General features: G+C 47.6%; 4 protein-coding genes across 6 annotated transcripts; 3 read left to right on the top strand and 1 right to left on the bottom strand.

Annotated features, from left to right (window-relative positions):
- Positions 1-12,579: 12,579 nt before the first annotated feature.
- Positions 12,580-50,010, top strand: ATAT1 (alpha tubulin acetyltransferase 1). Its single transcript, XM_083160009.1, has 13 exons — positions 12,580-12,927; positions 13,067-13,271; positions 15,129-15,189; positions 18,066-18,157; positions 18,349-18,409; positions 20,027-20,140; positions 20,927-21,028; positions 21,735-21,780; positions 31,183-31,254; positions 32,915-33,131; positions 41,919-42,010; positions 46,907-46,943; positions 49,609-50,010. Exons 2-13 carry the CDS (start codon positions 13,177-13,179, stop codon positions 49,898-49,900), a joined length of 1,281 nt encoding a protein of 426 aa, XP_083016135.1. The 5' UTR covers positions 12,580-12,927; positions 13,067-13,176; the 3' UTR covers positions 49,901-50,010.
- A 7,619-nt stretch (positions 50,011-57,629) lies between these two features.
- C9H6orf136 (chromosome 9 C6orf136 homolog) lies at positions 57,630-65,944 on the top strand. Of its 2 annotated transcripts, none has more exons than XM_083160010.1 (6): positions 57,630-58,007; positions 59,748-60,236; positions 61,478-61,566; positions 63,173-63,373; positions 63,761-63,830; positions 65,423-65,944. In XM_083160010.1, exons 1-6 carry the CDS (start codon positions 57,894-57,896, stop codon positions 65,552-65,554), a joined length of 1,095 nt encoding a protein of 364 aa, XP_083016136.1. In that variant the 5' UTR covers positions 57,630-57,893; the 3' UTR covers positions 65,555-65,944. The 2 variants fall into 2 exon arrangements, with proteins under 2 accessions (XP_083016136.1, XP_083016137.1); XM_083160011.1 differs by lacking the exon at positions 57,630-58,007 and adding an exon at positions 58,700-58,810.
- A 6,429-nt stretch (positions 65,945-72,373) lies between these two features.
- On the bottom strand, positions 72,374-94,320 carry ABCF1 (ATP binding cassette subfamily F member 1). The gene is made up of 27 exons (XM_083160012.1): positions 93,989-94,320; positions 91,230-91,276; positions 89,570-89,665; positions 88,899-89,037; positions 88,115-88,149; positions 85,347-85,448; positions 85,194-85,253; positions 84,891-84,950; positions 84,572-84,667; positions 83,708-83,767; positions 83,291-83,383; positions 81,500-81,622; positions 81,295-81,395; positions 81,116-81,201; positions 80,892-81,031; positions 80,662-80,810; positions 78,958-79,041; positions 77,593-77,717; positions 76,032-76,144; positions 75,401-75,572; positions 74,886-74,960; positions 74,476-74,546; positions 74,350-74,382; positions 74,088-74,256; positions 73,843-73,907; positions 73,068-73,140; positions 72,374-72,712 (listed from the first exon to the last, which is right to left on the bottom strand). The coding sequence occupies exons 1-27, from the start codon at positions 94,041-94,043 to the stop codon at positions 72,531-72,533; spliced, it is 2,604 nt and encodes an 867-aa protein (XP_083016138.1). The 5' UTR covers positions 94,044-94,320; the 3' UTR covers positions 72,374-72,530.
- A 187-nt stretch (positions 94,321-94,507) lies between these two features.
- Positions 94,508-111,665, top strand: GNL1 (G protein nucleolar 1). 2 transcript variants are annotated; one of them, XM_083160014.1, is made up of 13 exons: positions 94,508-94,699; positions 95,553-95,659; positions 96,052-96,217; positions 99,690-99,826; positions 104,473-104,624; positions 105,849-105,920; positions 106,504-106,711; positions 106,917-107,012; positions 108,967-109,155; positions 109,304-109,482; positions 109,728-109,875; positions 109,979-110,119; positions 110,300-111,665. In XM_083160014.1, exons 2-13 carry the CDS (start codon positions 95,587-95,589, stop codon positions 110,557-110,559), a joined length of 1,821 nt encoding a protein of 606 aa, XP_083016140.1. In that variant the 5' UTR covers positions 94,508-94,699; positions 95,553-95,586; the 3' UTR covers positions 110,560-111,665. The 2 variants fall into 2 exon arrangements, with proteins under 2 accessions (XP_083016140.1, XP_083016139.1); XM_083160013.1 differs by having other exon boundaries at positions 94,508-95,659.
- Positions 111,666-129,818: the final 18,153 nt, after the last annotated feature.

Genomic DNA, 129,818 nt, shown 5'->3' on the forward strand with positions numbered 1-129,818 from the left:
ACAGATCGCTGATCATCGCTGCCTGTTGATTGGCGCATGCAAACATGGGTGGAAATGGATCCCACAGAATATCTATGCAAGAAGTTGATGTAAATGTTTAGAATTTTATTATCTATGTTGTCTTTGTCAAGATTGTACATTTTTGATCTGTAAAGCTGGTGGAGAGCCTTTTTCTATAATCAGACTCATTCGGGTTATCACAGATGGAATGGGGCTGCCATATGATAAAAATTGCAGGGTTTATTTCTGTTTAAGAGATATATTTATCACACAATCATTTTGAAAGTAAAACAATCTATTGTTTATTTGGTAATGTATGACATAAGATCTTTTATGTCTTCATTCTTTAAAAAGGTTTCTGTCTGCAGGGGCACATGTTAGCATTGCTCCTGGGGTGGCAAAGCCAGGTGAGCCGGATTGGGCAGCCACCCTCTCCGCTGCCATGCAGAAGTTGGTTTCTAAGATGATGGTTTCTAGTTCTATACCATCTGTGGTTGCATCTGAAGGACAGCAGTACTCCATGCACAACCACCCACATTATTCTCTCATGGAACCCACTAGGATTCGGGGCCTATTCCAATCAGTACAAGGTTTGGTCCAAGTTTCTAGTTCCCTACAGCATATGCTGGGGTCTTCAGCCATGTGCAAATCCCTTAGAATGGTTACTTCTGCACTTATAAAGAAGGCTGATTCCTCTGAGGAAGACATATGGTCCCAGGCTTCTGACGCTGTTACTTCCTCTGTACAGGATGATCACATGACTAAGGGCAGAGTTGACACCGATTAAGGCAGTAAGATCGGTCTTGAAAACTAAAGATACTGATTCAGTCATAGTCATTATTACCCCATTAAGGAAGTTTGGTCGCACCCTAACAAAAAATATTTGGTGTCAATAATATTGGAAACATACAGCAATTCACTAATAATGCATTTTTTTTATATGTAATTTTAAGTATTGTTAATTTTATAAATATCACAAATGTTCATTATATGCACACCTGTAAGTAATTTTATTTAGCACAACCTATCTTTTCTTGTTCTATACCCTCCCAATTCTGGATGTGATGTTTCCTAAGATCCCCTGGTGCGGTGGTTCTCCCTTGATTCAGCTTGGCTGTCCAAAGCCATAGGCAGTTGGGTGGAGTCTTGAAGCAAGGTCTATCAGGAGATTGATTTTCTGACCTACTGCCCATTGTGGATAACATCAGAGAAGCTAGCACATACTTGAGTGATGCAGCTCTCAATATTGGCATCCCCAAAGAACCTTTGTTGCAGGTAGACAGGTATTATAGTTTCACTCTTGGCTAGCCGATGGTGAATCCAAAAAGCGGCTGGTGGGCCCTACCATTTTCAGGGAATATCCTCTTTGGATAAGATTGTACTGTAAAACCGCTTTTATGCCCTCAGAGGCACCTTTTTCTCCTGGTTTCTTCTCACAAGGAAAGAACAGGCTTTTATTCAAACCTGTTATTAATTCAAAAGCCCCAGGTTCAGGAAGGAGTCACCTTGCTCCATCATGCGGGCCCTAGAGCTGGGCAATTGGCATCCTAAATGTCCAAGGAGGACATGTAATCTGAACATGCCTATCTGTGAATCTGCTTCGCTCTCCAGAGGAGAAAATACCAGTTTCAGGCCCTGCCCATTGGCACTGAGGTTTTTTTTGAAGGGTCATGGTGGTTAATGTAGCCCATCTCTGCCTTCAGGGAATCTGTGTACTTCTGTACTTTGAAGACTACCTTCTAATGGCTCCATTTTAGGATAGCTTGCATAACTGTATCCCTCTGACTCTTGATTTATTGCAGTCTCACAGCTGGCTAATCTGCACAAGTCAAGTATGACCCCATCTCGGAGCTTGCTCCATTCTCTTGAAAAGTTTTTCTCCACAGAAATAAGCTGCAATCTCTTTAATCCCTTTTCTCCTTCATCCTCTGGGGACACTGAAGTACTACGCTGGGGATAGTGTGGTGTTATGGAGGAGTTGGCACTTTAAGAACTTGAAGTGTGGTGTGGCTCCTCCCCCTCTATCCCCCCCTCAGACTCCAGTCTTAGTTTAGTGCCCGGAGGAGTAGGATCCCTGGGCAAGAGGCTCCCGCAGGGGTCTCTGGTTGTCCGTTTTTTGTGTTTGGCCAGATTGTCAATCGTTGGGGGTTACCTCAGATAGACATGATGGCATCCAAACGGAATTGCAAGGTGGCTCAGTATTGTTCCAGGTCACGAGATCCGGAGGCAGTGGCGACTGATGCTCTGACCGCAGAGTGGAATTACCATCTAATCTATGTGTTCCCTCCGTTACCCTTGATTCAGTTAGTACTCAAACGGATCAAGCGCGAGAAGGCAATGGTGATTTTCATAGCTCCAAATTGGCCTCGTCGGCCTTGGTTTGCCGATCTTCAGGGGCTCCTGATAGATCAACCCTGGCTACGGCCTCAAAGAGAGGATCTATTGCAACAGGGACCATTCGTCTACCAAGAATTAAGGCAGCTGCGTTTGACGGCGTGGCTGTTGAGGCCGAGCTGCTGAGTAGGCGTGGGGTACCTAAAGAGGTAATTCCCACAATGATGAGAGCCAGGAAGGAGGTTACTTCCCGGCATTATTACAGGATTTGGAAGGCTTATGTGTCGTGGTGTGAACGACACAAGTGCCCTACAGCTGTTTTTTCTTTGTCCCGATTGTTGAGGTTTCTGCAATCAGGGTTTGAGGCGGGCCTTCGTTTAGGGTCCCTTAAGGTCCAGGTGTCCGCCTTGTCGGTTTTCTTTCATAGGCGATTAGCCTTGATGCCGGAAATACAAACATTTTTGAATGGGGTTCTAAGGCTGCAGCCTCCGGTAAGACCTCCGGAAGAACCTTGGGATCTTCCTTTGGTGCTGGACTATCTCAAGTCGGAGGTGTTTGAGCCTTTAGAATCTATTGATTTACGTTTACTTACCTGGAAGACGGTGATCTTACTGGCTTTGGCATCGGCTAGACGAGTGTCTGACCTCAGTGCTCTCTCATGTCGTTCTCCGTATTTGGTGTTCCACTCAGATAGGGCGGAACTCCGGACTAGATTAGATTACTTGCCAAAGGTGGTGACGGCTTATCATCTTAATCAGCCAATCGTGGTTCCGGCCTTGACAGGAGAGTTCGCTTCACTGGATGTGGTCAGAACTTTGCAGGTTTATGTGGACAGAACCAAGGATCTCAGGAAGTCGGATTCTCTGTTTGTCCTATACTGTTCCGCAAAACGTGGTTGGCCGGCTACCAAGCAAACTTTGGCCAGGTGGATTTGTCTAACCATTAAACAAGCTTATGTTCAGGCCTCCCGGCCTCCTCCTACTAGAGTTTCGGCTCATTCCACCCGTTCGGTGGGACCTTCTTGGGCGGCGGCCAGGGGGGTGTCTCTTTCTCAGGTATGTAGGGCAGCCACTTGGTCTGGGCCCAATACCTTTATTAAGTTTTATAGGTTTGACACCTTCGCGGCATCCTCTACTAGGTTTGGCCGCGCGGTGCTTCAGGATGCCCAGCGCCTTCCCGCCCGTGGGGATGGCTTTGGGACGTCCCCAGCGTAGTACTTCAGTGTCCCCAGAGGATGAAGGAGAAAATAGGAATTTGGTACTCACCGATAATTCCCTTTCTCCGAATCCGAAGGGGACACTGAGCGCCCTCCCGGCACTGGTCTTCTGGTAAGGGAGGGGTTTTTACAGGTCGCATGTGGCCAGGTTGTGTTGCATGCGATGGTCTGTATGTAAGTTCTTTTGACTTATTTTTGTTTCGGTGTCTTGTTTTCATTCTCTCTCTCTCTCTCTCTCTGTCAGAGGTTTCCTGGTCTCTTTTCTCCTCTCGGGCACAGTAACTAAGACTGGAGTCTGAGGGGGGGATAGAGGGGGAGGAGCCACACCACACTTCAAGTTCTTAAAGTGCCAACTCCTCCATAACACCACACTATCCCCAGCGTAGTACTTCAGTGTCCCCTTCGGATTCGGAGAAAGGGAATTATCGGTGAGTACCAAATTCCTATTATCCCATCATTTCTCAAACAATGCAGTGTCTTGATTAATTTTTGTATTCCAGTCCTGGGCAAACTAGTCTCATGCTTCGATATGGTGGAAGACGTTCAATTCCATGACAGGCCATTACAGTTTGAGCTTCTGCAAGGATGTAATCGATCCCTTGTACATCTCAAATCCTAGATAATTGTTGTGTCCAGGGAAGTACATATCTCTCTTGTAGCTCCAGTCATTTTACTTAGACAAGCGTCACCCATTCTTGATCCAGGAGAAGATCATTTTAACCATGGACACCAGTCTCCGCATCCTGGGGGGCCATCGCAGTCTCTCTTTCAGGGTCGATGGTCAGTACAAGAGGCAGGTTTCCCCATAAATATCCTGGACTTTGTAGAGTCTACCGTGCACATTGTCAGGCGAGACAAATCTTACAACACAGAGCATTGAAGGTCTAGTCAATGAGATGGAGGTAGTCTACATCCGCCAACAGGGATGCATCCAGAGTCACGCCACAATGAAGGAAGTAGGTCCCAATTTCTGATCGCTTCCTTCTTGCATTGTCCGAGGTATTCGACCATTTGGGCAAATAGTCCTTCTAACCCAACGTCCCTCAGACGTTGGTTTGTTGCTAGGGTCGACTGCAAATTGTTCTATTAGCCTCCTGCCACAACCACAAACTGCCTTGCTATGGCTCTTGAATAAGAGAACCATATGTGTTTCTTGTAGATGTCTTGGCATTTCCCTGTTTATTTTTACTGTTATTCTCCCAATCGTTCATCTCCCATGGTTCCTCGCAGTTTAAAGCAGAAAATAGTCACAGTTATTCTTGTCGCTCCAGACTGGCCTGGTATGCCCACAGGGACCTCCACAGTCTGTCCATAGAACCTCCATGGCATCTGCCTGATCTACTATCCTAGGGCCTATTTCTTCACCCCAATTTTAAAAGTCTAGCTTGGATTAGGTGGCTGTTGAGAAGTCAGAAAGCAAGAGGGTTTTCAGACCATGCTCTCGGGCAGAAAGGTTTCTTAGGCTCATATTTATAATCCTGCTTGGTGAACATATTTCCACTGGTGTTCTGCCTGACATCTGGATCCACTTGTTAATTATCTCTCCATGGTCTGAGACTTCTTGCAGTCAGTATTAGATTTAGGCCTTCCTCTAGTTTCGCAGGTCTCTACCTCTTGGTATGGTTTCAACATCGAATGGCCTGTTAGTCAACAGTTTTAATCCTTCTTACAGGGTATGGTCTATAGCCAACCCCCTTTTATACCTTTGTTACATCCATTAAAGTTACCTTGGTCCTTAAGGTTCTCCAAAGTGCTTTGAGCTGTTGGACTAGGTTGATCGCTGGGTATCAGACTTGGGCACTAACTCACAAGGCTTTGCCACTCAGACCAGGCTGTTCTTCACACTTGGCATGACAATCTACTTAAAGAAGTCTCCAGGTCACATATCAATCAGGGGATTGTGGTTCCCTGTCTGTCTGTTTCCAACTCAGCTGACTCTAGTACCTCTCTTGATGTGGTATAGGTCCTGCGTATTATGGGCCTTATTCTAGTTCACTCTTACAGGCAAATTCCTTCTCAGATGGACAAAACCATGTGCACTGCAGGGGGCAGATGTAATAGGTGCAGATAGAATTAGATTTTGGTGAGTTATTTAATTTCTGTGCAGGGAAAATACTGACTGCTTTATATTTACACTGCAATATAGATCTCACTTTGAAGAACCCCACCCAAATCTAAATCTCTGCACATGTTATATCTGCCCCACCTGCAGTGCACATGATTGTGTCCATTTTAGAAGGAATTTGCCTCTAAGAGTGAACTAGAATAAGGCCCTCTTTCCATTAGTCATAAAGTAATTATTTAATAATAAAATGATTTTTGGTACTTATGTAGTATCTGGACGCCCGATTATCGCATCGCATCCGTCCAAATCGCATGCGATGCGATGCGATGGACCCGATTTTCTATAGGATTCTATGGGAAAAAGGGTCCTTTTTATTTCCCCACTATCCAACTACGCATGGAGTTGGATATAAACCTGTGGCGAGCGTAACGAGCCACCGAGCCCGAAGCGTGACGAGCGGACGCGGATTCGTTAAAAAGTATTCCGCTGCGCTCGCCACGCTTCGGGCTCGGTGGCTCGCTACGCTCGCCACAGGTTTATGTCCAACTCCATGAGTAGTTGGATAGTGGGGAAATGAAAAGGACCCTTTTTCCCATACAATCCTATGTTAAAATGGACTCAGTCCATTTTAACATTGAATCCTATGGAAAAATCGGGTCCATCGCATCGGATGTGATGCGATGGCCCCGATTTTTTAATTGGGCGTCCAGATACTACATAAGTACCTGATATTTTTTTTAAATTATATAATTTAATGAAAACCTTATATTCAACACATACAAAAAATTAATAGATAAAACACTTTAAAAAAATTTAGATAGTGTCCAGCATTAACCTCACTTTTTGTTTATATTCCCCAGTTAATTAGATGATTTCATCCACTGATACAAGGATAATACCATGTAAAAGTTCCTTTAAACTCTTACCACTGTCTCTGGTAGATGATATTTCTCTAGTTTGATAAGGAGAGCTCCAGGTGTAATAAGCTTCTCAGAAGGAAGGTGAATAACAGTGGATAATTGTAGGATTTAAACAGAGACCTTTGCCATTGGAATGATTCGATGGTGATAAAGTTGCTAAAATAATATCACATCAATGGTGGCACTTAAGGCGTTCTCCCGTATGTCCCCCGTCGATGTGATGGCAGACAGCTCACTGGAATTGATGGATGTAGTCATCAGCGAGAGGGACAGGGAGAAGGAAACCCGTGCGGTAAGGAGAAGGTAAGTCACTTCCACCAGCGTGGCACCATTAGTCCGGCGTTGGAATCCCGACTGCTGGGATTCAGAACGCGAAGCGAGCGCAACAAATTCCCCTTGCGAGCTCACCACCTATTCTAATCTCCCTGTATGGCAGTCATGACCAAACTATGGCCCTCCAGCTGTTGTGAAACTACCGTCCCATCATGCCTTGCCACAATTTTTCTATTAAGGAATGCTAAAAATATGGCAAGGCATGCTGGGATGTGTAGTTTCACAACAGCTGGAGGGCCACAGTTTGGACATGCCTGCTCTATGGGGTTCCTGGACCCCCATGAAGGAGCAAACCCCCCCGTCAGTTGGGATCCCGACTGTTGGGGATTTACAGTCGGGATTCAGATGTTGGTGTAATGACTGTTGGAATCCCAACTGTCAGGAGGTCATCCAGCACCCGTTCAACATGTCTTCAGGAAAAATAATTTTACCGGTCAGACAAAAATCCAGTTATTTTGGGATATGGTCATTGAGTCCACAGCAACTAGGTCGACAAGCATTGGGTCGACATGGGTGTAGGTTGACACAAGCATAAGGTCGACAGTCAAAACATGGGGTTTGTCACTGTTTTTTGAGCCAACATGTGTGGACAGGCTATATTTCATGCCCTACCATCCACCAGGGAGTGGTAGGAGAATAAAATAGAGTGCCGAGCGTAGTGAGCAATGCGAGGAGATGCGGTGCACTTCAAACTGTATCCATGTCGACATTCAGGTAAAAAAAAACAGCGAAAAACCCCATGTTGACCTTTTGACCGTCGACCTTGCCCATGTCGACCTAATGTTTGTGTCCACCTAAACCCATGTTGACCTAGCTGCCTGTGGACCTAGTGCAGGGTTGCCGACCCTCCTGGAATTCCCGGGAGTCTCCCGAAAATTGGGTCCCCCTCCCGGTCCCCCGGAAGGGTGGGCAACCCTCCCGGAATCTGGGGGACTCCCCTGAGCCCCCCGAATCGCGGCATGTAAATGCCGCAATCCGCGGGTCTCAGAGGAGGGGGCGGAGCTAAAATGGCACAATCGCGTCATTTTAGCCCCGCCCCCTCCATAGATATCAGTCATTTCTTCTATTTCCCGTCATGGGGGCGGGGCTTAATGACGTCACCATCAAGCCCCACCCCCCGATCGGGTAAGGAAAGTCTCCTCTCCGGGCTTCTCCCGGAGAGGAGCATTAAAAAGTCGGCAACCCTGACCTAGTGGTGTCGACCTAGTTGCTGTAGACCGAACGATCCCAACCCGTTATATTTAGGTATTTTTTACGTTTTCGCCAATAATCAGTGTAATAATGTTTGTCTAGCTCTGAAACCCTTGCTTATGCTTTAACCTTTCATGACATTAGCCTGCGTTTTTAAAATAAAAAGTGCCCGGCTAATGATGGTTCTACATGACTGGACAAACTGGCTTTAAAATTAGAATATTGACTTGGGTTTGCTACTCAACATACTGTAAATCCAGTTGCTGTCCTGTTTTGTAAAGTGGTTTACACAGTGCAGCAAATGGGTAGGGGAAAATATATTGCACCATGTGTTTGCCCCATTAGACAAAAAGTGAAGACACACACACACACACACTAATAGTGGAAAAAGGAACTAGTAACAGTGCTGCTAAACAATCCCGCAAGCTGGTTGCTTCAGGCTAGGCATCCTGTGTCCCCCATGAACTCTAAACAAAAAAGGTTTTTACATGGTGGACACAGAATATGACCTAGAAAACCTCCTGAATATGTGCTCACACTGTGGCAAGGTCAGCCAGAGAATAGGGCTGGAGAATAGCCATGTGCAGCCACTTGGCCAAGGACTGCTTAGTGTCTGACTATTTATAAAATCACTCCGAACAAAAAGGGAATCGGATTTATGAAAAACCAGGGTATTGTCTACATAAATCCAGAGAGCCCTCACAATGTCCAAGGATGTCTGTTCCGAAGCAGCTTCAGGTACCTGAAAGGATGAAACTACCAACTCCAGCTTGATATGTTATTGGGATACAACCAGAGCCGGATTAACAATGGGCCTGATGGAGCTATAGCTCCAGGCCCACTCTCCAAATAGGCCCATTTTGTAGCTGAGGGTCAAGGCTTTCCAACAAGACCAGCCCCGCGTCGCTAGCCCCCCGGGAACCGGAGATACCGCCAGGCAAACCTGGAACGTTTTCCCCTCAGGATAACATGGGACCCGCTTATTCCGACCTCCACCCGGTTCCAACTGCTGCCAGTTCCCCCTACAGCATTACAGAGACTCGAGGTTGATCTCAGTCGAACACAAATCGCTGGGCCTTCAATCTGATACCTGGTCCATATGCATACCTCCCAACAGTCCCGATTTTAGCGGGACAGTCCCGATTGTCTGGGCCTGTCCCGCTGTCCCACCCGCGGGCGGCAGTGTCCCGCGGTGTGGGGGGCTGTTGGGAGTCCCCCCTGTCAGCTGCTAAGCCGCGGGGAATAAACGATGTGCGCATGCGCACAGCGTCTATTCCCGCAGCCTGGGGGCTGGGGGCATGGCTAGAGGCTCACAGAGCCTCTGGATCATGCCCCCATAGCGGCAAAATGGGGGTGTGGCCTCACGGGAAGCCGCGAGTATAGGCCACGCCCCCAAAATGTAATTTCATGGCTGTTCATGTTGTTTGAGAGACAGATTTCTCTGGAACCAAACTGCCCAGTTTCACGGGACCAAAATCATTCGAAGGTGATGTAAATGGGTCAGTTGGTTCCGAAGATATAGCTGGTTGTTTAAAGGGGGGGTGGGGGCGGGGGTGGTTTTCTCTCCCCCTCACACCAGAAAATGCAGGGACTAGGCTGGTGTAAAAGGGGCCAGTCCGAGAATGTCCCTGCATGGGACCATATTCCCTGCATTTTCTGGTATGAAAGGGGTATTATTTCAAATAGCCGGGACATGCAGTGCTCTGAATACAGCCGGGCAGCCCCCTGCTCTCTGCCCGGCTGTTAATGGCTCTCATTTCTGCCCGGCGGCGACTGTCCCCCAGTTACCGCGAGCATGTATTCCCCCTTGGCAATGAGCATGTAATCCCACATGGCAACGAACATGGAACCCCTGGCAATGAGCATGGAACCCCTGGCAATGAACATGGAACCCCTGGCAATGAACATGTAGGTAAGCAACACTTATGTAGCATAATTTTTAATAGGCATTATGGTGTTTGGCATAATACGTAATGGAGATTATGGTGTGAGGCTTAACATGTAATGGGCATTATGGTGTAAATTTTTAATGTGCGCCTTTGGCGTGTAATGCCCCTATTTATGAAGCATATTGTGCATTATTGCTCAATCTGTTTGGTATAGTACAGGCATGTCCAAACTATGGCCCTCCAGCTGTGAAACTACAAGTCCCATCATGCATTGCCACAGTTTTGCAATTAGGGAATGCTAAAACTACTATATGTCAAGGCATGCTGGGACGTGTAGTTTCACAACAGCTGGGGGGCCACTGTTTGGACATGCCCGGTATAGTGTGTATTTTGGCTCAATCCATGTGGCAATATGTGAATTTTGTCTTAATCTGTGTGGCATAATGTGAATTTTGTCTCATTCCATGTGGCATAATGTGTAAGAAGCAAGTACAGTATAAGGGGGTTACTATTGTGTTGCATGATTTGTATAAGGGGTATATGGTGTGGTAAACTTAGGTGACCACGTAAAAGGTGCTGAAATGTTGTCTACCAAGTTTCGGTTTTCAGTATTTTTTTATGACTGGAATGCCGCCTCACCACGCAAGTATCTTAGGACATTGGCGTCCTGCGGGTGCACCTTTGGAGTGCACCCGCCAATATATCTCCCTGCATTTTCTTATGCCTGCCCCCTGCCTTTTCCAGGCATTTATAATTAGTTGAAAGTATTTACACAAATAGAGACACACCCATGAGCTGACCACCCAAACAGAACACTGGTCATGCCCCCCACATTATTAGGTGCTGGCCACAACCCCTATTATTGCGCATAATAGGCCCTTGATCATTTTCAGCTCCAGGCCCATTTAGACCTTAATCTGGCTCTGGATACAACCTTAGGAAGATAACCAGAAGTGTCCGAAAGATGGCTCGGTCAAGGTGGAAAATAAGAAAAGTAGAGTGCCAAAACAAGGTGCTGAAATCCAGCACTAACATAGCTGAACAATCACGAGGAGTAAAAAAACATTCGGTACTTGTTTCCTAGCAGGGCGCCCAGTTTCGCTACGTACGGTACCGTAGTGAAATCGCATTGCATGCCATTTTTCCGTGCAATGCGATTTTCCTATGTAATTTATTCACTGCTATTTTTCCCCCCGGGCGGTGCGATCGCATCGTATCGCATTGCACTGCAAAATCGCATGCGATTGTATAGGGTGTGATTCCATTTACTTTATAATACAGGTCTATGAGATGCAATGAGATTGAGGCACCGCCCCCAGTATCCACTCCACCCCAAAGCGTGGCGAGCGCAGCGGAACACGTTCTCCTGACCTTTTCATACCCCCACTATCCACGTCGGTGTGGAGTTGATTTTATATAGTGTGGCGAGCGCAGCGAGCCCGAATTGTGGCAAGCGGACGCAGAATACATATAACGTATTCCGTGTCCACTCGCCACGATTCGGGCTCAGGGGTTTGCCACACTATATAAAATCAACGAGGAGGTAGAACCAGAGAAATAGACACACAAAAAAAGCGATAAGATAGGTAGGATGAGAACCTCGATAGGGCTGTGTATTGAAGGCCTAGGGATTGTAGTTTGTATGAGAACAGAATGGTTAACAGTGTCAAATGCAACAGGGAGAACTAGAAACATAATTACCTAACCTCCCAAAACTGCGGGGAGGCTTCATAAAATCGTGTGGCTCTCCCGGCTCCCCTGAAAGGTACGCAGGTCTCCCATATCCCTCCTCGGCCACGCACTTACAAAATACAAGTGGATGTACCGCATTTTTACAGAGTAGCCTCATTATCACCCTGCTCCAGCTTACAGTGCCTGTTCCTATGGTGCTGTATAGCAGGGGGAGGAGCCACAGTCATACAACCGCGCCCCCATCTCCCCACAAGTCATGTCACCTAAACGCCAATCAGAAGGGTTGGCTTGCGCGACCAGACTTGGCAGTAAAGCCAATTGAACGGCTTAGCAAAACTGGTTATACAATAGCAGCACATATATCCGGACTGTACCGCCATCCAATGAGCATCCCTATGGGTGCGGATCACCAATTCAACAGTGCCTACAAGCAATAGCTCGACATGATTTTTTTTACTAGGTTTTTCTTTTCCTGGCGTCTATGTCGACATTTGTCGACATGGATCTCCAATTAGTCTATTGCTTCACTCTGCTTAGATCATAAAGTAAAAAAAAAAAAGTCCTAAGGAAAAAAAACTTCAAACTTTTTATCCATGTCAACCTTTTACCTGTCGACCAACAGTGGTTGGACTATTGACTATTGATTTAGTCACCATCATCAACCGTATACCATCCCTACTATGCCTATGGCGGCCCGTTCACCAGTAACAACCGCATCTATCTATAACACAGGACAGGAGCCCCCCTGAGTAACGGAGAATACAGAGCAGCTGCTGCATGAGGATAATCCGCCATGTTACCAAGGAAGGCCTGGCCGGTTGCTAGGGGGCAGCGCTGCTTGCGCAATGGCCCCCATCGTCCTGGACAGAACCGAGGCAGAGCTGGCCGGGGATTTTAAGGGGGAGCCGGGGGCTGGGGGGCTTTGCTAGGCCCTTAAACCCTGACACACGTCGCCAATCAGCCGACGCCTTCTTCTGTTGCTAGGAAAGCGGTTGCCAGGTGGAAGGGGTCGCCCTGGCGCTGATTGGAGGAAGCGGGTGATCACGTGATTACTCCTCCTACTAGAGCCGGTACCCATTGTCTCGGGAGCGCGCACCGGAGTGAAGGCGGCGGGAGCGCGCCCCCATATACCGGGCGGCCTGTGTTATAAACGGAGGCTCCTTTGGCCCTGACAGCGGTGCTACAGCTTCTGTCTGCAGCCAATGTCCTGTGCGCACACCCGCATGCAGCAGGTATCCCCGTGTGCGCGCATGTGATTTGCTGTCTGCATGAGGACACATACTACAGGTAAGGGCTGGAGACCATGGCAGGAAGACATGCATACATATATTTCTAGGTGGTATTAATGGACACTATAGGAGAAATAAGAATATATATATATATATATATATATATATATGTGTGTGTGTTATGCTTCTTGTCACAGGTGAGCATTGCTGTCACAAGGTGCACAGGTAAGAGGAACTGCTGAATGGGGCGATGCTGTAGTCGCTGATACCCGCCACTGTACACCTGCCACCAACCCCTGAAACCAAAATGGATTTTGACTTCGATGTGCACAAAATATTCCTGGAGCCGATCACCAAACTGGACAGCAGCCTGGTCCCTCCCCGCCGGCCTCTGATCCCCAGGTACGTATAGACTACCATATGGATTAGCACCATACACTGTTATGTGGGTAACAAATAAGAACTGTATTCAGGGTGTCTGTGTTACCAGGAGGTGCTGTCACCAGCAGTGTATTCAGTACAGCCAAACTTCAATGGATCGTACTAAGGTGCGACCTTAATATGAGTGGAGGCTCATAGGGTCGTATTTATCTAATCTCTTTTACTTACAGCGCTATGTGCAGGGACGGACTGGCCATCTGGCACTTCTGGCAAATGCCAGAGGGGCCGGTTTTTTTTTTTTTTTTCGCGCAAGCTGGTAGCTCCGCCTCCCGATCAGTGCACAGAGAGAGAGACGCTGGACTCTCGGCGGGTCCGACAGCTCTCTCTCTGCGCCGATGGGTGACATGCATGGTGCAAATGTGCGTGAGCCCGGCGTATGCACGCGCGCAACAAATGCCAGGGCCGATTCGGCGGCCCAGTCCGTCGCTGGCTAAGATTGTGCTTTGTGGCAATTTATCCCCAGCTAAGATATATATGTATGTTCTCATACAATGGATATAACATCCTGTACTGAGGCAGGGTGATAGATCATGGAGTTAGGGGGAATAGATGCAAACAGGACATATGCTGTTACTGGTTTAGTGCTTTGTACATAGGTTTATGTCAGTGGCGTAACTACTAATTTTGCGCCCCCCACCCCCCTACTGAAAATGTCAGCAGCGCCTCCCCCCCTCCTCAAGTAAAGTTAAACCCCCCCCAACCCTACCTTACCCCTCCGTATGCTGTGTACCCCGCCGGTCTTGTCTGCGGTCCCGGCACTCCTCGAACTCTTCTCCTCCTGGCTCGTGCTGCTATTGAAAACTGACCCTCACAAAATGGCTGCCCCTAATAGCAGACCGTTTTTAAGGATGCTAGAGGAGGCGGCCTCTAGCTTTCTTAAAAACTGTCTGTTTTATGGGGGCAGACATTTTTTGAAGGTCATTTTTTAATAGCAGCAGGAGCCAGGAGAAGAGCCGGGACCGCAGACAAGTAAATCTGCGGTTCCCGGCCAGAGACACAGCAGCGGCGTAACAATAGCCCTGCAGACTCCCAGCGCCTCCCCGCTACCATGCGGTCTGCAGCACTATAGTTACGCCACTGGTTTATGTACTTTAAGTGCTGCAGAAGCCTTGTGGGATCAGAAATAAAGGGTAATTATAACTAGCTGGGCAGAACATTTCACCCCTTTAGGAGTCCAAAACCCCATAGTATCGGTGCTTAGTGGGTGACTGCACATAAATGTCACCGTTTCCAGACCACCTGTTGGGTCATATGATCCAGATCACCAGGCAGGTACACAGGCACAGTTGGTGCTGCATTGTGATTGGCTGGCGGCGTTTTGCCACATAACTGCAGAATGAAGCAACCTATTACGGCACCAATTTAATTTAGCAAATCTATGGACCTAGAGCTTTAATTTGGTATATGATGTGATGTGGTGATGCTCAGACAATGGCATCATATAAATAAGTTACGCTATTAATATATAGATATCAGCTCTGCCCCTCTCCAAGGACGTCATTATCCTACCCATTGTGTGTATTTGACTAGGAAGCCACACACTGTGTTCTGGAGTACCAGCATCTATGGTATATATTAATCAAGGTATCAAATGTCACAATTTAAAGTGCAACGAAAAACGGCGGCACCATCATCAAAAAAAAAAAAAAAAATGTCATTAATAAATTATTCCTACATCTTCGATTATTTGCCTTGTCGTCTTTTTCTCATATTTTATGGTATTATATAATTTGTGTGATATCTGTGAACTGTCATCTATATTATGTTATGTTAGTGCCTTATACAACTTCATACTAATAATGTGTTCTCTCTTTCCAGCGCTGATGCTCAGAAACAAATAATGCAAATCATAGATGAGATTGGAAAGTCATCAGCCAAGGTAATCCTATACAATAAAAACCAAACACTGCTCCTCACCACTTTGGGGGGATTCAAGTATTTTGTGCTCCGCAGTCACTAGATGGCTCCCGATAGAGCGATTTAAGTGTTGCTACGTTGGGGCTCACCCAGCTGCTGGTGCTGACATTACTATTGTTGCGTCACCAAAACACAATATCAAACTCAATAGGAATAATGGATTCATAGCTTTCTAAAAATAGAGAGAGAGAAATAAATATAATAATAAAAACTATCAAAGCAAACCTCCCCATAGCCCCCCACCCTGTATGACCTAACCACAACCCAGGCATACTTGGATCCCAAACAGTATATTTGGATGAATCGGGCCGTGAAATCTGCCCAAATCGCACGTGTAGATATCCCGTCCTGAGAGAGGTCTCAGCCAATCAGTGGCTTCCCATTCATTTGGATGGGCTTTTTTTTTCTTTTTTTTTCTGTTTCTACTGCCTGGGTTCCCCTGCCCAACCACCTGGTCCCCTCACCGCCATCTGCCTCACCCTGGTCCCTTTGCCTGCAGCTCCCCGGGAGTTGCATGCGTTTATCACATGCAAAACTTGGCGCATGAAGTGCCTAATCTCATGCGACCAATGCTGGGGAGGAGCCGGGACAATCGGGTGGGACTTGTCATTAGGATAAGTCAGACTAATGTATGTGGACCCTGGGCGTTAATTGATGTGCAAATTTTTCTTTATTTCAGGATGTTAGTACCCAAAAGGAAAAATGGAGACACTCCATTCCTTAAAATAAAACTCGTACCAAAATTTTCTGTCTACATGAATTGCAGACATATCCGTTTGTTGAGAGACAAAACAGTCACCAAGGGTCCTTTATTCTCCTTACATCCGAGTCACTCAAGATAAAAGATATAGGAGAAACAACTTCACGGTCAAATACACTTTTAATAACATCCTCCACGTGGTGCGGTTTCAAGGTGTCGGCGGAAGTGACATTTTGCATGTCACCGACATCGCTTCTGGTTGCGGTCCACCGGGTTTTTGCGCACTTTTGTTTGTACAGAAGCAGCAGCCATTTTTCCTGGGTCTCTAGATAGCGGTGGCCATTTTCTTGGTGGAATATCGCCTTCTCACTGTAAGTAAAGCTTACGGCGACCATGTTTTGGGATATAAACCACTTCTGATAACCAATTATTGATCATCTGAAGGAATTACTTTAAGATAGATAAAACGTATATCAATAAAACATAGTTAAACAATATATTGTAACATTTAATAAGAGTTATAAAATAAAAAAAAATATTTTGTCTCAAAGTCTTTGTTCAAGCCTATAGGGGTCAACGTGCGATAATGAAACATCTCGCATTTGGCTAATTTTGTCGCTTTTGGCTAACTAAACCCCTCACTTTAACTATAGAGATGGGAAGAACCAGTAGGCCTTTTAAAGTAAGATTAGGGGAACATGTAAGGAACATCAAGAAGGGCCTAGATATGCATGCCCTCTAATAACATTTTAAAACACATCACCAATGCAATATTAATGGTATACATTTTTGTTATGTCCTACAAAAGGTCGTTCCGCATAGAAGGCTTGAACAAAGACTTTGAGACAACATGGTTTTTATCATTCTTATTACATGTAAAAATATATGTGTATTAAGCCTGGTAAGGGGATTAAGCGGAAATAAGATGGAGGTTGATAACACACAAGCCAATCAACTCCTAACTGCCATTTTTCAGACTGTCGCGTTGTCACCTTCCACTTTATCACTTTACCAGGCTTGATACATCTGCCCCATAGATCCAAATGGCTGCATACATTTTAAATAAGGTTTTTCTGGGCCACTTGAATGGAACCACTAGTAAAACACAGCACAAGCCCTGACACGTACCAGTGTATTATCTACAACATGTACAGTAGATCTTATGTAGGGTACACACCAGGTCGACCCGCTCACGATGCACATCGTGAGCGGGTCGTCAGTGTCTCGTCCGACCCGCTCACGGTGACGCGGGGGGGCACGACCCGCTCACGATGTGCACCGTGAGTGGGTCCGATCCGATGGCGACCCGCACCCGGCTGTATGGTCGTCATTGAGATCCTACCTGCAGCAGGTAGGATCTCAATAACGACCGACCCGCGGGACCGCGCATCGGATCGGTATCGGTCCACACCAGGACAGAAAAGGGCCCAATCACCACCCAATCTACATCCAATTGGTCGGAATTGGATCTAGATTGAGGGGATCGGGCCCTAGTCGTCCTGGTGTGTACCCAGCATTAGTGGCTGCTTTTGGGGCTTATCTACAATTGGATGTCATTTTATGACTGATGTAGCAGTCACCTTCACAATGTCCCTGGAATACTTTTTCAAAAGTAGGCAATTATGCGCGTGGCAAATTCATACCTCCCAACATTGAGGAGGTATGAGGAGAGACGCTGTTGCGTGTCCCAAAATGTTGGGGGCATGGCCTAGCAAGAGTGGGGCGTGGCCTGTACGCACGATTCTCCCGCAAGGCCACGCCCACATTTTCGCGACTGTGGGGGGCATGCGCACAGCATCTATTTACGGGTGACAGGGGGGGGACTCCCAACTGCCCCCGTCTTGGGACACTGCCGGCCCCGGGTGGGACGCGAGAATGTCCCAAAAAAAAACAGGATGTTCCCTCAGAAAGCGGGACAGTTGGGAGGTATGGCTAATTGAATCTGACCCTACATGATTAGTCACAATAATGTAAGACGGAATTTTCCTGTAATGATAAGAGTGACCACACTACAAACGGTGCATATTTATTACTAGTGTTATTACTAGTGTAACCATAGAGGTGGACAAATCCATAGAGTTTTATTCATACTTGTATATTTAATATATAACAATGTACACTTTTTACTTCTGTTCCAGGCCCAGCGGTTACCTGCTCCAATAACCAGTGCCTCTCGGATGCAGACAAATCAACATCATCTCTATATTTTAAAAGATTGCACCCCAAAAACGTGAGTCTCTTTTTTTTTTTTTTTTTTTTGCAATAGGTTCTTCAGGTCTGTATTCCACTTCCTCATAGGACACCATATCCTGTTAGTGCACCAACAAAATATGATGCATTGATCTAATATTCCTGTACAGCATTTGTTATAACCCCTGAAATCACAGAGTGGAACTTCACCTCCTATTTCCTGTATTTCAGAGCCGGCCGGGGTGTCGTGATTGGTTTCCTCAAGGTTGGATATAAGAAGCTGTTTGTGCTGGTGAGATATAAACATTTGATTAATAAAGAACCCTGCCTATTATTTCCGAGCAGGCAGAATCCCCAGCTCCCAGATTTTCTATGAACCTCCTATGGTATATGTATAAAAAAAGCTTATCTTTATTTTTCTCATTCGCAGCAAAATAGGAACAAGTGCAGTTAACGTGCTTGTTATATTACATCTGTCCCCTACACACAGCCATTTATGGCCTATTACAGTGATGGCTAACCTTGACGCTCCAGCTGTTGTTGAACTACACATCCCAGCATGCCCTGCATCAGTTTTGGCATGGCCAAGTAGTAAAACTGTAGCAGGGCATGCTGGGATGTGTAGTTCAACAACAGCTGGAGCGTCAAGGTTAGCCATCACTGGTCTATAGCAATAGTCATAATAATGCAGCCTATCATAAACTGGTGTAACGATCTGTACTTCTATAGAATATAGTGAGCTTGCGGAGATCAGTGTTCCGGAGACCCTAGTGATCTTGTGGAGATCAGTGTTCCGGAGACCCTAGTGATCTTGTGGAGATCAGTGTTCCGGAGACCCTAGTGATCTTGTGGAGATCAGTGTTCCGGAGACCCTAGTGATCTTGCGGAGATCATTGTTCCGGAGACTCTAGTGATCTTGCGGAGATCAGTGTTCCGGAGACCCTAGTGATCTTGTGGGTATCCTCAAAATACAGTTTCCACTGATGTTACTGATCACCAGTGAATTAGAGGCTGCAATCTCATGAAAATCTAGATCTACCCAGATCCTGCTTCCTAAAAAAGTGCAATTAATATGTTGGAAATATATATTTCTAAAGTACAATACTGGGGAGGGGGGATGTTTGGGACCTAATTCAAGTTAGTTTGCAAAATCTATCTAATGTGCAAAACAACCATGTGCACTGCAGTTGCATACCTCCCAACGTGACCCTCTCCGGGAGGGACATATTGCTCTGCTCCTGGACTTTCCTCTTAATGTATGATTACCATCACCTGTGTTGAACAGGTTAATTGATGATAAAGGTGTTTAAATACAGGTGATGGCAATCCTACATTAAGAGGAAAGTGCAGGAGCAGAGCATTGGGGGGGGGGGGGGGGGGGGGCAGATGTAACATCTGCAGAGAGAGTTAGTTTTGGGTGGGGTGTGCTCCAATTGAAATCTAAATTGCAGTGTAAAAATTAAGCAGCCAGTATTTACCCTGCACAGAAACAAAATAACTCACCCAAATCTAACTCTCTCTGCACATGTTACATCTGCCCCACCTGCAGTGCACATGGTTTTGCCCATTAAAGAAGGAGTTTGCTTTTGCCACATTTGGTTTTGTCCATTAGCAAACCAAATGTGCTTTGGAAGCCAACCTGAATCACCCCCTTAGTGTATGGTAAGCAGGGGAAATATGACCACATTTCCAGTAGCACAGTTTGGCCGATGTATTTCTATGCTGCAGGATGTGCACCTGTCCTGCCTGTACATCACTCATCGGAATTCCCCCGACAGTGTAACATGGTTTTGGTGAAGCTCAAAATTGCGCCTTTTAACTGGACTTTCTCCAGCTGTAATGTGGCCCCTTCCCCGCATTATGGATGTGTATTTATTGTTTTATTTATCTTCTGTCGCAATTTGTTTAGAACCACTCAGGATCCCATATAGAAGCTGAGCCTCTGTGTATTCTCGATTTCTATATTCATGAATCTCTTCAACGTCATGGGTTTGGGAAGGAACTCTTCAACTTCATGCTCAGAGTAAGACCCATCGTCACGTGTCCTTGGACCTTATTGTGGTTCACGTGCAGTGCTGCGAAATTCGCAGCGCTGCGTGTGATTGTAAGCCCACCCGATGTTCGCATTGCCGCCTGCCCCCTTTCACACTGTGAATTCGCCTGCACGGCTGCGAATGGATTTTTGCATGAACATCCATTTGCAGCCTAGGGGGCATGGACCACATTATTCGATGGTCGCTGCCCACCCCCGGCAGCCGTGTCACTGCCTCATTTTCCTGGGAACACCCAAGAAACGCTGGGCGCGTCTTACCGCCCCACACCCCCGCCCGCACTGTTGGGTGTGAATGGAACGCGTCTGCCCCTGGCATAAACGCGTATACGCAGAGGCAAAACATCGCTCCCCCATGTGAACACGCGGGGGGAGCGATCACATTAGAATAACCTCCCTTGTGTGTTGTGGCTTGATGCAACGCTTATGTTGGTTACACTCCACGTTCTGAGACGTCACCCAGCCCCCGCTCAGTACATTCGTTGACGGTATATTCGTTGACAGTACATTCGTTGACAATACCTTCAACATTGAGCTAACATCGTTATCGCCCCACAGATCATGCACAATCGCGATATTGAGCGTACACACTAAATGATATGCACAATATATCATTGACGATATCGATATCGTGCATAGCGTTAACAATGTATCATCTAGTGTGCAGCCAGCTTCCTTCCGCCTTGTCCTTCTCCATATTCCTGTCCCTTTATCTCATCGCCCTGTCCTCCAGTGACTATGTAACATGTCTTGTTCCAGTCTGAGCAGGTTGAACCTCGGCATCTCGCCATTGACCGACCTTCTGAGAAGTTTCTATCCTTCCTGAAGAAACATTACAACCTTTATTCAACTATACCGCAGGTGAGAGCGAAAACCAGAGGTCATATGGCAGTACCAGGGAAGATGTCTGATAAGAAAAGTCACATGTGGCGTAAGAGGAATGATAGAATGATGGAGGTCACATGGTAGATCTAAGCCTAGAGAAGTACAGGTATAGAGAACATGTGTGATAAGAGGAATGGTAGTGGTCACATGGCTGGTCTAAGCCTATAGATGTACAGGTATAGAGAAGATGTGGGATAAGAGGAATGATGGAGGTCACATGGCTGGTCTAAGCCTATAGATATACAGGTATAGAGAAGACGTGGGATAAGAGGAATGAAAGGTCACATGGTAGCTCTAGGCCTATATATGTACAGGTATAGATAAGACGTGGGATAAGAGGAATGATGGAGGTCACACGGTAGCTCTAGGCCTATATATGTACAGGTATAGAGAAGACGTGGGATAAGAGGAATGATAGCGGTCACATGGTAGATCTAGGCCTAGAGAATTACAGGTATATAAGAAGACGTGGGATAAGAGGAATGATGGAGGTCACATGACTGGTCTAGGCCTATAGATGTACAGGTATAGAGAAGATGCCACGAGACATGATGTGGGGTCTGTTATGGTGGGGAAGAGAAGGATCTGGAATGGCATCTAGTGGATTTTACAGTACTGGAACTGCAGGATGTACAAGGGGGTAATATTTGTGTAACCACAATGACTTTTTTCCTTTTCTCAGGTTAATAATTTTGTGGTTTTTGAAGGATTCTTCAGGGACAGGAAAGGTTAGTGATGTTATTGTACTCAGACTGACATCGTCATGTACGTGATACACAAGTCCTATGATTGTCACATTGATAAACCATTCCCTGTACTGGAACATGGATAGTATACAGAGCACACAGGATTAGTGTCCCAGAGATAACTGTTATACTGAGCCACGGCCTATGCAGAGACCATACGTGACAACTAGTAAACCTGCTCAAAACAAATGCTTCGAAACCTAGTCTGCTTCCTTGTGATTGCCTCTAAGTTTGTGCATGTGTGAGCGAGAAAGAAATGTAACTGAACTCGCTGCCAGCAGTGTATCAGAGACACACAAATGGATACTAGACATATATGTGGATAGATAGATTATATAAATCTTATAGAGCGTCACTTGTCCAGGAGCAGGGTTCTGTAGAGACAAATGTGACATTAATAGACAGGTTGTCTCCCTTAGGAGTAAATATATTCGTCTCAGTTATGTCTCTGTGATGTGTTAATTTCTCAGCTCAATCTATGCCACAGTAATAACAGAGACTGTATCACAGCGAGGCGCAGGGACTAAAGCGATTTATTCCACAGTAATAACAGAGACTGTATCACAGCGAGGCACAGGGACTAAAGCGATTTATTCCACAGTAATAACAGAGACTGTATCACAGCGAGGCGCAGGGACTAAAGCGATTTATTCCACAGTAATAACAGAGACTGTATCACAGCGAGGCACAGGGACTAAAGCGATTTATTCCACAGTAATAACAGAGCCCGTATTTCTCCTTCATCCACTAGGTGTCACTGGAGTTACACTGGGGGAATAGAAGGCGACCACAGGGAGCATGGGCACTTTAAAATAATTAATCAGTGTGACCAACTCCTCCCCTTCTACTTCCCCTCCCAGGCAGTCTTAGATCGTGCCCAAAAGGGAGCAGGTCACATTTGGCTCATCTCCTGGGCTTTTTGATAATTAGGGCATAAAGCAGCAAGTTTTGCCTTTGAGGACAGGCAGATAGTTGCTGCTACTATCTGCCTGCGACGTGGGAGCCTGCCGGAGGGAGCCGGCTGCTGCTTAAGGGTTTGCGCCCGGCTCCCTGGCTGACAGAGACCACCGTCTCTGGAGCTGTAACGGGCGCCGCTCTCAAGCAGCGTGCACCCGATCCTCCCCCAGCCCCACCGCCGACGGCATGGCCGCAGCACTGTGAGTATTACCCTGCCTTCCTATTAGAGGAAGGTCAGGGACACAAACGTTTGAACACGCTGCTGGAGGCTCCACAGTTGCGCTGCAGATCTATCCTGACTGCAGTTGGGCGATTCCTGTCCCCTGGTGACCGTCCTGCTGAACGCTCTATCCGGTCTGTGAGTTACAGTGGGGATTAGAGCTAGGTGGAGACAGTTTGGGCTGTGTCTCAAACTTAGAGCTATAGCGCTCCTAGGTATATGCCATAGCGCTGTACAAAGCTCTGTGACAGCTCTTTTACTTTCACTGTCTCTCCCTTCCAGCATAATATATTGCTGCCTATCCTATACCTACTATCTGTGATCAGTCTGGTAGTGTGTGGTGATTGCTGGGTGTTCTGTTGAACCATGGCAGGGGGTAGCTCCAAGAGGGTTACTTGCAAGAAGTGTGCTGTTAAATTTACACCTTCTAAGGAGGGAGACTCTGTATGTGATAAATGCGCTGCTTTACCCCCAGCTCCAGAGTCCCCCGTTCATACCCCTGTTTGGGCATCACAATTAGCTGATGTGATGTCTCATTTAGCTTGCGAGCTCTCTGCAGCTCAAAAGGACAGAGAGACTTCCAGAACTCAACAGGCTTCTTTGACTTCTGCTGTGCAGAGCTTAACAAAGGCCTTGACACCAGCAGAGGGCGCCATTGCTTCATCTTCTAGGCAAAATCCCCCTACCTTACTCAGGAAAAGGGTATTACAGCCCTCTGGGGATTCTGGGGAGTATGACGATATGCCTGATCTGGAGGAGGGCGAATTTGCCCTTCCAGATAATTATGATGATGATGATGTGGAACCTGAGGCTCAGGCGTTAGTCACGCAAGAGCCGGCCCCAGCCACTCCAGGTCTGGAGGACCTTATACATATGGTAAAGGTTGCCTGCAAGGTGTCAGATGACACAGACATTCCTGCTCGTCCTTCTTTCTTTGGAAAGAGACAAAGGCAGTCACCCACCTTCCCCCCAGCGGAGGAGTTGGATGAACATATATTGCAGGCTTGGAATCATCCTGATAAAAAATTCCAGGTACCTCAGAGGTTTCTGGCTGCTTATCCTCTTCCACCAGAGGGTAGAAAGAGGGTCGAGATTCCTCCAGTAGTGGACTCTTCAGTCTCACGAATGTCCAAAAAGACGGTTCTCCCGGTGCCGGGTGCAACCACTCTTAAGGATACTTCTGACCGTAAGTTGGAGGTAACCCTTAAGAACATTTTTTCAGCAGCTGGAATTATTCAGCGTCCGGCCCAGGTCGGGTGCTGGGTAAATAAAGCCATGGGGGTATGGGCTTCTCAGATCCTAACAGAGGTCCGTGAGGGCTCTGACCCTGCTTGTATTGTTCAGCTGGCTGAACAGATCCAGGAGGCATCCAATTATCTAATAGACGCCTCTTCTGACGTCTGCATGGTTGCAGCCAAGGTTTCGGCCTTATCTATATCAGCTCGCAGAGCTCTCTGGTTACGCCAATGGCAGGCTGACGCAGAGTCCAAGCGTGCTGTGGAGGCCCTGGCGTTCAATGGGGAGGTTCTTTTCGGGCCAGAGCTCGACAAGTGGATCTCCCAAGCAACGGGGGGTAAGTCCCACTTCCTCCCCTCAGCGGCTCCTCCAGCTACACGCAGGACCCCTCAAAGGCCCTCCTTTCGGTCCTTTCGGCCTACGACCAGATTCAGAGGTCGTTCCAGAGGCGGAGCTCCATCTAGAGGCTCCAGAGGACGAGGCAGAGGCGCCTCGGCAGCTGTCCAGGAGCCCAAGTCCTCCAAGCCAGCCGCATGACTGTCCACGGTCTCATCTGGGGGATCCCAGAGTCGGGGCCCGACTGCTGTCCTTCTGTCACATCTGGCTGCAGTCTTGTCAGGACTCGTGGGTAAGGGATCTCGTGACCCAGGGTTACAAAATCCATTTCAGATTAGTCCCTCCAAACAGGTTTTTCAAGACCGGTCTCCCAGTCTCAGGAGACAAGGCGCAACTTCTGTTGTCAGCAATCAACAAGCTGCGGACAACGGGAGTTGTGATACCAGTACCCGAGGATCAGCGTACTCAGGGATACTACTCCAGTCTGTTCCTTGTGCCGAAGCCGGATGGCTCGGTAAGGCCTATACTAAATCTAAAGGATTTGAATCCGTTTCTACAAGCGGTCAAATTCAAGATGGAGTCCCTGCAGTCGGTGATTCAGGGACTGGAACAGGCAGAGTTCCTGGTATCCTTAGATATCAGGGACGCATACCTGCACATCCCCATCTGGCCTCCTCACCAGGCCTTCCTCCGGTTCGCTATACAGGAACAACACTGGCAGTTCCAGGCCCTGCCGTTCGGTCTCTCATCGGCCCCCAGGGTCTTCACCAAGGTGATGGCGGTGATGATGGAGGTCCTCAGGGCGCAGGGGATTACCATCATCCCCTACTTGGACGACCTTCTTCTGAAGAATCGTTCGAGGGAGGCCCTGTTGTCCAACATACGACTCACCCAGGAGACTCTCATCAGTCATGGGTGGATTCTGAACTTTGCAAAGTCTCAGCTACAGCCGTCCCAACGTCTTCTCTTTTTGGGGATGATTCTGGACACCCAGCAGATGAAGGTTTTTCTACCGCCCGACAAAGTTCAGTCCCTGCAGGTCCTGGTCAGGTCGGTCTTGCGACGGCCACAGGTAACGGTGCACCTTTGCACCAGACTCTTGGGGAAGATGGTGTCCTCCTTCGAGGCGGTACAATATGGCCGCTTCCACTCGCGCCAATTCCAGTTGTCTCTCCTTCACCAGTGGTCAGGGTCCCACCTGCATCTCCAGCAGCGGGTGACCCTGTCTCCTCGAGCCCGTCTGTCTCTGCTGTGGTGGCTCAACTCCGAAAACCTGCAAAGGGGCAGGAGGTTCGGCATATGGGAGTGGACTCTCCTCACCACAGACGCCAGCCTTCGAGGCTGGGGGGCGGTAACGCTGGAACACCAGTTCCAGGGTTTATGGACGAGGCAGGAGAGCTTACTCTCCATCAATGTGCTGGAACTCAGAGCAGTCTACTATGCTCTCCTGCAGGCGGGACACCTGCTGCGGAGCAGAGCAATCAGAGTTCAGTCCGACAACGCCACAGCCGTCGCCTACATAAACAAACAGGGCGGCACTCGGAGCAAGGCGGCGATGAAGGAAGTAAGCAGGATCATCCTCTGGGCTCATAATCATGCTCAGGCCTTGTCAGCGGTGTTCATCCCCGGAGTAGACAATTGGGAGGCCGACTTTCTAAGTCGGCAACATGCCCACCAGGGGGAGTGGTGCCTCAACCCTCAGGTATTTCAGTCCCTAGTACATCGTTGGGGGTGTCCGCAGGCGGATCTGATGGCGTCCCGCCACAACTTCCAGCTCCCAACATACTTCGCGCGGACTCGAGATCCTCAAGCCGCAGGGGTGGACGCTCTGGTCGCCCCTTGGCCGTTCCAGTTCATTTACCTCTTTCCTCCCTTTCCGCTGATACCTCGGGTATTACAGCGCATTCGCAGGGAGGGGGTAACAGCGCTTCTGATAGCGCCGGATTGGCCCCGGCGCTCGTGGTACACCAACCTGACGGATCTTCTAATCGACGAGCCGTGTCCGCTACCTCTTCAAGAGGACCTCCTCAGTCAGGGTCCCTTCATCTACCCAGATTTAGGACGTCTACATTTGACGGCGTGGCTGCTGAGAGGTCCATCTTGAGACATGCAGGTATCCCTAGGGCGGTGATACCTACAATGATGAGGGCCAGGAAGGAAGTCACCTCCAGACACTATCATCGTATTTTGAGATCCTATGTGGCGTGGTGCGAAAGACGCAGAGTGTCCTCTACTCTGTTCAAGAAGGCTCGGTTGCTCCTGTTTTTACAGGAGGGGTTAAACTCTGGACTTAGACTGAATACACTTAAGGTGCAGGTTTCAGCACTTTTAGTTTTTTTCCAGAAACGTATAGCTCTCATTCCGGAAGTCCACACGTTTTTCCAGGGGGTGCTGAGGCTTCAGCCCCCTATTCGTCCGCCTACGGCTCCCTGGGACCTAGAGTTGGTCCTCAGGTATTTGAGGTCATCGATTTTTGAGCCGTTAGAAGAGGTGGATCTTCGATATCTCACTTGGAAGGTGGTTCTTCTTTTGGCTCTGGCCTCGGCCAGGCGCGTTTCGGAACTGGGGGCGCTTTCTTGTCGCTCACCGTTCCTCCAGTTTCACCCGGACAGAGCAGAGCTCCGTACCAGTCTCTCCTTCCTTCCAAAGGTGGTCTCAGCGTTCCACGTGAACCAACCCATAGTGGTTCCAGCATTCACAGAGGCTTCACCTGAAGATAGGTCTTTGGATGTGGTGAGGGCCCTGCGGATTTATGTCTCTCGCACGGCCTCTCTTCGCAAGACGGATGTCTTGTTTGTTACCTACGACCCAGTGCGTCGTGGATGGCCAGCTTCAAAGCAAACGCTGGCCAGATGAATCCGTCTGACAATTCGTCAGGCATACCTTGCTGAGGCTCAGACGCCTCCTACTAACATAGGTGCGCACTCCACCAGATCGGTGGGTCCTTCATGGGCGGCTGCCCGTGGGGTCTCCTTGCAACAACTCTGTCGTGCTGCGACATGGTCAGGTCGGCACACCTTTGTGCGCTTTTATAGGTTTGATACCTTTGCGGCACCAGCTTCTCAGTTTGGCCGCTCTGTTTTAAGGGGATCTCAGCGCTCACCCACCCGGGTTAAAAGCTCTGGGACGTCCCCAGTGTAACTCCAGTGACACCTAGTGGATGAAGGAGAAACAGGGATTTTGTACTTACCGTAAATCCTTTTCTCCGAGTCCACAGGTGTCACTGGACGCCCACCTCAGCGCTGTTCTCCACCTGTTACGTTCAGTGTTAGGTTCCTATTGGGTAACCTCTGGAGTTTTCCCTTGTCAGGGTTATTTAAACATGGTTATTACACACCTGTCTCGTCTGGTTTGACTCTGTGTGTGTGTTTGTTTGTTTTTTATGTATATATATATATTCTTTTTCTACTATACGTATTGAATGATGTTATTGAATGATGTTATATTGTGATGAACCTCCTCTCGGATGTGTGTTATATCTTTCTGCTCCCTTTCGGGCATGATCTTTATGACTGCCTGGGAGGGGAAGTAGAAGGGGAGGAGTTGGTCACACTGATTATTTTAAAGTGCCCATGCTCCCTGTGGTCGCCTTCTATTCCCCCAGTGTAACTCCAGTGACACCTGTGGACTCGGAGAAAAGGATTTACGGTAAGTACAAAATCCCTGTTTATTCACTATATGCAGAATAACTTCTATATTAACACTGATTTGTTGAAGTTTTCTCTTCTGTATCTATAAGCACAAAACATAGGGGTAGATGTATGAAGCAGTGATAAGGGAGGAGACGTGATAAAGTGTCTGGTACTTTATCACCGGCCAATCAGCAGTCAGGAGCTGATTAGCCTGTGATAATGTACCAGGCAGTTTACCACTTCTCCTCCCTTATCCACTGCTTCACACATCTACCCCATAATTCCTAACCCTAAAGCCACAGCACATACATTATCTCATAAAACATTGTTAGAGCAGAATGACGCAGTGACACAGGGAGTGCGCTAATGACAGCGATGTAATGTGTGTGTAATCCTCTCCCGCAGTATCACGCTGACTCTTAGTAAGTATGTGATGTTTAATGAAAGGGTTCTTGTCACTGGTGCCCCAATGACCCCTTCTCTTTATAATCCTCCCGCCCCACCATCCATGCAGCTGATGTTACATTACACAGATGATGGCGATCGTCCTGCTATTTAGACCGTAAGAAACACACCGACCCCAAAGTCTTTATACCCCAAACCTGTGCGTATCTTCCCCCCCACCCCCTGTACCTATTGGTGTCCCACTTTCATTACCGGATGCAGCTAATTGCATTCTGTTTATCCCTATTAGCCCAGCACCCATCCTGTTAGCGTGGGTTATCTTTCCTTCAGGTTGTGTATATGTCCGATATATTTCGGCTGATTTCTGTGTTCAGGGGGACGTTCTAATTATGAAGTGTTCTGTTGAACTTTGTCTCCATTTTCTTTCTCTTGAACCCTTATATTTTATCTTATTCAGCTGTAGTTTATTTTATTTTTTTATTAACATTTATTTATATAGCGCACACATACTCTACGGCGCTGTACAAAGAATATTTGAACACTCACATCAGTCCCTGCCCCAGTGGAGCTTACAATCTATATTCCCTACCACATGTACACGCACACACAGGCATTCTAGGGTTAATTTGTTGGGAGACTATTAACCTACCAGTATATTTTTAGATTGTGGGAGGAAACCGGAGTACCCGGAGGAATCCACGCAAGTACGGGGAGAACATAAAAACTCTGCACAGTTAGGGCCATGGTGGGAATCGCATCCATGACCTCAGCGCTGTGAGGCAGTAATGCTAACCATTACACCATTGGTGCTGCCCTAGAAGTTCAGCCGACTTCATTGTTAAAATTGCATTTTTAGTGTTTTTTGCACCAGTATACTTTCAAATGGGTGCATTGTAAACCAAACCAGTAATCTAGGGACCTTCCAATACCCCTGAGGTACCCTGTATGTGGGGGAGGGGGGGGGGGGGGTTGTTCTAGCTGCCAGGTTAACAGGCTGCTACTTTTTGAGTCCTTCTGGATTCTATTACATTAATTTTAAAGTTTTCCGGAACTTATTGTTATACATTTTTCCTCCTGGACAATGCAGTTCGGGTCATCTGAGGGATCCTTTACCCCACCCTGGGTAGCCTACCATCTTGTGACTTCTCATCCAATACATTGAATCCAGTTTCACGCCCGACCATCAGATTGCCCTGTTGGCCTCTTCCGTTTCTTTTCACGGGACTGATTCATGACACCCCCTCCCTCTCTGTATCCCAGGAATGGGTTTTCCTGCCCCTGATGTAGAGCCCCAGAGCATGATGGGGATGTAGAAATGTTTGTGTACAGCGAATGAGGACAATTGAATGATGCACATAATCCATGCAGTAATTCTATACATGTATATTATAACACCCAAATCAGAGTCCTGATCTTCACAGAACATTACTGATGTGTCCAACAATAGATTCAGCCTTATTCAGGAGTCTGATTTTGGTCTAGCATTCAGCAGGATCCTAAGAGAATGGACTATGTTCATCCCCAGAGCATTAGGATGGACTAACCCTTTCCATGCACTTTTATTTAAATCTCTATTTTATTCAGTTTACAACATTATCAGTTTAGACCTTACCTGCGCCCCTTGGGCCTGTTTCTGAGTCAGACGCATCTGTGGCAGCTTTTGTGTAAAGCCACGGTGGCCACTCTATTCTTACTGCCCAATTGCGCCCATTTCCTATAGTCTTGCACATACAATGTGACCTGGGTGGCACCTACCACCGCCTTGTGATTTACGATCCTATCGGCAGGATATAAGTTCCTGGAGACACAGGGACTCCAAACTGCTCAGCTGGGTGCTGGGGATTCTGCGCATGTGCAGTCAGCGCTGACCCCTGGCTGTCTGAACTTCCCCGCTGGCAGTGCGATAAGTAGACCATAGACTACAATGGACTAGCTTCGTCCCAGAATGCCGGTAGCCCCGGGACCTAGTGCGATGCTGCCTGATATTGGTAAACCAGGCGGCATAGCATCCCAAATAAAAGCCTATGGGGGATGCGGCTGCTGGCGACAATGGAGGGATCGCTGCAGGTGTCAGATCTACCTGCTGTGGTCCCTTCTACGTACATGCTGGTGGTACTTCATATTCGTGGCTAACCCTCGAAAATGGAGGTTTTCGGGAATTAGCCGCAAATGTTAAAGGATAAAGGGGCCCCAAAATAGGATCCATCAATGGACGGAACAATCCATCTGTACTTTCAGTCTCTGTTCTTTTGTGCGTGCATGGTACGGCGCAGGCGGTATGCAAAGGCTTTCTGTTTATTTTGCAGATATGCGTGTGCTCCGTCCGCATGTGCGTCTGACTCCGAATCTGGCTCATTGCGTTTCTCGTCTAGACTTTTATCTAGTCCCAGAATCCCTTTCTCTTAGTTCTGCCTCCTGTTCAATCCCTCTTTCTGCAGATCCGTCTCTCCCCCCCCCCCCCCCCCCCCCCATTTTATTTTTTACCCATGAAAGTGATGAGTTAGAGGTTTGAAGTGAGTGGGGAGATGTTGGGATGGACAAGGTCGGATACGTTATTTCCCGGATCTCACTGCATTATTGTCTTTTTCTCCTTTTTAGCCCCAGGCAGAAAATTAGCACCGAAGCGAGCAGAGGGCGAGATCAAGCCGTACTCCCTGTCTGAGCGAGACTGTAAGGACTGGTAACCTGGGCGTATGAGGAGGGAATGGGGCGGCATCAGAGGGAGATTTAGGAGGACTGTATGGATCAAATGAAGGGAAATATAACTACAGGATCTATTATAATGCATGGGTAGTGGGGAAAAGACTATTACTATTCATTATATAGCCCAGGGGTTCCCAAAGTTTTTTAATCAAGGCACCCCAAAGCGCCAGAAATGTTTTCGCGGCACCCCTAGGCTAAAGTTTTCTCATTGAGAAAGTCAGAAACAAATATAAGTTAAATAAATTGTGCTTATATCTCATCCTTAGGATCAGTTATGTGGTAATGGACAGGATTTGGTACTGTCTGTCCCCAATTTGACTATTATAATGGACATAAATAATTTGAATTGGTCCTGGACCATCAACCCAGGGCACCCCTGCAAGTCCCACAAGGCACCCCAGGGTGCCACGGCACACCGTTTGGGAACCACTGATATAGCCCCATTCTACCAGGGAAGTTCTCAGCATGTACATTATAGCAGATGGTGAGGCTGCCATCTTTGAGGGTCATTCAGGTGCGGTTGTTCTTCCTACGCCTGTTGCAATTATATGGGCAGTTGCGATCATAAGGGCAGATAACCCCAGGATGACCTCCCAGGCCGCAGAACCCTCGCCGGTAGCAAGTGTGATCGCAACTGCTAATGTATGCAGGCCCAGAAACCCGCAATGACACGCCTACATTCATCTAACCACTCCCCATTACCACGCCTAACACTTGCTGTCACTCACTTTGCAACTAAACCCTTATCACTCGATATTTGCCGCTTTGCATCCGCACCAGAATGAGTATATTGCAATTTTAATCACCGACTTGAGTTTCTGCCCAATCAGAGGTTACGGTTGAAAGACTTCCATACACTGCTCCGTCTTCTGAGAGCAGTGTATTGGCATCTAATCTCCTTGAGCCACCTGGGACCTTCGGTCCTTCTGCATGTGATCCCCGTTGCATGGAGGGGGGGCAAGTCGGAAATCATATGTGCAGCACGTATGATCTCCGGCTCCGATTCGATGCGCACAGGACATCGGATCAGGTGTCAATCCATTTGGACACTTTTCACCCGTCAGCTGGATCTGTCGGAATCGGGTGAAAACAGGCCAAGTCGGACTTGTGTATGTGCACCTTAAACCTAGGTACGCACCTACAGATTTATCTGACCAGTCTGTCTGTCGGAACTAAAATGTGGTACAGTATAGGCGCATACGAGAATAGCACATTTGCTCCCAAAAACTAGAAAAAAGAGAAAATGGTCAATCAGACAAATTTGTTCAATACATTTGATTTAATAAATTTATCCCAATTGTGTTTTGTCCATTTTCAAGCGTTTGCGAGTGATTGTCGTTTGCTCCCATACATTACCAGATTTTTGTTCCCACCAGACAGATTGGACAGACAAATCTGTAGATGTGTTCCCAGCTCTAGTTCCCTACCACACACCCACAGAGCATGCTACAGTAGTTTACATTTAAGCCAGTTAACCTACATGAAGAGAACGTACAAACTTCATGAAGATAGGGATGATGCTGACCACGGCACCATCGTACTGGAAAGTACAACAAGAAAGAGTAGCTGGTAAAGGGACGTTGGTTGGTGCAGTATTGGACTGGTTCTCTTTTCCTATTTATTTTAGTTCTAAAACAAGAGGAAGGCCTTCCTTGGCCTCTCAGCCAGGGACAGTCCTCCCTTAACCGCGCCTGTAGCCTCGGTTCTTCACCCACACGGGCTTGCTCCCGATCGACACCAGGAGAAGATGAATTTATGAAGTCACTGAGAGCCTGTAGACCTCACTCGCTCCAGAGAGCGGCCAATGGTGAACAGGAGGATAATTCCCAGAGGAGAAGGACCAGGTAAGTAGGGTTACTGACGTCCATGGTAGGCCCAGCTCCTTCTAGCACAAACAAAACAAAGCACGTGTTCAACTCTTAGGTGGTTGGTCAGATTCATCCATATCCCTTTGAGCAGAGTTTCTCAGCGCTTCCTAAAGAACCCCATTACCATGCCATGATTTTAAAGATTTTGGGCAGTTATCCCAGATATGTCGCACAGTAACCTCCTCAAACTTAATAGTCTTCTCGGGGCAACTGAGAACTCTTATCGTCTGAGAAATGATAACAATACAATGTCTTTCTGTGCTAATTAATTATGGACAGATTTTCTTCTATCTGTCACCATGCATCTCTTTTCTCTGTCCCTGTCTCTTCTCTCCTCCCCCACTCCTACCCTCTCCGCCAGTTCCCTCACCCGCCCTCAGAGCATTCACCATTAACCCAATCTTTTATACGATCCGCCCGCAGTATGTATCCCAGACATCATTTCAGTGAGAACCCTAAATACTGGCACAACGCAACAGACTGGGTTATATCAATAATCCCATTCTGGAAGAATAATGTTTCTGTCACTGAATGCCTCCATTCCCTTTTTGTTAACGCGTCAATTGTATTATTTATTTCCATTTTTATTTTAAATTAAAACGACTTCACTTTGTGTAAATGGCAGAACTAGGGGCAGATGGTCACTTTGGATTTTTGCCTCCATCACATGTATTCGAGCCACTAGATCAGGATTGATTTGTTACCAGGGTCTGTGAATGTTTTGAGGTCAGATCACTGAGCTATTACTTGTTAATGGAGAGGATGTAGGTCAGCGGAGCCATACTCTGTGCTCTGTTACTACTAATAGTAGTAGTAACATTGCTATTAATCCTTGGATGCTCAGCTTTAGATGTCTGCAGTAACCTTGCTTTGCCACAGGGTGGTGCTGCAGCATTTATCCTAATTAATTATACACACTGGGACTTTTGTAAACTCCCAGCTGCTCTTCATGACATTGATAAAATATTGCTCCTTTTAAGTAGAATATTCTCTTTTGTCTTTTCCATCTGGTACGTGACACTAGGAGAATATTATTAGGGAGTTAAGAGCATGGAATCCTACTATGCAATGTGTGCATCAGTAAATTATGAACCGGGAATGTGTGTTTTTATACTGTACTAAGTCTATCAAGGTTGCTGTTTGCTTTTCTATATACATTGTTGAAGCGTGCCTCTCATCTACACAGGAACAGGTGACCACACTGAGGCACGAGGCACACAGTCTGCTTTGACCAGTGTAGGCCGCCAATCCAGGACGCTTTATAATGTAAACAAGTATTGTTAAAGCCGAGTCATTTTTAAGAACATTTTGAGATTCTTTCTCTTTGATAGAACATCGTCCTTATGTCGTGGGACGTCTGGCTAGGACTTTACTGAGCAACTGACACTCATAACGCTGATCCAAAAACACATACCTTCTATAATGTGTATATAATAATATAATACTTCTATATAATAAGACCCTGTTATTTGTAGTTGTGTAGATGCAAAATAAGGGCTAATTATGTTGCACTCTAATTCAATAGTACTTATATTTTAGTTGTAGGGGCACACACAAGCCAGTTTGGCTCCATATATAGCAATATAAAATAAAGTGACGTCATTGACTCCGTAACCTGTCCTACAGTACTGTCACATTTACCACTGGTATAGCTTATTATACAGATAGAAGTTAACATTTTGCTCCATTAACTAAAAATAAACCTAAAAAAACTTTTTTTTTTAAAGTGAACTCCCCAAACATTCCACCATGGCAGTTTAATACAACAAACATATTTAAGTGTTTGTATAGCTGCTCACTTTTGTCAGCAAAGTGTTATGGCCTTGTGAAGTTTGTATTATTATGGATCCTGTTTGTTACGCCAAGTACTCCACCTCCAATAACAGGTAATTGCTCAAATGACATCTGCCCTCTAAGCCGTAAGAATGTGTTTTGCTGGCTTTTGTTTGTTTGTTTATTTTTTTGTTCTCTTTCTGTGTAACCAGATTTTATACTTTTAATAGTACTAATTATACACATTTTGAACTGAATCCCTTGCACTCTTTGAACCTTTGTGGTTTGTCACCTACATACAGTTGCAGCAGTTGATGACCTCACGGAGGACTATATGTACTAAGCCGTGAAAATGTATAAAGTAGAGAGAGAGAAACTACCAAACAACTAGCTCCTGCCATTTTTGTAACACAGCTTGTAACAGGGTGGTAAGAAGCTGATTGGCTGGTGCTTTATCACTCTCGATGTGATCTCTTTTCAAGACTTCATACATCTGTCCATGAGTCACATGCTACCTAATTACTTTATAGGCTACAGCAAAGACATGGATGCCTCTGATGGGTGTTTGTTCACTGTCCTAGTATTGCTAGTACATAATAGCTGCACCCCTCATTTGAACAGATTTGGTTCTAGAAAGCAATTTTATTATGCTAAGAGCACACCTACTTCTACTCTGTTCTGCCCCTCTGCAGATGATCAGAGTTGGTAATGACAGGGTCCTCTTCTGTGGTTTAACTAGACCAGGCATGGACAAAGCTGCTGTGACACTACACATCCCAGCATGCCTTGCCAGTTTAACATTCCCTAATGGCAAAACTGTGGCAAGGCATGATGGGACTTGTGATTTCACAACAGCTGGAGGGCCATAGTTTGGACATGCCTCAACTAGACAAAAGTATTATCAGGCACTGTGAAAAATGTATATAATATATACATTGAAAGATAAAGGTCAGCGTCTTCTCCCAACAAACTTGCAACTGGCAGCAGGGAACCCATAGAGAGGGAGTGTGTTGATTCTAGGCCAAATAGCAAAAAAGGCCAATTGGCGATTTTCCCTATTTAGGGTGTTATGCTGAATAACCCCCTAAATCCACAAGACCCACTAGCAGTCCAGGTTTTCAGGATATCTATGCTTGAGCACATATGCTTAAATCAAAATAACAAGTACTGTTATAAGTCACCTGTGCTTAAGTATGGCTTTCCATAAAAACGTATACTGATAGTATGCCTTGTGGACCGAGGTTGGGAAACACTGCAGTAACAGGATGGTCCTTTGGCGGGGAAGCTCACACATAAGTGCTACGTACAATGTAGACTTCCCTGATCTCACCACACTGTAATGATTTATTTACACCAACTGACGCGTTTCGTCAAGTGAAAGGGCTGGTACTAAGGGAGTGAGCGGTTAGACTTTCATATGTCATGTGTGGAACAGTGGACACTGTGGAATGAGTATTCCACAGTGTCCACTGTTCCACACATGGGATTGGTGGAAACTAAGCTTCTGAAGGTAGGGCCGCTGTATGTAGGTGACAAGTAAACTTTAAAGGAATGGTTTGCGCAGTGTGTTTTATAATGGGTGAATATTTGAATTAACTCGATCAATAAAGACACAGGATGGTAAAGAGGTTGTGTGTCAGTACTTTTACCTGCATCTGGTCAGATATTTCTATATTAATCGCCAGGTCTCTGACAACGACAACATGAATGATGAGTCCTGTAAAGAGAAAAAGATGGGAATAATGTATAAACTGGGGGTTTGTATATCAATTTAAAAGGACAAAGCATGTGGTTCCGTACAGTCACGAGATTATGCAGAAGGAAATTACAGATTAGTAGACATTATGGGGGTTATTCTAGTTCACTCTTTCTGACAAAATCCTTCTTAGGTGGACAAAACCATGTGCAGATGTAACATGTGCAGAGAGATTTAGATTTGGGTGGGGTTTTTCTTCAAAGAGAGATCTATATTGCAGTGTAAAATCATGCAGTCAGTATTTTCCCTGCACAGAAACAAAATAACTCGCCCAAATCTAATTCTCTCTGCACATGTTACATCTTCCCCCCTGCAGTGCACATGGTTTTGTCCATCTAAGAAGGATTTTGTCAGAAAGAATGAACTAGAATAAACCCCTATGTCCCAACTGTAATTTCCCTTTCTTAAAAAAAAAATGCTGTTTCAGATTTCACCACTAAATTGCCGAAATCTCCAAGCATGCTGCAATTTGCAGGTTATTACTTTTATTTAATTGATCTTCAACCCAAAGGATCACTTTTGATGGTCTGCCTCTTACCTTTCATTTATACATATATATACATACATACAATCTGCTGTGCCAATCGCAATCAGTAGTGGGCAATTGTCCTGATAGCCCAGGGGGTGTTGATTTATGTAATCTAATCCGTACAGTCTGCTTGTTCATCCTGATGACCTCTTTCAGATGGGGGCTCGTCTGACCTCTGACTGCAACAATGCAAAGAAATTTAACGTAACAACAATATAGATCATTTCTTCCAATATGAGCCTATAAAGTCAACAAAATCTGGTCTTTAATCATCTGTCGCTATTGCGGGTTTAAAAAATATATGTATACATGTACGAGGGGAGTGCAGTAAGTTCCCGGATGCGCATAAAGTATTATTTATACAAACAAAAAGTGTACATTCAATTTTTTTGCAAAGTATTCGTCAGTGGATCTATACAAAGTTGAATGCGCTCAAACTACTTGGTGACGCAGCTTGACCAGTCTGTAGAAGTTATGTCTTCTACCTGCTGGACAAAGATCTCCACTGCAGCTTCCATTGGTTCAAGATGGCCATATTGTGCTTGATTTGGGGTACACAAAGAAGTTGCAGGGTGCCATGTCTAGACTGTACGATGAAGGCCAATGCTCCTGGGTGTAATCATGGGCCAGAAAATCCACCACTTTCTTGGACTTTTGGATAAGTGAATCATATTGATGGAGACGGGTACCACAAGTGCGAGTTCTAGGACTGAGCCTGGAATTTACTTCCAGCACTTGCCGAAGAGATTGACTGTTATACAAGTCTCCAGTTACAGTTCACCAGTGGTATAGTAGCTACATGACCAGTCTTTGCTACAGAAACAGCCCCATCTGCTTTGCCATGCCTATCTATCTGGGGTCTATCCTGATCTCGTTCTATAACTGGGCCAAGGTCACCATGGGCTCCACCTAAAGTATGGCCTGCACAATAGCAATGTTGTCCTCGTTGGTGGAACCCGGTTGTCCACAGCGCTCTTCTCCAGTGCTGAAATTCTGAAAAACTGCACCAACACAGTGGTTCGGGAGGGAGTTTCCTCTACGGAGGCAGATCACAGTTGGTTAGAACTCTCCTGCTCTTGCAGACCACTCTTGTAGTGGTAGAAGGTCCTGGCTCTCCAGTGGCCTCTGCTTAACTCCATAACGAGCTTCTGAAGGAAGAGAACCTCTTCGGTGTGCAATGCTGCTGCTGCTGCTTATATACTGTTCTGTGCCCTAACATTCCATAATAACTGTAGTCAGAGATTACAGGTGACACCCGGACAGTCAGGGGTTTATTTACTAAGATGGGAGTTCTATTGAAGATGGGATGTTGCTATGGACAACCAATCAGATTCTATCTATTATCTTCTAGAAGGTGCTAAATAAGTAGATTTTGATAGGTTGCTATAGGCAACATCCCATCTTCAATAAACTCCCATCTTAGTAAATAGACCCCTCAGATTGTGTCTACACTACCTATGCACTGCCTATCCGGGAACTTATTCCCTCCCCCCCCCCCGTATTGTCCAGCTAGCCCCACCGATAAAACCAAGATTGTTTTCTATAGAAAATTAAGGAGTTAGAAAAATATTTGTCACTTTCACCACTACTTTCTATATGTAGAGACCGTGCGCTTCCTATAATCTGCACCTGAATGACCCCCGGTATCTGCACCTTCAGAAGCCACTTCACTGTCTCCGCCAGCGTGATGTCACCAAACATCCTTAGTCGGATGGTCCGATGCTGCATCCTCAGAAACTGGCAGGAAGTGTCTACTTACCCAACGCCTCTTTATGGGACCTATACACGGGGCGATTTCAGGGCATTTTCGAAGCAATAAATCGCTTCGAAAATGCCCCTCCATCGCTCCTTGGCCCTTATTCTGGTTCACTCGCAAAGGCAAATTCCTTCTCAAATAGACAAAACCATGTGCACTGCAGGGGGGCAGATGTAACTTGTGCAGATATTTAGATTTGGGTGAGTTATTTTGTTTCCGTGCAGGGAAAATACTGATTGCTTTATTTTTTTACACTGCAATATACAGATGGAGCCCCTCTCTTTCATTGCTGGCGCTCGCCAGAACGTCCCCGCTGGCGGAGAGGTACTCCATCAGACATGCGCGTCCCAGTCACTCGGCAGCTGGGCGGTATGACCCTACCCGTCTCTGCTTCAGGGAGACAGGCAGGGTTAGGGGGGTTCGGGGCGGTTGATGGGGACGGGGGAGGCGGCGAACGGGGCGCGCGTGCATCCCGTGCCCCTGCAAGTATGATCTGCACTCCATCTCTAGATATCACTTTGAAGTAAAACCCCACCCCAACTTTTCTGACCCCTCCTGCTTAAAACCCAAAAAGTCAGAAGGATCATGAGGCCCCACTTTCAAAGTCTGTATTCATACTGAAAATAAAGATCAAGCGAGCTTTTGCCCTGCGCGTCGCTATCGCAAGGCGATTAATATCCATCATGCTGGATAAATCTATAATCGCTGGTGTCGGGGCTTGTTCTCATCGGAGAACACTGACAGATTTCTCAGTGCTGTCACACAACTGTGCGCCGAACGATTGTGCTCAGAAAGCTCAGCACATCTCCCTGTGTGTAGGCCTCATAAATTCATTAGCATATTATTGCACAGCCTCTGAATACAGAGATGAAGCAGCTGTGCTAACGGCGCCCATCTCCAAGTAAGGCCCTTTATTAGTGAAGTCATCCGGAACGCACCTTTTATAATCCAGAACGATGTTGTAAATCATGTTTACAGTGCTGCAGATAGCGTTCTTAGTAACGTTATCATTACGGGATTGACCTCGCACTGCCCTCCTACCCTATTAATCTTTTATTACACCTGCTGAACCCGCTAAGGTAGTGAGCTTCCTTTCGGCTTGCCTGTACTGGTGCCTGCCCTCCCGGTTCTCTGGCTAATGACTGAATAGCTGCAGTCACTGCCGTACCCCGGGATATATGAGCGAAGCAGCCAGACACAATAGATTGCCTGTTTCCTACAGACATCCCCGGGCGCTTCTAGATCCAGAGTTCCCAACGTCATGACAACCCAGCAATTACCAGGATGCCCGGCACAAGTCATTATGTACTTATGAATGTGTTTTGGCTGGAAGAATGCATTTGGGAAATAATTCTGCATTGTGTTCTGCAGTATATCGTACTCTGCACTTAGAAGTGACCTTTTATAACCATCTACAGTTATAGTGCTACATAGGTTATCAGTGACTTTCTATAAGTGATAATGCAATATCTACTGTATTCTCTATATTATATGAATATTCGCATACCTCCCAACTTTGCGTCCTCAGCAGTTGGGACACCCAGAAGCGGGCAAAAATTTTCGGGGTGTGTGGCCTAATTGTAGGGGCGTGGCCTATACTCGTGGCTCCCGCGAGGCCACGCCCCCATTTTAGTCATTGTGGGGGCATGCCCAGCAGCTCACAGACATGCCCCCCCCCCGCCGCCGCCGCGGGACACTGCCGGCCGCGGGAGGGACGCGGGAATGTCCCCAAAAATCGGGACGTTGGGAGGTATGTATTAGAAGTCACTGGTTTGTGTACAAGGCTGTAGGCCGGTGCTATAAAGGCCACAGTAATCCAAAGGCAATGCTCAAATCTATAATATACAGGGGGGTGCATTAATCCTTTTATTACACACTAGATAAAAGCCCGGCTTCTGCATTGTACTTTCACTTTGAGATGTGGCAGTTTTTTTTTTACTTTCAGTTTGCGCTGTGACCGTTTTAAGCCCACAAACTCTCCACCCCAACCCCAGTCACAATCTGTTCCTACCTCCAATCTCTGTCTTCACAGCTCCCTCTCTCCATACCCAGCAAGTTTGAAACAGATCAGTGTCCCTGCAAAAATTATTTTCACTTTCTGTTATGACATATTTGAGCACACAAAGGAGTAATTTGGTCCCTCTATTATTTGCTCATTAGTTATGGCTTTATAGTGTAATTGTGGGGGCGGGGGGAGACCAAATTCCATGGGTTGACCCTCTGCAGTAGAACAGGACTCGGTTAACACCTTTCTAACTACACTTTAAGGTCCCAGCTGAAGTTGTGACTATTCTTTGAAAGAAGTCAGTTGTGATATATTAAATGTAATGAGTCCGTTGCATATAAGAAACCACGGGTGGGCGAGGAAGCTGTATGTCCCAGCAATGTAACCTAATGACAGACAGCACTTGTCACATCCCAGAACAGGAAACCTCTATGGTCATGTGAATGTGATAAATGGATTACATTAGCTGACTGCTATCCGTTCTGCCATTGAATCCTCTCTGATTGACAGCTGCCAAGATCAGATCTGTCCCCAAGGTGGAGGTTTTGCGCTGCATTAAGAGTGCTGCCCCTGTCGCCATTTATTGATTCAAGTCAATGACTTGGCATGCCAGACAGGCTTTCCTGCAACGTTGGTAACATGCGCTGTTAATTGGGCATCCAATGATCCTCTGCAATCAACTGATATCCTATTAAGATGCTAGGTAGGAGGTTGGTTATAGGGAGACAGATGGAAGACAGAAATGTTGTAGAATAAGACACACGTGAGGGTGGATGTCACCATTTGTCATTTCTCTCCTCATTCTCTGCTTTCTGCGTCCTACGCGTTTCACATCAATCACCTTTAACTTCCTCATCTCCGTCCATCCTCCATCTCTTCCCATCCGCATGTCTCTGCTGCCCGATCCTTCTTTCCCCTCCTGTCTCTGTCACTTTGTCTCTCAGCGATATGAATCTCTCCCGCGGACTCCTGGCTCAGAAAAGCGGATACAGTCGCTACAGGTCTCCTCCGCTTCTCACCAGAGCGCCACCTACAGGTATGTGTACATTTACAGTGTATTGTCCTATATAACATTACATGCATATGGAATGCGTCTTTTAATCAAACTGTATATAAAAGTAGAAGGCCGCTGTTTGTACATATCAGTATTTGCCAAGGTGCCGTCATACACAGTATGAAAAAAGATGACTTTCAGGAACTTAACAAATCGAAAATATATTGTTACTGCCGATGTTAAAAGGAATACGCAGTTTCTGTCATTATTCTCAGCAGTATCTGTGTCCCATAGGAAGGATCCTGGGCTCCTTAGCTTCAGGCTTATCTACCGCATACTGGTACTACCGAATCTATAGACTTCTGTGAGCCCTGGCTGCAGCCTAACCCTAACCTCCCGCATACTGGTACTACCAGATCTATAGACCTCTCAATGCCCAGGCTGCAGCCTAACCCTAACCTACTGCATACTGGTACTACCGGATCTATATACCTCTCCGAGCCCAGGCTGCAGCCTAACCTACCGCATACTGGTAATACCGGATCTATAGACCTCTCCGAGCCCAGGCTGCAGCCTAACCCTAACCTCCCGCATACTGGTACTACCGGATCTATAGCCCTTTCCGAGCCCAGGCTGCAGCCTAACCTACCGCATACTGGTAATACCGGATCTATAGACCTCTCTGAGCCCAGGCTGCAGCCTAACCCTAACCTCCCGCATACTGGTACTACCGGAGCTATAGACCTCTCCGAGCCCAGGCTGCAGCCTAACCCTAACCTCCCGCATACTGGTACTACCGGAGCTATAGACCTCTCCGAGCCCAGGCTGCAGCCTAACCCTAACCTCCCGCATACTGGTAATACCGGATCTATATACCTCTCCGAGCCCAGGCTGCAGCCTAACCCTAACCTACCGCATACTGGTACTACCGGATATATAGACCTCTCCGAGCCCAGGCTGCAGCATAACCCTAACCTCCCGAATACTGGTAATACCGGATCTATAAACCTCTCCGAGCCCAGGCTGCAGCCTAACCCTAACCTACTGCATACTGGTAATACCGGATCTATAGACCTCTCTGAGCCCAGGCTGCAGCGTAACCCTAACCTCCCGCATACTGGTAATACCGGAGCTATAGACCTCTCCGAGCCCAGGCTGCAGCCTAACCCTAACCTACTGCATACTGGTAATACCGGATCTATAGACCTCTCTGAGCCCAGGCTGCAGCGTAACCCTAACCTCCCGCATACTGGTAATACCGGAGCTATAGACCTCTGTGAGCCCAGGCTGCAGCCTAACCCTAACCTCCTGCATACTGGTACTACCAGATCTATAGACCTTTCCGAGCCCAGGCTGCAGCCTAACCTACCGCATACTGGTAATACCGGATCTATAGACCTCTCTGAGCCCAGGCTGCAGCCTAACCCTAACCTACTGCATACTGGTACTACCGGAGCTATAGACCTCTGTGAGCCCAGGCTGCAGCCTAACCCTAACCTCCCGCATACTGGTACTAACGGAGCTATAGACCTCTGTGAGCCCAGGCTGCAGCCTAACCCTAACCTCCCGCATACTGGTACTACCGGAGCTATAGACCTCTCCGAGCCCAGGCTGCAGCCTAACCCTAACCTCCCGCATACTGGTAATACCGGATCTATATACCTCTCCGAGCCCAGGCTGCAGCCTAACCCTAACCTACCGCATACTGGTACTACAGGAGCTATAGACCTCTCCGAGCCCAGGCTGCAGCCTAACCTACCGCATACTGGTACTACCGGATCTATAGACCTCTCCGAGCCCAGGCTGCAGCATAACCCTAACCTCCCGAATACTGGTAATACCGGATCTATAAACCTCTCCGAGCCCAGGCTGCAGCCTAACCCTAACCTACTGCATACTGGTAATACCGGATCTATAGACCTCTCTGAGCCCAGGCTGCAGCGTAACCCTAACCTCCCGCATACTGGTAATACCGGATCTATAAACCTCTCCGAGCCCAGGCTGCAGCCTAACCCTAACCTCCCGCATACTGGTACTACCGGATCTATAGACCTATCCGAGCCCAGGCTGCAGCCTAACCCTAACCTCCCGCATACTGGTACTACCGGATCTATAGACCTATCCGAGCCCAGGCTGCAGCCTAACCCTAATCTCCTGCATGCTGGTACTACCGAATCTATAGACCTCTCCGAGCCCAGGCTGCAGCCTAACCCTAACCTACTGCATACTGGTAATACCATATCTTTAGACCTCTCCGAGCCCAGGCTGCAGCCTAACACTAACCTACTGCATACTGGTACTACTGGAGCTATAGACCTCTGTGAGCCCAGGCTGCAGCTTAACCCTAACCTCCCGCATACTGGTACTATCGGATCTATAAACCTCTCCGAGCCCAGGCTGCAGCCTAACCCTAACCTACTGCATACTGGTAATACCGGATCTATAGACCTCTCCGAGCTCAGGCTGCAACCTAACCTCCCGCATACTAGTACTACCGGATCTATAGACCTCTGTGAGCCCAGGCTGCAGCCTAACCCTAACCTCCCGCATACTGGTACTACCGCATCTATAGACCTATCCAAGCCCAGGCTGCAGCCTAACCCTAACCTCCCACATACTGGTACTACCGGATCTATAGACCTTTCCGAGCCCAGGCTGCAGCCTAACCTACCGCATACTGGTAATACCGGAGCTATAGACCACTCTGAGCCCTAGTTGCAACCTAACCTTCTGCATACTGGTAATACAGATCTATAGACCTCTCTGAGCCCAGGCTGCAGCCTAACCTACCACATACTGGTACTACCGGATCTATAGATTTCTCCGAGCCCAGGCTGCAGCCTAACCCTAACCTCCCGCATACTGGTAATACAGATCTATAGACCTCTCCGAGCCCAGGCTGCAGCCTAACCCTAACCTCCCGCATACTGGTAATACCGGATCTATAGACCTCTCCAAGCCCAGGCTGCAGCCTAACCCTAGCCTCCCGCATACTGGTACTACCGGATCTATAGACCTCTCCGAGCCCAGGCTGCAGCCTAACCCTAACCTCCCGCATACTGGTAATACCGGATCTATAGACCTCTCTGAGTCCAGGCTGCAGCCTAACCTACTGCTTACTGTTACTACCGGATCTATAGACCTCTCCGAGCCCAGGCTGCAGCCTAATTGCCCCCTTACATTTGTCCGACTTGTCATAACGACAAGTCGGACCCGATTGTCCCAGCAGCTCCCTGGGAGGGATCTCATGCGATGGCACTTCATGTGCCAAGTTTTGCATGTGATGAATCGCATGCGATTTATCACATGCCACTCCCAGGGAGCTGCAGGGACAATGGGAGCGGGGGACAGCAGCAGGAATATGCCCGCAAACAGAGAGTGGGCAGGAGGGGGGTCGGGGGGCAGGAAGCCGCTGGGCAGGGAGCAGGGGGGGCGGCGGCGCAGAGTACCAGGGAGCCGGGCAGGAGAACACGATGCAGCAGCAGCACTTCCAAAAAAAAAGAAAAACCCCATACAAACGAATAGGAAGCCATTGATTGGCTGAGACCTCTCCTATGGCTTCCTATGCGTTTGTATGGCCCTTTTTTTTTTTTTTTTTGAAGTGCTGCTGCTGCAGCGTCTTCTCCTGCCCGGCTCCCTGGTACTCTGCGCCGCCGCCCCCTGCTCCCGCTGATGCTGCCCGGCTCCCTGCGCCTGACTCTGGTAGGTCCCCTGTTGTGGGGGAGCACGGCTCCGGGCAGCACATAAGATTTAGCAAATCTTATGTGCAGCCCGTCCGACCTCCCATCTCCGATCCGATGCGCACGGGGCCGCGCATCGGGTCGGAGGGGATGTCACCATATGCGATTTGGGACGATTTCACGGCCCGATTCATCCGAATCGGGCAAAATCGTGCCCAAATCGCATAATGTAAGGGGGCCTTAACCCTAACCTCCCGTATACTGGTACTACCGGATCTATAGACCTCTGTGAGCCCAGGCTGCAGCCTAACCCTAACCTCCCGCATACTGGTAATACAGATCTATAGACCTCTCCGAGCCCAGGCTGCAGCCTAACCTCCCGCATACTGGTACTACCGGATCTATAGACCTCTCTGAGCCCAGGCTGCAGCCTAACCCTAACCTCCCGCATACTGGTAATACAGATCTATAGACCTCTCCGAGCCCAGGCTGCAGCCTAACCTCCCGCATACTGGTAATACCGGATCTATAGACCTCTCCGAGCCCAGGCTGCAGCCTAACCCTAACCTCCCGCATACTGGTAATACAGATCTATAGACCTCTCCCAGCCCAGGCTGCAGCCTAACCTCCCGCATACTGGTACTACCGGATCTATAGACCTCTCTGAGCCCAGGCTGCAGCCTAACCCTAACCTCCCGCATACTGGTAATACAGATCTATAGACCTCTCCGAGCCCAGGCTGCAGCCTAACCTCCCGCATACTGGTAATACCGGATCTATAGACCTCTCCGAGCCCAGGCTGCAGCCTAACCCTAACCTCCCGCATACTGGTAATACAGATCTATAGACCTCTCCGAGCCCAGGCTGCAGCCTAACCTCCCGCATACTGGTAATACCGGATCTATAGACCTCTCCGAGCCCTGGCTGCAGCCTAACCCGAAAATTGTTGACCGTGTTAATGTTGTCATTATGACTGCATACACTGGGGTGTCATAGTCACTATTGGGGTCCATTATACTTGGCCTCTGCGTTCAGTGAATGAGTAGTTTCCTTAGTAGTTGTCCCTATGCTATACGTGTACTATTTGCTTTATTGTCGGTTTAGGTTTATATTCCGTTATTTTGTTCCCTTTTGCAGCATGAAATAAACTGATAAGAAAATTGTGCAACATATCTGTAACTGCTGCATGTATGTATGTATGTGTGTATGTGTGTGTGCGTCTGACTTACATTTATATTGTCTCTCTTTCACTTTCTAGTGGATATTAACGAAGAGCAAAATAAAGCCAATAAAGGGTAAGAATGATCTGCATGGCCCTGCGGGGGGGGAGGGGGGGGGGGGGCGGGGTGACATTTATAGCTCAATGCCCTGGAGGGGGGAGAATGAAGGGGGGAGGGTGACATTTATAGCTCCATTCCGTGTCGCCCTGCAAGGGGGGGCGGTGTGGCATTTACAGTGGGGATTGAAAGTTTGGGCACCCCAGGCAAAAATACATTTAAATGTGCAAAAGGAAGCCAAGGAAAAATGGAAAAACCTCCAAAAGGCATCAAATTACAGATTAGACATTCTTAGAACATGTCAAAAAAGTTTGATTTTATTTCCATCATTTACACTTTCAAAATAACAGAAAACAAAAAATGGCGTCTGCAAAAGTTTGGGCACCCTGCAGAGTTTATAGCATGTCCTTTGGAGAGCTGAGACCTGGCAGTGTCATGGATTGTTCTCAATCATCGTCTGGAAAGACCAGGTGATGTCAATCTCAAAGGTTTTAAAAGCCCAGACTCATCTGACCTTGCCCCAACAATCAGCACCATGGGTTCCTCTAAGCAGTTGTGTAGAACACTGGCCCTTATTCTGATCGGTGCGGAAATTCCCGCATGCGGACGGACCGCCGATGTTGATCGTCTGCGCATGTGCAGAGGTCACTCTGCGCATGTGCAGGCGATTTCGCCGCACGGATTCTTTATACGCCGCACAGGGGTCGTAGAGGGGCGTGAGGGGCTACTTAGCCTCATTACCCTATGCATACGCCCCGCGTTTCATGGGCGTTCCCATGCAAACGCGGGGCGTATGCATGGTAATGAGGCCGTGACGCGTGGGTACGGGGCGGGCATCTGACATCGCCGGATGTCAGCTGCCCGCCCCCATACATGATTTCACACGGACAAGTGTCCGTGTGGTCTTGTGTTGCGGTACCTGGTGGAGCGTGCGGCCCTGCATTCGATGTTCGGCGACCATCGAATGCAGGGGCTGCTCCCAAGACGGAGGAGGCGTATCCCCGTCCAATTTCATGCGGATCGCCACATATCCGCATACGGACGGCAGGTGGCGATCCGTATGGAAGGCGGGGATTCGCCTGCACGGTTGCGGCCGCATATTCTGATCGGGCCGCACCGTTGAGAATAAGGGCCACTGAAACTAAGAATAGTTGATGCTCGCAAAGCAGGAGAAGGCTATAAGAAGATAGCAAAGCGTTATCAGATGCCCATATCCTCTGTTCGGAATGTAATTAAGAAATGGTAGTCATCGGGAACAGAGGAAGTTAAAGCAAGATCTGGAAGACCAAGAAAAAATATCAGACAGAACAGCTCGCAGGATTGTGAGAAAAGCAAGTCAAACTCCACGTTTGACTGCATGATCCCTCCAGGAAGATCTGTCAGACACAAGTTGTGGTACACGATTCCACTATAAAGAGATACTTGTACAAATATGGTCTTCATGGAAGAATCATCAGAAGAAAACCTCTTCTACGTCCTCACCACAAAAATCATCGTTTAAAGTTTGCAAATGAACATATAGACAAGCCTGATGCGTTTTGGAATCAAGTTCTGTGGACCGATGAGGTTAAAATAGAACATTTTGGCCAGAATGAGCAAAGGTACGTTTGAAGAAGGAAGGGCACAGAATTTAATGAAAAGAACCTTTGTCTAACTGTTAAGCATGGGCTTGGATCAATCATGCTTTGGGGTTGTATTACAGCCAGTGGCTCAGGGAACATTTCACGAGTAGAAAGAAAAATGGATTCAAAAAGATTCCAGTAAATTTTTGACGTTAACTTGATGCCATCTGTGAAAAAGCTGAAGTTAAAGAGAAGCTGGCTTCTACAAATGGATAATGATCCTAAACAAACCTCAAAATCCACGGTGGATTACATCAAGAGGCGTAAACTGAAGGTTTTGCCATGGCCTTCACAATCTCCTGACCTCAACATAATTGAAAATTTATGGATAGACCTTAAAAGAGCAGTGCGTCACAGGCAGCCCAGGAAACTCAAAGAACTGGAAGATTTTGTAAGGAAGAATGGGCGAAGATACCTCAAACAAGAATTGAAAGACTCTTAGCTGGCTACAAAAAGCGTTTACAAGCTGTGATACTTGCCAAAGGGGGCAGTACAAGGTACTATCTCTGCAGGGTGCCCAAACTTTTGCAGATGCCATTTTTTTGTTTTCTGTTATTTTGAAAGTGTAAATGATGGAAATAAAATCCAAACCTTTTTTGACATGCTCTAAGAATGTCTAATCTGTAATTTGATGCCTTTTGGAGGTTTTTCCATCTTTCCTTGGCTTCTTTTTGCACATTAAAATGAATTTTTGCCTGGGGTGCCCAAACTTTCGATCCCCACTGTATAGCTCCATTCCGAGTTGCCCTGCAGGGGAAGGGGGGGGGGTTGACATTTAGAGCTTCATTCCGTGGGAGGGTGACCGGTATAGCTTCATACGGTGTCGCCCAGAAGGGGAAGGGACAAATGTGCTGGGTCATACTACAGATTGAAGAACAGACAGCCTGATTCAGACCTGTTTGACAGGCTGTTAATTATCAGCCCGTGCAATTATCGAACGACCGCGCATGGGCATGGTACACTGTGTGAATGCTGAGGTCACCCGAGTAAGTCTAGTTACTCAGCGGCTACGAACAGGGTGAAGACCAATCGATGAGGAACAATGCATTATGTCTCCCCAGAGTGAGAAGAGATCCGGCAGCAGAAGAATCCCCTGATATGAACGGCCAGCCCGGAACTGACCAAACAGACGTTAAACAGCGGCATCATGAACAAACCGTAACGATGTCCAACCAACAGACAGCGGGGACATATAAGAGCCCACTAAGAGACGAGGGACATAATAAATCCTTCAGCCCAGATGTTTCCAAGTCTCCTTGGTTGGAGCAGTCATCATGGACGGTGTTGGGCACACCAATGAATGCACAATGGGTGAAGCGGAAACAGGAGCTGCGGGGAACACGTCCGTGGTGAGAGGCAGCCATTGCAGGAGGCCGCAGGGCAGGAGGCGGCGCCCGGCACAGACACTTTCTTACATTACGCACTTTATACAGAACAATAAATCACACAGGGTTTTATATCAATATTCTTCTGTTTCATATATCCTTCCACTTCCCACACAACAAATAGTATTATCATAGCTTACCGATACCACTCGATGGACCGATGGCTTGTTTCAGCCTAATTTACTATACAACTATATCCTGGATCATAGAGAGAATCCTTTTATTTATTTATTTATTTATACCAGTGGTTCTCAACATCAGCCTTCGTGTTTTCCGAACAGGTCATGTTTTCAGGATTTCTGGGTACTCTTAACCTAGCACGGCGCCCATCGCGGGCATCGCGGCCATCAAATGCACTAAAAAACGGGTGCGACGCGATGCCCGCGATTTCCCATAGGGAACAATGTTAAAAGTGTGATTGGACGCGATTTTACTGTTCAATGCCTCAATGCCCGCGATTTTTCCATAGGAAACAATGTTAAATGGGCCACAGAGCCCAAATAGTCCCCCTGAAGTCTGAAATGGCCCCCACAATTGTTAACGCCACCCCATGATCAACGTGAACCCGAAGCGTGGCGAGCGCAGCGGTACGCGTCCTCCGACCTTTTCATACCCCCACTATCCACGTCGGCGTGGAGTTGAGAATAGAATAGTGTGGCGAGCGCAGCGAGGGGACGCGGATACCTTCACAGGTAAACGCGTCCCTTCGCGGGCTTCACAGGTATCCGCGTCCCCTCGCGGGGCTCGGTGGCTCGCTGCGCTCGCCACACTATTCTATTCTCAACTCCACGCCGACGTGGATAGTGGGGGTATGAAAAGGTCGGAGGACGCGTACCGCCGCCCCTCGCGGGCTCGCTGCGCTCGCCACGCTTCGGGTTCACGTTGATCGTGGGGTGGCGTTAACAATTGTGGGGGCCATTTCAGACTTCAGGGGGACTATTAGGGCTCTGTGGCCCATTTAACATTGTTTCCTATGGAAAAATCGCGGGCATTGAACAGTAAAATCGCGTCCAATCACACTTTTAACATTGATCCCTATGGGAAACCGCGGGCATCGCGTCGCAACCGTTTTTTTAGTGCATGCGATGGCCGCGATTTTTTACCCCCGATGACCGCGATGGACATCGTGGGCACCGTTCTAGGTAAAGAGTACCGATTTCTGTCTGGGAGAGGTGGGGTACTTACTGACCCAGCCAAATAAATTAATTCACCTGGACATAATTAAAGCATGGCCTGTTGGTGGTTCCTAGATGGTAACGCATGAAAAATGTAACAAAAAATGAAAAACTCATGTCTACCATGTCCATCGCTGCCTAGTGTATGTCGAACGTGTGTCGATGTTGACCTTTTGGTGCTAGACTATTGACTATTGTCATTGTCTGTCCGGATCCTAGACAGCGGGTCTCATCTAGAGTTGGATCTATGGGCCTTCTTCTGAGTGAGTCGCACGGCTGCGAAATCCGCAGCCTTGCAAGTCCATCAGACGCTGTCCTCCACCCGCAGTGCCGGCTCCCCCCCCCCCCTCGGACGCCGTGTCCCCCCGCACGGCTGCGAATGGATGCTTTACTCATTCGCAGGCAGGGAGACCTCATTCGATGGTCGCCGACCATCGAATGATTTCTCCCGTGCACGCAGTTCAGAGTGACCTATATAGTCACGCTAAACTGCGGGCGCCCTTTGCAAGGACAGGGCGGGCAGCTGACATCCGGTGATGTCAGCTGCCCGCCCCCCCACGGGCTCATTAGCCTGGGAACGCCCAGCGTTCTTATGGGCATCTCATATCCTAATGGGGCTGCCCAGCGCCTCCCCCCCCCCCCCCCTCCCAATCTGGCATGTAGGGTGCGTGCACCTGGCGCACCCTAAGTCTGCACATGCGCAGAAATGCACCTGTGCATGCGCAGACACTAAACATCGGTCCTCTGTGCGTTCAAAATAAGTCCCTATGTACTGCATAATGCATGTGTCTCTAACCTGTGCTTATGTAATTGTGGCACAAGCAGATGCGGACACACATCTGTAGATAGGAGTTGGGGAGGTGAATCTCTTGTAAGTTCTGGGGTCTGGTGCAGCGATACCAGATGATGACAGCATCTTGTCCACTGCTGATTGGTTAGTGACCCTTCCATCTATACTTGGATCAGTAATATCACAGCTTTATTCTAGACCAGTGGTTCTCAACCTCTGTCCTCAGGATCCCCCAACAGTGCACGTTTCCCAGGTCACCTGGCAGGTGCACTCTTTATTCACTGACACATTTGAAAAGATCCATAAGTGGGGCTAATTACTTTACTTGTGATTCTGTGTGGAGACCTGGAAAATGTGAGCTGTTGGGGGTCCTTGAGGACCGAGGCTGAGAACCACTGCTCTATGCAGCAGTAGCTGTCTACTCACATTACTTAATTGCCCTATTCATTATAGAGGATTCCCAACAAGAAGGCAATATTTCATGCCCTACCATCCACTAGGGCAGGCATATATTCGAACTATGGCCCTCCAGCTGTTGTGAAACTACACATCCCAGCATGCCTTGCCATAGTTTTAGCATTCCCTAATAGTAAAACTGTGGCAAAGCATGATGGGACTTGTAGTTTCACAACAGCTAGAGGGCCATAGTTTGGACATGCCTGCACTAGGGCATAGAGCAGGGGTGGGAAACATTTGGCCCTCCAGCTGTTGCTGAACTACACATCCCAGCATGAACCCCTACAGTTTTGCTATTTGGCTATGCTAAAACTGTAGCAAAGCATTCTGGGATGTGTAGTTCAACAGCTGAGGGGCCGAAGGTTCCCCATCCCTGGCATAGAAAGGAGAATAGAATAGTGTGCTGAGCATAGCGAGCCATGTGAGGGGACACGGTACACTTTGACAGTGTCCATGTCAACTGTGTCGACATTCTGGACAAAAAAATGTGTAAAAATCACGTCGACCTTCCCATTGTCAAACTCATGCTTGTGTTGACCTTCCAACCTTGTCGACCTTAGGCATGTTGACCTATTTCATGTGTCTACCTAAGCTGTGTCGACATAATGACCCATCAATAAGAGGTAGACGTATGACGCAGTGATAAGGGAGAAGTGATAAAGTGCCTGGAACTTTTTTACCGGCCAATCAGTTCCTAACCATTTCTTTTTAAACCCAGCGTGTAACTTAACAGTCAGGAGCTGATTGGCTGGTGACAAAGTACCAGGCACTTTATCACTTCTCCTTACTTATCACTGCTTCATGCATCCCCCTAAGGGACCCATTTATCATTGATCGTCTGGGCGGAATATTACCGGCCAGGATCGCATTATAAAATGCGATAATTTCGCCCCAATGTATCACCTGCTAGGCGCAGGGAAGGGGCCCGTCCCTCCGATGCCGGAAGCCAGGGGGTCTGCGCAGTTACGCGCTGCCCCCCCCCCCCCCGACCAGCGGCAGTGCGATGTGTAGCCATAGGCTACAATGGGCTATCGCCATATCAGAATGACAATAGCCCAGGGGTGCGAAGCCAGGCTGCGTGATGTTGATACATTGGGCAGCTTCGCATCCCCCATAGAAACCTATCGTAGCAGGGATTTGAGATACATCAGGGGAATACTTAATAGTTGCGGCTAACCCCCGAAAACAGGTGTTTTCGGGGATTTAGCCGCAAATATTACTTGATAAATGCAGCTCTAAGTCCCTTAAAAAGTGCTGTAATGCCAGCTATCAGTAGGGCACTATAGTAATTGGAAATGGACTTGTGTATCCGCACTTTGGCCCTTATTCTGAATCGAGCGGTACGGCCCGCGTGCGGCCGTACCGCCGATGTTTTCAGTCTGCACATGCGCAGAGGTCAATCTGCGCATGTGCAGCCCAATTCGCCGCAGACGTAGTTCGTCCGCCGCAAAGGGGGCGTATAGGGGCGTGAGGGGCTTCATACCCTCATTTCCCTATGCATACGCCCCGCGTTTCATGGGCGTTCCCATGCAAACGCAGGGCGTATGCATGCTAATGAGGGTATGACGCCAGTGATGGGGGCGGAAAGCTGACGTCGCCGGATGTCAGCTCTCAGCCCCCATACAAGCTATCACACGGACGATTGTCCGTGTGCTCTCAGCTTGCGGGAGCTGGTGGGGCGTGCGGCCCTGCCTTCGATGGTCGCCGACCATCGAATGCAGGGGGCAGCTCCCACCATGGTGGAGGCGTACGCCCCACCATTTTCATGCGGATCGCCAGCCGTCCGTGTACGGACGGCCGTGGCGATCCGTATAGTAGGCGGGGATTGGTTGGTGCGGCCGGAGCCCCGTATGCGGCTCTGGCCGCACCGATCAGAATAAGGGCCTTTGTCATGTACTCTTCTTAGTTAAATGATTGCATCTATATACAGGATCCCATATTTCAGCAGTAGTGGGAGTTGGATGCTCCTTGGTACTTCAGTCTAAAGTGCATTCCCATGATCTTGTTCCATTACTATTCCTACTAATTTCCCACACAAGACTGCTGATTTATTCTTACATTCCAGACCGTCTCCAGGGCCGGTTTTCAAGGTCCTGTAGAATTGGCAGAACACAGCTTCTAATCTCTTCCCTAGCTAATAAAATAATACACGTCAATAATAGGTTTAGTGAACAGCTGCCACGTGGGTCACGCGGCCTTTGCACCACGATAAGGGTGGCGGCGGCAGAAATAGCTCTCAGTGCGGTACAACCATGAGTTATCACATTACGGCAGTGCTGTAAAGGTCAGCTGTATAATGTGGGCGGTAAGATGAGAGTGCAGCCATTGTATGTGCCCATTGGATACACAGCACTTTACTTCCTGTGCTCCAGATTCTGTAATGGAGAAAGGAAGTAGAACACACTGTTGTAGGAAATGTTCAGTTTCTTGGCAATTTCTCACATGGAATAGACTTAATTTCTAAGAAAAAGAATAGGCTGTCGAGTTTCACATGAAAGTTCTCTTTTTGTGGCCATTTTGAAAGTATAATCGAACCCACAAATGTGATGCTTCAGATAATCAGCTAGTTTAAAGGAAGGCCAGTTTTATAGTTTCTCTAATGAGCAAACCCATTTTCAGCTGTGCTATCATAATTGCACAAGGGATTTCTAATCACCCATTAGTCTTCTAACGCGATTAGCAAACTCAATGCACCATTGGAACATTGTGTTTGTTCCTGAGTGATGGTTCTCAATATGGGCCTCTATACTGACGGTGTGGCAGTGCGGCCAGCAGGGTCAGTCTGGGGGTCATCTCTAACTGTGCATGTGCAGACCCCCAACGGGACCAGGCGAAGCAGAGCGCAGGGACAGGCTCCTTTCAGAGATGTTGTCCCTATGTCTGCAGGATGATACATTCGTGCGGAAGGATCACATATTGCAATGTGATTTACCGACCAGATCTAATTGCATTTGCGATCCAATGAACCACCAATTAGTAGTCATTGGCGTTCCTAATCGTAGTCCACATATTTATTTTTTTACAGTTTCTTATATAGCGCAGCAGATTCCATAGTTCTTTACAATTGGAAACAACAGTGATTAAACAAACTGGGTACGCTTAACGCTTAAAGGTATGGAGGCTAGAGGAGAGTCTTAATGTGCGTGGAAGGGCATTCCATAGGGTGGGTGCTGCCCGACAAAAATCCTGCAAGTGTAAGTGGGAGCAAGTAATGAGTGTGGATGAGAGACGCAGATCTTGTGCAGAGCGGAGAGGTCGGTGGGGATATATTTTGAGATAAGTGAAGAGATATAAGTCGGTGTACTCAGAGTAATGGCTTTGTATGTAATTAGAAGTATTTTATAATGAATGCAGTAATATACAGGCAACCAATGGAGGGACTGACAGAGCGGCTCAGCAGATGATGAACGTCTAGCCAGGAAGATCAGCCTTGCAGCTGTATTCAAAATGGATTGCAGTGGTGAGAGTCTGTTCTTAGGAAGACCGGTAAGGAGGCTATTGCAATAATCAATGCGGGATATAATGAGTGCATGGATTAGAGGTTTTGCAGTGTCTTGAGTAAGGTACGGACGAATTTTGGATATGTTTTTTAGATGCATGTAACACGATTGACAGATTGAATGTGAGGAATGAAGGACTGTTCAGAGTCGAGGATGACCCCTAGGCAGCGAGCTTGGGGAGTAGGATAAATTGTTGTGTTCTCAACAGTGATAGAGATATCAGGTAACTACTCTTGGCTGATGGGAACATAATCAATTCTGTTTTGGAAATGTTGGCAGAAAAACATTCAGAGACACAGAGCAATACTGATGGTGACAATTCCGGGGAGGATAGATAGATTTGAGTATCATCAGTGTACAGATGATACTGAAATCCAAAAGAGTTGATTAGTTTTCCAAGTGAGGAGGTATAGAGTGAAAAACAGGACCTAAGACTGAGCTTTGTGGTACTCCAATGGACAGAGGTAGTGAGGAGGAGGTAGAATCAGAGAAGCGAACACTGAAAGAGCAATCAGATAGGTAGGAAGAGAACCAAGAAAGGGCTGTGTTCTGTAGACCTAGGGATTGTAATGTTTGTATGAGAAGAGAGTGGTCGACAGTGTCAAAGGCAACTGACAGATCTAGAAGAATAAGAAGTGAGAAATGGCCTTTAGATTTAGCAGTGGCCAGATCATTGACTACTTTAGTCAGTGCTGTCTCAGTGGAGTGTTGAGAGCGAAAGCCTGACTGAAGTGGGTCCAATAAGTTGTAGGAGTTAAGAAGGTGTGTGAGGCAAGTGTAGGCAAGCCTCTCAAGTAGCTTGAAGAGGCATGGGAGCTGAGAGATAGGACGGTAGTTAGAGAAACAGTTCGGATCAGAATTGTGTTTTTTCAGAATGGGAGTAATAAGTGCAGAATGGGAGTAATAAGTGCATGCTTGAACAGAGAAGGAAAGATCCCAGTAGAGAGAGAGAGAGGTTACAGGTTTTAGTTAAGCTTGAGATAAGCACAGGAGACAGAGCTTTACTGACTTGTAAGGGTATAGGATCAAGAGAAGAGTTGGTGGAGTAGGAGGATGAGAAGAGTGTGGATACTTCATCCTCACTTGTGGGGTCAAATGTGGAGAGAGTGGCAAAGGGCTCAGGAAAGGAAGTAAGCAAGTCACTGGCTGAAGAGGAGCATGTCATTTCATCTTGGATTTTAGCAATCTTGTCCTTGAAGGAAGTAAGCTCTTGTGCACTGATATTGGCAGGTGGAGGGTAAAGAAGTTATTTAAATGTATTAAAAAGTCACTTGGGGTTAGTGGCATGAGATGAGTGATTGAAAATAAGTTTGTTTAGCAGTGTCCAGAGCACGCAGATCGTAAATCATGAAAAATTCAATAACATTAAGAAAAAAAAAAACCTCATGCCGACCTTTTTCATGTGTTGACATTTTGCTTGTTTCAAGCAATGCCGACCATTGTCTATTTTGACATAGATACTGGTGATTTATCAACTGGAACCACAAATAAATGTGCAGCAGCAGTGTATATGTCCTTATTACCTTTCCTGTGTGTGACTAATGCTATAGCTGAGCTGGGCTGCCCGCCCCAGCAGGCTCTACTGCCTGCACCAGGCTCTCCCCTACACATGTCATTGAAGGACACCAGCATATTACCTCACCCAACATGGCTGCCTTTGCATCACATCAGCAGCACCAATGAAATCTCTGGCTGGGCGTCAGCGTGTGACGTTATCCAATAGGAAGGCGGCCTTGGTATGAACGCTCTGGAGGCAGAGGGAGCACAGTTGCGGAAGTGCACGTTATTCCTGACTCCCCATTGCTCTGGAGCTCCGGAAGGCGGGTTCCCTGGCCGTTGCCGGTCACAGTATTGGACGGCAGACTCACACCTCTGATCTGTGATTGGTCCGGCGGGATTTTCCGGGCGGGTGTTCGGTAACCAGAGCGGCCGCTGGAGAGCTGTCTTCCCTCTTCCTATTGGCTCCCCTGTCACCGCTCTGTGCTGCTCTGACGTCACGCTCGGTACCGGTCTTTGCAGCGGGGCGCTGTGCCCGGGGAGATGGCGCTGTGTGTCAGGAGGATCCGCGGGTCCCCCGTGCTGGGCGGCCGCTGGAAGAACGGAGTGCGTGGTGCGGGCGGGGCGGCGGCCGGCAGGCTGCGGGAGAGCGTCAGGGTGAGTGCAGAGGACGGGGACCGGTCCACGTTTTCCTGTAGGGCACCCTGCCCGTATTGACCCTGCCATGTGGAGGGAGGGGGTGTGGCATGCATACATCTATATATGTTGCAGTAGGTATTGGACTGCAAGGTTGGAGAGAGTTACAGTGGACGGAGATAAAGCACCTGCCAATCAGCCCCTAACTGCCATGTTAGTCTGTGTTTGAATAAAGACTGTTAGAAGCTGATTGGCTGGTAGTTTATCTCTGTCCATGTAACTGTCTCCCCAAGGCTTAGTACATCTGCCCCACAGCACTTCTCACTATGGGCGGGATGCTCTAACATATATCGCCCCCTTCTCCGGGCTTCACATTCTTAATAACCGCATATGCGATTATTAACACAAAGGACAGCTCTTGCGGTAGGAGCTGCCCCTAGCGATGCGGAGAGTCCTTCTGTGCATGCGCAGAGCATCGGGTCCAGACGCAGGGCATGCTGGGAGGGATCCGTGACGTCACAGGCAATGCGGTAAGAAGCCCGTAGGCTTCTGCAGGCGATTCCCTCTGCAGCGCTGACACTGCGGAGGGGGGTTAGAGCATACAGAAATTTCTGGTTTAGAGCATCCCGCCCTATAGATGTATGGAGAAGTGATAAAATGCCTGGTACTTGATCACCGGCCAATCAGCTCCTGATTTAAGTTACAGGCTGGGTTTATAAAGTTAGGAGCTGATTGGCCAGTGCGGAGAGAAGCCTGTAGGCTGCTGCTGGAATTACCTCCGCATTGATGCCCCTCCAGAGAGGCTGTAGTACATTTGGAAATGGGTTTGTAGTGCATTTCTTCTTTAGTACATTCCGCCCTAAATCCTGTTCTGTCTAACCAATCAGTATCCACTTATACCCTGTGTACGTACGTACTGATTCACTGGCAAAATTAACTGTTGATGTTGGCGTCTCACATTCCCCATTAAGTTACGTGGGTAGATGCACATTAGCAGTCTTTAATTGATTGTGATATTTTATTTTTAATCTGTAGATTTTTAAAGCCGTAAAGGCCTATTGCAGGGTAGGTGAAATAATTAACAAACCGTTGTTTATTGTGATTTTAAGTGTCATGCACTCATGAAATGTTGGGGGGGTTTGATATGTCTAAACCTACCCCTCATACATAGTATATATGGCCGTGATCAGTGACAGAACTGTACTATACCTACTGTATATTGCAATATGTGGCTCTGACAATTCTCCCATACCTCTGCATGGTATAAAGTTACAAGTGTTAAGCTGGGTGCACACTAGACCACATGCAAACAGTGAAAAGTCATCAATGAAATCTCTTGAACTCTATATAGTGCATACACACTGTGCCACATTCAGGAGGAGTATGCTGTCAATAATAACACATACTCCTTTTCCTGCATGATCAGAAGAAGTGTCCCAACCGGCAGGAACGTGCACCAGCTTCACGATAGAGCGTACCCACTGGACGATACAAATGATTTGTCATTCCGAACCCATAAGAATTGGGCAAATCATTGAAAATGTGGTCTAATGTGTACCCAACAGAACTGTACATCTAGGGTAAATGGGGACACAAGATTAGCTGCTTCTAGGGGTGGGCTGACCGGTTACGATCTTTACAGATCTTCCCGTGCCCTCCACCCCTGACCGTACTGGTGAAACGTAGAGATCTCTTCCTTTAATGTAAGAGCTGTACATTTCCTGCAATGCTTTAATTTGGTTATGTCTTGTTTTGTTGTAGGCCCGAGATGCCATATTGTACCGAGAACTGAGGCCCTGTCCCCGTGTCGTTAATGCTCTTCGAAGACCGCCACCATCCACAACCACCACGCTATCCCCATACACCAGGCCTGTGGGGCTTAGAATGTGTTCCCCGGCGAGTGAGCAGGACAAAGCACTGCAAAGGCTGCGGGACTTTCTGATGCAGAAGAAGTTACCTCCACAGCCACGTACGGGATTGTTACCCTGCGCCCAGCCCGGCCATGTGTATCCTGTCAGCCAGGAGTGCTGGTATCTCAGTAGTACTCAATTGGACTGTTATATAAGCCTGTTTGAGCCAGGAGTCTGCAGGACTCCTTATCAGTCTCTAGCGTTAGCCATGCCTATAGCTCACAAAGGTTTATTGGCTTTTACTCCCAGCAAGAAGGTTGGAGCGAGCCAGGTCCCTGGGGGGGATAAGTCTGATATGGAGCAGCACCTGGCGCTGATGCATGAGAAACTGAGGGAAGAGGTGAGTGAGGGGCAGAGTGCCAGCGGGAGTTACTCACGGAACCTATTCACAATTCATCAGCCTATATTACCATCAGCCAGAGCTGGGGATGTGTATACTATTATGGCCACTAGGGGAATGTTTCATCTGGAAAATGGCAGCACTGAAAAGGTCGACTATGGGAAGGTAGACATGAGTTTTTCACGTTTTTTTTTGAGCCGACAGGCGGTATTTCATACCCTACCATCCACTATGTCGTGGTGGGAGAATAGAATAGTGTGCCGGACACAGCGAGGCACCGTGCCCGTCGACAAGTAAAATAGGCCGACAGTGTCGGAAGATCGAAAAAAGCATTAGGTCAACAATGGGAAGTTCGACAGTCAAAAGGTCAATGAGCTGACAGGTGCCAACAGGTGGTATCTCATACCCTACCATCCACTACGGCGTGGTCGTAGAATATAATAGTGTGCCCAAAACATGCACTTAGATGGTGTCCATGTTGACAGTTTGGGGGGGAGGGGGGGGGGAATAACGTGACTTACGTCAACCTTCCCATTGTCGAGGTAATCCTTGTGTCGACCTTAGCCATGTTGACCTATTTCAGGTGTCAGCCTTCAATGGTTGATCCAATGTACTGTATGTCGACCTTCATTAAGTCGACCCTATGACCCATACCTTTTGGTATGACTGTGGCAATGATGTATGAGCAAGGCCGGCTGACCCATAAGGCAGCCTTAGGCAGCTGTCTAGAGCTGTCTGTGCTATGGGAAGCCGGCAGTCTGTATGTACTGAGCCATTTTCCAGCCAATAGATTTCAGCGATCATCACGATTTTGACCAGCGTGTATGGACCGTGTGTGTGTGTGTGTGTGGTGGGGTTGAGGTTTTGCTTCGAGCAGTGATGGCTAACCTTGGCACTCCAGCTGTTGTTGAACTACACATCCCAGTAGCATCAGTTTTACGATTTGGCCATGCTAAAACTGTAGCAGGGCATGCTGGAATGTGTAGTTCAACAACAGCTAGAGTGTCAAGGTTAGCCATCACTGTTCTAGCATTAAGAAGCCTTACACCGGCCCTGTGTATGACACATCTGTATTATTTTATTAATATTTGGTTTTCCTGTTGCCAAGGTTACAACCTTTATAGTGATGATTATCTTGAGGTGGGAAATACAGTATCTTTTCCTTAGTAGCAGTCTTGCCCTTCCCGCTTCATGTGCGGTCTCCCGTATTCTCACAACAATCATTTCTGCTCTTCTTGCAGCTGCCCAACATCCTGTGGAAGCCACCAAACTACATGTTATATAAGAAGGACATGGAGTTTGTCAGTAATATGCTACACATGCACCTACGGTAAGAGCCGGGCAGTTACTATCTCTCTCCCATTGTTACGTTCTCTCAGCAGTAGCTCGGATATTTTGCAGCGTCGCAAATGCAAAGTTTGATGCTTTTCGGCAGTACCACCGGTTATGTCGTCTATGTAGAATGCAGCATTCTGATTGGACAGACGGAAGCTGTGACCTCACTGCTATAACCGTAGCCTGCTTGGAACTTCTTCAAAGAGATGTATCAAACACTTCAGCAGCAGCACTTTATGCTGGAAATATGTCGAATTACAAATATGAAAATTGTACCATTTAGACCATTGTACCAATCTAGACCAGCCCCTATATTAGTGAATACGAAATAAAAGCAAAGACCTGGGAGTGTGTGTGATTTTCTATATAGTCTTCTCAAAAGTGTTCTTGTAATACATGTAAATATAGTTTTATAAAACATGTTGGGTTAAAATACATTTGGAAAGTATATTTATATCCCATTCGGGTATGGATCATTTTATCGACCATACTTAGGTCGACAGTGGGGAAGGTCTACATGAGACAATGTCGACATATGCGTTAGGTCGACACAGGTTTTTCCACTGTTTTTTTTTTTTTTACCCGAATGTCGACACAGTCGACATGGACACAGTTGGAAGTCGACCGCAGCCCCTCTCAATGCTTCGGGCACGGTGCCTTGCTGCGCTCGGCACACTATTTTATTCTCCCACCAAGCCCTAGTGTATGGTGGGGCATGAAATACCGCCCGTCGGCTCAAAAAACAGTGAAAAAAACCCATGTCGACCTAACGCATATGTCCACCTTGACCCATGTCGACCTAGAACCCTGTCAACCCCCCTGTTGACCCAACGGTGTCGACCTAATGACTGTCGAGCTAAGTGCAGTCGACAATACGACCGTATCCCATCCCATTCTCACTGCTAGGCAAATTCCCGGGATAGCATGTTAACCTGGTAATTTGCCTTTTAACACAGGTTTTTTTTTTCAGTGTGAACGGTTCAACCCGTGTCGCAATTCCCGGGTCTCCAACCCTGCTTTTTACCTGTGTTTGAGACCCTGGTACGGAGACACGGGTTGACCCGTTCACACAGCAAAAAAACCTGTGTTAATAGGATAGGTGCTATTCAATTAACAGGATCACTTTACCCCTTCGCTGCTGAGGGTTTTCCCCTTGCCCCTGTACGGAGCCTGTTTTTGCTCTGGTCCTATTCCAACATCAATAAGCTGTACCCACAAAAATTAGATTTTTAACCATGTAATAATTTTACCTTGTTAAACACCGGGCCTGATTCAGAGGTGGATAATATTGCCGCAGCTGATGGATTTCGTAAAGCGTCCCCACTGGCTGTGTCGCTTTGTTTGTATCAAAATGCAACTCCGTCAATTGCCACTGACGATGAAATGCCCGCATCTGGCTAGTCACCCCATTACTACCCAGAAGCTACCACTGAAAACTCCACTTGTCTGCACCAGAATTCACTGCGGCCCCCAGCTGTAACCATAGGGATGTATACGCAGACTGAACACCTCCCCACTTGCGTCTGATTCCACCTCCTGAATCAGGCCCGTTGTCTCTGAGTAGCGCTCTCTGTGGCCTGACTCCTCTTCCTCTCCCGCAGCGGACTGGTGAAGTACCAGCTCTTACTGACGTGCATGCGGCTGCTGGTACTGTGTTATTTCTCCAACATGCGTGTTACGGTCCTGAAACTCACCTCTCATCCCGAGACCAATAGTATCCAGGCCCGCTGGTCGTTCTCTGGCTTCCCGTTACACTGTCTCTTGCTTTACGTTTTCCGGAGTGACAAGAGTGAGCTGTACAGGTAAGTCCATAGCCCCGCCGAGGATCGCTTTGGTCATGTTATGCATATGAAAGAGATGTGAATGACTCTTGATGACTGTATTTTTATGCCAATGTTTCTAACCTACTGAGGACTTGTAGCGTCACAGCGGCTGATTTCCTGTAGGGAGCGTTTCTGTGCTGGATACTATGTGCCTGATGAGTGAACTTGATGATACTTGTATTTACTCACCCTGTACATAGTGTGTGGTCTGTACAGATACTGTAATACTAAGCAGGAGGGGAGAATACCCAGGAGTGGGCTTCTCTTTATACTGTCATCGCTCCCCCCCCCCCCCCCCCCCCTTTTTTTTTTTTTCTTTCCTTTTTAAAATGATCAACCAATCAATTCTTGCTTCTGTTTTTTTAGGACATATGATGCTTTCTCCACCTTCCACCTGGCTCCCGATGGCTTAATATGTCTACATAAAGTAGAGCGGGTAAGTACAGGATAACAGATTGCCACACAGCTACAGGAAAATCCAGTGTGCGGGATAATTACAGGTTATTCTCCCCCATAACGCCTAGCCTTGGCATTCTCCACGCGTCAGTGCCAGATTAGGGATCCTTCCCAGGAACCTGGTGGGGAACCTGGACTGACGCGGAGGGATAAATTACCAGCCAATCAGCTCCTGCCATGTTACAGGCTGTGTTTGAAAAATGTCAGTTAGCAGCTGGTTGGTTTGTACCTTCGCTCTTCAGGCTTAGTAAATAGACTTAGTCCCTTTCCTGTATGGTCGGAACACTTATCTTCCAGCAGAATCTCTCGGGTGGTTGGAGGGCACACTGTCCACTCCTTGTGGTTTCTGACTACTTCCTATCCTTCACCACCCCCACAGCGCTGATCAGTGGAGAACAGAATGCAGGTAGTGGAGGCCCAATTTGTTAAACTTCCCTCTAATTCCCGCTGATGCCACCTAGAGGTGAAACTCCAGTATGCAGTTACTGTGCAGACCTGCACAAAGGGATTTATTGCCATGAATATAGCCTCCAGGGTTGTGTGTAATGTTTAGCCCAGTAATATGGTATCCTTGTGACACAACATATCACTGGTTCTCAGCCTCACGCCTCCCATTTTCCCAACAGGCCATTTATTGAAGACTTTGGTCTGTAGAAGCAGATGGGATAACTAATGACTCGGGAACATAGATTAGCTAACTTGTACATGAATAAATGTACCCAAAAACCATGACCTGTTGGGGGGAACTTGAGGACTGCCTTGGTCTAAATCAGGGGTTTACAAACTCGGTCCTGAGGACCCCATACAGTTCACCCACTTGTTGGAGCTAATTATTTCACTTATTTTATTTATTTATTGCCAGTTTCTTATATAGCGCACACATATTCCGCAGCGCTGTACAGAGACTAGTTGAACATTCACATCAGTCTCTGCCCAAGTGGAGCTTACAATCTATATTCCCTACCACATGTACACGCACACAGAAATTCTAGGGTTAATTTTGTTGGGAGCCAATTAGCTTGCTAGTATAGTATATTGTTTGGATTGTGGGAGGAAACCGGAATGCCTGGAGGAAACCCACGCAAGTACGGGGAGAATATACAAACTCCGCACAGTTAGAGCCGTGGTGGGAATAGAACCCACGACCTCAGTGCTGTGAGGCAGTAATGCTAACCGTTACACCAGGCATGTCCAACCTGCAGCCCTCCAGCTGTTATGAAACTATACATCCCAGCATGCCTTGCAATAGTTTTAGCATACTCTAATAGCAATACTATTGCAAGGCATGCTTGGATGTGTAGTTTCACAACAGCTGCAGGTTGGACATGCCTGCATTACACCATCCGTACTGCCCTAAATCACTTCTGATTCTTTGAGGAGATCTGGGAAACATGCACTGTGAGGGGTTCCGAGGACTGAGTTAGAGAACCTGTGGTCTAAATGAAGGCTTTTCGATAATACAATTCTTCTATATCTGCAACCTGTGTACATTCTATGTTCTGTAACTATAATGCCATCCAGTGTCGCTCCTAGAAATGCTTCTCCTAACCTCATATACATTGTGTGTTGCAGGTGATGCCATCGCAGCCCCTCACTATAGCGAAGAGGACGCTTCTCACCGCGGCACTGATAGCATTGGGGCTAGGGGAGGACCGGCCTATTCTGACTATGCTTTCTTCTATTAAAGTACCCCCTGAACTGTAATCTCTGCGCTCCTATCGCACCGCTGCTGCTCCATATCACGTCCTATAGGATACGTCTACAGAGAAGCTGTGGCAGGATCCTGCTCCTATTGCCCAGAGAGACTATACCAGAGGAGTCCCAAACGTTAATAAACCGTCAGGCTAGAGCTACCTGTGCTATTAGGACTTATGTTCTAGCAGTGTAACACCAGCTGTACCTTTAGCCTGTCTGTGCCCTTAGTTTATCATGCCATACTCAAGTAGTAGGGAGTCCTGTTCATATCTCAGCCCAGCAAGAACTAGGTTCTTCTCCAGCCTGAGATGCTCTGCACTGCTGTGTCTGCATGCGCAACCTGGAACATGCCTGTGGATGTGTAACATATACTGTATATAATTAAATTATAACAAAGTGTTAGTGTTGCTGGATGGGTTATTAGCCGGGCCGCTCCACAAAACTGCTGCAGTAACCCTGCAATATAAAAGTGTTCTCATTTAGATGGTGTACCGAAGAAGTGATAAATTCCTGCCGCCACTCACACAATATAGCAACGGGCCCCGGTCCCCAAAAATAATAGCATACACCAACTCCAAATAATAGCACTCGGGTGGCAGAAACAATGATGCAAAATAGGATGTGTATTAAAAGCTAAGCTTTCGGGGTTTGACCCCCTTCATCAGAGCATTGTAGGATTGTGCTCTGATGAAGGAGGTCAAACACCAAAAGCTTAGCTTTTAATACACATCCTTTATTGCATAATTGTTTCAGATTTTTTTTAAGAACTTACCAGGATGGATTCAGAGAAAGGGATACGAATGGTGACACAGCTCAAGCATGGGATGTAGGAGGGTCCGAAGGAGCCAGGCACCTATGCTAAAGCATTGTGAGAGGCAGGCTCCTCCCTTCTGCATCCCAGCATTCCTCAGTTCAACTTCCAGAGCACACTAGGATACATTAACTCAGTACAACGCCTGGACATATTAATATGCACAATAACATAGTAACCAATTTAACATGAAACAGCAACTTACTGAGCATAAGGGAGGGATCGCTGTGTCACCAGGATGGATTTAGATAAGGTAAGTTCTCACAAAAATCCCATTTTCTCTTTCATCCATCCTGGTGACACAGCTCAACCATGGGACGTTCAAGAGCCAGTCCTTTGGGAGGGTACGCTCAAGTCTGCAGTTCTCATCACTGCTCGCCCGAATGAAGCGTCCTCCAACACGTACAGATGGAGCCGGCCTCCCTCTTGCTGGCGAATCGCCAGATTGTCTCCGCTGGCGATCCGCTTCATCTGACTGAGACGCACACGCGTCTGTTTCCGGGCGACGGGAACCCTGTCCGTCTCCGCTTCAGGGAGACGGACAGGGTTAGGGGACCCGGGGGAAGCGCCGTCGGAAGGGGACGTGTGCGCGGGTCCGCTTTCGCAGATCGGATGGGGGATGGCGATTCTTCCGCCATCCCCTGCAAAGACCAGGCCGGCTCCATCTGTACTCATGGAACCTGTAGAATTTGGTGAAAGTGTGAACAGAGGACCAAGTGGGAGCCCTGCATACTTGGGCTGTGCGCCACGGGGCTACGGCAGAGCAAGAGGCAGCAACCTTCCTGGTGGTATGAGCATTAATTCTGGAGGGCACTGGTCTGCCTACTTTAGTGTAGGCAAAGGCAATAACCGACCTAAACATCTAGCAATGGTCTGCTTTGAAGCTGGCCAGCCTCTTTTTTTGTACATCACACAAAATCAATAACAAGTCCGTTTTATAAAACTCCTTCACTCTGTCCACATAAATGCGCAAAGCGTGAACAACATCCAATTTCTTTAGTTTGTCCCTATTCCTGACCTCTGGAGGACTAAACACGGGAATCACAATTTCCTGGTTTAAATGAAAGGACCTTAGTTTAAACCTTAAGAAAAAAAACTTAGGAACTGTTCTTAACACAGCCCTATCATCATGAAACACCAAAAACGTAGACTTGCAAGACAAGGCCCCTAATTCAGATACACACCTTGCAGATGCGATCGCCAACAAAAAGGTCAGTTTCCAAGTCAGAAACTTAGGGTCAGCCGAACTTAACGGATCAAAAGGTGGTTTCTGTAGAACAGATAACACCAGAGCTAAATCCCAAGAGGCCACTGGTTGTCTATAAGGAGGCTTAAGACGGGTAACCCCTTGGAGGAAGGTTTGCACCTCCGGTAACAAGGCCTTCTTTTGAAAGAAAATAGACAAGGCAGACAACTGCACCTTCAATGATTGAAAGCTTAATCCCTAGGAAAATCCATCCTGGAGAAACTCCAGAAGTTATGAGACCTAGAAGTGTGAACTTTCTGTCTTTCACACTATCTAATGTAAGTCTTCCAAACCCTATAATAATTAGTTGCAGAAACCGGTTTCCTCGCACTAATCATGGTTCGAATAACTGTGTCTGAGAAACCTTTTTTTTTTGTAAGATGGAGGTTTCAAGAACCAGGCCGTCAAATTGAGCCGAGCTAGGTCCTGATAAAGGAATGGCCCATGCCTGAGAAGGTCTGGGCAAAGTGGAAGAAGCCACAACGCTGTCGACAAGCTTAGAATGTTGGAATACCAAGATCTCCTTGGCCAATCTGGAGCTATCAGAATGATGGTCGCTCCTTGTGTCCTCACTCTCTTGAGGACCCGGGCCAGCATGGCAAATGGCGGGAAGGCATATGCCATGTTGAAATTACAGGACACTGTTATGGCATCCACCGCCCACATCAACGGATCCTTGGTCCTCTCACAGAACCTGGATACCTGACAATTGTGTCTGGACGCCATTAAGTCCACTTCTGGGAGTCCCCAAAGAGCCACAATTTTCTGGAACACCTCTGGGTGTAACGCCCATTCTCCTTCCAGGAGATCTGCTCTGCTGAGAAAATCCGCTTCCACATTCCGAATTCCCGGAATGAAAACAGCAGATAAAGCCAGAACATTGGCATCTGCCCACTCGAAGATCCGAGACACTTAGACATCCTGCTGAGGGTTCACCAACCAATCCCATTACCAAAGGGAACGCCCTAACTGGAGGGATTCCACATCTGTCCACCATAGTAAGGAATTCCGAGTTTCTGGAGTTAAGAGAACCTTTTCTAGTTTCATGGCCTTCGGATTTCCCGACCAACTTGCCAGGATGTTCCATTGGAACGGCCTTGAATGAAATCTGGCGTACTGAAGGGTTTTGAAGGTCACCACCATTTTGCCCAGTAGCTTCAACCAATGCCATACTGATGGGAGATACGGTCGTATTGTCGAACCGACTTAGGTCGACCCTGTTGGGTCAACAGGCAACAAGGGCAACAGGGTTCTAGGTCAACATGGATGAAGGTCCACATGGGACAAGGTTGACATGGTTTTAGGTCGATAAATGCATTAGGTCGACATGGGGTTTTCATGGTTTTTTTGTGCCCTACCATCCACTAGGGCGTAGTGGGAGAATAAAATAGTGTGCCAAGCGCAGCGAGGCACTGTGCCCGAAGCGAGGAGTTGCGGTTGACTTCCAACTGCGTCCATGTCGACTGTCAACATTTGGGTAAAAAAAAAGGGTGAAAAAACCCATGGCGACCTGTCAACCTAATCCATGTCGACCTAGTTGCCTGTCGACCCAATGGTGTTGACCTATTGACTGTCGACCTAAGTAGGGTCGACAATACGATCCACACCCACTGATGGAACGGATGACTACAGAATGGTCAAATCGAACTGACAAATGTCTCTGGCCTTCGATTCTGGAAAAAATACACAATGAAGATGCGTATCCAAAATGACTACCAAAAACTGAAGCTTCTGAGTGGGGCACAGCTGGGACTTTGGTAGATTTAAAATTCACCAATGGCTCTGCAGAAACTGAATTGCCGCTGACAGATTCTCCTGCAGTTTCACTGCTGACTCTGCTTTGAACAACAGGTCGTCCAAATATCTGGGAAAAGAACAAGCTTGGTGGACGACAGTGAAAGGTTATGGAGTAGCCTTGTGAGACAACATCCCCAACCCACACGTCTGTCGTGGATTCCAGCCAAATGTCCGAAAACCGTAGCAGCCGATCCCCCAGGTGGAGCGCCGTGCCTCAAGTGTTTGCTTGGAGTCAGCATCCGCTTTCCAGGAGCGGAGCCACAGGAACCGCCGTGCCGCCACAGTTGAGGCAAATGCTCGGGAGGTTAGGGTGGCTGCATCTAATGCAGCCTCCCCCAAATATAGTGCAGCTTGATGCATGGTGTCAATAATAGGCAACATGTTATCTGCACTACCCCCTCTGCAATGATATTGGCGAGGGCAGAAGTCCATTCCACCATGGCCTTAGCCATCCAGGCAGACGCTAGGGTAGGCCGCGTATCCGCCCCGGAAGTTGTAGAGATGAGCTTAAGACAGTTCTCCAACTTTCGGTCAGCAGGATCCTTAAGGGAGGCGGTTGGAATGGGGAGAGCAGAGGAATGGACAATCTTAGCGAGATGTGCATCAACCTTGGGAGCTGTCTCTTTGGGATGCTTGAAGGATGGGCCCGAGTGGCTTCCGAGGTGTCCTGTAAATTTAAGAAGTCTCTGACAGTAGTTAGCAGTGCCCCTACATCGATGCGTGCTGCGGTATCGCCGTTTGGGGCTTCATCAGCATCGTCATCAACCAGTTGTCCCTCCTCCTCATCGGTGTCATCTGTATCAGTGTCCTGATGGAGGAGGAGGGGTTTGGGGGAAGGAGTCCCCCTGACCCAAGCCTTACGGCCTTTACCCTTTAAAGAGGTTTGGATGCCCTGAACCGAGGCTGCCAATGCACACGCCCAGGCAGGCTCCTCCCCGGGGGAGCAAACGCATGAGACGCGGATGGACTCGGCTGCAGGGGCGGTGCAGATGAGAGCTTTTTTATTAACTGTGAAGTCACAGAGGGCTGTGCATGCGCCTTTATACATTGTCGGCATAACCCCTACACAAGCTGGGGATGCCCCCCTTGCAACGTGTGCAGGACACCAATATAGGGGCCCATGTGTCATCCCCCTGTCCCCTGACACTGTACAAGAGGCAGTTAGCTGTAACAATTAACAAAATATACGTCTGACAGGCAGTGATAGTGTTAGAACAGATGAGACACAGCACACATACAAAGGCATACAATGCAAATAAAAATCTGGCACTGGGCTCCGCAAAGCACTATGGCCGGCAGGAGCATAAATTACTGTAACCTGTCATCCTTGAAGGAGAGGTATAGGATGGAATTGCCCAGATGGCCCGGCAGTGAAGAGATGGAACTCCAGAATGGCTGAGAGCTCTACGTGTCTCTCTTGCACGTGCAGCAGACAGGAAGAGACCAGGGCAGGAAACTCACAAGGATATATCCAGTCTCCAGGAGAGGGGTTGTGTGAGGAGAGGCTCCCACCCCCTACTAGCAGATGGCCAGCCGGGATATGACTCATGTGGCGCCGGTAAAACGGCGGGGATCCGGTGCTTGCCGGGCAGCACTGTTTACAGTCGCCGCTGCCCACACTCAAAATGTCCCTGGTGGTCCAGAAGGCGGACTTACTCACCTGCCTTCTAGTGCAACCCGGCGATCCACCTTGCCAGGCTGCTCAGCCGCTATTGGTGGGAGCGCAAATTACCTTAAGCGGTGACACCCGCTGGTGTCCCAGTGCCCGGTTCGGGGCTGCGGGCCCTTAGTGCCCGGGGCCAGCCGGATACACCTCCACTGTGAAGGCCAACTCGGGTGGTGTGCAGCTGCTGGGCCCGGGTGATGGGGCAGCAGCGCAGGGGTCTAACAGACCCCCAGCGCTGCTGCCCTGTCACTGACACCAAGTCTGTGTAAAAATAAGAAAAAGTTTAAAAATATGAAGTAAGGCTGCCTAAGCCCCTCTCTTAAGTGCGTGTTGGCTCCTGCCAGCACAACTAAAACAGAGTTGCTAGCCTAGGAGGTGGGGTAGAGGAGGGGAGAAGCCGGGGCTGTCTGTGAGCAGCCAGAAGTTTAACCTTTCTGGTGCTGGAATTGGATCTCTACCCACTGTTATCCCTGTGGCCCCTGATGTCTGCTGCAGAAGAAAAAACACCTACTACTTCAGTGCAGACAGACTACAGTATGGCTGGCTTCTCCACAGTGAGAGCAAACATGGAGGAGGTGCATGCTAGAGGGTGGAAATGATCACCCCATCTGAAGATAGTTTCTGTTCCACAATGCATCTAGTTGCAAAACCTAGCGCTTCGGATTGTGTCTTTACCAGATTTAAAAAGGCAATGATTTAAGTAGCAAGACACTTTGAGGAAGGACTCTAGGACAAGCAGGCATGGGTTTAAACTAGTGGACAGAAGATTTTGTACTTAAGTAAAACTTTTTTTTTGCGGTCAGGGCAGTTAAATTGTGGGACGCTCTTCCTGGTGAGGTGGCGTCGGCAGATGGAGGAGGTGGTGTCAGCAGACACAATAAATACATTTAAAATAAGGTTGGACAAACATCTATTGGGTAAAAACATCCAGGGGTACAGACAAAAATCATAATCTGTATATAATTTAATTTCAGTTTATATAAGGGATGTAGCAAATACAGCATACCCTCTAACCAAAGGTTTTTTCAGCCTTAAGTACTAAGTAATTTTGACCTGTCCACATAGAAGCATCGCCCTTTTAAATATAGAGCATAAAACACAATCAGAAGTGCCAGTTGCTTCGCAGATATCCCCTAAGTTCTACCTGGCTAAGCTCTTGGGCTAGCCCGAGGTCTGCACCCCTAATCGTATGAGTGGGGGGCACAAGTACCCTACACTGTGGAGATTTAGTAGGTACAGTAGCAGATATTTTGCAAGGTACAGTGTCCAAACCACACTCCTGGTTCTCTCACCATTCTGAAACACAGCCAATATATAAATATTTATTTGTATTCTCTGCAAGATCAAGGCAGCAAAATGGAAATAAAAACAGGCGAGGCTCCGATCCTTCTTCCTCCACGCAATCCCTGGCGGGTGCTCATGTGTGAGCGAGACGTTTTATTCCCTGGGCTTGGCACGGTTTGGGTCACTCCTTCTCTTTGGGCTCTTTGGGCTTGTTGATCATCACCTCGCCCAGGCTCTCCAGGACCTCCCTCTTGTAGTCATCGAAGTCCCCTTCGATTTGGTTCACAGTCTGGTCTTCTACCACCCACAGCTGGCAGTTTGTCTCCGTGATCAGGCGGGCATCGTGGCTGACTGTAAGCACAGCTGGTGAAAGAGGGGACACGCTCAGTACCTGGTGGCTCTCTGCTTGGCCACGGTGCTTGAACACGGATTGGTAGCCACAACATTATGTACTAAAGTGGGATGTTGCCATAGGACAGGCATGTCCAACCTGGCCCTCCAGCTGTTGTGAGACTACACATCCCAGCATGCCTTGCCATAGTTTTAGTATTCCCTAATATCAAAACTGTGGCAAAGCAAGATGGGACTTGTAGTTTCACAACAGCTGGAGGGCCATAGTTTGGACACGCCTGCCATAGGAAGATGCTACAGAACTGTGAATACACACAGACACCTTACACTTCCCTATACGGGTATAAGGACTATACAGACCACTCACCTCCTTTATACTCATTTACTGCTTCTGCCAGAGCATCAATGGATTCAATGTCTAGGTTATTCGTAGGTTCATCCTGTAGGGGCAGAAATAGTCTTGAGGAAGAGAACTAGAGCACAGATTTCCTGGTTTGCACCAAACACTTTATCCACTTTGATAACCAACACCAAACCTCAGAGAACCCAAGCAGTGCATGTTTGCCAGGTCTCCTCAAAAGTATCACATATGAAATAAACTGCTCCAAGTGTGGATATTTTAGAATGTGTCAGCCAGTAATGAAAACACCTGTGCCCCACTAAGCAAACATTGCATATCCGTATAAATGTGGCATGTGCCTCTTTTCCACAGAGCCTTACGTTTGTAAGACATTGACCAGAATCCGAGATCTAGGCATTTCACAGTCTAGGTGCACTTTAAAAAGAACACTCAAGCATTTTCTTGAAGACTGACATTAGGGAGATGGTGCCACCTCATCCCATCAGGAAACAGACGGTAGGGAGATGGTGCAGACTCATCCCATCAGGGAACAGATGGTAGGGAGATGGTGCCACCTCATCCCATCAGGAAACAGACGGTAGGGAGATGGTGCCACCTCATCCCATCAGGAAACCGATGGTAGGGAGATGGTGCCACCTCATCCCAACAGGGGACTGACGTTAGCGAGATGGTGCCACCTCATTCCTCCAGGGGACCAATATTAGTGAGATGGTGCCACCCTGAGAACATTGTAAAGTAAAATCTGAAATTTATCTCACACAATTTTTTCCCTTTTACTCACCAAAATGAGAACATCAGGTTCCCGACAACACAGCTCTGCAAATACCACCCGGGCTTTCTGCCCTCCTGCAAGAAGGACATTAGACATGGTTAATAGCTAATGAATACCATTAGTATATATGATATATATGGCATACAGAGGCACAGAGAGACTGTAAAGACGCACATTACATTACCAGAGGCACGCGCGCACACACACACACACACACACACACACACACCATGTATACATATTCCTGCAGTCACCTGACAGCTTGCAGATCTGGATTGTGTGAGCGTGACTCTCCAAACCGAACCTCCCCAGACACTTCCGGGCATCCTGATAAGGCAGGTTGAAGTTGCGCTGCATGTACTCCGTCGCGGTCTCCTCCATGTTTAGCTGGTCGGCGTATTGCTGATTAAAGAATCCGACTTTCTAAAAGCACAGATACAGGATTAATGCGGAATAGAGCAGGAGATCTGAGATCAGACAGGCTACATTCCTCCCCCATCTGCCCCCGACACTCACCAGCCTGTGGTTTTTCCTCATCTCCCCTTTGGTCTGTGGAGATGAGCAGGTAACAGTCAGTAAGCCGGCATCACAGGCATTATATGGGGACTAGAGACTGATGAAGAAAGCACACGCGATACTCACAGGTGTCAGCTTCCCTGTTAATAGTAGCAGCAGAGTACTTTTCCCCACTCCGTTCGGACCAACAATACAGACTGTTGGGAGGAAGAGATAATCCTTATATTACAGCAATAGATCCATTTCTTCCCCACACTTACCGGAGTCACATCTTCCACCAGGGACCAGTACCAGAGCCCAATCCCCCATACTGAACATAGCAGGACCAACCATTCCTCATTAATTACCCCCATTCCCATAATACAGAGGAGATCCAGGTTCCTGTGAGGGAACGTACCAGAACCTGTGTTCCGATACACAGAACATGAAATATTCTCTTTATATAGGAGCACCTTTTCACCTACACATCAATGCATTGTCAGAAGACATTCTCTCAATAATGATTGCTGCCATCAAGCCACGTCACCCCCTCTCACCTCTAGAATCCATGTCTATGCCAAAATCCAGGTTCTTGAATAGAAGTTTCTGTCCCGAATAACCAAAGTCAACCCCTGGAAGCACATAGGAATAGCTCAGATTAATGGTTGATAAAGAAAGGTCCCGAACAAGTCCACCCCCCTCCCCCTCTCCTTGGTGTCAGGGCACAAAACCTAGCTCCACCCCCACCACTGATTGGCCCACTGCCCGGTAATACACCAAACATGACAATCGGTGGGTGGAACCATCACATTTTCACCTTTTAATGGTTTCAGACTATCAATGGTTAATGCACGGATAACAATCCATGTGTCCTACTGTAATCCCGGAAATGTTCCCCACTACACGTACAGCGGACCCACCCCGGTTTCCTTAATGGATTATTAATAATGCAGATGTTACCAAAGGGAAGCAGCCTTATTTTTGCGAAGGCCGCAAGAATTCCCAGATTGCACAGTTAGGGTTATTATTACAGTTAGGCCAATGACTGGAGGCCGGCTCCGATCTTACTCACCGTGCAGGCCCAGAATAGGAGGGCTGAGTGCGGTGGGGTTTGGGAAGGTGAATTTGACGGTGTATTCTTTTGGTCTCTTCAGTAACTCTGGCGGTTCATTGGCTTCTTCATCTGCGTTCTTCTTCCGGCACTTCTGCTGCTTGCGTGTTAGAGCCTCTTTCGTCTGTTTCTCCTGGATGGACAGGAATGTGGGAAACATTAACCACGTATCTGGTGATCGGTCACAAAGATCTTCCATGTTCTTCAGGGCTTAAATATCTCTATTAAGGTCTAGCAGTGTCCCTGCTGTCCCATTCTGGCCTGGATTCTAGAGTAGATAGGTCATATGAGCACAACAGATTCAAATGGACTACTCATGTCCTCTTTCAGTATCAGTTGCCCCTCACCATCTGCCTATGTTCCAGCTTCATGGGATGCTACTTGGCCTGGCTGTAGACAGTAGTGACTACATAGTACAGTAGCGGTTTATGGCAGGAAGGAGATTATGGGAGCCTAGTGCTACATCCTGCAGAATGCTAAGGGGGGGTAACTGTACGGGCCTAAGTGTGACCTTTACGTAGCTGGTAAGAAGCTCTGGTCAGTAGGCATTTCATATAGGCCCCAGCTCATGGGCCACACACTGTCCCCTCACCGCTTGCTTTGAGGACTTTCCTCCAGCTTTCAGGTCCTTTAACTTCTTCTCCTGCTTGTCGTACTGTTTCTGCATCTCCTTCTGCTTCTGCTGGTACATCTTCTTAAAGGTCACTGCAAGGGGAGAACAAGTAAGATCAGACCATGAATGGAATTACTGAAGTGACACGAACACTAGAAGCATGAATCTGGGAGATGAAGGAATACGGACCTTGGGGATTTTACTTTCTGTAACTCAGGGGTTACAGCATTTACACTACGCCAGCGCTCAATCACCTTTATGTAACTAAAGCCCATGTTTGCAGTGTTTATAGATGCAGGACACCTCAGCCTAATGCAGCATTAAGACATCACTTGTTTATTCCATTTCTATTCATCTATCTGCCACCAGGGTCTTATGGGCGGATTCTCCTCTATGCTGGAGAGCTCCTGGCACGGTCACGTTATAGTGTACATAGTCCCAGTCGCCACAACTCACGCTGCTGCCGTACGTGCAGATATCCTTAGATCAAGACCGGTGGCATTTGGACAACTCTCTCCCAAAGCAGGGAGCAGAATGAGGAGATGACAGTGCTATGTTGTACCAGTAGTTACGGCAGCACCTCCAGGTCAGGAGAGGGTGGCATATAATAACTGCCCCTGCACTACACGGTGCTAGACAGACATTTTGGGTGGTTTTTAATTGCTATATTGCGCCCGATCTCGTGTCTAAAGAGACGGAAGATCGTGGGGCGATATTTAATTGATCTATTTTTTGGCACATATCAAGCTCATTATGGTCAGGTGTAGCCATGTATTCGCATTTCAGATCGCCAGCCCCCGGCGATAGCAAGCTGTAATGCGGGCAAAAAACTATTGAATACTACCCTTTATTTTGAGCTGCAGTACATTGGACAATATAGGACACGGGAATGATATTATCCCTCCAGTCACACTTTTGCAACCCCCAGCTGTTGCTGCTGCTACTCTCCGCCAGAACCCCCAGAATCGGCCACCACTACTACCCTCCTCTGGAACCCCCATCTGCTGCCACCATTGCTACTCTAGAACCCCCAGCTACTTTATTCATGGTCATCTAGAACTTCAGCTGCTGCTATTCTCTAGAACGGTGGTACTCAAGTACTCCAACTGTTCACTTTGTCCAGCTCACCCGGCAGGTGCACTCATTCACTGACAGATGGGGCTAATTACGTCACTTGTGATTCTGAGGGGATACCTCGAAAACGTGAACTGTTGGGGGGTCCTTGAGGACCGAGGTTGAGAACCACTGCTCTAGAACACCCAACCTCCACTACTTCTAACACTAAGACCTCCAAAGCTACTGCAGTTGCTCTCCTCTAGAACACATAGCTGCTGCTCCCGATGCAAGAACTACCAGCTGTGCTCAGGAACCCCCAGCTGCTGCCATTGCCACTTGCCCCTGCAGCAGTCTTCTCAGATTTGTTTTACTTTATACAATTTTACATAACCATTTTCTTCTCTCATATGGGGAAAAACTTGATAACAGGCCAAGGCTCGATAGCGAGAGGATGGGCGATCACCACGTCTCAGTCACTACTTACTGTAATTGCCTCGATAATAATACAGCTTCTGTCCGTCAAGGTGCATTATATCTGTACACACATCATCCAGAAATCCCTGGTCGTGGGATACTATGAGGAGTGTCTTCTTCCAGCCCTGCAGGTAACTGGGGAAGGGGAAATACTTAGAGTGAGGTGGCAGGCTATAATAGCTACACCTGACTGCATCCATGCAAGGGATTCGGTAGGAAATCCTGATGGTCAAAATTCCGACGGTGAAAATACCGACAACCATTGACCGACAGTCAAAAGCCCGACATTTAAAATCCCGACAAGGTCAAAATACGACATATAAAATGTTGACAGGTGAAAAAGTCAACATGATTTTCGGTCGGCAGGTCACGGGTTTTTTCACTGTTTTTTTACCCAAATGTTGGCATGGTCACAGTTGGAAGTACACCGCAGCCCCTCGCGATGCTTCGGGCACGGTGCCTCACTGCGCTCGGCACACTTTTTTATTCTCCCTAGTGGATGGTAGAGCATGAAATACCGCATCGGCACATGGGTAAAAAAAAAAAAAGTGAAAAAAACAGTCGACCTGTCGACCGAAAGTCATTTTGATTTTTTCACCTGTCGACATTCTATATGTCGGTATTTTGACCGTCGGTCAATGGTGGTCGGGATTTTGACTGTAGCCCCATGCAAGAGACCGCGGCCCTTATTCTGGTCCGCTCGCACAGGGGAGCAATGTTTTTGTAATGCGCGTGCAAATTTCTGCACATGTGAATACGCTGGGTGCTAACGGGAATGGTGAACGGCAAGTTTGCCGTCCTGTTCGATCCCACCAATGCAGGCGGCGGCGAGGGGACGCGCCCATGGGAAAGCCCAGCTTTCATGGGTGTTCCCATGGAAATTAGGCAGTGACGCGGCTGCCGGGGGCGGGCAGCTGACATCACCAAATGTCAGCTGTCCGCCCTCTTCCCGTACAGGGACACGCAACACTAAGAAACCCGAGAGTGTCTTAGTTTTGCGTGTACATACCAAATTATTTGATGGTTGGCGACCATCGAATAATTGGTCCATGCACTCAAGGCTGCAAATGGATGCTTATGCAAAACATCCAATCGCAGCCGTGCGGGGAACTCGGTGAGGGGGGCACTGTACGTGCGACATTTAATCCACGCGCAATGTTGCCAACTTTGCAGTATTGCGTGTTGATCAGAATAAGGTTCCGTGTGTGGGAAAACCTCTGCACTCAGTCCCAGCGCAACACCACCTATCTACACATGATAATGCTGGGTATCCTGGTGGCAGGAGGACGACCAGTGGGGGTGGGTGTCTATACCCACAGGACGTGATCAGACCAGGACGGCAAACACCGTACTATCTGTGAATGGAGACACCTACTTGTTGAGCCAGATAACGGCATTGAGATCCAAGTGATTTGTTGGTTCATCCAACATAAGGAGAGTTGGTTCCATGAAGAGAGCCCTGAAACAGATCACAGAGAAACCTTAATGTCATGTAAAAGGCTGCAAAGTATCGCAACAGAGTATTCCATCTAACTGCAAAGTACCGCAACAGTGTACTCCATCTAACTGCAAAGTACCGCAACAGAGTATTCCATCTAACTGCAAAGTACCGCAACAGATTATTCCATCTAACTGCAAAGTACCGCAACAGTGTACTCCATCTAACTGCAAAGTACCGCAACAGAGTATTCCATCTAACTGCAAAGTACCGCAACAGATTATTCCATCTAACTGCAAAGTACCGCAACAGTGTACTCCATCTAACTGCAAAGTACCGCAACAGTGTACTCCATCTAACTGCAAAGTACCGCAACAGTGTACTCCATCTAACTGCAAAGTACCGCAACAGAGTACTCCATCTAACTGCAAAGTACCGCAACAGATTATTCCATCTAACTGCAAAGTACCGCAACAGATTATTCCATCTAACTGCAAAGTACCGCAACAGTGTACTCCATCTAACTGCAAAGTACCGCAACAGAGTAATACATCTAACTGCAAAGTACCTCAACAGTGTATTCCATCTAACCGCAACAGTGTATTTCATTTAACTGCAACAGTGTATTCCATCTAACTGCAAAGTATTACTACAGAGTATTCCATCTAACCACAAAGTACCGCAACATTGTATTTCATCTAACTGCAAAATATAGCGATGGTGTACTCCATCTAATAATATGAACACAAGATAACAAAGGATGATGGGAAATAAAAAAAGAATATGTAATAATGGAAAGATACTGAAGTTCACAAGCATCCAATGGAGGATGAGGCCATGGTAGCTTGAGCTTTTTGCAGCTAAATGTATAATGCTGAAGCCCCATTTGCCACCCGATTAGGGAGGGACATCGGAAGCCAATGGTTAGCAAAGTTCCCGATCCGTTAAAGCACTTTTTCCATTGCCAGCCACGGACTGCCGTTTCCTTATGCCCATCCGATGGCATCTGAGAGCCGATTAAGACCTGTTTGCACAGGTGGGGTCTGCACATGTACAAACCTTTGTCTGGGTGCTTGCTATCCGATTAACAGACAGGGGGTTGTTCAGACGGGCCCATCCGGCGTTACATGGGCGTGCTCACAAAAATTGTGGGCACGCCCATAGAACTGCTGGTTGGGCCTGTCTGCTCGGAGCGGTTGGCTTATTTCACATGTCAGCGCCTACTCCCAATTTGTCGGACAGCGTTTACTTTTCACAACGATCAGAGGAAAAAAAATAATTCGATGGTGAATACCCATCGAACACATCCGCTTGCATTGTATTGCGGGGATTGGGACGGGTGGGACTAATGTGTGAATCTCTGACTGCCACTGCACAGGTGTACGCTATAACATCGATGGTTATTTTAAACGGTTTAGATGAAGGAATCACAGAAACCATTCGATGAACAGGCTGATGTCCCTCAACTGGATACAAATTGAGTGCTATTGTTTGGAGATGTGTAGAGGGGGGGGGGGGTGATACTCTAGGGCGCCATGATGTAGGAAAGTTTGGGAACCACTGTGATAGAATAATGGGGTCACAGTGGGTAAGGAGTTCATAAGATATTGGAGAAGAGGGGAAATGGGCGAGCGCTGTTACCTGGCCAGTGACACTCTCATCCTCCAGCCTCCACTGAATCTCCTGGTCTCCCTGTCCTGCATTTCTGGAGTAAAACTGAGACCAGCCAAGATCCTTCGGGCTTTTGCTTCTGCTGAGGCCGCCCCAGTGGCTCGTAATTCCTCATACACCTGGGAGCACAGATAACACTCAGACAAAGTTCTACTTCCAGACTCCAGCCATCACCATCTCTGCTACATATCCATGGTTACCTTCTCCAACCTCTCCGCTGCGCTGTCATCTCCCTTCTCCAGTCGGGCCTGCAACCTTTTCTCCTGTTCCAACAATTTCAGCCTTTTTGTATCCGCTCTGAGAACAGACTGGACGGCCGGTGTATCATCGGCCACAACCTCTGCGGGTAAGAGAAGAGGAGCGATTGAAGGCCAAGTGCTAGCAAAAGTGAAGGCTCAGACAATACAAATGCAACGACTCGTACCTTGCTCACACAGTAATACGTCAATGTTCGGGGGAATGTTCAGCGCCCGGTTGGCGATGTGCTTGAGGAGAGTGGTCTTTCCTTTCCTGATGGAGATGGTGAATGAAACAGGAGTATAAACTAAACTAAACCAAAAAGCAGCAGCAGAAACGAGGCTCAGACTGTTGCCAGTGACTCACCCGTTCGGGCCGACCAGACCATAGCGGCGACCAGCAACCACATATAGATCGGCATTGACAAACAGCTCCTTCCCGTGGGCTGATATACTGAATTTTTCCAGCTAAAAATAGAAGACAACTCATAAGGAACACTATTAATAGAAAGGTATCCCACACATAATCCAAACTTATAATGTTCTTTATAATCACCAGGAACCAGCGGTACCTTGATATCAGACGCGTTCTCCAGCATGGCTTGACGTGATGACAATTCTGCTTGTGATACTGAAAAGTCATTTTCTGCTGCGGTCGCCTTCTTCATTGTGGCCACTTGTTTCTCATAATCTAACTAAGGGACCCAGACAGGAGAAGACAAATCTGTCAGACACCTCAAGACAAGTGGACATAGAAACGTAGGGAGAGAACATCAAGCCCGCTACACAACGAGGCCAAGCCCGCTATACGGCCACAGCACACACCAAGGCCAAGCCCGCTATACAGCCGCAACACATAAGGCCAAGCCCGCTATACGGCCACAGCACACACCAAGGCCAAGCCCGCTACAAGGCCACAGCATTCACCAAAACCATGCCCACTATACAGCCGCAGCACATAACAAGGCCAAGCCCGCTATACAGCCGCAGCACACACCAAGGCCAAGCCCGCTATACAGCCGCAGCACATAAGGCCAAGCCCACTATACAGCCGCAGCACATAACAAGGCCAAGCCCACTATACAGCCGCAGCACATAACAAGGCCAAGCCCGCTATACAGCCGCAGCATACACCAAGGCCAAGCCCGCTATACAGCTGCAGCACACACCAAGGCCAAGCCCGCTATACAGCCGCAGCACACACACCAAGGCCAAGCCCACTATACATCCGCAGCACACACACCAAGGCCAAGCCCGCCATACAGCCGCAGCATATAACAAGGCCAAGCCCGCTATACAGCCGCAGCACATAACAAGGCCAAGCCCGCTATACAGCCGCAGCATACACCAAGGCCAAGCCCACTATACAGCCGCAGCACACACACCAAGGCCAAGCCCGCTATACAGCCGCAGCACACACACCAAGGCCAAGCCCACTATACAGCCGCAGCACACACACCAAGGCCAAGCCCGCCATACAGCCGCAGCATATAACAAGGCCAAGCCCACTATACAGCCGCAGCATATAACAAGGCCAAGCCCACTATACAGCCGCAGCATATAACAAGGCCAAGCCCACTATACAGGCGCAGCACACACACCAAGGCCAAGCCCGCTATACAGCCGCAGCACACACACCAAGGCCAAGCCCGCTATACAGCAAGGATAAACCATTTAAGGTCAGCCTGTAATGACGGCTGTACCAAATCATGGAGGCGAAGCCTACTGTAAGGCTATACTGTATAAAGAAGCCAAGCCTGCAGTAAAATTGTATGAAATAACAAGGCAAACCCTGCATTAAGGGTATACCAGATAACGGGTTTGGCATTACTGCAAGCTTAGTCCTAATTACAGACTAATGGGGCCTACAAACAGAACCATCTTGGGTCATTGTTTAATCTGACCAGATCACTTAGAAAATGACCTCACTTGCTCCATGTGTAGGGGCCATAGCAATGCTCAGCCCCACACAGCGATATCGCCCATCTAGATTTATACTGCATGCAGTATAAATGTAGTCAGATTGCCAGTGTTCTCACCGGAGAACACAAACCCTGCCAGATCGCTCGGCACACATCGCTGGTCATCGCTACGTGTGTAGGCCTCATAACCTTTATAGACGACCACAGAACGTGCAAATCTGTGATAAGATGTGTTACAAACACAAACACACACGCATGCAGGTCCTGATTGCGAGACAGGTGCAAACCCCCGAAAGTCTGTATCTTTACACTCTGCGGAACTGCAAACATAGGTCAATGTCGCATACATTGGAATTTGTTTGGAGACGCCAACCTGCTGCCTGGTAATTGCGCAAACATCGCCATCGCGCCCCCCAATCAGGACTACAATGTCTTGCTTACCAGTTTCTTCTTTTTCTTCTTCTCTTTCTTGCTTAGGTTCGCAAAAGGATCTTCGGTAGCCTCGGTCTTCTCTTCCCCATCCTCATCACCGGACTGCCAGAGAAGCCAAGAGTCAGGTATGACGTTACGCTCCGCCTTCTAACAGACACATGACCGCGCCCCCCTCTACTCCAGGTATCGCGTCTACTAAGTCATTGCTGTCCACCATACTGTAGCTGGCCAGCTAGATATCCCTCCTGTAATAGACTACCACCATAGTTCCACACACTGTACTCATCATATTTATATTACCTGTAGTTTTTTGGTACTAGGATCCCCACGGTTATTTAAAATCATATATATTTTTTTAAGTGTAGAATAATTCTTCCTTCAATATTGAATGTCGTCCCATTATAGAGCTACGCCTCCTGAACTCACCCCTTCTTCAGATCCAGCACTTCCCGCTTCATCTTCATCATCCAGAGCAACAAAACGATTCTAGATGCAAGGAACAAACAGTAACAGTGGTGAGAGCTTGAGGTCCAGCCCGGCTGTACTGTACACATATGACACTAGGGGGAGTCAGGAGCTGTGTACATCCATATTCAGGGGGAAATAAAGGACGTGCAATCCCCTCCTAACACCAGGCAGCCAAGTCAATCACTTGCCCTGTAGGTTACATAGTTACATAGTAGGTAAGGCTTCGTTGCGCTCCCCCCCGCTGTGCATTCGGGATTCCGACGTCACACTAATGACTGTCGGAATCCCGACTGTCGGTGTGTTATACCACACCCAGTCAATGGGGGGTATTCAGTCTAGGATCACGGCTGTCTATCCCGGCCGACAGCCATGTTCCTGGCCCGTTTGCGGTCAGCCCGACAGCTGAAGGTCAATGTCCCGCCTGCCGATCGGATCAAAGGGGGTGTGGCCGCGAAAACGGCCGTGGATTGGCGATCTGTGGCCGGGATCGCGACAATCCACGGCTGTTAATCGGCAGAACGGGCCCGGCGGCTTCTAAAGTCGGGCCCGTTTTGCCGTGATCCCCTTTCAATTCTGCCGCTAAAGACAGCATTGAATAGGGAGCCGCCACTATTTCTCCCGTCGGAATTAGCGGTGGCACATTGAATACCCCCCCAATGTCTCTGCTCCGGTCTGTGGAAAGCTTACAGTCTTATACTCATTTCTGTACATTTTATTTGAATGAAAAATTGCAGAGGTTTATTCCATTACTTTTTGCACATTCCCTGCACACCTGTGATATCACTGAGGCACGAGGCACTTGTATAAGCTGAGGGAGGTTACCTGTGTCGGTTTTGGCTTTTTGTTGTTCTTTTTAGGTTTTTTCTTTTCCTTTTCTTTTTCATCATCACTTAGATCAGGAGCTTTAGGGGGAGGTTTCTTTATTAAAAAAAAAAAAAAAGAACACAAGAGAAAATGTCAGGCACCGCTATTGGCTCAGTGTCACCCCGCAGTGGGCAGGGTCAGGCGCTGCGATTTGCTCTGCGACACCCAGCAGTGGACAGGGTCAGGCTATGCTATTGGCTCAGTGTCACCCCGCAGTGGGCAGGGTCAGGCGCTGCGATTTGCTCCGCGACACCCAGCAGTGGGAGGACATACTCACTTTGCTTTTTGGAACTTCCTTCGGAGCCTCCTCTTCGCTTTCTTGCTCCTCTTTAGGAGGCTGAAATAAAAATATAAAAACCATAAGAAGCAGAAATAATGGGGGGAGAAGTACCAAGCCTTGGAGAGAGATAATGTGGAAAGGAGATCATGTACCAGCCAATCAGCAACTAACTGCCATGTTACAGACGGTGTTTGAAAAATGACAGTTGTGAGCTGGTTGGCTGGCACTTTCTATCTCTCTGCGGTTTAGTACATCTGCCCCAAAATGAGGCTGGGCAGAGAGGACGTGAACCAGTTGTACCTTCTGTTTGACGGCTTCATTTTTCTTCCCTTTCTTATTCTGCTTTTTGGGCTCTTCCTCCTACGACACAACATATGAGACGCACGTAGCAGCTGTGTATACGTGGCAGGCTACAGTATTAGCATAAGATCTGGGCAGTGCCATGCCGCTTACCTTTACTTTTTTGCCTTTATCCTTTTTTGTAGACTGCTCTTCGTCCTCGTCTTCTTCCTCCTCCCCACTGCCGTCACCGAGGGCAGCAAAAATATTTTTCCCCTACAATAGAATGACAAACCCACACACATTAACACACAAGGCTAGAGGGGTTAAAAAAACAACAACAACAACAACAACAACAACAACAACAACAACAACACAGGTGTGTATAAATACATATGCACACACACACTTAACAGCAAACTGGGCATTAACCAAAGAAGGATGTCTGTGGCGGATCAGGCTAAAAGCTGGCCATACATCTACAGATCGATTGTCAGATTGGGCTGGTTGGAACAAAAACCTAGTAATATCTGAATGGCAGCTTTTGGCAGTTTTCCAGCATTTCAAAGCAAATGGTCAACTGTCATTTGCTCTCATCCATTACCAGGATTTTGTGACAACCAGCCCAATCTGACAATTGATCTGTAGATGTATGGCTGGCTTTACACACAGATTGCTAACACATACGATTGCTCCGCCAATTGACAGTTTCAGTGACATGAGCAGCCATACAAACAGTGGATGGGATGGACTACCAGGCGTGCGCCGACAGCCCACGGCCAGATTATCGCATGAGCATGAAGTAGGCCGTCACAGAATCAGGCCCTAGACAAGACAGCACAAGCTCCTCCCCCTGTATACCGCCATTGGCTGTCTCTGAATATAGCATTGGTATCAGAATCAAAAGGACAAAACCAGAAGCACAGAACAGTGTTATACAAAGCAATAACCTAGCAAGGCAGTAATCCGAAGCAGAACGGCGGTAGTCTTAGATAAGAGGGGCTATCACAGCATCCATGTTAGGATTTCAGGTCCAATAGGGAGAGACTAGAGGCACTGCTGTGTGCAGGAGACTTGATATCTGTGATCAGCTGGTATCCGGACTCCTCATAGACAGTCCTATGGTCGACCCGCTTTTTTTGTCCTAAGATTTTCAGCCGACATGTGCCGACAGGCGGTATACCACCCACAATGGTGGGAAGGGAGAATAAAATAGTGTGCCGAGCGCAGCGAGACACATAGCCCGAAGCAAAGCAAGCCATACACTTAAGACAGTGTCCATGTGGACATAGACACCCTAAAAACTCATGTCGACCTTTTACCTGTCGACCATATGACTGTCTATGATGCATACCATAACCGATCAGCTTGGGGTCACACTTTGCAGTCTTCCAACTAAATAGAAGACACGGTCCCTTTGCCTTTTGTCTCGAACACTGCAGACTGTCTGGAATCTCCCACTGTGCACTTAAATGTTCCACGCTGCTTCCTTGTTGTAAGAAGCTGTCACTTCTGTGACCAATTGGAGAACATTCTGACAAATGTCACCACCAGGAAGAGGGTATCCCAACCAGGCGCTGCACCCAGGTCCACTCCTCAGACCCGGCACAGGAAGCAACTGAAGGGTCCTGGGAGAGGACAGTTATATTGCCCAGTGCTAGCATGAGTAGGGCAGAGGGACCCTGCGCAGGATCACCATCTCAGTGGGTGCACTCATGGAATGGATGGCATGGATGCTGGCCATCAACTTGAATTGCTGCGCACAATTTTTGCCACAATAACTCCCCCAGGCTTTGCCCTGTATGTACATCACCTTCTAGACAGAGAGAAGAGGGAAGAAAAAGAAATTGCAGCTGCACAGGCCAGGAGGATGTGGGGCTATAAATAGTGTTCATTCTAGCACCCGCCATCTTTGAAAACCCATGCAGTTCCTCTTCCCTGCCTGGGGTGTTGCTGTCTGCTGTAGTGCTTCTAGCACAGTATGGTCTGTATATCAGCACTGATATGCAAACCAGACCTGTGCTAGAAACACCACAGCAGACCGCAACACCCCAGGCAGGGAAGAGGAACGGCATGGGTTTTCAAAGATGGCAGGTGCTAGAATGAACACTAATAAAGATACAGATAATAAAGATAATAAAGATGTTTTGCATAAACATCCATTCGCAGCTTGCGTGCGTGGACGAAATCATTCGATGGTCGCCGACCGCCGAATGACTTCTAAGGCGTTCGCAAGTCTAAGTCACTCTCTGGTGACAGATATGCGGCGCCTTGGTACAGGAATGCTGACATCCGGTGACGTCTGCGGCCCGCCTCCGGCAACCGTGTCACAGGCGAATTACCATGGGAAAGACCCAGAAATGCTGGGCGTTCCCATTGGTGCACCTTGTGTCTGTGACCCCACGCCCCACTGCTCCGTGCCGGCAAGTATACAAGTTGCCATGTCCACTCGCACATATGAAATCAGAATAGTCTTCACCGTTACCAGCAAAAAAAACAATGCCACCACTTTTCTTGGGAACATTATAAGCCCCATTCCCAGGAAATCTCTGTATAAAACATTTCAGCCACTGATGTCATCAGTCACTGATGACATCACACACACACACTCCCCCATCAAATTTTTCTAGCAGGATAACCAGTAAGAAGCTTCAAAAATGTAAAAAATTAATTAATTTAAAAAAAGATGCACACTTGAGGTGTTTCAAGTTCAATTAAAATGTAGGTCACATATAATAGGCTTGCTCAAAACCTATAAATTCCTGTGACACATCCAGCCTGTTGTATCGGTACAAACACCGCCTGCACACTGGCTAGGAATCGCTGCCCTACACATTCCCCATCTGTGTGACGTCTATGGTTTGTGTCACACAGATCACGTTAGTAACTCCCCCAGACGTCAGCATGCACCAGAGCTTATAGAAGAGACAAAACAGATTTACCTTATTCTTACCCCGCCGGGGAGCTGGAGCCGAGTCTGCAGAGAGGAGAACGATCATTATATTAGGCCAATGCAGTACCTCTGAGTTTTGAGCAGATATGTAGTTCCAGGACTATTATAAATCAGAGGTAACATGTTCACCCCCCTCCCACACAGCTGCTGTGACACTACACATCCCAGCATGCACTGCTGCAGTTTCAGCATGCCCTAATAGCAATCCTATGGCAGGGCATGCTGGGAAGTGCAGTTCTACAGCAGCTGGAGGACTGCTTGTTAAATATTCTTTTGCCCGGCTCTTGTCCTTCCTGCCACTGATTAAATACATAGTGTCTCCATCTCACCAATCAGAAGCCAGAATCTAGCACACAGGTTTAATCCACTAGAAACAGCCAGCACCAGATTAGAACATGTGCTCAGAACCAAGGCTAAGGGGAACATTTACTAAGATGGGAGTTCTATTGAAGATGGGATGTTGCTCATCGCAACCAATCAGATTCCACCTATCTTCTAGAAGGTGCTAAAGTAATCTGATAGGTTGCTATGGGACTCATCCCATCTTCAGCTTCAAGCTATTATTTATCAAGTGTATTAAATAAAATACAAACTAGAATCTGATTGGTTGTTATGGAGGTCACACCCTTTAGGAGGATGGCTACATTCCCACCTTAAGTTAGCGTCATGTCATTTGGTTGAGGGTTATTCCTGTACATTTATCTCAGCCGTAAGGTCAAGCTCTTACTGGTGGAAGGAAAGTAAAAAGATGCCACCCCCATTCCCCACCTTACCGGACTCTTCCTCATCACTGGGCTGTACAGACAGCTTCTTCAGCTTCTCTGTGATCACCCGATCTTCATCGTCCTCATCATCATCGCCTCCCCCCTTCTGTTTCCGGCGGTCCTTTTTCTTTTTGTCTTTCTTCTTTTGCTGTGCCAATAAGGGGACAAAGTTCAGATAAACGACACAACTTAGCAGGGGGGATAAGTGCAATAGCCTGCGACTTACAAGCAGCAGAGAATCTGCCCGATGATTTAAAGGGGCAACCATTTAAAAAAAAAGGCAAAACCAAGTTGGCTTTGCCTTTTAAACATATCACCCCTTTAAAACATTGGGCAGACAACAGAAAGTCACCAATGCCTGCCAATCCCAGGCTATTACAATGACCCCTGGGGTGGTAATTAAATTCAACAGGGTACTGAAGAGATGTCCATAATGTACTGTTGGGATGGTAGCTACACACCAATAACGGTGGCACAGCACCCCATACTTTGCCCTGCACAACCCAGAACATTATGTAAGGTTACACTACCGTATGTGTGGGTGACATCAAGTAGGGATACACTCTTGCCACTTGAACAAACTTTTAATTTTTACTGTAAAAGGGCCACAGTGGTGTCACATCAGTGTGAGCACGGTCCTGCTCTCCCCGAGAGGTATTACGCAGATCTCAGTATCCCACCTGCTGTTGCTGCTGCTCGTGCTGCTCCTTCTCTCGCTCCTTCGCCGCTTCCTCCTCCTGAGCCTGCTTGTTATCTGCCGACAGCTCCTCGAAAAACTATGGGGAGCAAAAAGCTGGTTACTACAAGGCAACAGGCGGAACACTTAGAGCTTTCCTGTAGCCTTCTTCTTTTCTAGTAAGCTCAGGATTTTAAGGTAGCCATACACTGGTAGGGTTTGGCCCAATTTCACCAGATTCTGATGGATCGGGTGAAATCGGGCAAATTTAATGCGTTTTTTATCTGCCAGTGGGCATCAGATCGGAGCCCCTAGATCACAAGTGCTGCATGAAGGATCTGTTGGATTGGACAGTATCCGGCAGCACCAGCTGGAAACGGATACAATAGATCACATGTAAAATGATCACATGCGATCCTGCTGCACGGGTAGGTCCCGGGTGGCTAAAGGGGGATCAGCTGGCTCTACGCTGCTGCGAGAAGCCACCTTTACACTTCAGTATGTCATTCACAGGATAAAGCTACTGTAAAAGATAGCAATCTCTCAGCCCACAGTCACCTTAGTACATCTTGCCCTGAATAAATTTATGGGGCAGATGTATGAAGCCTCAACAAGAGATAAATGTAAGGGTGATAAAGAGAGATAAACGTCCAGCCAATCAGCTCCCAACTGTCATGTTCCAGGCTGGGTTTGAAAAATGGTCGCTAGGAGCTGATTGGCTGGACGTTTATCACTCTATGCCGGGGTAGATTTATTAAGCTCGTGAAGTGATAAACTGTCTGGTTTTTATCACCGTCCAATCAGCTCCTACCTGTCAATTTTCAAACCAAGCCTTGAACTTCACAGGTAGGAGCTGATTGTCCGGTGATAAAAACCAGACAGTTTATCACTTCACCGAGCTTAATAAATCTGCCCCTATATCACCCTTGCATTTATCTCTTGTTAAGGCTTAATACATTTGTCCCAAAGTACTCATAAGAACCATCAAGACTGATATAAACTGGGAATTCACTTGCATGACCCTAAGGTGGTTTTGCAAGAAATTATACAATCAGACATAAGAGGAAGGATATTTGAGGAGAGATGGGGGGACGGGGGATTTAATAGGACGAGAGATTCAGAAAGTGAGAGATTTGGTAAGAAATCTCCAGTTTTTAAAGCGGCAATCATTTACACTGCAAAAAGTCAGTAGAGAAAGTTTTGTCCTTTATGTTGGTGCACCAGAATTTATTAAAGATTAACTTTTATTGAGATTGAAATTAAAGACTGCAAAATATTAAAAAATAAATAAATAAAACATATAGTAGTGAAACAGACGATACAAGCGTTGATAAGAAGGTGGGGGGGGGGGGGGTGCATCTCTTTATGTTTTTAATAAAGATTGCATCCCTTTACCAGCGTGTTTGTACAAGTAAAGAAAATTATTTTTCCGTGTTTTATGTGTGTAGTGTTTTCACAACCCCCTGATTACACTGCAATATCACGTTATTCACACAATATAAGTGTGTGAGTGGAGAGAAGACATTTTTCTCCCTTATTCTTCAATTTAAATCAAATTAACCCTGGGGTGATACTGGAGTTACCACCACTTAAAATTTTCTGAGTCCTTATACCAGTACAATGGCATGTTTAATATAGCGGAATAAAGCAGCATTCCTTCTTACCGATTTCTTCCCCTTTTTGTCCTTTTTTCCTTTCTTCACCACCTTATCTGAAAGGAGAGAGAGCACTGTGACACTAGAGGAAGGCTATCTGACAGGGGAGCGGGCTGAGTCAGCATGAGAGGGCAGAGACGCAGTACTGGCAGCTATTAGCCAAGTCACGCCCAGAACAATCCCCAGCTGGTATCTACCAAGCACGTAACTGTCCCCTCTTCCATCCAGTGTATAATACACCACCATTTACCACTATCCACAATACCTGAATAGCACTGTATTAACTCTATCGTACCACATGGTATAGGTATATCTATCTATCTATACATATACACAAACTGTCCCCATGGTTACAATGCCCTTTTCTAGAGGTGTTACATACTGCAGTTATGAAGAAGTGTATACTTTGGGTCTGATTCAGACTCGCTCGCTATACAGCGTATAATCGCTGCCTAGTGGGCATTCCTATTCCCCCTTTGCCTATCTTCCCCCACTATTTATATCCTGTCCAACCCTCATTAAAGGTGCCACCCTTAACCCATCCCTCAGTTTTACATGCCCTATTCCTGCCCCCCTCCTCTTTACTCAATCACACCCTATTGCCACTGCCCCCTCCTCATTACACATTCCCACTGCCCCCTCATCGCTCCCTATTCCTGCTTCACATCTCCTCACTCACTAGTACCATTCTCCCATATTCTTGTCGGTAACCTCTCTCCCTATTTATCCGTCTCTACACTCTCTCCCTATTGCCATCTATAACCCTCTCACAGTGGGATAAATGTATGCAGTAGTGAAGAGTAGAGAAGAAGGCCATGGCAACCAATCAGCTGCTACGTATAATTTTATAGAATGTACTTGATGTTACTTCAGAGCTGATTGGTTGCCATAGGCAAACTCTCCACTACTTCATACATCTCCCTCATTATTACCCCCCCCCCAATGAGCCCCTATGCCTATCCTCCCTCACTATTCCCCTATGCCTATCCCCCCAATCTCCCTCACTATAACCCCCATGCCTATCCTCCCAATCTCCCTTACTATAACCCCCCCACTGAGCCCCGATGTATATCCCCCCAATCTCCCCCACTATTACCCCCCCCCCCCTTAAATCTCCCTCACTATTACCCACTCCCCACTGAGCCCCTATGCCAGGCATGTCCAAACTGTGGCCCTCCAGCTGTTGTGAAACTACACATCCCAGCAGGTCTAGCCAGTTTTAGCATTTCCCAATAGCAAAACTGTGGCAAGGCATGATGGGACTTGTAGTTTGGAAATGCCTGCCCTATGCCTATCCCCCAGTTTTCCTCACTTTGTCCCTCCATTATTAAAATGCACATTTCGTTCCTTAAGTTTCAGGACCTACTTCATGGGCAGATTTATTATGCTTGGTGAAGTGATAATGTGGCTGGTACTGGTGTCACCAGCCAATCAGCCCCTAACTGACTCCTTACATGCAGAGAATGTAAAATGACAGTTATGAGTTCATTGGTCAGTAACAACAGTACCGGCCACATTATTACTTCACCAGGCTTAATAAATCTGACCCTTTCTGCATTATCGTGGTAACCTCTTATCGACCGCATGAATGAATCCTGACCATCTCCCAGCGAGCCGGCGCATTTGCGGTGAAACTAATGGACGCCAGATCCTCAGTCTAAAAGAACAATAAAGTTTACTGAAACTGGACGGCAAAAAATAAAACCTGAAAGTAAACCTGCAGCGCCATATAAAGCTGGCAATCTCCAACAAGGTACTAAACGAAATGATCAGTCACAATGACTGTTCTCTTGGCCATACACCTACAGATTTATCTTCAGATCTGCATACCCTCCAACTGTACCGATTTTGCCGGTACAGTACCGTTTTTAACGGTCTGTACCGGCAAAATACAATGTGTACCGATGTACCGTTTTTCCAGCCAGCCCCGACCGCGGGTAGTAAAAGCTAGCACCCGTTCCCAGTGGTGCTTTGCTTGCCCCAGCCAGCGTGCATCGCACCGACGTCACGCGGCTCCGGTGCGTACCTCTCCAGCACTCCTTCATCGGCGCATGCTCTGCTGAGGCGCCATGGAGCAGGAGGACCTCCCGCACTCCTCCGCATGCCCATACTCTGCAGAGAATACAAAGCGCAATGCAGCAGGACTATGGAGCACCTGCGGCGGCTGACAAGACACAGTGAGAGGGGAGCAGTGAGTGGGCATACACGCATATTTAACTTCACATCATTCGAAAAAGGAGCGTGACCATGCCCCTTTTCCCACGACCACGCCCACTTTGCTCATGGTCACGCCCCCTTTCCATGTGTGTACCGCTTTTTGTGGTTGAAATGTTGGAGGGTATGGATCTGGCTGGTTTGAACAAAAACATGGTTATGGATGAGAGCAAATGACAGTTGACCATTTGTTTGGAAATACTGGAAAACTGACAAACTGCCATTCAGAATTTACCAGATTTTTGTTACAACCAGCCAGATCTGAAGATAAATCTGCAGGTGTATTGCCACAGATGTACCAAGCCTTGGGGAGTGATAAAGTGGAAAAAGATACCAACCATAATTTTTCAAAACCACCTTTTTTATGACACTAGGAGCTGCTTGTCTGGTACTTTACCTCTCTCCATTGTATGACTTCCCAAGGCTTAGTACATCACCTATCTCCCCACAGTCACCCTCACTATTAGCACCCCCACCCCCCTTATATCGCTTATCCTATCCCCCAGTCTCCCTCTCCCCCTCCAGCCATGCTGAGGGACTGTCAGCTGTCTCACCTCCTTCCTTTCCACTCTCCTCCACCTCTTCTTCCATATCTTGTTTTCTTGGCATCTTATTGACGTCAGTAACCTAGAGCCCCTTCTTGAAATGACGTCACTACCTGGCCCGTGATGTCAGCGCTGAAGCCGCTTACTCACGTGGCGTAGAACAATCTACCGACCGGCAACCAGAAGCAGCCCAGGCCCCTCGCTCCCTTCTAGCCCTATCGGCCACTCAGAAATAGTCTTACAAAATCCGCCCTGCGCTGCGACTATATCGAGCATTCCATTGGCTGTCCTAGGAATGACGCCGCAGAGGTGAACCGCTAGGGGCTCAGCGGTTGGCCCACTGAGAAACGAGAGTGAGGCTTGAATGTGATTTTGCGTTCCTATTTGTGAGCCTTAAACTTGAGGCGTGAAGCGCATTCCAGCGCCTCATTGGATGAATGGGCGCTTTCTCTAAACGTACATTTCCATTGGCTGTGGGAAGTCACGTGTGCATAGCACCGACAGCGGCCTTTACCCATTGGTCCGTTTTGGCTGCCGGATAGAGGCGTGACACGCATCTGCCCACCGATTTGACCAACAGCACCGCGGCCTGGATCGTGGAACGCACATGGGTCATTTTCTGTCACCGGGGCTCCACGCGTGGGTTAATAGGGTGGCACTGGACTGGTGAGGGCCCAGGATCGGGGGCAGGCGGCCTAGCCTTGGTGGGACACATGTTGGGTTAGTACTTCTTACAGTAGGCCTAAACTTAGAAGATCATCTAATGGGGCCAGTGAATAAGGGGTATTCCTGGAGGGGCTGTTGTTAAGTGCAAAGAGTGCAGTCTAGAAGAGGAAGTTGGGAAGGAAGTCTGTTAGTGAGAGTCCTCTTGGACCTGGCGGGATAGTGGGGCATCATCCTGATTCTGGCAGGATAACCAAGCTTCATACTGGTTCTGGCGGGATAGCCGAGGGTCATCCTGCTTCTAGAGGGTTATCCAAGGGCGATCCTGGTCTTGGCAGGATAGCCGACGGTGGTCCTGGCAGGAGAGCTGATGGTCCTCTTGGCTGTGAAAGGATAGCCAAGGGTCTTCCTGGCTGTGAAAGGATAGCCAAGGGTACTCCTGGCTGTGCAGGGATAGCCAAGGGTCCTCCTGGCTGTGGAAGGATAGCCGAGGGTCCTCCTGGCTGTGGAAGGATAGCTGTGGGTCCTCCTGGCCTTGGAGGGATAGCCGAGGGTCCTCCTGACTTTGGAGATATAGCCGAGAGTCCTCCTGGCTGTGGAAGGATAGCTGAAGGTCCTCCTGGCTGTGGAAGGATAGCTGTGGGTCCACCATAGGAGCTTGTGCAGAAAATCCAGGCCCAGTAGGTCCACTCCCGTGGTTATAACTAGACCTAGAAGGATGCAATGATTGTGTTAATCTAAGTAGAAGTTTAGTGTCCCCCAGGAATTGTATTTTGTATGGTTATCCTAGCTAGTGTTGTCACAGAGCAGAAATATTTTACCAAACACATTGAAAGTATTAGTGAAGCTAAAAAAAAAAAAAACATTCTAGCAATAGCTGTGGCTGCTTGACAGGACCTTTGTTTTGAAGATTTGACCTAGAACTTGGGTTCATGAAATAAAAAATGCCTCGTAAGAAGCCTTTTAGCAGCAAGCAGAAGAAGAAGCAGCTTCAAGACAAGAGAGAGCGGAAGAGGGGTGAGCGTTTAATATATTCATTATACACATAAGTACGTTATACACATACAGTTATGTCAAAACTTTGCAGATTAATAAGTAAAGCACAAATCTCCTTCATGATATTTGTTAATATGTGAAATACTTGGCCATTTGTTCATTTTCAGAATTGTCTTATAGTATATGCGAGCTCGTAGCCATTTTGTGTAAACGAGCCGTATGTTCACCATCGGTATTACTAAGGCACTGTGCAGACTATCGCTGAGAATGCGTCCTATCGGTTCTCCTGGAATAAGCCATGTCACGGATTACTAGTGAAGTAATAGTCTGCACTCTTATTGATGTTATTTCCTGTCTGAAAATGACTACGTATAGATTGCGGGTAGACTTTGTTACTTTCCTATTCCTGACAGGTCCACTTGAAGCTGGCAGGTCCGAGTCCAACAGTCGTAGCCAGAGCAGGGAGCGCGGAGAGAATACAGACACCTCGGACAGTGAGAGCGTCCGACCTGAAGTGAGAAGTATCAATCAGCAGCCAAAGATATTCAAAGTTGGGGACAGAGGATATGACCCAAACAGGTTTGTGTGTGTAATTCAGATGTATGTTGTGAAACTTTGGTGTTGGTGCACTTCTGTTTGTGCTTTCTAGCATAGGAGTCATTGAGCTGGTCATAGCTGTGACTTTTATCCTGCGGAGGGCTTTCCTGGATCTTGGTTTTGCTTGTATCGTCCTGGATATATGCCTTTTTATACGGTTTTGAAATATCGCTCTTTGCCCACTGCTGCAGCTTGGTGTAGCACCCGCCTTATTCTTTGTGGTTACTACTCAGTCTAGTCCCGATTTATGTCCTTATTAATCCTGAGAGGTGTAAGTACTATCTTTATCGCATGAGTTATAGGTGTACACTATGTTTTTATAATATTTGAAGACCTGCACTTAGCTGCATTTTACTGTAAAGATGAATACAGAATTCCAAAGTGCTCACCTTCGCTGATGGGTTCGATAGAATGAAGTGTGGTCAGTGAGAGAGAGTATGAGGGGTAAGGCGATGTGGTTGTAGGTGGGTATCGGCAGTGCTGTATGTGGGTGTGGGTTATGATTGAACTTCAGATCATATCCCCCCCTACTCTCTACCACCCATTCCACTTACACTACATCCCACCCACCAGCTTTGAACATCATTATCCATATTTATCAGCATCACCCCATCTTCCCCATCTAACCTCCATACCAATACCTGAGTAGCTCAGATATAATTATTACCTAATGGTACCACTGTATAAAGCTGCCTATTGGATGCAAACATACCATATAAATTAGGGGGTTTTGGGGGAAAAAAAGAAGTCCTCATTCAAACTATAGGGTCTAAACATGATGCCGGCAGGAGGGGGGTGGAGCGGAGGCCATGCAGCCATTGTTAACCAGGACCTCCCTCGTCTGAACATGCAGGATGAGAGAGGGGGCGTGCACAGCTTAAAATATTCAGGGTATACACTATAAAATATAACAAAATATATTGCTCAGAAAGCCCATTTTGCGCGATATCTCTTACTACATCCTCTGGTGTGTATGGACTTAAGGTGCGTACACACTTGACAACTATCGTGAACATATCGTTCATGATATTGATGTATTTAACAATATTTTCATGTATATCATCTAGTTTGTACGCACTGTATTGATAGCCATGCATGCTTACACGGGTCTTTAACGGCCCCCCTCTGTTGTCTGTACATGTACTAAAATCCTGGTTATGTGGGTCATTCAGAGCTGCCCGCTAATGTGAGAATTCTCCGTGGACTGCGAGGTGAAAGTTGCCTCCCAGACAGAGAAAAGTGCCCCTTGCTAAATTATAGAGGATTGCGAATGTATCGCTATCCACACAATCCCAAATGCGCACGTTTACCAAAAATCACAAATGTAATAGGGTGCGAATTGCAATTTAATTTTCACATTTAGCGGTAAAAATTGCACGATTTGTTATGTGAAAAAAATGTGCATTGCAATTCGCATCCAGGTTATTTTCCATTATAAACTATAGAATTCGCAAATGTAATGGGGTGCGATTTTTGGGAAACGTTACCAAATATCGACAGACAAATAGACCAGGTTTAGACTGGCGAATTTGACAGAACCATGCACAGATCAGTGAGATCTGTGCATGGTTCTTTCCAAAAGAATGTATTAAAGTAAAAAAAAAAAAAAAAACACCAGCATGGAGTCCCACCTCCTGAGCCAAACCAACCCCGGATTCATTGAGCCAGTCCTGGATCCACAAATATGGGGGACAAAAAGAGTAGGGGTCCCCCGTACTTCTGAAACCAGCCCGGGCTCTTAGAACGGTCCTGGTTCCAAAAATACAGGGAACAAAAAAACTGTGGGTCCCCCCAGTATTTTGAAATCGGCACTGGGCTCCAACAGCATTAATGTGCCTGCTGGGTCACATAGGTGACGCCCCTTTTACACTTTTTTAACATTCATACATACTCACCTGCTGCATCTCTGCCACTGCTCACTCACCCCTGACAGCCAGGTGAGCGGGCCGCACTGTAGCGGAGACGTTGTGATGTCACAGGGTCACCATATAGTACAGGCTGTCAGTGCGGCTGCCAAGTGAGCAGTGGCAGAGAGAGGACCATGCTGGAGCAGGTGAGCAGTATAAAAAAATCGCACCCTATTACATTTGCGAATTATAACCAGAAATCTTACATTTCACATGTGCAAATTTTAAAACCTTCCGAAAAGTCGCACCCTATTACATTCCATCCCAGGTTTCCACTCGGAAACGTTGGCTTGCTGTCAGTCAAATTGTGACTACTGCGATCAAACTACATAGTGGTATGGAGTTTTGTCGCTCATTGCGGCCATACGGCTTATGCGCAGTCATTTGATGATCACTCGATTTTGTGACTTCGCTGATTAGCAGACACCTCTTCCCTCCTGTTGTCAGATCCCTCTTCTCTTCACATGTCACTCACAGCTCTCAGACACTCAGCGACCATCCGCTTCCGCATACTGTACTCATCTACGTTTATGACCACCAGCCCCTAATAGCACGTTGATCAAGTCCTCACTACTTACTAGATGTAATGTGTTTTGAACTGTGGCATTCATTTTTCCTTTTATCTATTTCTATTATTTATTTACTGTAGTTAAGTTTTGCACTGTTCCTTTTGTACGGCGCTGCGAAACACTTGTGGCGCCTTATAACTAAAATAATAATAATAAGACTCTGAATGACCCCTTATATCATCCGTGTTGGCCCTATATCGTCAATGATGATGCCACAATATCTTGTGTTAAATCGCTCCGCGTGTAAGTTCTTTATCATTTGTCAGGGAGTTCCAGCCGTTCAAGGGAACGTTGCATCATTTGCTGTGTCATCTAAGAGGGGAGTTCTATTTCAGATATGGGCAACCAATCAGATACGATCTATTATCTTCTAGAAGGTGATAAATAAATAAGAAGTAGATTCGGTACTTGTTTAGTTTCACGGCGGCAGCGTCTGTGTCCCCTTGCGGGGCTCGCTTCGCTGGCCCATGCTACGTGCTCGGTGGCTCGCTACGCTCACCACGCTATCTAAAATCAACTCCATGCCAACGTGGATAGTGGCGGTATGAACCAATTCACGTTGGCATGGACTTTTTTAGGTAGTTTTCTGAGCGCCGAAACCGGAAGTAGCGGGCGGCCATGCTGCCGCCGTGAAACTAAACAAGTACCGTAGATTCTCATTGGTTGCCCTTAGCAACATCCCATGTTAAATCGAACTTCCATCTTAGTAAATTTCCTCCATTGTGCCACCTGACAAAACAACTATTTGAAAAGCAATTGCTAACCAGCTTTGCCCTGCCATTCAGTCTGCCATAGCAAATGCCAAAGGGGATGTGGCTTCATTTAGAAAAGCTGCAATGTGGATCTGATCGCTCCTGTGCTATAAATTTACTAGTGCTCCAATTTTCATTGATCTTAACCGCGCTGAAAGCGTCAAAAAATAATTGCACCTTGCATTTAAACAGCAGCGACATCTTGTGGTCTTTCTTTGTATTGCAGGTTTAGACTTCAACTTGAAAGAGAGAGTAAAGAGGAAATCGAACACAGGAAGAAACTCGCAATAGAGAAAATTTTGGAGACTGTTCCAGAAACCGAACTAGAAGTGGATATAGAAAACATTTACAGGCCAGGATCCGGTAACTTTATGACATTCAGATCCATTTGGACATGTGTTGTGCGTCTGCGCATGTGCAGACCAGGGTGCGTGCACTTATGGCGAACATTCTATATGGGAACGCCCCATTACCATATGGAACGCCCAGTGTTTCAAGGCCGTTCCCATGAGAACGCTGGGTGTTCTCATGGTAATGAGGCCGTGACGTGGGTGTGGGGGGCCAGATGTCAGCTGCCCGCCCTGTCTTCGCACAGGGCAGCCGCAGTTTAGAGTCATTACATTTTTTAACCCTTTGAGTACCAACGTATCTGTGAGCGATCCTCAAAATATCCGTAATAAATGCCAGCACCGCTCACAGTGACTGTTCTTTTAGTATAAATAAATACAAAGACAGCCAAGTCAGTTCATTGCCATTTAGTTAAATATCGCGCCTCCCCCCCCCCCAAAAAAAAAAAAAGTCGCTGTGAGCGGCGCTGGCATTTTTTTTTAAATTAAGTATTTTTTATTAAGATTTTTAGGTGAACATACAGCAATCGGACATGACAAATATGATAACATGCATATAAAGGATAGTAACACACAGTCATCTGGCATTAACATATACACCCACTGGTGAGCAATATATATGGACAACATACTAGGCAAAAAGTGTATCCCAATACTCCACAACAACGATATAATTATTACAAATACCCGAAGGCGCCTTTCAGGTAAAACAGCCTAAGTGTTAGAACATGTGGAGAGATATCTGGAAATGCCATTATTTATGTGCATATAATCAGAACACAGCTAGACAAATATATTGTAGCATGTCAAGCGGGTAAACCAAAAAAGAAAATATGGTACTTGTTTCCTAGAACGGCCACAATCGTGAGTGATCGTGGCTCTTAATTAAGGGACACGATCCTCACGATGTGGCCGATTTTTTTACATTTTTTTCCCTTTGATTGACAGAAATCGGGTCAATCGGTCGGTCGCGACCAATTAAAATCGGCCGCGATGCGACCGACCGATTGACCCGATTTTTCCATAGACTTCAATGTTAAAAAATCTTTTAACATTGAAATCGGGAGGATCTTGTCGGTCTTGTGCCATTATAATGGCACAAGATGAGATGGACTTGATTAAGTCCATCTCACATAGTGAAAAATGATAAAAAAGGTGAAATGGGCCAATATGACCCATTTCACATTTTTTATGTGCCCGCCATGACCCCACGATAGACGTCAACCCGAAGCGTGGCGAGCGCAGCGAGCCCGCGAGGGGCGGCGGTGCGCGTCCTCCGACCTTTTCATTCCCCTACTATCCACTAGGGCGTGGAGTGAGAATAGAATAGTGTGGCGAGCCACCGAGCCCGAAGCGTGGCGAGCGGACGCGTATACCTGTGAAGTTATACGCGTCCCCTCGCGGGGCTCGCTGCGCTCGCCACGCTTCGGGCTCGGTGGCTCGCTGCGCTCGCCACACTATTCTATTCTCACTCCACGCCCTAGTGGATAGTAGGGGAAGGAAAAGGTCGGAGGACGCGCACCGCCGCCCCTCGCGGGCTCGCTGCGCTCGCCACGCTTCGGGTTGACGTCTATCGTGGGGTCTAGCCCACTTAGTAACATTTGGGGGGGCAATTGAAAATAATCAGGTGAAAAAAAAAAAAAAATCGGGTGAAAAATCGGTCGGTCGGATCGGTCGCATCGCATGCGACCAAATCGCATGCGATGCGATCGATCCGATTTTTTATCTTACGACCACAACGATCTAAATCGTTGTGGCCGTTCTAGGAAACAAGTACCGAAAATATTGTCAGGCCGACTGCCAGTCCACACAAACACAAAATAAAATAACTATTATATCCTTACTAAACTAACCACCCTAAATTAGCAAAGTAACCCGCCCCCAAAACCCAAAGTAAACCTCCCATAACCCCCCACCCTGTATAACCTAACCCCAACCTAGGCATACCTGGATCCCTTAATTCAACTACCCCCCACCTAACACCTATGCTAACTATCTATCTAATATTCCCCCCTTCCCCATATAAAGGATATAAGATGGATATTCAGCGGGGGCAAAACTATAAAATAAACCACCCAAAAACCCAAAGCAAACCTTCCAAATAACCCCCCACCCTGTACAACCCACCCCCAACTAAGGCGTACCTGGATCCCCATTAACTACCCCCTAAACCTACCCTAGGCTAGACTAATCTAAGCAAACCCCCCCCCCCCCCCCCCCTCCAATAACAGGATATTGGAACATAGATATATTGGGGCAATGGCATGAATATTATATACTGTACACTACAGGGTAATGCAGGTATAGTAACTTATGGTGTGGGACCATATAGGTGAGGTCAAATTGCCTCCCAAAGAGTTATAGGTTAAAGAGCATATATGATAATTGGCGTCTATATGGACAGACAACAAGAGAGTCAGGATATACTTAAGGAAAAAGAAAAACAGGAAGGGATAACACAAATTATAATTTAGTACACAGTGTTAGTCTGGCCATTCTTCAAAGTCAGGAAGAGAAGCAGTCATTGGAACAGGGTCCTCGCCAACAGCAAGAGGGATATCAGGATAAGTTCCACAGTAGTAATGGGAACATATCCAGCCCAATGCGGAGTATAGCATATACAAGTAGGGCAATCCTGAGCAGGTGCTAGGAACACAAGGATGTTGAATATTCCCATAGTCCTCAATTCGGAAGGCATGGGAAAGTCGTGAATGGAACATAGCATCATATTGGCAATCTTCAGGATCGGGACAGCAATTAAACTGTGCTGTATGCAGATTCATAGAGAAATAGATGGCAGAAGTGTGAACTGGCATAGGGGTGGCAGGTACCACAGGTGTAGAGGATACAGGCACACTGCCCTCTGCAACGGAGAAGTGTATGGCCAGAGCAGTGTCCAGTGCAGGAGCAGGCAAGGTCATAGGATCAATAGGCACAGGTAGATCTGGATCGCACTGTTCAATGTTATAGGTAGAGACTGGGACATTCCCCCGTATATCATCTAACTGGCGAAGCAGTCTGATAGTAGTTCCATGAATTGCTCCTAGTATCTGGTGTAGAGATGGTTCCATGGTCATGTATAAAAATCACACGTAGCAGGATTTATAGGACTATCCAAACGGCAGACTGGCAGCAATAGGATAAACACAAAATACACTGATGGCGGCTAGCATGCCACCAAGTGCATACAGGAGACCAATAACCGCGAAGGGCAGTGCCAGTATAGTTTCAGGATGTATGTAATTCAGGGAGTCCAAAAGCAGACCACTGTCAGCAGAATCCTGAGCAGGTATCCAAACAGGTACAACGTTACTGGGCCACCAGGTGTCTCACATCAGACACCACTCACTGCTGAAGAATTGTCAGGCTGCCTCACCGGGAAGTGTCATAAAGCAAACAGGAGCTCCAAGTCTCTCAGACCCCAGCCAGCCGTCCCAAGCTTCAAAGCACCCCAGTCCAGTGAACGGGTGAGCGGGGCAAGATGGCGCAGGACCCCTCCGTGCGGACGGCGGCAGCGTGTCTCAGCAGAGACCGCTTTCTGCCTTCTCCGCTACTCACTCCGGAGAGGCCACCAGCGCGTACCACCGCAGCTCACCTGGCACTCAGGAGCGCCGCACGGAGCGCATAAGAGCCGGAGCGCAGCAACCCGGCTCGTATCTTTGCCGGATTCCTTAGGCCACAAGATGGCGCGTGTGCAGTCCAGGGCCTCCGTCCGTGACCAGTGCAACAACAGAGCTTCTCCTCCGTGTCCCCTAATGTCAGAGCTCCCCCAGGCAGACAGAAATGTGCCTGATAGCTTCCCACGCTCCTGCGGGGATTGTAAGGCAAGTGAGCACCCTCAGGATGTAAAAGCAGGATATTATAAGCGGAGAGCTGGTACAAGTGGCGCTGGCATTTTTAACAGGTATTTTGAGAATCTCTCAATTCGGGTCGAGAGAGAGCTGAATTGATGTGAAAGAGAAGAGGGCTGTGAGCTCAGGAGGGAAGAGGGCCCTGATCCAAGGAGCTTACAATCTAGAGGTTCCCCACTTCATGTTAAGTGATCCACCCCCCCTTCCCCCATCTAGCCCCCTGCCTCACCTTAATGCGTGAAGTTAGGGGCTGCAGCTGGCAGATTCAGCACTTGACGTTCCAGCGCATGTCCCCTGGAATGTCGCTTGCAAGGCCTTCTGGGGCGCAGTTTCAGGAGTGATGCGGCCAGTCAGAGGCTGGTATACTCCCAGGGGGTCCATTCTGCACATAAAGAGGAGTATTCATTGCTGCCCGCGAGGGGGTTAGTATGGCGAGAATCACTTGTGTATGACGAGGATCGCCAAAAACAAGTTATCCTTGCCTTCAAACCCCCTTACCGGCCGCTCGCCATATTCAATGCTCCGTCAAAATCCTCGCCATCGGAGGATTCCCTTAAACGGCGATGTTTGCCGCAGATGCAGCGAGTCCGCTGCCATTTTGATGGCCGCTACTCGGCATTGAGTACACCCCATACAGTTATCGGGACATGCCAACCATAGGTGACGGGTTGCGGACCCCTGGCTGCGGTCGCATCACATACAGTCAAGCAGTTAAATAATGGCAAACTAATTGCACGGTCCGTAGTTTCAGCCTCACGCTTATGTTTGTCACATTCGCCTACAGCAGAGTAATATAATGTCTTTATCCCAGTGTTGGACTTCCCAAAGCGACCGGCCTGGAACTATGAGATGAGCAAGGAGACTGTTCTGCTGCAGGAGGAAAAGGCCTTCAAGGAATATCTGCAGAAGATCTACGACAGTCACAGCCCCCGGGAGCTCAGCTACTTCGACCACAACCTGGAGGTGAGACTTCTTGGTGGGATTGCAGAAAATCCGTTCTGCTTTCCAGATTATTAGATCCTTTTATTCCTCATTATCCATTCCTTAAATTCTTAGCATCAATGTCACATTGGGCCTAATTCAGACCTGATCTGTGGGCTGCTAATTTTTGTCACCCTGCAATCAGGTATAAGTAACCCCACCAAATTGAAATCCAGCCCCGTATTTTCCCTGACATTGGCAGAAACCGTCCGGTTACCACCCCCAAATGCTGAATTCCTGCCAATCACCTTGCTAACGGCCCGCGACAGTCGGATTTTATCACAGGGCGGCCTCACGCATACCTACTACGGCCTGTACACATACGCAGTCTATCAAAAATCACCCAACCTGCTAATTCGTAGTCATGTGATCAGTTCTGAATTAGGCCCATTGCCCTAATCTATTGGATTACAGTGATCATGTCGGCAAGTGTCTGTATTGGCCCTAATATATCAATCCCTGATAGATATTCACGGTAATGGGGATAAGCTTCCAAAATATGCCCGTAGGTGAGTATTTCCCAAATGAAGACTTAATGCCGACTCACAAATTGTGTTAATGAGATCCTAATTGTGGATCAGGGACCAAGAAATGTTCTAGAAGGTGATGTTCTCATAAAGTAAGTTGATTTGTAAAATCTGATGCAATTGTAATGTGTAATACAAAGTAAAGGTACAAGTTCCTCATGCAGCGCACAAATATAGGTATGTTCTAACACTAGTCCTAGGGGATAGAAGAAGAAATGATGAAATAAAGGTCAGGCAATACTTTCTGTTCTATGCCAGTGGTTTCATTATTGATCAGTTTCTTGTTTTTTTTTGGGGGGGGGGGGGGGGGGGGTTTATGAGGTATTTTTCCTAATTTATTTTTAATGACCTTTTGGTCAGGACTAACTTCTAGGAAGTGTTCATGGTTATGGCCTGCAGCATAAGAAGTTCCTTAATGTTCAGTCCCTTGGAGGTTTATAACCATTGCCCAATAAACCCAGAAGGATTATTGACAATAAGCACAGGGATCCTGTTTTATGACTGTCCATTGTTTCAGTTGCATTTGTGGACTTAAAAATAGCAAAATGCACAAACGTCGGTCATAAATGTACATTTGGTTCAAAAATATCCAGTAACAGCGAAACGGTCGTCTGTTTAGTTTTTAAGTAACGATCTTCTGCACGAGCGTTTCCCGTTAATGCTTTGCTCTTTGTTACAGACCTGGCGTCAGCTGTGGAGAGTTCTAGAGATGTCTGACATTGTCCTGCTAATAACAGACATCCGGCACCCGGTCAGTGTTACCTTCCCCATCTCTGCTCCTGTCTGTGTACAGTTGTGGGTCTTAGGGTAGACATGGATATATAGACGACATATGAAAAGGTCGACATACATTTTTCATGGGGTTTTTTGGTGTTCATTTGTAGATGTTATTACACGGACCCCAAATTAGTTTCCTTGGTGAAACTTTGCTTGTGTCGGCCTAAGCTATGTCAACCTTTTTACTATATTGACCTATGGCCTGTCGACCAATAGTGGTCAACCTTCTTATTGTCTACCCTATGACCCATACCCTTTTTCAAAAGTGGGCATTCAAGAGTAAATAATTGTTGTTTTTTTGTTCCTGTAGACGTTGCGTTCTCTGGAAACCTTTAGGGCCAGATGCACTAAGCTTCAAAAGTGATAAAATGGAGAGTGATAAACAGCCAGCCAATCAGCTCCTACCTGCCATGTCACAGACTCTGTTTGAAAAATGTCAGACAGGAGCTGATTGGTTGGTTGTTTATCACTCTCCATTCTATCACTTTTGATCTTAGTGCATCTGGCTCTTAGTGTTTAGTATAAACAAATGATAATGTGATTTCTTTGTATCCTAGGTCCTGCATTTCTCGCCCGCTTTTTATGACTATGTTACGCAAGAATTGGGGCGCTCGCTGATCCTTGTTCTTAATAAGATCGACCTGGCTCCCCCATCGCTAGTGGTAGCTTGGAAACACTATTTTCAGACCAGGTTCCCACAGGTCCACGTGGTCTGTTTCACCTCCTACCCCAGAGATTCCACTGAGGAACCGGACCCCTCCTCAGGTATGGCTGGCATGTGTGGGTGGCCGGCCTCATCACCTACTCTCCCCACCATCCAGATCTCTCATCCCCTCTATATCTACCTGTCACCCCCTCCACATATGCTGCTCTCTTCTCCATCCATATCTGCTACTCTGTACCTTTCTGCTGATGATCTCTCCTCGTTTCCTTATCTAATTCCTATGTAAATCCTTTTGTTTCCCATCAGTGTTTAAGAGACGCAGGAAGAAGCGCCGGGTGTGGAGCTCAGCCCTGGGCCCCAATCAGCTCCTGCGAGCTTGTGAGATGATCACAGCTGGGAATGGTAATTGATGACCTTTTAATATAACATGGCTGCTATCTTCTGGGGTTCTCTCCTTTTCTCCGTACTGTTCTTTGCAAGTCATTCACGTGTCTGTACCTAAATGCGCCTTTGAGTTGGGGTATGTATTGCTGGAGAGTTTTGCAGAATCAGGGGTCTTACGGAGTCATCCACACGGTCTTCACAATTGCCGCTCACCATCATTCCGATAGGCCGAATTCCCTCCGGACCAGTGGGGTTTGGCCGTACACATATGAAGGGACGGAACAACCTATTCCATTCGTCGTTTCTACGCATGTGCAAACCCTGACTGAATGGCCGCAGCGAGTTGCTCGCTCGCATCGGCGAGGGAGGGACGGGGGCAGACATTGGCGGTGCTGGGGGGGAGGCAGTTAAAATCCCAAATGGGTCAAAATCCCGACAAGGACAAAATCCCAACATTTAAAATACCGACAAGGACAAAATCTCGACATTTAAAATCCCGACAAGGTCAAAATACCGACATATAGAATGTACAGGTGAAACTGTCAACATGACTTTAGTTCGACAGTTGGTGAGGTCGACATGGGTTTTTTCACTGTTTTTTGACCCAACATGAGCCGACAGGCGGTATTTCATGCCCTACCATCCACTAGGGCGTGGTGGGAGAATAAAAAGGTACATGTGAGTTATCCGGACGCCCGATTTGAAAATCGGGTCGGATCGGGCACATCGCATCGCATCGCATGCGACCATCGGATGCGATGCGATGCGATGACCCGATTTTTCCATAGGAATCAATGTTAAAATGGACTGAGTCCATTTTAACATGGAATTCAATGGGAAAAAGGGGTCCTTTTCATACCCCTACTATCCAAGTGGGCATGGAGTTGGATATAAACCTGTGGCGAGCGTAGCGAGCCACCGAGCCCGAAGCGTGGCGAGCGTAGCGAGCCCCGCGAGGGGACACGGAATACCGTTCGCTCGCCACGCTTCGGGCTCGGTGGCTCGCTACGCTCGCCACAGGTTTATATCCAACTCCATGCCCACTTGGATAGTAGGGGTATGAAAAGGACCCCTTTTTCCATAGGAATCATTTTAACATTGATTCCTATGGAAAAATCGGGTCATCGCATCCGATATCGCATGCGATGCGATGCGATGCGATGCGATATCGCATCGCATCGCATCTGATTGTATGCCTTAACTTAAGGCATACAATCAAAAAATCGGGCGTCCAGATAACTCACAAGTACCAATAAAAAAGTGCCTGAAGCATTGCAAGCGATGTGACGGACTGCGGTTCACCTCCAACTGTGTCCATGTCGACTTTGTCGACACTCGGGTGAAAAAACCCATGTCGACCTCACGACCTTTCGACCCAAAGTAATGTTGACAGTTTCACCTGCACATTCTAGATGTCAGTGTTTTGTCCTTGTCGGTGTTTTGTCCTTGTCGGTATTTTGACCCTATCGGGATTTCATACCGAATCCGTGCTGGGCCATGGGAACGCCCAGCGTTTTATGGGCCTCCCCCTGAAAACGCTGGGTGTTCCCATGGCTACGCAGGCGGGCTGATGGCTGCCCCTTGGCGTCAGCCGCCCACCCTGTCTTCGTCTCACCGGCCGCAAATATAAGTCAGTCTCAACTGACTTATATTTGCGATGGCAGGAGAAAGCATTCGATGGTCGGCGACCATCAAATGATTTCTGCAGTGGCGGCATGCGAGGGGAAGTGTCTTAGTAACACATCCCCTCCCGTGGTTGCGAGGGGAAACCGCAGCGATTCGGCGAGGCGAGCTCTCTGGCGCTTGGTAAGCTGTGATCTTCGCAGCTTACGGAGTCAACCAGAATCGATCCCATAAACTGTTCTCTTGATTTATTGATTGATCACGTCTGGCTCCTTAGGCCACTGGCTCTTCCATCCTTATACAAACACTGGGTTCCTCCTGTATGGTTTCATTTGTTCCTCTTCTACAGTTGACCTGACCAGCTGGAGAGAGAAGATTGAAAGAGACTCTGCCGCTCTGTGTAGCCCCACAAGCAAGGAAGAGGACAGTGAAGCCGATGAGGGAGACGCGGTTCTAGCCCAGCAGGTCACTGACGCAGAACTAGGGGCACCAAGCAGGGAGCTGTACAAAGATGGGGTACTGAGCATCGGCTGTGTAGGTGAGACACGACTGGCGATCTCCTATGGCTGGCCTATTGTAGGTCTGAGTGCCTGATATAAATAGTCAATTTGCCTGGTCTCTACTCTACACTGGATGAGGTCCAAAGCTCTTCTGACCGTCCTTTGCTCTCCTCTTACCTTTGGCAGGGTTCCCCAATGTGGGGAAGTCATCCCTCATCAACGGGCTCGTCGGAAGAAAGATCGTCAGCGTCTCCCGAACCCCAGGTCACACCAAATACTTCCAGACATATTTCCTGACGCCAACAGTGCGCCTGTGTGACTGTCCCGGCCTGATCTTCCCATCTCTTATCGACAAGCAGCACCAGGTAAAGCCCTGTCCCACCCTAATACAGGAGGACAGTACTAGCAACACAGGTGTGATGCTGCTGTTATACAGACCTTGTATTCTGGTTCCAGATCTGCGGCTCTGTCTGTGCCCTGTGTATACTTACTAGCTCCTGTCCACACTGCTGCCGACCTAGTAGAGCTTGTAGTCTGGGGGGAGGGGGGGATTTATTGTGACCAGGACACGACAAGAAAAGTCTCCATGACTCGCTTTTGTCTCTCACAGCTTCTTGCCGGCATCTATCCGATTGCTCAGATTCAGGAGCCCTACACCTCAGTGGGCTACCTGTCCTGCCGAATCCCTGTCTCCAAACTCCTGAAACTTACCCACCCTGAAGGACAGCCGAGCTGGACAGCATGGAGCATCTGTGAAGGTAAGATACCTTTCCTTAGCATGTGCAGATGGGTGTTGTATGGTGCTGTACTGGTTATATAGATAGATGCTACATTGTAATATCTGCCTTTTTTTGCACGCAGCCTGGGCAGACAAGCGCGGTTACAAGACCGCAAAGGCCGCTCGCAGTGACACCTACAGGGCGGCCAACAGTCTTCTGCGCCTTGCCGTGGATGGACGTCTTTGCTTGTGTATGAGACCCCCAGGTTACTCCCTTAATAAAGGTATACACCTAGCCTTCTCCTCACCCTACTTCTGTTAAAGCTGCACTGTGAAGGCAGCCATTTTGTCTGCTGAACCAGTTTTCAGCATATGTATTCATTACAAATGAGTCACCAGATGGCTGCCTCAGCTTCAATAGAGCAACCATGCCACTAATGCATATCATCTCTCCCCCCCACCAGAGGTCTGGGAGCAACACCAAGACACCCTAGAGATGATCTCCCACGTTCAAGCACAAGGCCGATCTGATGGTCGCTCCTCCTCAGGTGGAGAAGAGGAGGAGATTTCAAGTTCCGGTGAAGAGGAAGAAGAATGTGACAGGGATGCAGATGAAGAAGAGGATGATGAGGAAGACTCCTCTACCTCCCAGGCCAAGAAAGTAGTCAAAAATAAATCTTCTGACATCAACCCCTATGCAGTCCTAGGGGAAGACGAGTGTTAGAATTGGGGTGTGAATTTAAGGTGGTTGTGCTTTAGAAGGGATAACATTTTTTTCCTTTTTTTTTTTTTTTTTTTTTTTTAAGCCTCCCCTTCATTACCGTGCTGTAATCAAGCAGAGGCGTTTCCAGGCAGACATTTTGTTTTCTGCTGAGAGGCCGGTGACCCGTTACTCGGTAATCCGCTCTGCTCTCCAGAGTTTTACTTCAGTGCAGAGACGGGTGAAGAGATGGGACGTTATTTCATTCTCTAATGAACTTCATTGGGAGAGAGTCGGCGAGCGGGAGTACAGGGTTCTCTTCCATTCCTCACCCTTCTCTTCGCCCCTCTCTACCTCCCATCTCGTTACTTTTCTTTCATAGGACCAGGATGTGGTTTAAAATGGCAGCTCATAATCCGCTTAAGTGTGTGAGTTTGGAGTGATCAGGTCGCTGAGTGTGGATTTGCGAGGAGTAGCCTTTTCTTGTTGATGTACCATGCCCTATAAACAGTGCGGCGGCCATTTTGTGACAGGGACATCTCTTGAGGCACTGAGGCGTAATGCATGGGGATATACCTCAGTGGCATTCCTGCTGCTTTGTTGGGCTGCTTTCTCATAAATATTGTAGCCTCTGATTGGTGTAAGTGCTATGTACACTATAATTCCAGTATTATATGCAGAGTGAGGTGTGTGCCTTCTAGGATAGCTGTGAACGAGTGTTTGGAATAATACAGTTGGCAGCTGTGCGGTACAGCGGCTCCTGTCATTATACTACACAAATATGTGCTTTTTTTTTATCTTCCATATCATCCGATGGAAGCGTATGGGGGACCAATGTGCTAATTATAATTTTAATATCTATTTTCCTGACACAATTCTGTAAGGTCTGAGGGAACTTAATGGTCAGAATGCCACAAAATTAGCTAAGAATACCGGAGATCTAACTTATGTCTGGGACAGGGGCGGGGTGCTACTGTCATGTCCTACACAATAATCTGCACAATCTGATAGTTACCCCTTGGGATTATCACCCCAGCTTACAAGGCATGTTACCCGGTTTCTCTTCGTTCTCATGGCTTCAGATGTCTATTTTGCTGTACAAAACAAATAAATACAATTATATTTACTGATTCCTGAGGTAAATCATTTCTGGGGTCCAAGTTGTGTGTTCATTAGAGCGGATGTAGAGATGTTAGGGGAGCGGTTCATAGGTCTGCAGTGTCTAGGTCGACATAGGCAGTGGTCGACACATCAAAAGGATGACATGAGGTTTTCACGAATTTTTGGGCTTTTGATTACTTTACCATTCACGTGGCCTACAATTGGTAAAGTGCCCAAAGTGCTACACTAATTGGGGCTCCATTTCGACAGGTGTCCACTTTGACACGGAAAAGATCCATGTTGATTTTTCCATGTGTCGACTTAGTGCATGTTAACCTTTTGTCAGTGTCTACCTAGACAGTATCCGCTCGATAGGTCATCAGTCAATAGGTCGACATGGTCTAGCTCAACACTGACAAAAGGTCAACACAAACAAAAGGTCAACATAATTAATTGTTGATATGAAAAGGTTGACATTTTCTCCTTCGGGAGACATCAGGGGCCACAGGCATTACTGTGGGTAGTGGAGTGGGAGAGAGCATCCAGCACCCTAGAGGTTAAACTTCAACCGCCTCCCAGGCAGCCAGGCTCCTCCCCTTCTCTACCCTGCCTCCGGGCCTAGGAAGTCAGTTTTTTCAGGGTGCTGGCAGTAGCCAAATGCACCCACTAGAGGGGCTGCTATTTTAGCAGCCTAACTTCATCACCTGATCCGGAGCTGCATCGCCACTTGCGGGTGGGGACCTGCAGCCGCCCCCTGGCACTGGGGAGCCGCAGCTGCCACCGGACGCCGGGGACCTTTAAAGGTAACGTGCTCCCTGCCGGCGGAGGGGACCGCCGGCTGAGCTAGGAAGCGGACGGCTGGTCCACCGCCCATTCCTGCTGGACCACCAGGGATCTCAGTTTGTGGGCAGCGCCCCATTTTACCGGCGCTGCATGTGGAAGCTTTTCCGTGGTGGCCATTTGTTAGCAGGGGACAGTAGGCAGGGAACTGTGCTTTGCACAGAGAGTTCCCGCCACTGACATCCGTGCCTGGCTGCACGAGAGGAGGGACACTGAGAGGAAGCTCTCAGCCACCCGGGTCCACTCCTTCACTGCCAGGACACTTGGGCAAGTCCACCCTGTACCTCTCCTGCGGGACATAGGTTACAGTTTTGTGCTCCAGCCAGCCATAGCTGCTGCAGGAGCCCAGTGCCATTTTCTTCTACGATCCCCATGGCAGCCATAACACTGGGATGTTTCCCTTCCCCCATAGATTAGACAGGAGTTTTTTCTCTAGGACCGCCCACCTTGGGTATATTAGCCTCCTCCTCCTTCACCTCAGTGTCTTTTTTTTCATGTCTCCGTTTAGAGAGGACAGAGAAGGAGTATTTGTTTATTTCAAGCAGGGTTACCTCTTATTATGGAGTGGCTTCCCGGGGAGGAGAAGATGTGAGGGGGATTGGATTTATCTATACCCCTGCACATATGCCCGTTATGTTGCAGTGACTACATATGGAAGTTGGTATGTACATACGTTCTGGAGCGTGTTGTCCGACATGGAGACAGCAGCTGTGGCCGGGAGTCAAGGCATAAGAAGGCAGCTTGGGCTAAGAGACATGCGGCAGTCCGGGCTGTAAGCCGCGACTGCACGCTGCGGTGTTAAGCACTGTAAGGGAGGAAGTACGCGGCGGCGTCTTCCTTCCGCCCAGAGCTACCTGTGTGTGCGCACAAAGTGTGTCCCCGGAAACAGGGGAAACAATATTTGTTCCGCTTAGCTATCCTGACTGTTGCTTGGATGGCGCATTAAGGGTTATGGCGCCCTATTTAAACAGAGCTAAACGCTACTCATGGCATCACATGCTGTGCTGGTGTTAGCTGTTGCTGATATGGATGTGCCTTCTCCCCCTAAGCTGGATAATGCCCCTGTGAGGTAAGCCCTTTGGTTTTGGGCATTTAGATGTTTCATTTTCAAGTTACTTAGTATACATTATTATTTCTTATAGTGTGCCTACAGAAGGTACCCCTGTACCAAAGAAAAGAGTTTCTAAGAAGAAATATATTGTCAAATTGCATGTCATGTGACAAGGTGTTTTCTGCTAGTCAAAACAAATCATTATGTGAAGATTGTGAAGTAAAACATAAGGATCCCATAAGGGACGTTATAAAGAAGAAATCAGATCATACTGAGATATTAAAAGAACTTATGTCATGGATGAAGCAGAATTTCGTATCTAAAGACGAATTTGTACAGTCACAGACAGCAAAGAGATCCAGATCACAAGCTGGGTTGAGTCAGGATGATGGTTCATCAGGAATGGATGATCCAATAAAGGATTCCACGGATGAATCGGGTGAAATTGAGGATGACAGAACCTTTAATCTTGATATTGTGGAAAATGTATTAAAGAACATATATAAGGCGATGAACTACCATGAAGCCCCAGGTACTTCAGTTGAAAAGGATCCTCTATTCGAAGACAGATCCAGAAAGGGAAGGACCTTCCCAGTTAACAAAGTAGTAAGAGCAATGATTGCTAAGGAGTGGATAAATGTGGACAAGAAGCTCACCCTTAGTAACAGAGTGGAGAAGATGTTTCCGTACAAGGATGAAGAATTTATTGGATGGTGTAAAATTCCAAAGGTAGATGCAGCGGTTGCAGAACTTACGTCGAGATCAACAATACCTGTAGAAGACGCAGCAGCCTTCAAGGATTCTATGGACAAGAAGATAGAAACCTCCCTACGAAAGGTGCATACAGCTTCCTCAGGAGCGATCAAGTCATCGGTGGCGATTGCATCTGTATCCCGTGCCCTTAGACTCTGGGCAGCCAACCTACATATTGATGTAGAAGACAAAATATCTAAGTCATATTTCTCTTTCAATGGTCCTGGTGACACAGCTCAACACTGGGATGTAGGAGGGTCCGAAGGAGCCAGGCACCTATCCTAAAGCTTTTAGAGGGTAGGCTCCTCCCCTACTGCATCCCGGACTCTTCAGTTCGTGTTAGGTGCCCACTGGAGTGGGTGCTATTCTAAAGGGCTGCAGGAGCAGCCGAAGAATTAGAGTAGTTAGGGAATTTTTATTATTTTTTTAACTTTCACCCTAGCTAGGTAGGCACAGAGTGAGGATTCTCATTAGTGAATCCTCACACTGCTAGCGCAGCAGGAGCTGACAGAAGCACGTCCTGTCAGCTCACTGTGCACAGGGGAGACGCTGTCTGGCCTCCCTGTGCAGCGCTTACAGCTTCTTTTAAGAAGCTGCCTGGGCTCCGGAGCGCTCTGAAACCGGCTTCACGCAGGTGGGGATCATGGGGGACAGGCGCTCCGTGATGGCGGCGGCCATTTTCTGCGGAGCTTACACACTGAGCTCCTGTTATGAGAGGACAGCAGTGTGTTACAGGCATGTTCCAAGTGGTCCCCAGTCGAGGGGGAGATACTGGAACTAGGAGATCCTACTAAGGGAGCGGCTGACTGGGGGTGGTTGGCGCCAAAAAGTCACGGACCCCGCAGCAGCAGGGACTTGGTCTCTTCCCTCACTCTGTTTTGGCGCCTTTCAGAACGCTTGCAGCGGAGCTGAGCTGGCAAAGGAAAGTTATTATTTGGATCTGAATTAGAAGAGATTATTAAGCAGGCCACGGGTGGCAAGAGTACCTTCCTGCCTGCCCTCGCAGCCAAGCAGACATCAAGATTTTCTGCTTTTAGGCTGTCCTTTCGGCCCTCCACTAGAGGTGGTGCGTCCTTTCGAGGACAGTCATTTAGGGGAAAGTTTCAGTCCTCCAGGGGTAAGGACCCAAAGTCAAAATTTGGTTCTTTCCACAAGAAACCTGTCACCAAAGGAGAGGACAAACCCTCCGCATGACTGTCAGGGGATTTGCCCGGAAGTGGTAAAGGTGGGGGGTCGTCTATCACTGTTCAAGGATGTCTGGGCGTTACTAGACCAGGATTCCTGGGTGTTAGACATTATAGCCCAGGGATACAGAATTCCCTTCAAAGGTCTTCCTCCGAGAAGATTCATTCCCACAGTTTTACCAAAGGAAGCTCGGCTCCGTACAGCTCTCTTAAGAGCAGCTCACTCTCTGTTAGAGAAGGGGGTGGTAATCCCGGTTCCCAGGGCAGAATGGAAGAAAGGCTTTTATTCCACTCTGTTTCTGGTACCCAAACCAGACGGGTCTTTCAGACCAATACTGAATTTAAAGTCACTAAATGTCCATTTGTGGGTAGACCATTTCAAAATGGAGTCTCTACGGTCAGTGCTGCTAAGCCTGGACCAGGGAGAATTTTTGGCGTCCATGGATGTCCAGGACGCGTATCTTCATGTCCCCATACACCCAGAACCTGCACTTACAGTTCCAGGCGTTGCCCTTTGGTCTGGCCACAGCACCAAGGGTTTTCACCAAAATAATGTCTGTAATGGCGGCTGTGCTCCGACTGAGGGGAATCACAGTGATACCTTATTTGGACCACCTGCTGTTCAAAGCAGAGTCAGCAGACAGGTTGCAGAGTCATTTGGCAGAAGCCATCAGTTTTTTGCAGGCTCACGGCTGGCTTTTAAACTTGCAAAAGTCTCAGTTGGTGCCGTCACAGAGACTCCAATTCTTGGGGGTCATTCTGGATACCCATCTACATCGGGTATTTTTACCGGAGGCAAAGGCCAGGGATCTGGTTGCCTTAGTCCAGGAGATTCTCAGCTCTCGGAGCACATCAGTGTGGAGGTGCCTCAAGCTGCTGGGGAAGATGGTGGCGTCTTTCGAGACGCTGCAATTTGCCAGGTTCCACTCTCGGGGGTTCCAGTGGAACATTTTGACGGCTTGGTCAGGAAACACACAGACCATGAAGTCAGAACAGATTGTGCTGTCTTCGGAAACTCGAGCCTCCCTGAAATGGTGGACAGATGTGGATTCCCTTCAGTGGGGTCGGTCACTGCAGTCCTGGAGCTGGCTGGTAGTCACTACCGACGCCAGTCTCAGGGGCTGGGGGGCAGTAGTCTTGGACCTGCGTCTGCAGGGCTTGTGGACTCCAGAGTAATCTACCTTACCGATCAACATCTTGGAACTGAGAGCTGTGTGGAAAGTGATTTCTCTGGCGGGAGACAGGTTACAGAGGCTCCCTTTAAGGATTCCGACCGACAACGCCACAGCTGTGGCATATCTGAATCACCAGGGAGGCACACGCAGCAAACTGGCCATGTGGGAGGTGTCCAGAATCCTCTTGTGGGCGGAACAGAATGTTCCAGCTTTATCAGCTATATTCATACCAGGAGTGGAGAATATAGAGGCCGACTTCCTGAGCAGGGAGGAGCTGAAGGAAGGGGAATGGAGCCTGAATCCTCAGATATTTCATCAAATTACCTTGAAGTGGGGAACCCCGGACGTGGACCTGATGGCATCCAGGTTCAAACATCAGGTGCCCAGGTTTTATGCCAGGACAAGGGACCCACTGGCAGAAGCAGTGGATGCCATGACTATCCCCTGGGAGGGCAATCTTCTTTATGTTTTTCCGCCAGTCCCAATGCTGGCGAGAGTGTTGAAGAGAATACAGGCCCAAGAAATCCCAGTGATTTTAGTGGCCCCGGATTGGCCAAGGAGGTCCTGGTACTCGAGGCTTCAGAAATTGTCTGTGGACTCGTGGCGTCTACCTCTGAGGTCAGATCTTCTAAGACAAGGGCCGTTCAATCATCTGGATTCAGCTTGATTAATTTTGACGGCCTGGCTGTTGAAACCGCCATTTTAAGGAATAAGGGATTCTCAGAGGCAGTGGTTAACACCATGATAAAAGCCAGAAAGTCGGTGTCTTCGGCAAATTATTATAGGGTCTGGAAGACCTATATTCGTTGGTGTGAGAGACAGAAGTCTCATACATCACGATTTAAATTGACAAAAATGTTGGAATTCTTGCAGGATGGTTTTTCATCTGGGTTAAGCCTTCAGTCTCTAAAGGTGCAGATCTCGGCCTTGTCCATTTACTTCCAGAAAAGGATTGCATTATTGCCGGAAGTACAGACCTTCCTACAGGGGGTGTCTCGGTTGAAACCTCCCTACAAACAACCAGTAGCACCATGGGACTTATCGCTGGTTTTGGAGTGCCTTCAGAAGGCACCTTTTGAACCATTAAGGTCGGCTGACCTTAAATTCCTTACATGGAAGCTGGTATTTTTGTTGGCAGTGGCGTCAGCAAAAAGAGTATCGGAGTTGGGAGCTTTGTCCTGCAAGTCTCCCTTCCTGATATTTCATGATGATAGGGCTGTTCTTTGGACAGTACCCCAATTTTTACCGAAAGTAGTCTCTGCATTCCATATAAATCAGGAGATAGTTCTGCCTGTGTTTCAACCCCCAGAGGGTTCAAGGAAAAGGGACAAATTGAGGAGTTTGGATGTTGTGCGTGCCTTACGCATTTATGTGGACGGAGTTAAGAGTGTCAGAAAGACTGATACCTTGTTAGTGTTGTATGACATACACAAAATTGGATGGCCTGCTTCTAAGCAGACCATTGCTAGGTGGTTGCGCTCTGTTATAGCGTTTGCATATACAAAAGTTGGTAGGCCTGCTCCGGCCAGAATTAATGAGCATACCACCAGGTCGGTTGCCACCTCTTGGGCGGTTCGACATGGGGCAACAGCTGAGCAGGTTTGCAGGGCTGCCACTTGGTCATCTGTTCAATCATTTGCCAAATTCTATAGGTTCCATGAGTTCGCGTCGGAGGACGCATCATTCGGGCGTGCAGTAATGAGAACTGCAGACCTGAGCGTACCCACCCAAAGGACCGGCTCTGGAACGTCCCAGTGTTGAGCTGTGTCACCAGGACCATTGAAAGAGAAAACGGGATTTTTGTAAGAACTTACCGTTCGAATCCCTTTCTCTGATATGGTCCTGGTGACACAGCGATCCCTCCCTTACGCTCAGTAAGTATGCCAGGTTCATGATGTTTCATGTTATTTGGTTAAAAGTTATTGTTGAAAAATGTGCATATAATATGTGCAGGCGTTTGTACTGAGTTAATGTATTCCAGTGGCTTTGAAAGATTGAACTGAAGAGTCCGGGATGCAGTAGGGGAGGAGCCTACCCTCTAAAAGCTTTAGGATAGGTGCCTGGCTCCTTCGGACCCTCCTACATCCCAGTGTTGAGCTGTGTCACCAGGACCATATCAGAGGAAGGGATTCGAACGGTAAGTTCTTACAAAAATCCCTTTATATTACGCAGCTTAGAAATAATGCAGAAATCCATTGACTATTTATGTGAAGCATCTCTTGATTCTGTGTCATTTGCGTCAAAATCCATGGCAGCTGGAGTGACAGCATGGAGGGCGTTGTGGCTAAAGCCATTGAGTGCCAACGCAAATTCTAAAAATAAATTAACAGCATTACCTTTTGAAGGAAATTATTTATTCGGGTCCAAACTTGACGCCATGATCCAGAAACTGTCACGAGGTAAATCTGTCCGGCTCCCACAGGACAGAAGAAATCGTTTTCCTTACCCAGGAACACCTAAACCATCTTTTAAAGAGGCGAGAAGTTACAGGCCTGGAAAACCATATTATAGAAGAGGGAATCCAAATCTATCCCGTCAGTCCTTTCGGCAACCATTTCGGGGAAGATTTCAGTCTGACAGAGGTGGAAGACTATGACTATCAACAAGGAATCAAGATAGGTGCAAGACTATTGAATTTTCGAGAGGTCTGGAGAAAGACGATTGGGGACAGATGGGTCCTGAATATAATACAGAAGGGTTATTCAATAGAATTTGCAAGATATACGAGACAAGATTGGTTTTTAAGATCCAGAACACCAAGATTGATGGAAGAAAGAAGAGAGTTGTCACTAAAGATAGAACAACTGCTAGAAATAAACGCTATAGAAGAGATTCCCAGGCGACATCACAGAAGGGGGTTTTACTCAAACTTATTTCTGGGGAAGAAAACCAATGGGGAATATAGGACAATCCTGGATCTGAGAGATCTGAACAAGAACATAAAGAAGATAAAGTTCAGGATGGAGAGTTTGACATCTATAGTGGCTGGAATAAAGAAAGGGGCGTTCTTAGCCTCAATAGACCTAAAGGACGCCTATTATCACATTCCAGTAAACACCTATCACAGAAGATTCCTCAGGTTCTCGGTGTCAAACAGACACTTCCAGTTCACATGCCTACCCTTTGGGCTAAGAACATCTCCGAGGGTATTTACAAAGGTCCTGGTCACCCTGATTGCAGAATTGAGAAAACTAGGGGTCCTGATATGGCCATATCTGGACGATCTGTTAATTGCTAGAGATTCGGAGGAAGAAGTTCTACAAAGCATAGATCTAACATTGTCAACTCTACAGAGGCACGGCTGGGTCATAAACGAAGCCAAGAGTCGTCTTTCACCAAGCCAAAATATTCAGTTCCTGGGCGTCCTAATAGATACTGTAAACTTCAACATTGCTCTTTCGCCAGAGAGATGTTTGAGAATTCAAGAAATTATAGAGACAGTTCTATATTCAAAGAAGGTGACATTGATTATGGCAGTACAATTGTTGGGCATGATGACGTCCTGCATAAGAGTTATACCATGGGCCCAGGCAAATATATGGAAACTACAATGGTACCTGTTACCTCTGATCCGAAGAGGATGCAGGGACCATCATCTAATAGTGCTAAAAGACCCAATAAGAAGATCCATATTATGGTGGACAAGAGAACTGGAGGAGAAGAAATCCAGTCTGGAGAGTCCGAGTTATGTGGTATTAACCACAGATGCCAGCCTAACTGGTTGGGGTGCACACATGACGAATACATCAGTACAAGGAGTATGGTCCCTGGAAGAAGCAATGAATTCCTCAAATGGTAAGAGAACTTCAAGCGGTCTGGGAAGCAATAAGACAATTGAAGAATTACACAGAGGGGAGTCATGTCAGAATTATGTCAGACAACGTGACGGTGGTCTCACACAAAAATCATCAAGGAGGCACCAGGAGCAAAAAGCTGATGAGAATGTTAGAGGATATTATGACATGGGCGGAGAAATATCTTCTCTCAATCTCGGCAGTGTGCTTACCGGGCAGAAGAAATATAATTGCAGATTTCCTGAGTCGAAAGCTGCTGGATCCAGGAGAATGGGAACTGAACGAAGATGTATTCCGAGAGATAATACTGAGGTTCGGAGTTCCGGAGGTAGACCTGATGGCTACTCACTCCAACAGAAAGGTGAGGACATTCTGCTCAAAATACTATCATGCCCAAGCAGAGACGTTGGATGCCTTTACAATCAAATGGCAGTTCAAACTAGGGTACATATTTCCACCTTTTTCCTTGATAAACAAGGTGATAAAGAAGATACCAGAGGACAAAGTAGACCTGGTGGCAATCCTACCATATTGGCCACGGAGGGGTTGGTTCTCGAATGCCCTAAGACTATCTGTACAGAAACCATGGGAGTTGCCCAACAGACTGGATCTGCTGAAGCAAGGTCCAGTGCTACACTCAGAACCCTCGACATTATGTCTAAGGGCGTGGAGATTGAGCGGCAAATATTAAAGAAGTATAATCTCTCATCACAGGTCACTGATATGATGCTGAAGGCCAGAAAAGACATCTCCTCATTAGCGTATTACAGGACATGGATAAAATTCATCGAATGGGGTGAATATTCCAAGATTTCCACTGGGGAAGTACTACAATTCTTGTTTGATGGATTCCTATTAGGTTTAGCAACAGCCACCATCAAGGCACAAATTTCGGCCTTAGTGTTCTACTAGATGGACCATTAGCTGAAGAGAAGATGGTAAAGAGGTTCAGCAGGGTCATGAAGAGAATTAGGCCTCCGATCAAGTCGATTGTGGCCCTGTGGGATTTAAACCTATTGCTTACAGTATTAACCAAACATCCATTTGAACCACTTATAGACATTCCGCTCAAACTACTTACCTGGAAAGTGTTTTTTTCTCATAGCAGTCACCTCAGCTAGGAGGGTGAGTGAGCTACAGGCGCTGTGGATTGAGGAACCCTATCTGACGGTGTTTCCTGATAGAATGGTGCTGAGAACACACCCACAATTCCTACCTAAGGTTATCTCAAGATTTCACGTCAATCAAGAGATAACGCTTCCCGAGTTTTACCCAATGCCTCAGAATGAAGAGGAGGAAATGTGGCACAAATTAGATCTGGTAAAAGCCATTTCTATATACCTGGAAAGAACCAAGACTTTTAGATCCACCAAGCATCTATTTGTAATTCCAGAAGGAATAAAGAAAGGCGGAGCACCAGTTAAGCAAACTATTTCAAGATGGATAAGAGAGGTTATCCTATTTGCCTACAAAAGTGAAAACAAAGTGGCGCCCCCTATCGTCCAGGCACATTCCACTCGGGCAGTCTCCACATCATGGGCGAATAAGGCAAAGGCATCTATTACAGAGATCTGTAGGGCTGCTACCTGGTCCTCGGTCCATACTTTCTCTAACCATTACGCACTTAATGTATCTACTGCCCACTTTGGGAACAATGTTTTGCAAGGAGCTATGTCCGTTTGACTGGCTTCGCCATATTAAATATTTTATGCAGCTATCCCTCCCGTGTGTTTTTACTTGGGTATGTCCCAGTGTTATGGCTGCCATGGGGATCGTAGAAGAAAGAGTCGAATTATACTCACCGATAATTCCTTTTCCTCTACCTCCGCCATGGCAGCCATCATATATGGGTTTCTCCCTGCTGGGTAGTGCCTTTGGAAAGGAAAAAAAGACCTCTGGATCCTATAAGAAGACTCCTCCTCCATACACCAGTGTCTTTTTTTCCTTTCCGGGTAGTGCATGTGTGTGGACACCGGCTCACCTCACGCTGCAGACTGTCGCTCCCTGCAGCTGCTGTGGCTTCATACAGGGAGATGAGAGAGCATAAGCTCTCAGTGTGCCGAATGCGGGCCCCATGGGGTAGCTGTGCGGCGGCGTCCAGGAGAAGCAGCACTTTCCGTCCAAGCTGCACATGTTCTCCTGCCCCAGCTCTGTGCTAAGGGCGGATGCCGGGTAGTGCGCTGCGTGACGTATTTTCCTCTAGGACGGAGGGATAAGGCAGCGCGTCATTAGGCGCGACTTCCGGTATTCGGCTGTGTAGCCGGCGTTGTGCAGGTGCCACGCGTGTCTGAGGTCTTAGGAGCTTTTAGTACTCTAGGACTCCTTGGAGGTGAGGCGCGTTGCAAACACTTATACACTGGACGTTTGGCAGGCGATTGGTAGGTGAGTCTCTTAAATGGTTCATGTGTGGATTTTAAGTTTGTTTTACCGGTACTTAGACGTGGCTGTGTTTTAGAAAGCGCACTACCAAGTATGGAGGAAGACAGACAGTCTGGCATGAAAACTGGGTGAGCAGCGTGTTGGTGCAAGGGTGTCCACGTGGTGTTGTTCTGAAGTGTTGATTAGTGACTGGTTTGTGGTGTCATTGTAGGTCTGAGTCTAGCAAGGATAAGGGTGGAAAAAGCAAGCAAAAGAAACCTGCTCAGAGCAAGTGTGCAACATGTGACAAGACGCTGCCAGAAAAACACATGGGGACTGTGTGTGAAGGCTGTAAGACGTCTCAGTTATTTCCCCCGGCTCAAATGGCGAGCCTGGTTCAAATGTTAAAAACTGCTTTGGCAGATACGTTTGCACCCAAAGAGGATTCGGGTAAAACACCCATTAAACGGAAAAGTTATGTGCTGAGTAAAGATATGGATGATACGGCGGGGCAGTCGACCAGTGCTAATGTGCTTGGTGGTGACTTGGATGACGAGGATGAGGATGATCTTGGGCAAGATAGGTCAGACACTGACTTTAATGCCGACATGGTTGACAACTTGCTGGTCCGTATTTATAAGGCACTAAATATTGAAGACAAGCAAGAGGATTTAAGCTTGCAAGAAATGCTTTTTAAGGACAGGAAACAGAAAAGTAAAACATTTCCTTTGTCGCAAACTTTGAAAGACATAATAACCGAAGAATGGAAGCAGCCAGACAAAAGAGTGGCTATTCCAGGAAAGGTTAATAAGATTTATCCCTTTAACAAGGCACAAGTGCTCTCATGGGAAGAAGCACCAAAGATAGATGCGGCGGTGGCAAGGTTGTCGAAGAAAACTACGTTGCCATTAGAGGAGGCCAACGCCTTTAAAGATCCGATGGAACGGAAGATCGAGTTGGGCCTAAGGAAGCAGCACTTAATCTCTGGGGCTTCCCTGAAAGCAGCATCGGCTATGGCAGTAACATCCAGAATAATAAGAGGCTGGTGTCAGCAGCTGGAAGGGGATATTCTGGATCACCTCGCAAGATCAGAGTTGTTAAAAATTGTGCAAGATGTACAACTTGCAGTGGAATTTGTTTGCGAAGCATCGATGGATGCGGTGAGGCTGGCAGCCAGAGCAGGGGCAGCAACAGCCGCGACAATGAGGGCCCTGTGGTTGAAACCATGGGCGGCTGACGTTCAGTCAAAAAATAAGCTACTGTCCATGCCGTTTCAAGGGGACTATTTGTTCGGCAAACAGTTGGACGAACTCGTGGCTAAGATTTCAGGAGGGAAGTCGGTCTGGCTTCCTCAGGATAAGGGAGGCAGGAAAGCACCTCCAGCCAAGTTCGGAAGGTTTCAGCCCCAAGACTACAGAGAGTCACGGGCATATAGACCGGGAAGGCCCTACAGGAGGGGATCCTGGATCTCAAGGGGCAATTTTCGTGCCCAAAGAAATAGAGAGAATAAGTTCTCCTCCAAGAAGGCGGCACAGTGACATCAGGTCACAAACAGTAGGGGCCAGACTGCTGAAATTTGCAAGCATCTGGTCCAGGACCACTGGAGACAAGTGGGTCCAAGAAGTAGTATCCTCCGGGTACAAAGTGGACTTCAAGAAAATTCCCGGAGAATTTTTTGTTCAGTCTCCGATTCCCAAAGACAGGGAGGAGAGAAAAGCCTTATTTGCAAGTTTACAAGAAATGCTGGAACAAGAAGTAGTCAGCATTGTTCCAGAGGATCAGGAATTTCGGGGATGGTTTTCCCGTTTCTTTATAGTAAGGAAAGCAACAGGGGGATTCCGGACCATACTAGATCTGAGACGACTCAATCAGTTCATAGAGGTCAAATCCTTCAAGATGGAAAGTATCAGATCGGTGATACTGGACTTAAGTCAAAAAGATTTCATGACATCAATAGATCTCAAAGACGCCTATTTGCATGTTCCGATCTGCAAAAGCCATCGAAAGTATCTGAGGTTCAGGTTAATGGGCACAAGTTATCAATTCAACGCTCTTCCCTTCGGTCTGGCTACATCCCCGAGAACATTCTCCAAGGTTCTGGTTGTGGTGATAGCAGCGCTAAGACAGAGCGGGATAAGGTTATTCCCTTACCTCGACGACATCTTAATAGTCGCAGATTCGGAAGAGAAGGCGCAAAAGCATACGGACAGGGTGGTACAGTGTCTGATAGAACACAGTTGGCTGATAAATTACAAAAAGAGTCAATTGATTCCTACCCAAGAACTGACATACCTAGGGGTAGTTGTCAATACAAGAGATCTAAATATTTCCTTAACAGAAGGCAGAAGAAGAAAGCTGGTGCAGCAAGTAAAAAGTCTACAAAGAAAACGCGTTGTGTCCTCATGAGGTTGCATGGAAGTGCTAGGCCTAATGGCAGCAGCCATAGAGGTGGTTCCGTGGGCAAGGTTCCATACGAGAAAACTCCAAAGCTGTTTTCTTCTTCAGTGGAACAAAAACCCGAAAGATTTGTCCCAAAGGATAGTCCTGTCCACAAAGGCCAGACAAGACTTGGACTGGTGGGCAGCAGAAGACAGGTTGGTGGCAGGAAGATACTTCGGGATGAAGCAGCAGGTTACGCTAACCACAGACGCCAGCGAAATAGGCTGGGGAGCAACATTCAATCATCAAGTGGCTCAAGGAAGATGGCAGCGAGAATGGAAGGAGGCTCACTCCAATTTGAGAGAAATGGAGGCAGTGGTCAGAGCCTGCAGGTGGTTTCAAGGCCAACTGTAAGGGAGAGAAGTGATCGTGAGATCAGACAATCAAGCAGTAGTGGCCTATGTAAATCGGCAAGGAGGTACGCGAAGCAGGGCATTAATGGACGTGGCCGCCAAATTGTTCGAATGGGCGGAAGGTCGGATACTGAGCATCACGGCAGTATACCTGGCAGGGAAAGAAAATGTGGTTGCCGACCAATTAAGCAGAAAAGAATGCCTGCCAGGAGAATGGGGCCTCAACCATATGGTATTCGAAAAGATGGTGGAAAGATGGGGACGTCCACAAGTAGATCTTATGGCAACGGCAGAAAACAGAAAAGTACCCAGGTTTTTTGCCAGGTTCTGGGAGCCACTGGCGGAACAAGTGGACGCACTGTCAGTTCCTTGGAACATGGAGAGAGCTTACGTTTTTCCTCCAATACCAGTGATTCAGAGACTACTAAGGAAACTGCAGAGGGAAGAGGTCGAAGTGATAACGGTTCTTCCTTATTGGCCTCGCAGAGCATGGTTCAATACGGTAGAGAAGCTGGCAGTGGACGATCCGTGGAGACTACCTTCAACCAAGGACCTACTAGTACAGGGAGAAGTGTTCAAGGAACAACCGGAGTCGTGGAAACTGACGGCCTGGTTGCTGAGATCGGAATCTTAAAAGCAAAGGGATTCAGTGAAGGAGTAGTGGATACTCTACTTAAGGCAAGGAAGCCGGTAACCATGAAGATATATTATAGAGTGTGGAAGAAGTACGCTGTTTGGGCGAGAGAAAACAGGAAGAATCCTCGCAGTGTGGTCACCGTACTGTCTTTTCTACAGGAAGGTCTTCGAATGAACCTTTCACCAAGTACTTTAAAAGTACAAGTCTCGGCTATATCATGCATCTTGGATTGGGACATAGCCAAGAACAGATATGTACAAAGGTTCATGCAGGCAGTAAAAAGAATTAAACCAAAGGTGAGAAGTCCGATACCATCATGGGACTTGAACCTAGTGCTGGGAGTCCTTACAGAATCACCGTTTGAGCCACTACAAGAGGTAGCCTTGAAGTTCTTGTCATGGAAAGTGTTGTTTCTAGTAGCCATGACGTCAGCTCGTAGAGTATCAGAACTCCAAGCACTGTGGATAAAGGAGCCGTACTTTAAGATATATACAGATAAAGTGGTCTTGAGAACAAATCCAATGTTTGTACCGAAGGTGGCGTCGGAGTTCCATATTAACCAGGAGATCATATTACCTACATTTTGTACAAACCCTACGAATAGTAAAGAAAGTAGGCTGCATTGCCTAGACTTGGTTAGAGCCCTTTCCATCTATAAACAAAGGACAGCTGAGTTTCGTAAAGTAGACAATTTGTTTATATTATCAGAAGGAGGAAGAAAGGGGCAAAGGGCCTCTAAACAAACGCTGTCAAGATGGATCAAAAGCTGCGTTCGACAAGCATACGTTATAAGGCAGCAGGAGCCACCTGAAGGTTTTAAGGCTCACTCAACGCGGTCAATGGCGTCGTCGTGGGCAGAGAAAGAATCTGCGTCACTAACAGAGATTTGCAAGGCTGCAGGGTGGTCCTCGGCCCACACATTTACGAAGCGTTATAGAGTGGACATCTGGTCCTCTGCAGATGCCAAGTTCGGGAGGAAGATTCTGAGCGTGGCAGTGAACTAAAACGTGAAAGAAACGTTCTTCTTTAAGTTATGAATTATGTGGCCGGTGGCCTGGTCTTATGTTATACGTGAGTATGACCCTCCCTATGGAATGTGGTACTGCTTGGGCATGACCCATATATGATGGCTGCCATGGCGGAGGTAGAGGAAATACCGGGTTATTACCTGGTAACGGGTTTTCCTCTACTCCGCCATGGCAGCGGTATTTCCCGCCCTTAATACGTTTATGTTATGTGGAATAATGATGTTCGTTTGTTTTAAAGCTGAAGAAATATAAAGACACTGGTGTATGGAGGAGGAGTCTTCTTATAGGATCCAGAGGTCTTTTTTTCCTTTCCAAAGGCACTACCCAGCAGGGAGAAACCCATATATGATGGCTGCCATGGCGGAGTAGAGGAAAACCCGTTACCAGGTAATAACCCGGTATTTTCTTCCTAGAGATCCCATGGCAGCCACTTATTGCCCTCCCGTGTTATTACTGTGTTTTTTCTCCAGGAGTACGGAGACATTCAAAAGACACTGAGGTGAAGGAGGAGGAGGCTGTTATACCCAATGTGGGCGGTCCTTGAGGAAAAACTCCTGTCTAATCTATGGGGGAAGGGAAACATCCCAGTGTTATGGCTGCCATGGGATCTCTAGGAAGAAAAAGGAATTATCGGTGAGTATAATTCGACGCTTTCTTTATTGCATTGTATGCCTTTGTATGCTTGCCTGTTGTGTGAACAATATTCACACTTGGGCTGCCTGGTGTTAAGCTGTACCATATAGTCCTCCTGTATTTACCTAATTATGTCCAACAGAGTCAACTACCATAGAGCAGAGGCCCCAGCATTGCTGTCATGCACCGCCTGTAATCCGAGCCTATCCCCCCCCCAGGACTACGTACAGGACGGCTTATGCGCAAGTTGCTACAATGAGCAGGCGCTGCCCACGCCTATGGCCTCCTCACAGGAGCCTGCTTGTGCCAGATAAATCGTAGGGATGATGGTGCAGTTGGTGGATAAAGTCTCAACTGCACTGATCCAGCAGCCCGTACCGTCCCCATCCACATTGGATGCCCACGGGGCGGGTTCATTGCCTGCAGATAGACTCTGCTTTAATCAAAAAACCCAAGTCAGCCAGGGCCCATCCTTCTGCATGACACGGACACAGAGGAGGAGGACAATCAAGATGAGGATTATTTAGAGGAGGCTGTTGACGCAATTGACGAAGGGGACACTTGTGATAGAGAGGACCTTCCCCATCTCGTCTTGATGTGCCGGCCCTGGTTACAGCGCTGAAAGAGGTCTTTCAGTTAGATGACCCCGCTGAAATGCCTGCTGATTCGGGCCTTATATTCAAACGCCCTTTGCGTAATTTGATTTTGTTCCCCAAATCAGATATCCCTACTAGGGCCATTATGGAGGCTTGGGAGGTCCCTAATAGTAAGTTTGTCGTGCACAAACGATTTTCCTCCCTCTACCCCCTCCCCCAGGAGGATAGGGCCCCCTAGGAAACGGCCCCCAGAGTAGACACTCCTGTGGCAAAGCTGGTAAAATCCTCTACACTGCCCATTCCTACAGCGTCCCTTAAGGACCAAGCTGATCGGAAGTTGGAAACTGTCCGTATACTCCCATATCTGGACGACCTGTTGATTCTGGCGCATTCTGCAGAACTTTTCCGAGACCACTTGAAAAAGTAGTGCAGTTCCTAGAGCGTCACGGCTGGATCATCAATTGGCCCAAATCTTCCCTGCTTCTGGCCCAGTCAATGGTCCATCTGGGAGCCAAGTTGGATATGGTTCATCAGAGGATCTTCCTACCGGAGGACCGCCGTCAGAATCTGCAATCCTGAATCCGCCGTCTCCTCTCTCCTCGACAGGTGTCCATACATGCCTGCATGAGGGCACTGGGTTCCATGGTGTCGACCTTCGACATGGCGGAATATGCCCAGTTACACTCCTGCCCTCTTCAGAGGGAGATCCTCTCCAAGTGGTTGGGATCCTACCGCACTCTCCGGTCTCAGGTGATAACCTTATCTCCAACAGTCCATCTCTCCTTCTCCTAGTGGCTCTTGGACCAGAACCTCAATGTGGGGAGGCCATTGTGGATCCACCAGTGGACCCTCCTTCCCAGGGATGCCAGCCTCCACGGTTTGGGAGTGGTCAATTGCCAGAGGTCTTTCAAGGCCTTTGGTCTGCCCCAGAGGCCCAGATTCCGATCAATGTCCTCGTACTGAGGGCAGTCTTCCGGGCCCTTTGCTTGGCGTAACCCTGGCTGAGAGGTCAGCCCGGTGCAAGTCCAGTTGAACAATGCAACAACGGTGGCTTATGTCAACCACCAGGGCGGCACTCGCAGTCGGGCTGCCATGGCGGAAGCATCCTGCATCTTTCATTGGGCGGAGAAAAAGATTCCTGCTCTCTCGGCGGTCTTTATCCCGGGAATCCAGAATTGGGAAGTTGACTTCTTCAGCCATTAGACTTTGAGTACCGGCGAATGGGCCCTCCATTTGGAGGTGTTCCAGATGCTGGTGCGATGGTGGGGCTTACCCGAGGTGGACTTGATGGCCTCTCGCCACAACCACAAAGTCCATCTGTACGGGTCCAGGTCTCACGAC

The sequence above is a fragment of the Crinia signifera genome, chromosome 9 (genome assembly GCF_055691185.1).
Source record: "Crinia signifera chromosome 9, ASM5569118v1, whole genome shotgun sequence".
NCBI lineage: Eukaryota > Metazoa > Chordata > Amphibia > Anura > Myobatrachidae > Crinia > Crinia signifera.

Excerpts from the sequence above, each read along its gene's own strand:
- ATAT1 (XM_083160009.1), top strand. The coding sequence starts at position 13,177 with ATGGATTTTGACTTCGATGTGCACAAAATATTCCTGGAGCCGATCACC. Across the intron at positions 15,190-18,065 it reads TTGGAAAGTCATCAGCCAAG|GCCCAGCGGTTACCTGCTCC; the intron begins GTAATCCTATAC and ends CTTCTGTTCCAG. Across the intron at positions 31,255-32,914 it reads CTCCCTGTCTGAGCGAGACT|TTCTAAAACAAGAGGAAGGC; the intron begins GTAAGGACTGGT and ends TATTTATTTTAG.
- C9H6orf136 (XM_083160010.1), top strand. The coding sequence starts at position 57,894 with ATGGCGCTGTGTGTCAGGAGGATCCGCGGGTCCCCCGTGCTGGGCGGC. Across the intron at positions 60,237-61,477 it reads ATGAGAAACTGAGGGAAGAG|CTGCCCAACATCCTGTGGAA; the intron begins GTGAGTGAGGGG and ends CTCTTCTTGCAG. Across the intron at positions 63,831-65,422 it reads GTCTACATAAAGTAGAGCGG|GTGATGCCATCGCAGCCCCT; the intron begins GTAAGTACAGGA and ends TGTGTGTTGCAG.
- GNL1 (XM_083160013.1), top strand. The coding sequence starts at position 95,587 with ATGCCTCGTAAGAAGCCTTTTAGCAGCAAGCAGAAGAAGAAGCAGCTT. Across the intron at positions 107,013-108,966 it reads GATGATCACAGCTGGGAATG|TTGACCTGACCAGCTGGAGA; the intron begins GTAATTGATGAC and ends CCTCTTCTACAG. Across the intron at positions 110,120-110,299 it reads AGGTTACTCCCTTAATAAAG|AGGTCTGGGAGCAACACCAA; the intron begins GTATACACCTAG and ends CCCCCCCACCAG.
- ABCF1 (XM_083160012.1), bottom strand. The coding sequence starts at position 94,043 with ATGCCAAGAAAACAAGATATGGAAGAAGAGGTGGAGGAGAGTGGAAAG. Across the intron at positions 84,951-85,193 it reads ATGAAGCCGTCAAACAGAAG|CCTCCTAAAGAGGAGCAAGA; the intron begins GTACAACTGGTT and ends TTTTTATTTCAG. Across the intron at positions 73,908-74,087 it reads CCAGATCTGCAAGCTGTCAG|GAGGGCAGAAAGCCCGGGTG; the intron begins GTGACTGCAGGA and ends TCCTTCTTGCAG.